At 41.2% G+C, this 144,179-nt stretch overlaps 1 pseudogene; it reads right to left on the minus strand.

The window, feature by feature from the left end:
* Positions 1-12,812: 12,812 nt before the first annotated feature.
* On the minus strand, positions 12,813-103,005 carry LOC128568558 (MIT domain-containing protein 1-like; annotated as a pseudogene).
* Between the last annotated feature and the right edge of the window lie 41,174 nt (positions 103,006-144,179).

Here is a 144,179-nt window from a genome sequence, read left to right on the forward strand (position 1 = left end):
GGAGCTTCATATGCTCATGTTACCTCTGTGGGTTGGGAAGAGATTGGACTTTGCAACTCCTGGTCTAATTCTTTTTTTATGTAGCAGTTAATCAAGTGCTCCAAGACTGTTAAGTGATGGGTTAAAAAAAAGGGGGGGGGGCGGGAGAGGAAAATAAAAGAAAAAGAATGAAACCTAAACTTGCCCAGCCTGGTGAATTCTTCTTCAAAACATCACCTTAGGATAAGGTATATGTTCTGCTTTTGCTCAGAAGGATTTTCAGACTCTTCTTCAAATCATTTTCAGAACCCAGATCACATTCTTTGAATCTCCTCAATGGTGGCAAATCCTCATTCTTTGAGAATGGTTTTCATTTTTGGAAGAAACCAGAAGCCGTGGAGAGTGAATACTGAGGAGCAGGATGGCTGCAGCATCTGTTTCTTCTTTTTTAATCTGAGTCCAAAGCAAAGGGTGACTGTGCACTCATGTGTCTGAGATCCTTGCAGGCTCCCTTTTCACATTTTGTTTTATCTATTATTTTTTAATATTAAGTTAATTGATTTAATAACCAATACATTCATGTGTTTCAAATTTTCAAAGGTATGAAAGAATATATGGTAAAAAGTCCCTTTCCCTTCTTCGTCCCCCAGCCACCTGGGTTTTCTTCCAGGGTTTGTATGTATCCTTCCTAAGAGAGCCTATGTATATGCTTTGAAGGACTTAAAGAAGGCCTGGAGAGTGTCTGTGTAAATGAGCAGTTCTCAACCTGTGGGTCGCAACCCACAGGGACTGTATTAAAGGGCTGTGGCATTAGGAAGGTTGAGAACCACTGGTGTAAATAATTGGGGTAGGTTTGAATGCTGTCCATGAAATGCCACATTGTGTGTAAGCTCTGGTATGTTTATGCCAAACACAAGTCTCATTACTTTATCCTTGTACCCTGAGAAGTTTCTGTAATGGGAGGTGGTCTCCTGGCTCAGCCACATAAACTGTGTGAGGTCAGGGAAGTTTCTTTTTCTCTTTGAACTTTGGTTTCTTCATCTGTAAAATGGGCATAACGTAAAAATCTCCACCTTTCCCCACACAGCTTATTGTGAGGATTAAGTATGATTATGTATGAAAATGTCCCAAGGAGAATGTATGATGTGAATTTCATGTGGCAGCTTAGCTTGGCTATGGTGCCTAGTAGTTTGGTCAAACATTAGTCTAGGTGTTGCTAGGAAGTTATCTTGTAGATGTGATTAACATTTACTATCAGGTGACTCTAAGTAAAGCAGGCTATCCTCCATAACATTGTGGACTCCATGCAATCAATTGAAGGCTTAGAACAAAAACTAAAGTTTTACCAAGAAGAAGGAATTCTGCCTATGACTACAACATAGAAATCCTGCCCAAGTTTCCAGGCTGCTGGCCTGCCCTGTGAATTTCACACTCTACTGGCTTGCCCTGCAGATTTTGAACTTGTCAGCTTCCATAATTGTGTGAACCAATTTCTTAAAATCTCTCTCTCTCTCTTGCTATATATATATTCTATTGATTCTGTTTCTCTGGAGAACCTTGACTGATATAGAGAGAGACAACTGCATTTTGGAAAGGAGTGTTTAAATAAATCTGAGATTTAGTCCTAACTTTTCCACTAGGACTAAATAGCCCTGGGCAAGACCCTTACCACGGAGCTTCTAGTCTCCCCATCTGTTTCTAGAGCTTCTCAATGTTACTGGCAAGACAGATATTGTGAAAATGATTTGTTAAGCAACATGTACTTATAGGTTGTTAATGTCTGGGCCAGTCTTCCTTCAAATGCACGCATAGAAGTCACCCCTTGAAGGTCCCCATTGTTCTGTCTTTCAAGCTCACACTCAGGGAACAAAATCCAATCCAATATCATGTAGTTGTCAAGGGGGTGAAGGTCCCACCCAGGGCCTCAATGGGGAAGCAGAGTAGGGAAGGTAGGGCAAAGTCCAGGGAAGGACTTGCACAGGTGGGGGCAGAGGCCCAGGGAGGGGGCTGAGAGAGAAAGGGGGATGTGTGTGTTAGGACGGGTCCCCAGGACTTTAGGGCTGATTTGCTGGGAAGTGGGATCAGCTCTACAGATTGCAGGCTGATCGCCACAGATAAGGTGGGTCCTAAAAAGGGCCTCATCAGAGCACATCAATCCAGTGCTGAGTGTTTTCCCACCCTGGAGACAGAGCCAATCAAACTGGAGGGAGTCAGGGAGAAGAACTATGAACACCCCACTTGCTTTGCCATTACAGTGCATCAAAGCATCACTCAGTGCCATTTCCACTTGTTTTTTCCTCTGCCAGGGATTCAAGGGCCAGAACTTGAGAGAGATGAGACTTTCCATGGTGCCTGAGAGGCCTCTGTGTTGCTTTCTTCTCAGCCCTGCTCAGGGTTCTTTGTGTCATCATGAAGATCCTTTCTATCATACCACTTATCACAAGCTGAAATTATTTGATAAATAATAATTTACCAAAGACTTCTCTCTCCACTAGAGTGAACCATAAGATCATGAACATTATCTTATTTGTTTGCCACTGTAGTGCCAGCTCTCAGCAGAGTGGTGCAAAGTGATGCCCCAGAAATCTTCATTAAGGAATGGGATGGATGAATACCATTTTCTTGGGGATCCTCTGTGTGTCAGCAAGGAGCCCAGAGCTGTACCAGCATTTCTCATCTACTCATAATGATAGTAAATGAGAAATGCTGGTACAGCTCTGGGCTCTGTGAAGGGGGGATTAGCAATTATTATTATTATTTTTTGAGACAGAGTCTTACTCCATTGTCCTGTGTAGACTTCTGTAGTGTCATAACTCGGAGCAACCTCAAACTCCTTGACTCAAGTGATCCTCCCGACCCCAGCCTCCCAAGTCTCTGAGACTACAGGCACCCACCACAATGACTGGCTGGTTTTTCTTTCTTTTTTTTTTTTATTGTTGGGGATTCATTGAGGGTACAATAAGCCAGGTTACACTGATTACAATTGTTCGGTAAAGTCCCTCTTGCAATCATGTCTTGCCCCCATAAAGTGTGACACACAACAAGGCCCCACCCACCTCCCTCCTTCCCTCTTTCTGTTCCCCCCCCCATAACCATAATTGTCATTAATTGTCCTCATATCAAAATTGAGTACATAGGATTCATGCTTCTCCATTCTTGTGATGCTTTACTAAGAACAATGTCTTCCACGTCCATCCAGGTTAATACGAAGGATGTAAAGTCTCCATTTTTTTTAATGGCTGAATAGTATTCCATGGTATACATATACCACAGCTTGTTAATCCATTCCTGGGTCGGTGGGCATTTAGGCTGTTTCCACATTTTGGCGATTGTAAATTGAGCAGCAATAAACAGTCTAGTACAAGTGTCCTTATGATAAAAGGATTTCTTTCCTTCTGGGTAGATGCCCAGTAATGGGATTGCAGGATCAAATGGGAGGTCTAGCTTGAGTGCGTTGAGGTTTCTCCATACTTCCTTCCAGAAAGGTTGTACTAGTTTGCAGTCCCACCAGCAGTGTAAAAGTGTTCCCTTCTCTCCACATCCACGCCAGCATCTGCAGTTTTGAGATTTTGTGATGTGGGCCATTCTCACTGGGGTTAGATGATCTCTCAGGGTTGTTTTGATTTGCATTTCTCTAATATATAGAGATGATGAACATTTTTTCATGTGTTTGTTAGCCATTTGTCTGTCGTCTTTAGAGAAAATTCTATTCATGTCTCTTGCCCATTGATATAAGGGATTGTTGGCTTTTTTCATGTGGATTAATTTGAGTTCTCTATAGATCCTAGTTATCAAGCTTTTGTCTGATTGAAAATATGCAAATATCCTTTCCCATTGTGTAGGTTGTCTCTTTGCTTTGGTTATTGTCTCCATTTCTATTTTTAGTAGAAATAGGGTCTTGCTCTTGCTTAGGGTAGTCTCGAACTCCTGAGCTCATGTGATCCTCCTGCCTCTGTCTCACAGAGTTATCATCTATATTTTATTGATAAGAAAATTAAAGCTCAGAAAGGTCAAGTAGTTTGTTTATGGTCTCACCATTACAGCTGGGATTCTAACTTAGATGTGACTGACTCCAAAGTATGTGCTCTTAATTCTTATGCCAGGGATAAAATACATCTGCATTGCCAGCATCAAAGATTGGCAGTTGCTACTGGGAGCCCTTAGCTGAGAAAACTTTGAGGCAATGTCCCAACTTAGTGGAAAAGAGTGCTGAGATCAATTAGTAATGTCTGCAAGAGGTGAAGTAAAATGTCTAGTAGCAGATGCACCATCTACTTTCCATTCTTACACATCATTATATTGCCTCCCTAAAGATGTGCAATAGAGGTAGAGAAAAAAAAAAAAAAGAGAGAGAAACTAAGAGGCATACATGCTTGGTTTCTTTTTTGGCCCTCATTAATCACTCCCTATTGTTGCATTTGTCTTTTTATGGCAAGGGGAACAAATCTATCTACAGCCTTGTTTGGAGCATAGAATACAATCAGAAGTGGAAATTAGCTTTGTAGAGTCTTGCCAGCAAAAGTTCTGATATTGCTTCTTAATCTGACTTCATGATACTTGCGGGGGGGCTTCAAGTCACCTGATATTTTTGAGGGACTCCAACACTTCTGTGCAGGAACAGGGAGTTGGGGGAAGTGACAGGCTGCTGAGCTGGATTGGGGAATTGGAGCCTGGTTGCATGTAAGCCTTTGCAATCCATTGGTTATGGCATCATCACCGTATATTTACCCAGCCCAGCTAACACCTGGGAGGTAAAGCATAGTAGCTTGATTAAGAGTTGGGCTTGTAGAATTTAAATTTCAGCCTTGCTGCTTACTGTGTAATCTGGGTAAGTTATTTAACCTCTTTGAACTTTGGTTGCTTATTTAAAACAAAATCTACCTTTCGGGCCTGGCACGAGGATTAAATGAGACAGTTCAGTAGAAGGAAACAATTTGGCCCTGGCGTATAGCAAGCATTCAGTACAGTAGTTACAGTGAGGAACCTAGATGCATATGTGGAAATGGGAAAAGTAGAACAAGGATCTGTGTTGCCCCAAGCCTGATAGTTGGTGAATTTGTTATTTATCTCCTAGTTTGCATCTGGATGTTTTGAGTACCCAGCCTCAGTGTTTCCAGAACTGATGTATTCAGAAAACAAAGGGCAGGAGTGTTCAGAACTGTTCATCCCTTGAAATACAAGCCGGGTCTATGGTCTTGTTGCTACTGGTAGGCCTCTCTCTAATCAAACAAGGGATCAAAATCACCTGGCAGCCAGTAAGGGTGGGGAACCTGCAACCTTCTAAGTTCAAGATTCTTCTTTATTAAGCATCAAAGGAGGCAAGGACATCTTCCTCTTTCTCTGCTGTACCCCTTTTAATAAAGGATTTATTCTGCAAAATTTGGATTCAGTCAAAAGGCTGCACTTAAAGATCTAAATGGCCACATTTTTCCAGAAGGCCACAGATTCCCTCACCCCTGGGTAGGTGCCCACAGTGATGAGCAGCCTTTATTATTAAGAACTAATCATGTCCCAGGAACTTTGTGCTCCTGATAGCCCTGTCATGTAGCCATGATTACCACTCCTGCTTTGCAGGTAATGAGATTGCAGTTCAGTATCTTTAATTTACTGTCTGGCTTCAGCATCCCCACATGATTTTAACCACTCAGTCATACTTTCTAAATCTGGTTTCATGAAGAATCTGTGTGGCAGGGGGGCTAAGTGTCAGATGTAGAAATGAGGGCTTGTGAAAGCCTGTTGAGGGGTCACAGCCATGGTTCTCATGCCCAGCTGCCCAGCTGAAGCACCCAAGGAGAGTAAACCTGAGATACCTGGTCCCCGCCCATCGGAACTTTTGATACACTTGATACAGGATGGAGCCAGAGATTTCTAGGTGATTCTGCTAGGTTGCTAGGCTTGAGAACCACCGGGGCAGAAGGCGAGGGTTGAGAGGGACTTAGCACATTCCTTGTGGTAAGGAGTGTTTCCATTCCCTCCTTCCTAAGAAGTGGCTGATGGTCACACAAGGTGGTATACCGTGATCTCGGTATCTACATTGACAGTGTGTGGGTGGGGAAGCTTGACAACAGCACAGGGTGTTGGGTGGATAAACAGCTTGTAATGTGCTGTTTAAATGGGAAGCATCGGGATGAAGGGTTTCAGGGCTTGAAGTGACCCCATTTCAGTTTCAGTCTGGGGGTGCCCTGGGCCACATCCTAAGCAGCTCTGAATCATCAGTACCCACTAGGTAGGAAGGGGTTCGTCCTCTGAGGCCAAAGTGTAAGGCGTCTTCACACAGTTTGGAGGAACTAGGAAACTCTCACTGCTCCATTCTTGGGTTGAGGATCAGTGTGAGCAGATGCATTATTAGAACCATTAAATGGCTCTCAATATGGAGAATGAGATTTATGAAGGAAATATGAAACAGTAAACACACTTCCAGTTATGGATTGGGCTAAACAGACCATTGAGCTGAATGCTAATGGCTGCCTCCTGTTTCCTTTGAACATTTCACTGTGGCAACTGGCAGGTGCCCTTTCCCACCTTCTCTTTGATTTTCCCATAATTCTCTTCTGCTGTGTTTTTTTTTGGATGCTAATGGGCACATGCCACAAATAGTAGTTAGAGAGAGAGAATTAGAATTTAACGACAACAAAAAAAGAGCAAATTAGGCTGGAGTAGGTTTCCAGCTTTTCACATTATTTGCTTGTAGGATGTAGCAATATCAGGTACCGAGAACAGGCTGGACAGACTGAGGTCAACATCTTTAGTTGATGTGAATATCTTAAATACACTTCATAACAAAGCATCAAGCATGACTTCTGAAGCTTAGTCCTCCTGAAGCAGGAGGTCAAGAGTTTGATATACTTGGATATAAATATGAATACGTGCCATTGCCTAAAAGCTGTGTGACCTTGAATGAAGAACTTTTTCCTGTCTGCACCTAAGTTTCCCCATCTGTAAATTAGGGTTGATAATAATAATCACTGCCTCATAGGGCTACTAGGGTGGAGGGGTGCTTAACAAAAAGTGGGTATAAAGCCCTTAGTACAGTGCCTGGCACCCAGTAGGTCCCCAGTGATCAATGGCCATTCTGATAATGATGGTGTGAATAACAACTTGCTGGGAGGCTTTATGCCAAGACCTTCCCTTAGTTTCAAATCTTTTATGTGTAAAAGGCATGCTAACCACAGTACCTCAGTCATTTGTTTAAAGCTTTAAAATAAAATGATGGGGAATACTTGGCACAGGACTTGACACCTACCAAGAGCTCATGGAGGACTTGCTGAATGAAAGGAAAGAAAATAAACAAATGCAATGCCAGCTCAATCCTCAGACCCTAAGCGTTTAATATCAGACACTGAGGGAGAAAAATGCAAGAGGCCCTGGACTCTGTCAGTTACCTTTGTTAGCAGCCAATGACTTTCATTGCTTCTCCTCATCACACCTATTCCTCCTAGCTCTTATCAAGACCAAGTTTGGAAAAGGGAAAATATGGTGCTGACACACAGCATGATGCTGAAACCCCAGGGTACAGAGCGTGGCCCCAGTCAGGAAGGGTCATATGTGGCAGAGCTGCCTGCACACCACTGCTCAGCCAAGTCAGCCGGCTTGGGGGTCCTCTTCTGTCCCTGCCCCTGGCTCTGAACTGGTCAGTGTCCTCACCTTGAGCCCCATGCCCTCTTTTTCCTATCCAGTGTCACCCTCCTGGCTCTGTTCCCGAGGGCAGTGACTCAGCTCTGAAATTGTCTCTCCTTCCTCTGCCAAGCTCTGGCTTTCCTGCCTCCCTCTCCATGCTCTCCCTGGGAGAAAACAGTCTGGTAAACCAGCCACTGAAATAACTGCTTAGTCAGCCACTCTCACAGGGGAATAGAAATGTCTTTTAAATAGCATTATGATTTTAATTTCTAATTATAAAAGTGATATATGTTTATTTTAGAAGACTTGTGGGGACAATCTGGGGAAAGAAAATAAACATACAGAAGAAAATAAAAATTGTGAGGCCCAGGTCACAGTCCAGGCCAAATCAATCAGAATTTCTAGAAGTAGAATCAGTCAGCAGGGCTGTTTTCTTAAGTTGTCCAAGTGATTCCAGTGTGCAGGCAAGGCTGAACCATCAATGTAGAGATACCTGTCAATAATACTCTGAAATATTTCTTTATTTCTTTCTTTTTCTTTTTTTTTTTTGAGACAGTGTCTCAAGTTGTCGCCCTTGGTAGAGTGCCATGATGTCACAGCTAACAGCAACCTCCAACTCTTGGGCTTAAGCCATTCTCTTGCCTCAGTCCCCCAAGTAGCTGGGACTACAGGCACTGGCCACAATGCCTGGCTATTGTTTGGTTGTAGTTGTCATTGTTGTTTGGCAGACTAGGGTTGGATTAGAACCTGCCAGCTCCAGTATATGATATATGGCTGGCACTCTGCCCAATGAGCTACGGGCACCGAGCCTGAAATATTTTCTTTTACTTTTTATTTTGTTATTCAGATTCTACTATACCTGTTGTTTAAAACCTGATTTGGGGGGGTTTTCTGTGGGGGGTTATAATATATTATGAGCCTCTTCCCATATCATTAAATATTCCTTGAAAGCATGATTTTTAAATATGGGTATATAATTTTCCATCTAACAAATGCATGTAATTAATTTTAGTCAATATTCCGCTATCAAATATTTTCCTCAAAGTTTGCTAATTAAAACAATAATGAGATGTATTTCTGTCTCCATCTCTGATCACTTACTTAGTTAACACTTGGATGCATTTTATCACATGCTGGATACACTATCCTAAGGCATTGCGTGTATTTCCTTTAATCCTCACAACCTGCATAACAGAAAGGTACTAATTTTTTCCACATCTTAAAAATAAAGAAACTGAGACTTAGAAAGCTTAAATTACCTGGCTGGTAAATGGCAAAGCCAGTCTATGCTCTGGAATTAAAATTGCTGGTTTGAAAAAAATGAACATTTTCAAGCATTTTGAAATGTATTTCCAAATAAGCGCGTGAAAGGTTGTAAGATTGACTTCTCATTAACAACCACAACCACAACCCCAGCAATGACAACAGATTGACTTCTCACCAGCAGCACATGTGAAAGTGCAGGGTCTCCGAACTGAGAAGAATTCCATAACCCGATGAAATCCATTAATTCAAAAACTCTCCCTAGTCATAGATCTACTATATATGTAAAAAATATTTTAAAATAGAATTTTAAAAAATGATATCCAATAGTTGTGTAGCATGGCTTTATGGTTTGGAAGTGAAGTGCCAAGAGTCAGATGGTATTGTTGTTGTAGAGGTGGGGAAAGAGAACTGCCCTGAAGTCTTCAGTTTGTGCCCCACTGTGGCCCGCTCTGTGGGATAACCCTAAGACTGTTCCTGTGCATTTGTTCCTCCCCAATTCTCTTTTCCCCTCTTCTTTTTGGGAGAATGCTTTTGGTGAGACAGAGAAAAAAGAAAGATACTTTCAAGTGCAGCCATTCATGGAAGAGGCACTGAGAGGGCATGCTCAGAGCAAACTTTGTTGGCTTCTTATGTTATACAGAAGGGTCCATGGCCCCCTCCCCTGAACAGATCTGACTCAACTCCCTCTGGCTGCTCATGGGAGTGTATGGAACTGATTTTCTGGGAGTCCTGGAGGAAGGCAGTGGACAAGGGAATCCCAGGAAAGAGAAAGAGAAGATAGGCAAAAGAGAAGGGACTTCCGGAGTCCCCCTGCAGAGCCCCGTGAGCTGACGTGTCTCAATGGGAAACTTACAAAACTCTGCACCACCTCCTGGTTTCTGAGAATGTTAGCAAGTCCAGTAGTAAGCTTGTTTATTTTTCTTTTGGAAGAGAATTGAAACTACCCAAGACTTTTCCTGTCATCCTCTCCATCACCACACACACACACTGATATTACCCACATTTCTGAGGGATCCCCTATTTATAGCATGAAAGCAAAATAATTTCCCATGACTGCGAACTCCTTGAAGACAGGGCCCATCTCTTTTCTCTCTCTGTCTTTTAATTCTATTCATTCTCAGCAGCTCTGGCAGTTCACAATTTTCATTTCTATTTACAGGGCACCTCATTCTATTGATTGAGGCTTTGATGGTAATTATGTTAGTGAACTCTGTTTTGGTTGGTAGCTATGGAAACCCAATTCAAAATTTCTTAAGTGATGAAAGGAGAGTCTAGGATGGAGAAGAGGTATGGCTGGATACAAAGTTTGTTATTTGTTTCTCTGTCTCTCTCTCTCTCCATTTGGCTCTCCATTTCTCCTTCTTTAGACAGTCCTCACTCTCTTGCTCACGAATAGGCTTTCCCCACAGGTTCAGAGGAGATGCCTTCCCTTGGATTTTACATATGATTATTGGCAGAGAGAAATTATCTTTTTCCTAGCTCATTGCCAATCTGGATTGATTAAACCTGAAGACCACATATGCCTGTCTTTTGCATGATCCCAACTTTACGATATAGGGGAGAGAGAGGACTGTGTCTCCCAGCATCCCTACATCAGTCCCAGAGAGATTGGCTAGCTGACTTGACTTGCGTCACATCAAATCAACCTACTACTGTATCCAGCAGAATAAAGTATCACAAGTGGCCAGACCATTTATAGGACAACCATGTGGTCTGGAGTGGCCTCAGTGGCTTAAAGGGCAGAAAATAGTGTGCCAGGAAGACAAAACCTGCTATGAATCCTGTTGTTCAGATTCACGTTTGCCCAGTCCAGAGTTTCAGCTGGTCATTAATAGCATGTTCTTTCCAGCACTTTTCTATTTGAAAATAAGACAAACACTTTTTTTTTTTATTAAAGTCTGTTTTTTAGAACTCTTTCACTTCAGTCATTCTTCCCTGTACTTTTAAAATATGCAGGTATCATTATATTTACTGCCAAACTTTTTCAATGAGTAGGTCTACTTTCGATGCCTCAGTTTCTTAACCAGTTATTTACTGTAAAGCCCTTTAAATATTAGGGTTGGACATACCCATCTGCTGAAGCTGTGCCTTGCAGGTCACTAATGCTCCCTGGGTTGCCGAATACACCGTCTTTTGTTGACCGCCTTCTCCTGGCTGCTGAAGCATTCCATGGTGGGTGACACTAACTTTCCGGCGCCATCTCCATTTTGAGACCAAAAATTGTCCTCATAAAGGATCCAGAAAAGCTGTTTTCCTTCTTGGCACTTCTGCCCTTTGGGGCTGTTTGGTTTTGTTCTCTGTCTATAAATAGAGGAGGGACTCATTGTTCACTCCGACCCCCACCTTTCAGCAGGGCTATATTTTGCCTTTGGAAGACAAAACAGACTTGTGAGAAAGTTCTGGAATTAGGCAAATTTGGATTCACTTCCCAGCTTCAGTACTTACTAGCTATGGGGCCAGCAGAGAGGTTTTTTTTTGTTGTTGTTTGTTTTTTGCAACCTCTTTGAGCATCAATTCCTTCTCCTATCAATGGTGGGAAACCATAGTGCCTGCTTCAAATGACAGCTGTACAGCTTCATAGCAAGGCCCTGCACCCCCAAATGCTCAATAGATGTGCTTTGTCCCCATCACCTGAGCTTAGTTCTGTGCTGACTCACCACCTCTATGTATCTTATACAAGTTGCCAGTCCATTAAATATTTTTAAACATATTAATGTGTTCCATATTCTAAAGAAGGTGGACATTAGAAACACTCCTAAATTCATGGGTCGATGGGCACTTGGGTTTCTTCTATGACTTGGCTATTACGATTTAATAAAAAAAAGAAATAAAAAACACTCCTAAAAATACTCTTTAGTAACAGGCCTTCCCTACTTTTTCTTTGTGTAAGAATAGCCTTCCCTCTATTCCTCTGATATAACAGACATCTCTCCCTACTCCCTCCCATCACTTTCAACATCCACTGCTCTTTCCCATAGAAAGAACCACTGTTTAGAGGGAACTGTCTTTTCATGCCAGATGGCTCTGGTGGGCTAAGGGATGTCACACGACTGAGGCTTGACTGATCATGGGATCTCATGCCCCTTACCATGCTTGGTTCAGTAGTGATGGCATGATCCAAGTTTGGTTAACTGATGTCCTTCCCTTGAGCTTTATGTGCCAGTGCTGGGAAAGAGAAATGCTCCTTTCCTCGGGAGCTGCTAATCTGGAGTTGCTAAAGCCTGGAGCTGCCCGGGCTAGGTACCCTGCTGTGTGGATAAAGCTCTTCTTTGCTAGGAAGGAATGAGTCTAACAGGTAGAGAGAAGCAAAAAAGCACTTTGAGGAAGATTTATGAAGACTATCTAAGATATGGAATGAGATGGGATGAGGAAGGAAGGAGACAGGAAGAGAGAGAGAAAAATCATTATTTCATTTCCTGAGGGCATTCAAGTCCTATAGATATGAGCCTATAAATTCTGATTTTCCTTTAGGCCAGACTGAGTCTATTCCTTGAATTCAAGGGTCCCAGTAATTTCATTGGTTTATTTCAAGTTAACAGTTCCTTATGAGTGAGAGCTGTGTATACATCACAACAAAATCCCAATAGCTATTGTAAGTTGCTACTAGGGGACTGAGTCATATATTGAATTCCTACTAAGAGCAGAAAGATCTGGGATGACAAAGCTGGCTATCACTGGAACCTAGCATAGTGTTTGACACACGGAAGGTCCTAATATGTATTTGGAGCTTGATCCTCCAGCAGAGGATCTGGTTGGGTCAGTCGCCATTCAGCACAGGATAATCCATCTGGCTGGACCACAGACTCCCACATGGGCCTATATCTTGGCTCTCTATGGGTTGGCTACCTCACTCAGTCAGGCCAGAGGTGAATGGAGAGCCATGATGCAGGCAATAACCTCTTTTGCATAAGGAATTTCTAAAATTCGACTGTGGGCCGGCACTCTAGGTCTCACGGGGGAGTGCAAAACAGCAGAGGGGCACTCCACGAGGCTTGTTCAGGCTGAGTCCTCCATTTACAGCCCTCGTGGGGGGCTCGGAGAATTGTGGGGAACTCCAGAGAAAGCCAAGCTGTCCTGCTGAGAGTCTTCACTTGAGCTTCTCTTCCAGAGGGAAGGCATGATTCTGGATAGAGGGGCATCCTGAGAAACCATGGGAGCCTGAAGCGACTGGCCACAGCTTGCTGGTGAGAAACACTCCCCTGCTGTGGTGGGGCCTGCCCCAGTGTGATGGCAGCCTCTGCTGGGGACAAGAGCCTGAAGAAGCAACAGTAGTCTGGGCTGGCCTGGCTCTGGCCATGTCCCCAGGCCTTGTTCTCACTGTAAGCTGACACTGGTTGGGAGAGGCCACTTCCCTCCTCCTTGAGGGCTCCAGCAAGTCTATTCTCAGCCTGTGGAGGCTGCGGGGCTGGTGTGAGGAAAACAAGCCAAGCCCTGAGCAGGGCAAAGCCCCAGCTTTGGGTCTTCCAGGGGACTTGCCTTTGGAAAGTTGTTGGCAACTTTTAACTTTGAAGTTGATTTTAACTTGGTCTTGTCTCAGAGATAACAGGGTTAAGTGGAGTGTGATGAGCAATGGGGAGGGGTACTGGGGAGGGTCCTGGAGGCTGGGGGTAGCCCTGGCTCTTTCCCCGAGACATTGCTGGTTTCTCTTGGCCTCAGCTCCTCCAGGGGAGTTGAGGATGGTTGTTCCACCCTGTGCTCTTGGAGCAACTTGAGTAATCCCCACTTCTCATCAAACCAGGATCTAAATCCATTTGCTCTATGGAGAGTATGGAAAAGGTGGGCTTTGAAGTTAGCTTTATTTATAGCCAGTAGGGGATGGATGAGAAGAACATTATTCCACATAATAGTAGCAATAACCATTACAATAATAACAAACAACCATTTTCACACAAAGTAGCAAGAGAAGGATTCAGCTGAGGAGGAGCCTAGACACCAATCAGACATCCACCCTGTTGAGAATTGCTTCCTTTAGAGAGCTGTCTGCCTCTACAGAGAAATAAATGTGACCTGTGAAGGAGCCCTGAGTTTTTGCAAAGATGATTGCTCATCTAACTGAATGTGAATTATAGTAGAAAGGAAGATGGGGATCCTTCCCTGTGCCCAGAATCATTGCTTTTATGACTGGAAGGACACAGAGGGTCATTTGGATTGGTGTAATCTTTGCAGAAATCATTGTTGTGTGTGCCATGCTAAGGAGACATACACCAAGGTCGGACATTAGGGAGAGAAGTTCTATGGACCGATCTGGGGTAACATGGCTCAGGAGTGTCACAATGGACCATCTTCTCAGGACCACATGGGAGGGTAGGACTTGACAAAGGAAGTAAAGGGGGTGCCTTTGCTAAAACTCATGGAAGGGATGCTGGGCAAGCAGAAAGAGCAGATGTTTGTGCTCTCAGGGCCTCAGCTGTGAGATGTTGCCACTGGCACATGGGGTAGCACAGGTCCAATGACCCCCAGCTCTGGGGCCAGTTTCCTAGTAGGTCTGTGGCTGGGCCAATGCTACAGCATGGGCCTGGCAGATGGAGGAGAAAGAAGGGATGCTGAGAATACAGTTCCTTGCCTTCTAGTGCAGGCCCTTCCGCCTACACAAGCCATTTCTCTGGCACACCCACGCCTCCTGGCCTTTGTTTGAGCTATGCCCTCTGTCTGGAACTCCGTTGCCTTTCTTATTACTTGTTAATTCATTTTGTTCTTTCACTCTTAAGAGTATGGCCTGAGAGCCAATCTCTTCTAACTAGGTCCCTCTTCCCCATGCATTAGGTGTTGTTTGTACAAATAGTTAGCACAAACACAAGGCAAAAGTTCAAGCTTGCAAAAAGATATGAAGAGAAAAGTTTGGTCTTCAGAGGTCATCACTTTTTCCTCCAGAACACACGCGCATGTGCGAGCACACAGGCACCCCAGCTCTAGGGTCTATCTCACCAGACTGCCAGCACTCTGAGGGGTGTTTGCTTCTGGGGTGCAAGGGACTAGGACCGCCTGGCTCCCTGCATGAGTTCAAAAGGTTCAGCAAGTAACTGCTGAGAGCCATGTTCTTGCACAAGGAGAAAGGGGCAGGGGGAAGGGGGCGGATTCTGTCTGAGATCACTGAGTGCCGTACTCTGTGATCTATGAGCTGCTTTTAATTTCCTGTGCTCAGCCTCTAGCAGTCTGATGAAATGAAGCAGATAGCAGGGCTTCACATCTAGCCCTGCTGGGCCGAGCTTGTCTGCTCGCTGTGGGGTTACAATCCCTGGACCCCAGAGAGAGAAGAGCCCAGAGCACCCCCAATCCACGCTTCCCCAGCCTCTGTCTGGGCAAGGAAAGAGGCAGAAACGAAGCTGCGTTGGCAACCCCCATGGCTCCTAGGGTGGTGGTTCTGAGTTTGCCACTTGGGGTCTGGGGTCAGACAGAGATGGTCTGGGTCCCAGCTGTGTGACTTGAAGGCAAGTTGCCTTAACTCTCTGAACCTCAGTTTCCTCAAATGTATGTGGGATCTAGAGTGAGACTAACTAGAGTGCTGGATTTTGTTACAGCTCATGTCACTGTTCATCAAGGGCTTCCACCTTCCTTCCTTTCCCCCTTCCCTTTCTCTGCCATTTCTCTTCTGCCCTCTCCTTCATCTCGCCTTCCTCCTCTTCCCATTTTCTCCTCACAACAACCAGACAAGTTTCCCATGCTTTGAGATTGGTAGCTGAGGCTCAGAGAAAGGACATCACGTGCCTGGAGTCACACCAGGATGAGTGACAGAGGAGGGAGAGAGATGCCCCCACATTCCTCCTTGGGGTACCCTGCCACCTCGGTGAGGCAGTACTGGCTCTGTCCCTGATTAGCTGTAAGTCCTGGAGCAAGTCACTTTACCCCACAGTGCCGCTGCTTCCTGGTCTGTAAATAGGACAGTAGCAATAGCTACCTCACAGGGTGGGAATTAAAGCATCTAAAGTGCTTATCAGAGAGCCTGGTACTCATCAAGTGCTTGATGAAGGTCACCTTTGTGCCTACAACCTGACAATTCTCCACATCGTCATCACAAAGATTGTGTGCATTCTAACTGATGTCATGTTTTGGACTGGAGCTTATTTTGTGCTTTGCAATGTAAAATATTTAATTGCAATGCAAAATAAAAATCAATCAAATTTTCACCTGGTGAAGTTGTTAATACCCCATGCTGGTGTGCGTGTGGTAAGATGGGCACTCTCATGGGAGCTGTTGTATTCACGCAATGCCAGCCAGGGGCACCCTACAGCTGGTAGGTTCGAACAATAAGGTGAACCTGGCTCATGGACCACCAAGGAGATGGAATATGGTGTCAACTTTGGGAAGGCAACTTTGAAGTCATACTCTAGATGATGTAGAATGTTCAACTTGAGGCAAAGCAGGAGGAGCAAAGCCCCAGTATCTAAAGATGGCAAGAATGAACCTGTAACCCGTAGAGATATAGACAAAGCAATGAGTATTCCTCAGGGAGTGTCACTAAAATAGGGAGCAAGAACTGAAAATGCCTCCCACTTTTGTAGACAGATGAAGAGGGAGAGGTTCAGACAATCACTGTTTAAATATTAAGTGGAAGAGTGACCCCTGAAAACTAGAGCCCTTAAAAACAACCTGCAAACCTCCATGGATGATGCGCACCTCAAGTCATCCTCTCAAACTTATCTACACTCTTGATTCATCCCACCCTATTAAGCTCATTGCTCCCTGCCCACCTTTGAATGCATTTCCATTGGCTCCATAAAGATGATGAGCACACCCTCCTCATGGGGATGTGTGCAGTGAAACAGAGACCTCACCGCAGAAGGTCAGCACAGAATAAGTGCTCCAGAGAGGCAGCTCTTCTTATTGGGTGGGGAATTCTTGGGCCACATGCCTTTGATATTGACAAGGACAGGAGAGTGCTGTCCTCGTTAGTCACCTGTTCTCAGTGGCTCCATAGCCCTGGATAAGACACTTAGTGCCTCTGAGCCTAACTTTTTTCGTTTGTGAAATGGGAATCATAATACTACCTTCCCTATTAGGTTGCTCCGAGTATTAATTGAGGTAGTGCATAAATGCCCTTGCCCTTGCCTTGATGTCTGTCGCATGATAAGTGCTTAACAAACGCGGCTGTGAGTTCCTGTTATGGCTGTTACATTTTGCTGCCTCTCTGGCAAGTGGCTGATTTCCACCAACTGCGCTTCTGGTGCTACCCATAGGTTTAATTGCTGCAGTTTGCCCATCTGTGAGGTGCAGACTAGACTTTAATACCCTCTACCCAACAAGAAAAATGATGCTGGGCATGTTGGGAGCATTTCCTCTCGCACTTACTTTGGCTCAGTGCTATTTTGGAGCTGTGTGCTGCATGCCTTTTGCAGATGAAGCGATTGCCACAGCAAGATCGGGACTCTGAGCAGCGTGACTGGCTCCAGGTTCTCCACCTCATTGTTGACTTTGGCAGTGAGGACACTGGAGGAGGGCTGCCATGGTTGCATACTTCAGAGCAGCAAAGAAAAGAGAAAACAACGTGGCTCTTGCCAAATTCCTTGAGCAACAAGGGAAAGAAACAGAAACAAGTAACATGAGTAACCACACGAAAATGTGACTGAAGTGTGTTGGAAGGATCTGAAAGCCTTTGGGGCATGCTTCAGGAAGAATAAGCTGTTCCTGTGTGGCTGCCTACAGGTTTTCATGCTGGTGGGTGTCTTGTTAGCAAAGAGAGGTAGAATTTCTCCTAGGGCACCTGGACGTTGTGTGTGTGGGAGGATAGATTGTGGGGAGACTGGAAAGAGAAAGTGGTGACATCTATGATAGACTCTGAATATTTTCCTATGTAGTAGGGGATGTAACCCTCTCTCTCCTCCCCAATTCAACTATGCAACTTTTAATTATGTGTGCATTAATCTCCAGTGTTTTGGGAATTTAGGAGTTTTGGGGGGGACCACAGCAGAGTGCTGAAAGTAAGCTCAAAGTTAATATTAAACATGAGCAGTGATGGCCACAGGGCATTTGCACATACTGATCACTACTATATGAAAATACAGTGACCTGCTTGCTTATACAGATATCATCTTCCACCCAAAAATAAAAGGTTGTGGCATGGAGAACCCTCAGATTACTCAATTGGCATGGATTAATAAGAAACAGTGGTTGGCATCAACCTCCTCCTGTCCTTACCCTTCAGAAAAGAAAATTAAACGATATACAGCTAAAGACAAATTGAGGGGAGATTACATGGAATCTTTCCAAATGGGAAGAAGAAGAAAGGAAATTTTCTTTCTTTTTTTTTTTTTTGTAGAGACACAGTCTCACTTTAATGGCCCTCGGTAGAGTGCCGTGGCGTCACACAGCTCACAGCAACCTCCAACTCCTGGGCTTAAGCGATTCTCTTGCCTCAGCCTCCCGAGTAGCTGGGACTACAGGCGCCTGCCACAACGCCCGGCTTAAAAGGAAATTTTCCTTAAGGAAGAAGCTGTTGATACCTCAAGTCTGATGTTCCTTTTATCTACTGCTGCTTTAAAAACCACCCTGGCTTAAAACAACAACATTTATTTTGCTCATGAATTGGCAGTTTGGCCAAGATTTGGCAGAACAGTCTCTCTATGTCTCTCCACTCAGCTGGATGGCTGGAGCTGGAAGCTTCTCATGGTTTGCTCACACACATGCTGGCAATCAATGCTGGCTGTCAGCAGAGGCCCTTGCTGAGGTTGTGGCCAGAACACCTACACTGCTCCATGTGGCCTGGGCCACCTCACCATATGGAGGCGAGGTTCCAAGGGTGAGTGAGCACCTTGGTTGAGAATCAGGCAGAATCTGTATCACCTTTTCTGACAGAGCCTAGGAAGTCACACAGTGTTACTCTGACCATATTCCAGTCATTAGAAGTGAGTCATCAAAGGCTGCCATAACAAAGTACCTTAGTGTGGGTGGCTTAAACAACAGAAATTTATTTTCTGTTCTGGAGGCTGGAAGTCTGAGATCAAGGCATTAGAAGGGTTGGTTTCTCCTGAGGCTTCTCTCCTTAAGTAGCTTTTGGATGACTATCTTTTCCCTGTGTCTTTTCTGTTTTGACACAAAGTTTCCCTTGTTGCCGAGGTGTCATAGCTCACCAGTAACCTCAAACTTGAGCTCAAGCAATCCTTCTGCACCAGCCTTCCAAGTAGATGGGACTTATAGGTGCTACTATAATGCCTGGCTAGTTTTCTATTTTTAGTAGAGAAGGGGTCTCACTCTTGCTTAGGCTAGTCTCAAACTCCTGAGCTCAAGTGATCTACCTGCTTCTGCCTCCCAAATTATTAAAATTATAGGCACGAGCCACCATGCCCAGCTTTCTCCCTATGTCTCACATTGTCACCCATCCACTTATGTCTCTATCCTAATCGCCTCCTCTTATAAAGACAAGACACCAGTTACAATGGATTGGGGTCTTACCCCAATGGCCTTAATTTAACTTCATCAGTTCTATAAAGGCCCAGTCTCCAAATGCAGTCACATTCTGAGGTATTAGAGGTTAGGACTTCAACAATTTAGCCCAGGCTAGCCCATATTCAAAGGGAGAGGAATTAGCCTGCACTGTTTGCTGAGAGAAATGTCAAAGAATTTGCATACATATTTTTTAACTCCCCACAACTGGGTATATGGCAAGGGTCTGAGCAAGACCTGTATTTGACAGGGCTCCATGCTCCATTCCCACACAGCACCCTCAAACGGTTGTGAGATCTTTGAGAAGGTTGAATTGTGGCTTTTAGAAGAGACCCAACAGGGTTCAGGTAGGAATAGTATGACCCAAAGGGCCAGAGCCTTCAGCATCCATGTGTCAGCAGTGAACTCACTCAAGAAGACCCTCTGTCACCCAAACATCAAATAAGATCTGGATCCTCATGTGATATTATGGGGTAGAAGGGCTCTCAAAATCATTACTGAGATTGAATTTCCCACCAACGTGGTGAGTGAGGGCTTATGAGTTAGATTTCATTGGACTGGAAGGAATGTGATGGCTTCTCACTGAGCTGGGAAGCAAAATTCATACCCATTCCTTGGCGGCAGGCACCTATGGTTTACAGAAGGATGTGGGTTGTCAGCTCTTCACTTCAGCTAACTCTTTGTATTTCTTCCCCTCTACTTTCCCCAGAACAGTATAGTAGAGAGAACTCTTGAGTCACCACCTCCGTTCTAACAAACCATCTGTGATTCCAAATACCTAGCTCTTTCCATGGAAGTGGTTTTTAAAAATCAAATTAAAATAGCATTTTTAGAGGTGGGCTAGGCTGGGCAGTAAAAGGATATTTAGGGGGAGCTGGCCCTGGGCAGACCCCCTGAGCAGGGTGGATGTGCCCACTCCCCTTCTATCCTGCTTGCAAGTGTCCTTTCTGACAGCACATCAATGTTTGTCACTTCCCATTTTGTATTTCCTGAAATACCACCAATAAAAGATTCAAAGAAGTTGAGATATTTCTCTGGAAGGCTTAAGGGATAATCCATTGGTTCATTAATTTTGTAACAGGATATCTTGGTTGAATCAAGGAGCCATTACTTACTCCTCTGTTAGTAGGCGGGGGCCTGTGTTTCTGCTTCAGAGAGATAGATGAGCTATTTGCACCACTTCTTTAGGAGCACAGTGGCCCTCTGGGAAGAAAAAGGCAAGCGTGTCAACTTAAATCTCTTGGAGATTCAGTTCATAGTTGTGAGGCCAATAGTAGCCTCACTAAGGTCAGATTGTAGGAAGAATGATGAGGCCCCAGAAAGATAATTCTCCATGAAGGGAAAAGGAGAGTGGATCAACAGGCTGTCTTTGTACCAAATGTGGTACTGTTCTGGGTCCATGAGAGTAGCCAACTCAGCACTGTTGCAGCATTTATAGCAGATGGACCAGCACAACCTTCCACCCATCCTTGTTTCAGCATTATGTCATCTTCAAGTCTCTGGCTTCAGAAAGGATAAACAGGACAGGAAAATATCATCTGAACTGGGTAACTCACTGCTTATTCTTTCCCTATCACACCAGTCTCCATAAAGCAAAATAGTAATAAATGTGACTACATGAAAATTAAAATGTCTTTATGGAAACAAATTCCACAAAGTCAAGAGACAAATGATAAAGTGGCACACGGTATTTGCAATGCATGGGAGAGACAAAGAGATAATTTCCTTCTTTTACAAAGAGCTCATACAAATCAATAAGAATAAATATGAACAGGCCAACCGAAAAATGGGCAAAGGATATGAAAGGCTGTTCTCGGGAAAACAAATGCAAATATCCAACAAATGTATGAAAAGATGTTCAACTTTCCTCAAATGAAATATATGCAAATCCAAACAACAACATGCCCATTTTTCACCTATCAGATTGGCAAAAATGTAGAAAGTTTGATAAGACAGTTGTTCCTCAGTATCTGTGGGAGATTGGTTCCAGGACTCTTGTGAATACCAAAATCCAAGAATACTGCAGCCCTGGATATATAATAGAAAAGTATTTCTATGTATATCTTCCTGCACACCTTAGACCATATCTAGACTACTTATAATACCTAATACAGTGTAAATGTATGTAAACAGTTGTTATACTGTATTTCAAAATTTGTATTATGTTCTATCATTGTAAGCTTTTTTTTTTTAATATTTTCAGTTTAAGGTTGTTTGGATAGGGAGAACTGGCTGTACTCAGTACTGAGTGAATGAGGAAAAGAGGATGCTTATTCAAAGTCAATATGCAGATAACTGGATATCATGTTTAGTTGCACATTTTGGCAATATCAATCATGCTTGTAAATGCTTATATCCTTTAATCCATGGGCAAGAGTTTAATCCAAAGATACATTCACAGAAGTACGTCAGATTATACATATAAGAATGTGCATTGCAACATTATTTGTGAAGGGGAAAAATAGGAACGGGCATAACTGGGGGCTGATTATTCTAGTTATGGCACGTCCTTATTATGGACTATGTTCAGAAAGTATCAAGCCATGTAATATGATAAATAGTATTAATAATGGTTGGATACATTCTAGACAGCCCTTATATTATGAAGCCATAAAAAGATTTTGCTAAACCATTTCTAAGCCATTAAGTGAGTGCAGAATAGTATGCATTAAATGGTCCCATTTGTGTGAATAAAGCAGAATGTACATGCTAGTCTGTGTATTATATAAAACATTTCTAGAAAGATTATCCAAAAAATTGGGGAATGAGAAGTCACGAGTGAGAAAAGGCAGTGTTACTTTTTCTTTTTTTTTTGAGACAGAGTCTCATTATGTCACCCTTGGTAGAGTGCTGTGGTGTCATAGCTCATAGCAACATCAAACCTCTGGGCTTAAGACACTCTCTTGCCTCAGCCTCCCAAGTAGCTGGGACTACAGGCGCCCACCATAATGCCTGGCTATTTTGTTGTTGTTGTTGTTGTCATTGTTATTTAGCAGGCCTGGGCCTAATTTGAATCTGCCAGCCCCAGGTATATATGGCTGGCACCCTAACCACTGAGCTACAGGCAACCAAGCCATATTTCTTTCATATATATCTAGGTATTCATTTTTTTCATGTGCACATCTTGTTTTTATTTATTCATTTATCTGTTTATTTTTTTAAAAAAACAGGTTTAAAAAAATCCCCTTATAGTATGAGAGGGTATTTATATGTCTGTGTTCCATGACTCTGAACTTACTGAGTAGGGGGTGCCCAGAAAAAGGTACCCTGTGTGGCACTGTTGACCTGTGGTAATTGCCACCCTGAATTATGAGCTTCGCATGAGACACTGGAGGGAGACCTGGGGTGTTGAGGTCCTCTTTGAAGAAGGTAGAGCAAAAACAGTGAAATATCTGGGTTAGTATGGAAACTTCTTGTATTTATAGCCTAGAGAGATCTAAGAAAACTTAGATCACAAGAATATTTTATATGTTTTGTATATTTTCTCTCCTACCCTCCAGTCTCTGTCCAATTCTGGGGAAAGTGTTTGCTAGGACTGTAGCCTGAAGCAGAAGTTAAATGTGCATGAAAACAGGGCTTTTAGAGTGTCGGTTGCGGAGCACAGACCCTGAGGATGAAAGGCTGGTCCTCTGACTTTCTATGCATCCTGTGATTTATTTTCCAAGGAGCAGTGCTGGCCTTCTCTGGGATTCTGCGTAAGAGGAAGGCCGCATCTCAGGATGAAGATCTGTGCCACCAGGCGGCTCTTCTGGGTGATAAATGTCAGTAAGAAAAGCACAGCTTCCAGTCTTAGGGCCAAAGTGTGCGGCCATGGGAAGAGTACAATGATTTAAGAACTCAAGATTTTGCCTCTCACTCACTTTGGAAATAACAGTTTGTAACTACAGTTTTCAAACTTTAGTAGACATGAGAATCACCGGGAAGGCACATTGAGAGATTGCTGGGTCCCATCTCCAAGGCATCTGATTCAGTACGTCTGGGATGGGGCCTGAGAATTTTCAAGTTCCCAAACCATGCTGGTTCTTCTGGGCTCAAGGCCTCACTTTAGAGAACCACTAGTTTACAAAGACACCTTATCAACTTTTTCTCTCCTATCAACAACCCTTACATCGTTTTACTATTCACATGTTCTTTCTTTAAAACTCACCTAAAAAAGATGCCTTTATTCATAATCACTAGCCCTTGGATCTCTTTTTCCCTTTCCTTTTTTCTGCCATGTCTCCTGGCCCCAACCCCATCTGACCTGGGCAGAAGCCTCCCTGAAAGGTGTGGAAGGGGGGAAACACTAAGCAGGCAAAGCCAGAATCCCTTTTTACCAACAGGGAGAGGACTGGGAGCACTCCTGTGCTAATTTTTGACCTCTCATACAGCAAGTGGATATTAATCTTCTATCAGGGGCTGGGCATATCAGCAGCGTGCAGCAGGGGGTGGCTTTGGTTTCTGAATCTCCCCTGTGGCTGCCAAAGGGTAGAGGCAACAGAGTCCTGTGGCCCCATTCCCAGAAGGAAAATTCTGGCAAGAGTAGAGGAAAAGCGATCTACAGTGTTTGTTTTTAGAATCAGGCTCAGTGGGGCCTAGATCCCTGCAGAGCCCGGTCAGTGCTGCTGCTCTCCTGCCCTCTCTCTCTCCCACTACCAGGGCCTCTTCTCTGTCCTTGGCTGCTTGCCCCCTTCATCCAGGGGCTGCGCTCAGGCCTCAGGACACATGCACAGTTCATTTTTCTAGTGGAAAAGAAAAGAAGGAAGGAAGAGAAGAAAGGAATGGAGGAGAAAGAAATCGAGGTAGGAAGAAAAAAAGAGAAAGAATCTTGTTTAGAGTAGACTTGGGTGGTTAAACAAACCCTGTTCAAAAAACTATCCTTTCCCCTTTTCTGGGTGACATTAATCTCCTAGGTAGAAGTAGCTCTTGTCCAAATTCAAAAACATTTTTCCAGAGAGAGAAGAAATTCAGCCCAACTGTTAAATAAGTGGTCTTACAGAGGAATGCTTCTTACACCTATGTGGGTTCTGATAAAATGTAGATTCTTGGGCTGGGTGTGGTGTCTCACGCCTGTAATTCTAGCACTTGGGAGGCCAGTGCTCTGCACTTGCTCTGTCTCAGGCTGGTCTCAAACCCCTTGAGACCTTGTCTCTAAAAAATAGCTGGGCATTGTGATGGGCACCTGTAGTTCCAGCTACTTGGGAGGCTGAGGCAAGAGAATCACTTGAGCCCAGGAGTTTGATGTTGCTGTGAGCTATGACATCATGGCAGTCTACCAAGAGCAAGAAAGTGAGACTCTGTCTCACACACAAAAAAAAAAAAAAAAAAAAGTAGATTCTTCTTCTGGAGGTCTGGGACAGAGCCTGAAATTTTGCACTTCTAATAAGCACTCCTGGGGTGCTAATGCTGCTGGTCTGTGGACATGGATTTGAGTCTTTGAATAACAAGGTTGAAGGGTACTTAGAACTAGAAGCAACCTTAGCACAGATTTGAATTTAATCATTTTATAAATAAGGAAATTGGACTCTGGAGATGTTACTCTCCAAGGCATCCCAGCTGGTTAATTACAGAACCACTTCTGGAACTGCCATCATACCATCCTGTGGGAGGGCTGGGAGAGACAGGCAGGAATATAAACCAGGTGCTGGTCACACTGGAATGCAAACATTTTAAAGAAGCGTCAGTATCCAAGTCCATTCTGCCAAAACATTCTCCAAATTTGGACCTTGGACTCCTCTTCACTATGGAGCTACTGATGAGTCACCTGACAACCTCACATCTGGTCCATTAGGTGGCCCCTGGGAGGACTGCAATGCAGGACAGGATGGGATAGCCAGGATCCCTTGCCAGGACAAGTTCTCAGGAGACAATCTAAGAACAGATGACTGGCGTGGACTGAGTATCCCTCATCCCCTCTCTGCTTCTAACCCCCAGAGCAAAATCCACGCCTACTCGAGTCCCACAGTTAGCCTTGCAGAATCCACATATACAAAATGTCAGTCCTCTGTGTACTTGGGTTTTGCGCCTAAGAATACTGTATTTTCAATGTGCATTTGGTTAAAAAAAAAAAAAAATCTGTGCATAGGTGGACCCATGCAGTTCAAGCCTGTGCTGTTCAAGAGTTCAAATACACTGTATTTGCATTGTACTTACTGATCAAGCATCCCTATTTCAAAAATCCAAAATCCAAAATGAACATAATCTTTGAGTGTCATGTTGGTACTCAGAAGTTCCAGATGAATTTTGAATTTTCAAATTAAAGGTACTTTATCCATGTATTGTAAAGCGATGGATGTCCAATTCCTGAGAGTCCTTGCCATGCCCCACAGTCTCATTTTTTACACTGGTGTTTCTCCCTGTTGTTTTGAAAGTAATACTTTCAATCTGTTTCAAGACAGGGAGGAACCCTGAAACTGGAGGTCAGACTTCCCAGGAAGGAAGTCATTTACTCTATAGTGTTCATAAGGACAAACCCCTGTGGTGAGCTATAGTTTACTATAGGGAAGTACCTTGCTCGGATGTTTAAAGACCCCAATTTTAAGCCTTGTCCTGCCTTTTCTACCCTTTAACCGAGCTTTTAGGAAAGTGTTATCATTTACTTGGCTCACTCACTTATTCATTCAATTGATAAACATTTATTGAGCACCAACTCTTGTTGGTCTATCCATCTCTGTTTTCAGGAGGGTTCATGGTCTAATTGGGAGATGTAAATCAACTAATAATGACAGCATAGTTATGGGAGGAGCAGGCAACATGGAGGGGCAGTGACATTGATTTGGTCAGTAGAGAAGCTTTCCTGGAAGAGGAGATAGTTGAATTGAGTCTTGAAGGGAGAATGGGAAGGGGCAGAGGGCACAGAAAGACCATTGTTTCCCCAGTGGCTGAGAGAACTGCATGCACATGGAGCAGTGCCTTGAACCTGCATCAGTCACTCAGAGGATTCCAAGTTGTTAAGTGTGGCTGGATAACAGGGTCTTTGTGGTGTGATGTGATTAGAGTCAGGTCACAAAGGCACAGAACTGAGGTCAAGTTTTCAGTTAGACAAGGCTGTGAAGAGAAAGTTGAAATAATTAGTTACAATAATAATTGTAATCATCATCATAATAGCCACATTCATTGAGCTCACTCTATCATTTGATCCTCACGGCAGCTCTTGGGGGTGGCACTGATGCTATGCCTGGGTACAGATGTGGAATTTGAGGCTCAGAGAGGATGAGTAACACAAAGCTATGCAGTGGAGGTTCTCACACAGCAGTATTCCCAGCTTCATCAGATCCAAATCTCCTTTTTGTGACAGATATTTTAAAATTCTCTTTACTATTTGTTGAAATTAAATTCAAACATGATATAATCCATTCAGAACATACTTTAAAAATATGTATAGGATCATCTCTAATACAAGTAAAAAATAAAATAAAAATAATTGAAGACCTCTAAGTATTCTCCAAACAACCTTTTAGAAGGAACGTATTAGTGGGCATTCCCACCAGCAGGGTAGAAGTATGCCCTTTCCTCCACATCCTGCCATTCGATCCTATAATTCCTTTACTAGGTTTATACCCAGAAGACCAAAAGTCACAATATAACAAAGACATCTGTACCAGAATGTTTATTGCAGCCCAATTCATAATTGCTAAGTCATGGAAGAAGCCCAAGTGCCCATCGACCCACAAATGGACTAGCAAATTGTGGTACATGTATACCATGGAACACTATGCAGCCTTAAAGAAAGATGGAGACTTTACCTCTTTCATATTTACATGGATGGAGCTGGAACATATTCTTCTTAGCAAAGTATCTCAGGAATGGAAGAAAAAGTATCCAATGTACTCAGCCCTACTATGAAGCTAAATTATAGCTTTCACATGAAGACTATAACCCAACTATAGCACAAGACTATGGGGAAAGGGCCAAGGAAGGGGAAGGGAGGGGGGAGGTTTTGGTGGAGGGAGGGTAATGGGTGAGGCCACATCTACGGTGCATCTTAGAATGGGTACAGGCGATTGCACTAATGTACACAGCTATGATTTAACAATAAAAAAAAATTGAAGACAAAATAATATGTATTCTAATATGTAAAGGTTCAGACCTGACTATATTCTAAAAGTAAAATAATCGATGGTTGTGTTTGTGTCACATTCAAAGCAATGGCTATAAAAGCAGGCCAATACCTATACATTGAAAGAATGAAGTCCATATTATGAGCAGTGACACTTAATAGTGAATCGATTTCCTTAAATAGTGAACAATCTTTGGTAAAAGTCTGACTGAGAAAATACAATATTCTCTCAAAAACTGGTGGCAGAACTGGGATTTGAACCCTGATCAGCTAATTCCAGAGTTTAAGCAAATAACCTGTCTAAGTGGAATGGTTGCTCCTCATGCATGTGAGTTCATATCTCGGGGAAAATCTGAAAGGGCCCTGAGTAAACCCCTGTGCTTTTGCTGAGTCCTGGGTCTCCCCACAGAACATCACGGTGACAAGTCAGTCTGCTTTGCTTGCTGACAATTGTTTCCCCAGTGGGTGGGATCTCTTCAATTCTGGGCTCTTGACTGAGGAGTTTTCCAAGGAGAGTCTTTTGGCCAGGGCTTTAACCTTGTCTATATGTTCCTCAGCTGGATCATATAATACTGCTCGTCAGACTGAGTGTAACTCAGAGGACAACAGACTGCTCACAGATTCTTCAATTATTGTTTTGAAACTTTGTTTTTTGTGGTGACCTATTGTTACTAACAAACCATCCCCAAACTTAGAGTACAAAAATGATAGTTGATTTCTGAAGATCTTATGGCTTAAATGGGAGGTGCTTCTTCCCATGGAGTTGGCTGGGCCACTTGGATACCAGTTGGTCAACAAGGGCCTTGTTTCTTTTATGCGAGCCCTGTGTGTAGCTACCTGGGCTTCCTCACAGCATGACTGCTGGCTTCCTAAAAGAACTAGTGGCCAAGGCGGAGGTGCAGTAGTTAGACAGTATCATTTCTGCAGCATTCTGGAGATAAAACAAATCTTGGGGCCATCCCAGATCCAAGGAGAAACAGTCTCCATCTTTTGATGATAAGTTGAAAAAAAATTATGGCCATCTTTACTTCACTAAAAACTACTATGTGCTAGGCTCAGGCTTGGTTCTTGGGGTTGCTAATGGTGAGCAAAATCAAATATAATCTTCGTTCTCATGAGCTTGTAGTCTAGTGGTGGGAGAAAGAACTCAATTAACCACACAAGTAAATGTATACATGGAAGGACTATGAAGAGATAGATGTGCTTGATCCCATAAGAACATTAAAAAAAGGTGTGGAGGACAAAAACATAATCAAGAAAAGCAGAAATTTACCTGGAAAAATTGTGATCTGAAGAATCACTGGAGTTTTTCATGTTGTACATATGCCTAGAGTGTGGTATATTCACAACTAGTATTTTTTGCATGAATGAATGGTTATGTAACAAATTCTGCAGCAAGAAAGCCCGAGAGCCTGGAGAGCAGAGAGGATGAAGGGTTGTAGTAAGGCCAGAGGGGAATAGCTCATGTAGATCTTTGAAGCTGTGTTGAGTATTTGGGTCTTCCGCCATGGAACAATAGATTTTAAGCAAGATCAAGTTGGTTTAATAAGATTTGGGCTTTGAGAAGGTCACTCTAAGTATAATGTGAAGAATCACACAGCTTGAAAAGGAGAGTGGTTGTGATGCAGGACAAGGCAGCACCATGACCTGCTGCCGTAGCCCTGGAGGTGTTGTCGCTCCTGCAGATGGAGGAACCAGCTTGCTGGAAGGTCCGGACACCTGCAGGGCAGATGCTTGGTCTTATGCTTTGCTGTCTCCTCCACCTGCACTTCTGACTGGTGGATTTCCTGTCAGTTTCCAAGGCCTGAGAGTTCACTGGACAGCTGGCTGTAACTGACAAGACCCATGCCCTAGCAGAACAACCCAACCCCCCTGCCACTATATAACCCTCTGAGCAGAGAGCCCAAGGACAGACCTTGAAGAGGGAGCAGGAGAGCTTGTTCCCCTCCTGGGTTCTCTCTGCCAGGGGATTTGGTTTTTGTAGTTGTAGTAATTTTTGGTTTCTGTAACTAAATCCTGACTTACCACTGATCCTGTGGTCTGTGGATTTATTCTTCAAATCTGCGAGACCAAGAACCTGAAATTCCGGTATCAGCTGTGTAGGAGGGGCAGAGAATGAAAGGAAGAGGAAGACTGATTAGGATGCTGCATAGTGGACCACATAAGTGGTGATGGATATTGAGTTTGGGAAAACTCTGCAGAGCCCTGTCTAGACTGTGGGAAAGAAATAACCCTAAGCTGGTAGACAGTTCCTCTTCTGTCAGCCCCTCCTACCCTGGAAGCCTGTGGAAATCTCTAGTATAGCTAATCTGGACCAACCTACAGGGAGGGGTCTGAGCCCTGGAAGGCAACTCATGGCTCTCTCAAGGAAAGACAAAGGAAGTGAGGCCAGTACAACTTGCTTTCAGCCCTCAGAGCTGCAGCTCCTGCCAGGTGCTGGCACTTTTTCCCACCTAGGCTCTGAGGAATATTGATTTCTGCAGCTGAGAATACAATTTTGGCACTTGCTGTTCAGCCTCTCATTTTGCACTGCTCTTCCCCTGGGGAAAAGTGAGACCCTGACTCTGGAGATCAATGGCTGTGAACAAGATAGAGGAGGAAAGAGAAGAGTTTTTGTTTTGTTTTAAGACAGAGTCTCACTTTGTTGACCAGGCTGGAGTGCCATGGAGTTCGCCTAGCTCACAGCAACCTCAAACTCCTGGGCTCAGGCAATTCTCCTGCCTCAGCCTCCTGAGTAGCTGGGACTACAGGCATCTGCCATAACACCCAGATAATTTTTAAATTTTTCTTTAGTAGAGATGGGGCCTCACTCTTGCTCAAGCTGTTCTTGAACTCCTGAGCTCAAGAGATCTTCCCACCTTGGCCTCTCAGAGTGCTAGGATAACGGGCATAAGTCACTGCCTCCTGGCTGAGATCAGGGATCTCACTTCAGCCTATGCTGTCCAAGGAAGTTCATGAGTCACTGTTAACTCCCTGGGACAAAAGAGTCACAAAAACAAAGGCAGGCATCCAGGATTCTCCATCAGCGTAACTATGAGAGTTTTGCTTTTAACTTTTTTATTGGAGAAAATTTCAAAACTTATTTAAAAGTGAAGCAGCATAATGTATCCCACTATTAGCTGCAACAATTGTCAGCTCATGGCCAATCTTGTTTCATTTATATCCCCAACTTCTCTTCCCCTGTATTATTGTGATGCAAATTCTAGACAATGTACAACTTCATATGTAAAAATTTTAGTATGATTCTCTAAAAGATTGGGGCTCTTTTTTTAAAAAATGCACGGTAATACCATTATCACCCTCAGTATTTACAAATGTATTTGCAGTTATGATTAATGACATATTATGATTATTTGATATCATCAAAAATTAGTAGGTATCTGTGTACTTTTCCCATATGTCTTATAGAAAGTAGTTGTTTGTTTTTGTTTGTTCATTTGACTAGAGTCCAAGTAATGTTTATACATTGTAATTAATTACTATACATCTCCTTGTAATTGACAGGCTCTTTCCTCCATCTCTTTTCTTTAAAATATTTTCCTTGCAGGTATTTTGTAGATAAAACTGTGTGGGTTGTCCTGCTGAGTTTCCCACACCTCAATGTTGCTGATGACATCTCTGTGGTGACATTTAACAGATTCCCTGTTAAATGTGTTTCCTGTCAATTGGTAGATGGTTATTGAATTTTGATTAAATTTATAATCAACTTTTTTTTTGACAAGGCTACCTCATTGGTGGTGTTCTGCTCTATTAGAAAGTGCACAGTGTCTGATCGTCTCTCTCTGCAAGGTGATCAGTCATTGATCATTGCTGAGGTGCATGAATTCATCAGGAATTGCAAAATGGTGATACCCTAATTTTATATTCCATATTTTTTTAAACTAGATATAGTACTTCTATACAAAGAAACTTTCCTCATCAAATATTTGGTTATACTGAGGCATAGTTCTTAGAGAGAAACATGATTAATATTTGATTCTTTCCCTTTTTAAAAAAAACAATTTTCTAAATAATGTGTTGATTTTGCAGCAACCTCTAAAGGTTACTAATGGATGTTTTTAAATATCACAGATTTAAACATACTAGATGTGATTTACAGGCTATTAACGCGCAGATTGTCCCATCAGTGGCCAGTGGGAGTCTCTTCAAGTTGGCTCCTGAGTCCATTTGAGATAATCCTGGTAGTCTTTGATAGCTTTCTGCCATAACAAATTCTTCAGATGTATTTTGTACATTCCCCACCCCAGACATGAAATGAGTCATTTTTCCAAGGGGCCCTGGTTTTTCTTATTGAGAAATGATATTTGGAGATAACAATCTAGGCCCAAGGAGTGCTCAGTGCTTCTGGATTGTTGTTTCTGGGCTTTTCCTGTGGATAAAACTAGAAAATATGTATCATACTGATATGTATCATACAGATAGTTTTTATTCAAATTCAACATTACGAGGTTTTTTAACTATCATCATCTATCTTATATCTGTATTTACTGTCTCCTAGGTTGAAATTCTTGGTTTTCAATGATGCCCACAAAATGATTATTTGATTCATCCCTCCCCTTACACGCATAACAGTTTCAGAATAATACCACCATCACCACCACCACTCATACAATTACTTAAGACCTTGCTTTCTCCAGTTCCTTTTTCCCTTAGTATTTATCTTGGTAGGGACATAACAGCCAAATACCATATTTTGCCAATGTGCTCCTGTGTATAATGCACACCGATGTTTCTGGTCCAAACTTTCAGAAAAAAAATTTCATTGAAATTTCTGAATTCAACATTTAATTTTTTTATATTTAGGCACTTACATTTTGGATTATAAGGGCATTTTAGCAATTATTTTTTAAGCTATTATGGTATAAGAAATTTTATGTAAAATAAAGGAGGTCCAAAATGTCTCCCAGTGGCTCTGTCGCCATGTGCTTTAGCATATTTAGTAATTATTAGCTTAAAGCTTGCAGTGAACAAAAGCTATTGTGACAGTTTTTCAAGGGATTTTCTGATAAGTTTTGTAAAAATAGCAGCTAGATTGCTAGTTCCTGCCTAAAGTGTATGAAGAGAAATATGTTACTCTTCATTGGCCAAAAAATGTTTTTGTTATAAGTTCATTATAATTCAATAAAACCCTTACTATATTCAGGGTAGTGCCAGTACCATGCTCTTTTGATCACTATCGATTTGTAGTATAGTCTGAGGTCTGGTAGCGTGATTCCTCCTGCTTTGTTTTTATTTTTGAGTAATGTCTTGGCTATTCGAGGTTTTTTTCTGATTCTATACAAAATGAAGTATTGTTTTTTCAAGATCTTTAAAGTATGACAGTGGAGCTTTAATGGGGATTGCATTGAAATTATATATTGCTTTGGGTAGTATAGATATTTTAACAATGTTGATTCTTCCCAACCATGAGCATGGTATATTTTTCCATTTGTTAACATTCTCAGCTGTCTCTTTTCTTAGAGTTTCATAGTTCTCTTTCTATAGATCTTTCGCGTCCTTTGTTAGATAAACTCCCAAGTATTTCATCTTCTTTGGCACTACTGTGAATGGGAAAGAGTCCTTAATTGTTTTTTCAACTTGAATATTGTTGGTATATATAAAGGCTACTGATTTATGAATGTTGATTTTGTAACCTGAGACGCTGCTGTATTCCTTGATCACTTCTAAGAGTTTTGTAGTAGAGTCCCTAGTATTTTCCAGATATACAATCCTATCATCTGCGAAGAGCGAAAGTTTGATCTCTTCTGACCCTATGTGGATACACTTGATCGCCTTTTCTTCCCTAATTGCGGTGGCTAAAACTTCCATTACAATGTTAAAGAGCAATGGAGACAATGGGCAGCCTTGTCTGGTTCCTGATCTGAGTGGAAATGATTCCAATTTAACTCCATTCAATATGATATTGGCTGTTGGTTTGCTGTAGATGGCCTCTATCAGTTTAAGAAATGTCCCTTCTATACCAATTTTCTTAAGTGTGCTGATCATGAAGGGATGTTGGATGTTATCAAAAGCTTTTTCTGCATAGATTGAGAGAATCATATGGTCTTTGTTTTTTAATTTGTTTATGTGCTGAATTACATTTATAGATTTACGTATATTGAACCAGCCTTGAGACCCTGGGATAAAACCAACTTGGTCATGATGTATGATTTGTTTGATATGTTGCTGGATTCTGTTTGTTAGAATCTTGTTGAATATTTTTGCATCTATATTCATTAGTGATATTGGTCTATAATTTTCTTTTCTTGTTGGGTCTTTTCCTGGTTTGGGGATCAGGGTGATGTTTGCTTCATAGATCGTGTTGGGTAGTCTTCCTTCTTTTTCTACCTTTTGGAACAGGTTGAGTAATATAGGTACTAATTCCTCTTTAAAGGTTTGGTAGAATTCTGACATAAAACCATCTGGCCCCAGGCTTTTCATTTTAGGGAGATTTTGTATGGTTGATGTTATTTCCGAACTTGATATGTGCCTGTTCAACATTTCCACTTGATTTTGGAGAAGTAGACATCTGGAACAGAATAGAGAACCAAGAGATGAATCCAGCTACTTACTGTTATTTAATCTTTGACAAGCCAAGTAAAAACATTCAATGGGGAAAAGATTCCCTATTTAACAAATGGTGCTGGGTGAACTGGCTGATAACCTGTAGAAGACTGAAATTGGACCCATACCTCTCACCATTAACCAAGATAGACTCTCACTGGATTAAAGATTTAAACCTAAGACATGAAAATATAAAAATACTAGAAGAGAGTGCAGGGAAAACCCTTGAAAATATTGGGTTGGGCGAGTTTTTCATGAGAAGGACCCCCCGGGCAATTGAAGCTGCTTCAAAAATACACTATTGGGACTTGATCAAACTAAAAAGCTTCTGCACAGCCAAGAACACAGTAAGTAAAGCAAGCAAACAGCCCTCAGAATGGGAAAAGATATTTGAGGTTATGTCTCTGACAAAGGTTTAATAACCAGAATCCACAGAGAACTCAAATGCATTAGCAAGGAAAGAACAAGGGATCCCATCGCAGGCTGGGCAAAGGACTTGAAGAGAAACTTCTCTGAAGAAGACAGGCACACGGCCTTCAGACATATGAAGAAATGCTCATCATCTTTAATCATCAGAGAAATGCAAATCAAAACTACTTTGAGATATCATCTAACTCTAGTGAGACTAGCCTACATCACAAAATCCCAAGACCAGAGATGTTGGTGTGGATGTGGAGAAAAGGGAACACTTTTGCACTGCTGGTGGGAATGCAAATTATTACATTCCTTTTGGAAAGAGATATGGAGAACACTTAGAGATCTAAAAATAAATCTGCCATTCAATCCTGTAATCCCTCTACTGGGCATATACCCAGAAGACCAAACATCACATCATAACAAAGATACTTGTATTTGAATATTTATTGCAGCTCTATTCATAATTGCTAAGTCATGGAAAAAGCCCAAGTGCCCATCGATCCATGAATGGGTTAATAAATTGTGGTATATGTACACCATGGAATATTATGCAGCCTTAAAAAAAGATGAAGACTTTACCTCTTTCATGTTTACATGGATGGAGCTGGAACATATTCTTCTTAGTAAAGTGTCTCAAGAATGGAAGAAAAAGTACCCAATGTACTCATCCTTATTATGAAACTAATGTAGGACCTTCACATGAAATCTATAACCCAGTTACAACGTAAGAATAGGGAGAAGGGGGAAAGGGAGGGGAGGGATAGGGGAGGTAGGTGGAGGGAGGGAGATTAATGGAATTACACCTGTGGTGCATCTTACAAGGGAATAGGTGAATCCTAGTAAAAGTGGAATGTAAAGGTCTTAGCAAAATAACTAAGAAAATGCCACGAAAGCTATGTTAACTAGTGTGATGAAAATGTGTCAAACGGTCTATGAACCAAGTGTATGGTGCCCCATGATCATACTAATGTACACAGCTATGATTTAATAAAAAAATAAATAAATAATAAAAAAAATAAAAAAACAAAAATATAATTGTATTCTTTATAGGATAGGCTATTTTCATTGTTATGTATTAGAATGTTTAAGATATAATAAAAGAAAAAAACAACCAAACAAAAAAAACTATATTCAGATAGTATTTTGCATAAACATTATTGCCTTCTTGAGTTACACTTTTATCACATATGCATAAATAAAACAATTAAAAACATTTATATAGATATTTTAATACTACCCACGTATAATGTGCATCCTTATTTTCCCTGAAAATTTTGGGCAAAATACGGTAACTATGCTTTATAGCTACATCTAGTAGTTCCTCTGTGTGGTTATGTTAATGACTGGTTACACATTTTAGCTCTGTTTCATTTGAGTTTTTAGAAAGTACTTTTTATTATTTAGTTATTTGTTTGTTTGTTTTGAGTCAGTGTCTCACTGTCTTGCCCTCGGTAGAGTGCTGTGACATCACAGCTCACAGCAACCTCAAACTCGTGGGCTCAAGCGACTCTCTTGCCTCAGCCTCCCAAGCAGTTGGGACTACAAGCGCCTGCCACTACGCCCGGCTATTTATTGTTGCAGTTATCATTGTTATTTAACTTGGCCCAGGCTGGGTTCTAACCTGCCATTCTCCGTGTGTGGCTGGTGCCATAACCACTGTGCTACGGGCGCCAAGCCTAGAAAGTACTTTTTAAAACAAGTTATAGTAGAAGTCTCTTCCATCTCCACTCAATTCTGTCTCTCCTATTACATGTAATCATTCAAAAATTTTATAATTTATCTTTCTATAGATTTTATCTTGCATAGACGTAGATACACAATGTTTCCTGTGGTTGTGTAAGTTCTACTCACCATCTCCCCTTTCCTAGACAATTTGTATTATGTTATACACACTATTAATGATTTTCCTTTCATTTTTTAAAACCAGTAATACAGCCTGGCTCACAAAAACCTAGATTCAAATTTCACCTATGCCACTTAGGCTATGTAGCTATGTGACCTTGGCCATACATCTTAAACTCTCTGAGTTTAGTTTTCTCACCTGCTGGGAAGGTCATGTGTGCAAACACAGATACAGTGGCTGACACAGAATTGCCACTCAATGTACAGTAGTTCTAATTGTTTTTATAGATGCCATGATATTTAATCATTTTTACCCACTTCCCATTTGATGAGACTCTTGTCATTCCTCATTGATGCCCCACAGTGAAGTTTAAAAGACGTGGGGTGGGGAATTTGAGAATCTTTGAATAAGGACTCAAAGAATGTCAATACTGGCAAGAGCCCTTTGGGACCAGAACAACTGTCCTGCTTATTCTATAGGGACAGAAAAGGAGACCCTGAGAGGCTAAGTGATTTGCCCAAGGTCACAAACCAGGGTGGGAAAAGTCTGCTGGTGATGCTCTGTCCAGTTATATTTCAAGGTAACTTTTCTCTAAGCAAAGTGCATGTTCTGCTGTGGGTAAGTTTCTCTGCATATTCCTGCATTTTCTCTATAAAGGGAGAAACTGGGTAAGGGATGGGTCAGGGAAGCTATACCTTGAAGAAGAGTTTCTTCCCTCCCTTGGTGTGTGAACACAATAACAGGGAGGAGGCTGATCCCCATCAGTGAGCAAGAGCTCATTAATACATTCAGTTCGGGGTTGTGCTGATAAGGAAGTTCCAGGAACAGGAACTGCCCTCAGGGGGCTTTACACCTATTAAAAACAACTTCAAGCTCATTTAAAAAAACAAACATGGCTGTAAAAATGTGTCAGTGCTTAAAATAATAATGCATTTTAATGTCATTTTCTTATTTTCATTACAGCAACCCTAGGAGATGGCTATTATTATTACTTCTCTTTACACATAAGAAAACTAAGGTTTTAAATAGATTGTGTCACTCTCCCAAAATCACACAGCGAATGAACAGAAGAGCTGGGTTTGAATTCCAGTGTGTCTGACTCCAACTCCCTCACCTTTACTCAGATGCTGACAGGGTCTGATGCATTTCCACATAAACCCATTTGGAGACAAAGAGAAGGAAAACAATGGTACGGTGTCCTAGAACTGTTGGAAGTCATTTGATTTTTATTACTTCATTCATCCATTCTGTCATTCTTTGCTCACTAAATGCCTGAAGAATCTGGGCTTTATGTACAGATTGCCTGGGTTTGAATTTGGCTCTACCACTTACTAGCTGAGCAAGTGACCTGCTCTGTGCCTCAGTTTCCTCTTTAATATACTGGGGATAATAGCACCTACCTTATGGGCTGTTGTAAGATTTACAAGAGGTAATATGCTCATGCACTTAGAACCGAGAGCTTTATAATTCTCATGTGCTGCTGCTGCTGCCGCTAATCTTTGTGTTTAGAGATCTGTGCTTTAGCTCTGCTATCAATTTGCCACATGATCCTGGACAAGTTACCTGTCACCCCTGAACCTCAGTTTTTCTCGCTTGAAAAAGGTGAGCAAAGCCCTAACTCTGAAGTTTCTCCACCTTCATGTTTTCATGTTTTGAGGGGTTTTACCCTCCTCTCTCCTCATTGCAAATATGGAAACTGATTTTTTTTTTAAAGCAGAGTCTTTATGAGTTTGAAGCTCATTTGAAAAATATCCTCTATCAATCTGAACAGATAGGAAATGTGAGGCCAATGTAATTTCAATGTTGTTTCTCAAAGTGTGATTGTTAGACTACCCACATTAGAACCATCTGGGCCGTTAGTTAAAAAATACAAGATTCTTGGGCCTCAGCCTAGACCCACACCAGAACTTCTGGAGGTAGAGCCTGGTTAGCTAACTACCTGTTTAATAAGTAAGAATCTCAGATGATTCCTATGGGAATTCATATTTGAAAAACACTAGACAAAAATTTAGAGAAAAAGAACACCAGCTTCACACCAAGTAAATTAGAGTAAGGTTCTTGAACTTCAAAGTGCACATCGGTCAGTTGAGGGTCTTACTAAAATGCAGATTCATATCCAAGAGGTCATAGGTGGGGCCCAAGAGTCTGCATTTCTTAGCAAACTTCTAGGAGATGCTGCGGCTCCTGGCCGATGGACCACACTTTTGAGTGGAAAGATGTTGGAGCTCACTTCAGAAGCTGTACTTGATTTCTCTGATCCCCATTTCTTTATCTATGAGGAGAGATAAAAGTGGTACCTACATCCTAGGATTATTTGTCAGATTAAACCAAATAACGTATATGAAACTTCTTTTCCTAGCACTTAGGTAGTTACAACAGATACTCTGAATAAATATGACTGCAATACAAGTTCTATTGACCCAGACTCTTGGGGGTTGGGGTAAGATGCTGGGAATGTACATTTTAAACTAAGATCTGCAAGTGACTTTAATGCACAAGGAAGTTGATAACCCTGCACTTTGTCTCTGTCAAGGACAGGAAAAATCCCTGACCTGATTTGAGTGCTTCAAATCCCACAGGCATCTGGTTTGAAAATGTTTGACTCAGGGGGTGCCCATAGCTCAGTGGTTAGGGTGCTGGCCACGTGCACTGGGGATGGTGGGTTTGAGCTGGCAGGGGCTGCTAAACAACAACAACAAAAATAGCCAGCTACTAGGGTGGCTGAGGCAAGAGAATCACTTGAGCCCAAGAATTGAGATTTCTGTGAGCTATAATGCTATGGCACTCTACCAAGGGTGACAAAGTGAGACTCTGTCTCAATAAAAAAAAAAAAAAAAAAAAGGAAGAAAAGGTTTGACTCAAGAAGCAATGTAGCAATGCCTTCAGTAAAATGGTTATTCCCTAAACAGCACAGATAATGAGAGCTTCGTGAGGCAGATTTCATTGTTTTCCAAGCAAAGGAACATGGGAAGGCTCCTATTTCCCCCGAGGGTGTCAGAAATGAACCCAAATCGTCAAGTACGTGAGCACGAAAATCTAACCCTACTCTCATTAGGAGATAAATGGGAAGAGCAGCCTAAAATGGAATGCCGAGTTACAGGCTCAAAGCTCTTGATGTGGACCGAGGTTCATTTATAAGACAAACCATTTCCCTTTCCATGTGGGGCCTGTGGCTACAACCTGACCTAGATCTAGAATCTGAAGTTTTCATTTATTGAGTTTGGGAAATGCAATTCAACAAATCTTTATTGAGCATCTATCATGCCAAATGCATTAGGTTTGGGGGACATAAAAATAGCATGACAGTGTCTATTCTAGGGGTAGGGACAGCAGGTTGTGAGTACATGAACTAACAAATGAGTAAAAGCATTTTAGATGCTGATGAGAGCTAGGAAGGAAATAAGAAAAGAAATACATTAGAAAGAGAAAGAGTAAAACTGTATTTTATTTTATTTATTTATTTTTTTTAATTTTATTTATTTTTTATTCATTTATTTATTTTTTTTTATTAAATCATAACTATATACATTGATATGATCATGGGGCATCATACACTCGCTTTATAAACCATTTGACACATTTTTATCACAGTGGTTAACATAGCCTTTCTGGCGTTATCTCAGCTACTGTGCCAAAACATTTACATTCTACATTTACCAAGTTTCACAAATACCCCTGTAAGATGCACCACAGGTGTGATCCCACCGATCCCCCTCCCTCTACCCACCCCCCTTTCCCACTTCCCCCTATTGTTAAGTTGTAGCTGGGTTATAGCTTTCATGTGAGAGTCCCAAATTAGTTTCATAGTAGGGCTGTGTACATTGGGTACTTTTTCTTCCATTCTTGGGATACTTTACTAAGAAGAATATGTTCCAGCTCCATCCATGTAAGCATGAAAGAGGTAAAGTCTCCATCTTTCTTTAAGGCTGCATAGTATTCCATTGTATACATATACCACAGTTTATTAATCCATTCGTGGATCGATGGGCACTTGGGCTTTTTCCATGACTTAGCTATTATGAATTGGGCTGCAATAAACATTCTGGTACAAATATCTTTGTTATGTTGTGATTTTTGGTCTTCTGGGTATATGCCCAGCACAGGAATTACAGGATTGAATGGCAGATCTATTTTTAGATCTCTGAGTGTTCTCCATATATCTTTCCAAAAGGAATGTATTAATTTGCATTCCCACCAGCAGTGCAGAAGTGTTCCCTTTTCTCCGCATCCACGCCAACATCTCTGGTCTTGAGATTTTGTGATATAGGCTAGTCTCATTGGAGTTAGATGATATCTCAAAGTAGTTTTGATTTGCATTTCTCTGATGATTAAAGATGATGAGCATTTTTTCATATGTCTGAAGGCCTTGCACCTTCAGAGAAGTTTCTCTTCAAATCCCTTGCCCAGCCTGCGATGGGATCCCTTGTTTTTTTCTTGCTGATGCGTTTGAGTTCTCTGTGGATTCTGGTTATTAAACCTTTATCAGAGATATACCCTGCAAATATCTTCTCCCATTCTGAGGGCTGTCTGCTTGCTCTGCTTACTGTGTTCTTAGCTGTGCAGAAGCTTTTTAGTTTGATCAAGTCCCAGTAGTGTATTTTTGAAGCTGCTTCAATTGCCCGGGGGGTTCTCCTCATGAAATACTCACCCAGACCAATTTCTTCAAGGGTTTTCCCTGCATTCTCCTCTAGTATTTTTATAGTTTCATGTTTTAAGTTTAAATCTTTAATCCAATGAGAGTCTATCTTAGTTAATGGTGAAAGGTGTGGGTCCAATTTCAGTCTTCTGCAGGTTGCCAGCCAGTTCAGCCAGCACCATTTGTTAAATAGGGAATCTTTTCCCCACTGAATGTTTTTAATTGGCTTGTCAAAAATCAAATAGCAGTAAGTAGCTGGATTCATCTCTTGGTTCTCTATTCTGTTCCAGATATCTACTTCTCTGTTTTTGTGCCAATACCATGCTGTTTTGATCACTATCGATTTGTAGTAAAGTCTGAGGTCTGGTAGTGTGATTCCTCCTGTTTTGTTTTTGTTTCTGAGTAATGTCTTGGCTATTCGAGGTTTTTTCTGATTCCATATAAAACGAAGTAATGTTTTTTCAAGATCTTTAAAATATGACAGTGGAGCTTTAATAGGGAGTGCATTGAAATTATATATTGCTTTGGGTAGTATGGACATTTTGATAATGTTGATTCTTCCAAGCCATGAGCATGGTATGTTTTTCCATTTGTTAACATTTTCAGCTATTTCTTTTCTTAGAGTTTCATAGTTCTCTTTATAGAGATCTTTCACGTCTTTTGTTAGGTAAATTCCCAAATATTTCATCTTCTTTGGCACTACTGTGAATGGGATAGAGTCCTTAACTGCTTTTTCAATTTGACTGTTGTTGGTGTATATAAAGGCTACCGATTTATGAATGTTGATTTTGTAACCTGAGACGCTGCTGTATTCCTTGATCACTTCTAGGAGTTTTGTAGTAGAGTCCCTAGTGTTTTCCAGATACACAATCATATCATCTGAGAAGAGCGAGAGTTTGATCTCTTCTGACCCTATATGGATACCCTTGATCGCCTTTTCTTCCCTAATTGCGGTGGCTAAAACTTCCATTACAATGTTGAAAAGCAATGGAGACAATGGGCAGCCTTGTCTGGTTCCTGATCTGAGTGGACATGATTCCAATTTAACTCCATTCAATATGATATTGGCTGTGGATTTGCTGTAGATAGCCTCTATCAGTTTAAGAAAAGTCCCTTCTAGACCAATTTTCTTGAGTGTTCTGATCATGAAGGGATGCTGGATATTATCAAAAGCTTTTTCTGCATCAATTGAGAGAATCATATGATCTCTGTTTTTTAATTTGTTTATGTGTTGAATTACATTTATAGATTTACGTATATTGAACCAGCCTTGAGACCCTGGGATAAAACCAACTTGGTCATGATGTATAATTTGTTTGATGTGTTGCTGGATTCTGTTTGTTAGGATCTTGTTGAATATTTTTGCATCTATATTCATTAGTGATATTGGTGTATAATTTTCTTTTCTTGTTGGGTCTTTTCCTGGTTTGGGGATCAGGGTGATGTTTGCTTCATAGAACGTGTTGGGTAGTCTTCCTTCTTTTTCTACCTTTTGGAACAGGTTGAGTAATATAGGTACTAATTCCTCTTTAAAGGTTTGGTAGAATTCTGACGTGAAACCATCTGGTCCCGGGCTTTTCTTTTTAGGGAGGTTTTGTATAGTTGATGCTATTTCTGAACTTGATATGGGTCTATTCAACATTTCCACTTGATTCTGGTTAAGTCTTGGAAGGTGGCGTGCTTCCAAGTATCGGTCTATTTCCTTCAGATTTTCATATTTCTGAGAATAAAGTTTCTTGTAATATTCATTAAGGATTTTTTGGATTTCTGATGAGTCTGTGGTTATTTTGTCTTTGTTGTTTCTGATTGATGATATTAGAGATTTTACTCTTTTTTTCCTGATTAGGTTGGCCAGAGGTTTATCTATTTTATTGACCTTTTCAAAAAACCAGCTTTTTGATTTATTGATCTGTTGTATTATTCTTTTGTTTTCAATTTCATTTAATTCTGCTCTAATTTTGGTTATTTCTTTTCTTCTACTGGGTTTGGGGTTGGAATGTTCTTCCTTTTCCAGTTGCGTGAGATGTCCCATTAAGTTGTTAACTTCCTCTCTTTCCGTTCTCTTGAGGAAGGCTTGCAGTGCTATAAATTTCCCTCTTAGAACTGCCTTTGCAGTGTCCCAGAGGTTCTGATAGTTTGTGTCTTCATTGTCGTTTTGTGCCAAAAAATTGGCAATTTCTTTCTTAATCTCATCTCTGACCCAGCTATCATTCAGCATAAGGTTATTTAACTTCCATATTTTTGTATGGGTATGCAGATTCCTGTTGTTACTCAATTCAAGTTTTATTCCATGATGGTCCGAGAAGATGCATGGAATAATTTCTATTCCTTTAAATTTACTGAGGTTAGACTTGTGACCTAAAATGTGGTCAATTTTGGAGTAAGTTCCGTGGGCTGATGAGAAGTATGTGTATTCAGTTTTTTTGGGATGAAACGTTCTGTAGATGTCTGCTAAATCTAAATATTGGATGGTTAGGTTTAAATCTAAGATTTCTTTGCTGAGCTTCTTTCTGGAGGATCGATCCAACACTGCCAAGGGAGTGTTGAAATCTCCGACAATTATGGAGCTGGAGGAAATCAAGTTGCTCATGTCTGTTAGAGTTTCTCTTATAAATTGAGGTGCATTCTAGTTGGGTGCATAGATATTAATAATTGAGATCTCATCATACTGAGTATTACCCTTAACAAATATGAAGTGACCATTCTTGTCCTTCCTTACTTTTGATGGTTTAAAGCCTACTGTATCTGCAAATAAAATTGCAACACCTGCTTTTTTCTGATTACCATTTGCCTGAAATATGGATGACCAACCTTTCACCCTGAGTCTGTATTTGTCTTTTAAGTTGAGATGTGACTCTTGTATGCAACAAATATCTGGCTTGAGTTTTTGTATCCAGTCAGCTAACCTGTGCCTCTTTAGAGGACAGTTTAAGCCATTCACATTGATGGAGAGTATTGATAAGTCTGGTGGAATTTTGGGTATCGAGTTTTTCAAAGGTCCAGTGGACATTTTTAATCCTTTCACCAGTGTGGAAGTTGGAGTTTGATCCGAAGTTTCTGAGTGAGTTTACTTTTGTGGTATAGGATTGGGTTGGTCATTGTGGAGGATAGGTCTGAGAACATCCTGAAGAGCTGGTTTACTTATGGCAAATTTTTTCAACATATGAATGTCATTGAAGTATTTAATTTCTCCATCATAGATGAAACTCAGTTTAGCTGGATACAAGATCCTGGGTTGAAAGTTTTTTTGCTTTAGGAGATTAAAAGTTGATGCCCAGCCTCTTCTGGCTTGAAAAGTTTCAGCAGAGAGATCTGCAGTTATTCTAATATTCTTACCTTTGTACGTTATAGTTTTCTTTCGCCGGGCTGCTTTGAGAATCTTCTCTTTCATGTTAACTTTAGTGAAGCTAATTATGATATGTCTGGGGGATGACTTATTGGGGTTGTATCGTGCTGGGGTTCTGAAGCTGTCTGCTATCTGAATTTCAGATTCTCTAGGCATGTCTGGAAAATTTTCTTTCATAATTTCATGCAGAAGGGCCTCTGTGCCCTTGGAGGTGACTTCATCATTCTCAGAAATTCCTATAATCCTTATGTTGCTTTTTTTCGAATTATCTGAGAGTTCTCTGAGTGAGTGATCCGTTTTTGCTCTCCATTTCTCTTCCTCTTTGAGAGATTGGGAGCGTTCGAAGACTTTATCTTCAATGTCAGAAATCCTTTCTTCTGCTTGCTCCATTCTGTTACTGAGGGATTCTACTGTATTTTCATATCTTTGAGGGCTGTAAGTTCTTGCTTCAGTGTGTCTAAGTCTTTGGTGGTTTTGTCTTTAAATTCATTAAATTCTTGAGACAATTTTTGAATTTCTCCTCGAATTCCTAATTCCATTTTATTAATCTTGTCTGCAATCCAAATTCTGAATTCGATTTCTGACATCTCAGCCAGTTGTTTATGAATGGGATCTTCTATCACATCTGCCGTATCTTTTCTTGGGGGGGTTGATCTATTCTGGTTATTCATGTTACCAGAGTTTTTCCGCTGATTCCGCCCCATGGTTATTTTACTCCCTTTGGTTTTTCCCCTGGGGTTTTATCGAGGGCCCGTATAGTGTTGTGGCCTGAGAAACTGGGGCCCTGTCTGGTGTGGTGGAGCAAAGTGGTTCTGTCTTGCTTTCAGCTGGTTTCTGTTCGATCCTATTGCAACTTCTACTCTGGCTTGAAGTCTCAGCTGTGTGGAAAAATCAGCAATTAAGTCACCCCGCCTGCCCACTCCTGGCCCCAGTTGGAAAAGGAGAATCAAACCTTCCTACAACCGCACACCCAGGGCACCGCCTGAAAAGTCCTCAGTCTATTAGCCCAGTTCAAAAGGTCCAAATCAGCTGTCTCAATCGGCACTTGTCTCGGGTGGGAGAGTTCAAGAGGTCTCTGGGAACTGGATCACAGGGGCCTGGTGACTCCTCTGACACGGCTCACCCCAGTGCAGCGTGGAGTCAGGAGGAGCCTCACAGCAAACAGAGCAGTCTAGGAAGGTTGACGTCTCCTTCCCCACTTTGCCCCTCCGTCGGACCCAGTCACTGGTATCTCTGCAGATGGCTAACCCAGTTGCCTGCAGTGAACAGACACTCCAGGGGTTTGCACCTGCCTGAATCACAAGGAAGTCTGCCAGGCCCCCGCAGACTGCCGCTATCTAGCAGGAGGAGATGGGGCCTGACATCTTTGAGTGTTTGATGCAGGTGATGGGAAGGAGGTGTTCACTCAGGCTTAGCCCCGTCCCTGATGGATGCTGCTAACAGAATAGAACAGAACAGAACAGACAACTTTGCGGGGTTTCTGTCTCTGTTCCTGTCGAAATCGCCTGCAGAAGACGGGCTGTTTTGAGTTCAAATGTCTTTTCCGCTGGAGATTTGTGCTTGAACACCTCTCTGGGTCGGCCTCGCCCTGAAGCTTCCCGGGTTTGTGAGTCGTGTGAGGAAATCCCCCGCTCACGCTCACCGGTGGCCTCCTCTGGTTGCCCAGGGAGACAGGGGGTGTGGCCTCAGAATATCCAGAAGTGAGCGTTCTGCCGTTAAAGAAAAAATGGCTGTTGATCTACCTCCAGGGAACTGCTGCTCTGGTATGGGCACTCAGGCGACCCTTTTCTCCTCTGTCCCGCGCCCCAGAGTCAGCACTGAGTGGCCGCAGTTTGTGCTGGGTCCACACCCCTCAAGAGATCCCCCAAGAATCAGAACTCTTGGGGGATGGACCCCCAGACCCCGATTGGGAGTGGTGGGGGGAGGGAAGCTAGAGTTTCATTCAGTTTTACGCAACACTACGGCCTGGGGAGGGCTCCAGCACTGCACCGCAGGGAAGTGCCACCAAGGCTTGATTTCCCCTCAGCAGAGTGCCCTCTCCTCGCTCACGTGTCCCAGAGTCAGCGCTGACCTGACGCAGCTCAGGCACTGTGCACTCCCCTCGAGAAATCACCCAAGGATCCAAACTCTGGGGGGATAGGCCCTCAGACCCCGAGTGAGAGTAGGGGCTCTCAGCTCTCAGCGGGGAAGCTAGAGTCTTATTCAGTCTTGTGCCCCGTAATGTTGCCCGGGGAGGGTTGGTGCACTGCACCGCAGGGAAGTGCCGCCAAGGCGTGACTCCCCTTTAGCCCGGTGCCCTCTCCTCACTCGCGCACCTCAGAGTCAATGCTGACCAGTCGCAACTCGGGGACTGTCCACTCCCCTAGAGAAATCACCCAAGGATCCGAATTCCTGGGGGACAGGCCTCCAGACCTCAGTGGGTGGGAGGGTAGCGCCAGGGATTCAGGGTTGCCGGCAAAGGATTCCCAAAGTTTTATTCAGCCCTATGTCCGGCAGGAGAATGCCACGGCACCCCAGTAGGGGAGGTAGGTCCAGTTTTTAGAAGGTCTCTCCCTGGAGTGTAGTGGGAGGGCCTTTAATTTCTGCCCGCTTGTTCAATTGTGGGGCTCTTGAGCCGGTCTCATGGGGGAGGGGGACTCCCGTCCGCCTGGTGGTGGATTTTGTACCTTTTGTTTGCATCCTTGTGATCACAGCTTGCCTCAGCGGTGTTGATGTATGTTCTTCAACCTTCTCTCTTGGTGAGGCTTAAGTCCACCAGGACACCTACTAAATTCCTGTCCCTTAACTCTCCTTCTGGACGGGAGCCTCTGTTGAAAGCTGGCTTCAGTCCGCCATCTTGTCTCCCTCCGTAAAACTGTATTTTAAAGAGATTCAGGGAAGACCGCTCTGAAGTGGTGGCAATTTAACTAAGACTCAAGCATGAGCATGCATTGCCCCTTCAAAGAGGAAAGGAACAGCATGCCAGAAAGAAGGAACTGCATGTGTGAAGGCTCTGAAGAGGTAAAGAGGTTGGCTCGTTAGAAGAACTGGAAGAAAACCAACATGGCTGGGGACTGTGTGTGTGAGACGGGCAGTAGCCCCAAATGAAGTTAAAGAGATGATGATAATAATGGGCAACCCTTCTTGAGGACTTAAAGGTTTATTTAGCACTATTCTAAGAGCTTTGCACTTAACAGTTCCTTTAATGTTCATTGTGATTCTTATCACATCCGTCTTAAAGATAATGAAACTGAGGCACAGAATGGTGAAGCAAGTCAAACCTACTGGGAATTTAAATGTCTGTTCCCTGTAAAATATTAAGATCAGAAAATTTAATCTGGTATCCTTGCCCCAACCTCTGGCCTTTTCCATTCTCCTCTCCTCGTTATTTTGATGTTGTTAGCTTCTCATACTCTACCCTCATCCCCCAGTTCCCAAAGAATATTGGAAAGATACTGAAAGGCTGAAAATCATGGAGGTGGGGATTATTCTGTTTGGTGGACTACCATGCACAGATGGCTCAGTTTTGCAAAAAAAATTTCTCTTTATTCACAATGATATTTAATAAAAATTCATTTAGGGCAGCATGGCATAGGAGTTAAGAATAAGGGATAAGATCGAACAGGTTTAAATATCAGCTCTGCTGTTTATCATACATCCTGGAGCCGAAGAAACCATCAGGTGCATGATACATCCTTAAAGTCATAATGAGTTAGGGGAGAAATCCTACATTAAGACTTTCTTTATTCCAGAAATGTTAAAATATGAGAGGGACTAAACATGGTGTTTTAAGACAAAGAAAAAAAATGTGATGGTGGGGTGATCCCTCCAAACCTCAGGTGTCTCATCTTTAAAATGGGCACAATCACACCTACCTCACTGGGTTATTGTAAGCAGTTCAAGATTTGTGAGCACAGAAGAGCAAGTGTGTTTTTAAGGCCCCAGCAAGGAAGGGGTACAAATGTGAAAAGTTCAGCTTTGATTAATGAATTCCAAATGTTATAATGACACGTCTAGAAAGAAGCTATTTCTAAAAAATGCATGCAGATTTTACAAATTTAATTTATAAGCATTTATGGTTCTTTTTATGTTGAATATAATTGAGAGGGCACACTGTTATCTCTCGCATGTCCTCTAGAAATCTTATCTGAGCCCTGTTGGGAAGAACAAATGAAATAATGAGCAGCAGGTAATCAACACAGTGCCCACTCTATATCTAGAGTTGTGCATATGTAATTTTCATTATTTATTACTCCAGAGTGGGCCTTGAGTTCTCTGCTGGGAGACAGGAAGAGCTATGAGTAGGATATCAATATAATTTGTTATCCAAACCAGGGCAATTTTGGAGAATACAAGAAAGTGCTACAATACACAGCAATGATGGGCAAAACTGGGAATGTCCGGAGCAAGCCAAGGACGTGTGATTTCTGTGACCACAAAGTCCAGGAATTTACCAGCTAATGTTGAGTTATTAACAAACCCCTCTCTTTCCCCCATTATCCCTTCCTTTTATGGGATTCAGATCCTCTTTGAAGCATGGACAATAACGTACCTATTTCAGATTTTCTTTTTAACTAAAGTCAAAGTTTCAAATAACAAAAGATCTTAGTTTGCCCATGTGATTTTATTAAAATAGATTTAAAAAGAAAATCTTTAGCAGCCATGGGGATACTATTCTCTGTGATGTAACAGTGAAATTCTTCTCCCATCTGGGAAGGGAAGAAAGACCTACATTCTAAATTATAATGTCACAAGGAAAAGAAAGCAAATTAATTTCAGACTTCACTAAACTGGGATTTGAATTAACGTGGGCAGAGACTGGGACTGATATTCCCTTTTGCATTAGCTATTGGTAAAATAAATTTGTAAAAATGCATTTTCAATGTGCATGAAGAGAGAGCTGGCTTTGGAGTTTAGAGGATAATATATTATTATCATGTAGAGTTTACTACATGATAATAATATATTTTGAATTTATCTTATTCTCTTGACAGCCCTGTGAGGTTGGTACAGAGCAGACTGAGGCCCAGAGAGGCTCACTTTTGTAGTTATTAAGAAAATTGTGGAGATAAGAAACAGACTACTGTTCTCTACTATCTCTTAAAAACTAAATTATTTTATTTACAGATAATTGACACAAGAGGTTATCCTGCTTGCCCAGGTAATTGAAGAAAGCAAGCAATATATAGCCCAAATTTTACTTTCACTGTGAAGCCCACAGCACCTTGTTTATAGCTTATGTTCTAATGATAAATTTTCACTTCTGTCTTTTCTCTCGACTTTGAGCCACTTGTGGTTATTTGCATGCTTGCACATGCATGTGTCCTTGTCTAGTACACTGCCCGGTACTTGTGTCAGTGTTCATTCGTTTGCTCATTGACTGATTTAGCTGATATTTATTACAGGCCCTCTAAATAGTGGGTACCTGGCTGTGTGCCAGAGATAAGCAATGAAGAAGATGCATGTGGTTCTTGGCCTTGTGGAGCTCATTAGCTCACACACCTAAAACGTCACTGCTCAAGGAATAGTCACAGGAAGAGCAAATCAAGCCACCAAGCTGAAGGAGCATTAATATCCCTCTACAGTGCCTTATAGTCTTAGGGAGGACAGGGCCTCTGGGTTGAAGAAAAGAGGGAAAGGTGGGGTCTTGACAAGGCAGGTGAAATAGTGTAATTCTAACCCTCCCAGGCTATGGGCAGGTCCTCTGAGGCACTTCTGAAAAATGCAGTTTCCAGCTAAGCTTTCTGCCAGAAGATGTGATTTAGTCGATCCAAACAGTTGATTTTGTATTCAACAAATATTTGCTGAGATGGTGCTATGTGACAGGCACCACTGGGGACTGTGGGGTTCTGATGTCAATGAATTAGATGTGTCCTTACCCTGAAGGAGTTTACATTCCAGTGGAGAAGATAAAGAAACAAACAGATGAATGGAGAAGACGATCCCGAATTTGGAGAAGTGCTGTGAAGTAGATGGTGGGGTGAAGCAGGCAGGGGTCAGAGCTGGCTTATAGATGGGGTGTCCAGAGAAGCCTAAGTGAAGAAATAGCATTCGAGATGCTTCTTGAACCACAGGAATGTGACGAACTGGGGAAGAGGGTTCCAGGCAAAGGATCTGAGGGACTGCCATACCACAGAGCAGAAAGGATATTGCAACAGGAATACAGCCAGAACCAGATGAGGTCGGAGACGTAGGCAGGGGCCAGATCAAACCTGCTGCTGACCCATGGTAAGCCGTGATCCTTGGATTACACTTTGAGGAACACTGACAACCCCTCGTGGCTTGGCCACAGCCAAAAAACACGCTCCCAGAATACTTACCTTTTCACCCCAGTGCCCACTCCAAGGCTCTGCTGGGGGTAGCCATCAGGTGCCATCTTTTTCTGTCACTGCCCTGCCAAAGGGCTAAGAGGAGGTATTTGGTCAGGAGCTGTGACAGAGGGGCGACATGGTCACCTCATAAAATGATTGTGGCAAAGGAATGGACATAATGCTCCTTTCCAGACCCCAGTGTCCTGAGAAGAGAAAGAGCAGCTGTTTCCTTTGCTCTCATTAAGGGCTTAAGCCTTCTTCATATTGAAGAGCTTCCATAAACAAAGCCAGAGATTACTGGATGTTCCCACAAAAATTGTTTGTATAACTGAAAGGCGTCTGTATAAAGGGGAGCTCTTAGTGTTGGCGAGTGGCATGAAAAATGTTCTATCCTGAGGCCTGGGGCAGGAGCCCAGAGGGCCAGGGCAGGTTCCCAAGCTGCATGAGATTGCCCTTCCTGGATTAATTTTGTTCTTGAAGACGAGTCCTGAACTTGAGGCAGTGATGATAATAATGCTGTTTCCCAGCCTCCACCTCAGACCTCTGATCCAGCACTGAGTTTATCCTCCATGGTGTCTCTTCTCTTGGCAGCCCTGGGTCTCTATCTTGGAATTAAGAATGCACACTCCTTGTATCTCCCCCAGATGGCAGCACACTATTCTGCTTGGGTTGTTCTTGCCTGGTGGAGCCTGTCTTACATCCCCTAAATGTGAGATTATGAACTTCTGGAATTTTCTAGAGAATTCAGGTGACATTAGGTGGTTCTTCTTACCAAGTCTTTGTAAACATTGTGTTATATAAGTATTAGGCCCAGGCAAGTCCTCCACCCTCTTCTCTGAAAATTATCCTCTCCTTTGGCTGCCATGTCTACAAAATATGATCCTTACCTTCTGGGGTACTGTGGTTTGAAGGGTTCCCCCCAAATTCATGTGTTGGAAACTTCATCCCCAAAGCAACATTGTTGAGAAGTGGGGCTTTTAAGAGGTGATTAATGGATTGCCTTTATTAAGAAAGTGCGTTCCTGATAAAAAGGATGAGTTCAGCCTCCCCAATCTCTTTTGCATGTGCCCTCTTGCCCTCCCACCTTCCACTGTGGGATGACACAGCAAGAAGGCTTCACCAGATGAGTGTGTGCCCTTGCCAGATATGTGCCTCAACTTTGGATTTTCCAGCTTCTGGAACTGTAAGAAATAAATCTCTCTCTCTCTTTCCCCTCCTCCTCTTCCTCACCTCCTCCATCTCTCTTTTACACAATAACCCACTCTCAGGCATTCTGTTAGTCCATGAAAGGGACTAAGCTCTGGCCAAGGATGACTGGATGAGATATGGACACCTGAGTCAATGAGAACCAAAAACTTGAAGTGGAAATTCACAAGTCCTAGCCTTTCTCTGCTGGCTGCTAGAATCAGAGACTTGAACTTTAGTTCTATGCCATCCAGCTTGGTAGCCACTAAAAATTAAAAATGTGGCCATCCAAATTGTGATGTGCTGTACGAGAAAACTACACACTAGATTTCAAAGACTTAGAATGGAGAAGGACTTCAGAGTATTGCATTTGAATTTTGATATTAAATTGCATGTTAAACCATATTTTGAATATATACTCATAGATTCAAATATATTTCTGAAATTAATTTTGTCTTTTTATTTTGCCTCTTTAAGACATAACTAGAACATAGAACATTTAACATTACATTTATGGCTCCCATTGTATTTTCGTTGGAATGCACTGATCTCAATCTTGTCACAAATGCCTGGAGAAAGAGACAAAGCCGATGCACAGAGGAAGAAGAATAGAGCATATGGCCAGAGAGAGACAGGTACAAATGAACATGTGTTTCAGAGGGAGAGAAGGAGAGAGACTAAGGAAAAGGGGTAGTGAAGGGTGAGGGGGCTGGAAAGTTAGAATCAGAAGGAGAAGGAATGTGACAGAGAGAGTCTGCCTGGGTTCCTGATGACATTTCATTTCTTGGTTCTAGTCCATGGAGAGGACTGTCAGCACTTCCTATCACTGGGTTTCAAGAAACACCTCCATGTTGTTATATAATACCTTCTCCTTTGAGAAGTGTGTTTGAGCTTACTTACAACAAAAAGAGAAACTTCTACGACATAATGATTGCTGAGATATATGGGTAAGGTTAAAGAACACAGAGATGACATAGCATAAGAATGACAGACACCCAGTTCACAAGCTACCATTTTGTTACCCCATGCTGTGTTAGACGTTGCTAATCAACCGCCACCCAAGCCATGACCTTAGAATATTTTTTCAATGCTGGATCTCTTGTCAGGTACCACCACTAATCTAGAAATGACACATGGAAACATCCTGTAATATTTGTCATTCTTAGGGAAAATCATTGGGATAGAAATCATAGGAGACATGGTTTTTTTGTTCTTGTTGAAACATGAACTTGTTTTGTTTTTAGCTACATCATTTTCTTTCTCTGAGCCTCAATTGCCTTTTCTAAGAAATGGTGATAGTAACAGTACCTACCCATGGGGGGAGGGTTGTCAGAAGTAGGTATGGTAATAGAAACCAAAGCTCCTGTGAAACACAGATCCAAGTTTCTGTTTTGACCCAGGTCCTTAGCATTCAGAGCCAAGACAAGTCATGCCTCCTCTGAGCTAAGCCTTCAAGACAAAGGGAAAGGGCCCTACCATAAGAACCTAGGCTTTGGAATTCTATTAACTGTACTAAATAAAATGGGGCTATTTCTAGATGCTAATAGGAGCTATCAATTTCATGTTCTCTCATTTTATTTTCTGCACAGATAATGTTGGCATTAAGCAGCTGACAAGAAAGACTTTGGAAAATGACTCATTTGGAATTTGTTGGAGGAGTATGAAATTGTTGAAACTTCAGCCTTTGGAAGAAAAAAAGGAGTGTGTGTGTGTGTTTGTGTGTGATGCCCCTAAGAACAGTGCTGTCCCTGTAGCATATACAAAGCAGTTCTTAAGGAGGGAGGGCACAATATGTGGAGATCTGGGTCTAATATAAATGATGATTTTTCTTGGGCTGTTGCAGTGATTGTTGAACGGACACGACTTTGAATTCAGGCAAATGAAATCTACTCATAATTATGGCAGGAATGTGGGGCAGTTTTTATTTTTATTTTTTGTTTTTTTTTGGCCAGGGATGGGTTTGAACCCGCCACCTCTGGCATATGGGACCGGCGCCCTACTCCTTGAGCCACAGGCGCTGCCCCCGGCAGTTTTTATTTTTTGAGACAAAGTCTCACATTGTCACCCTCAGTAGAGTGCCACAGCATCATAGCTCAGAGCAACCTCAAACACATGAGCTCAAGTGATCCTCTTGCCTCAGCCTCCCAAATAGCTGGGACTACAGGCACCCATCACAAAGCCCAGCTATTTTTAGAGACTGGGTTCTTGCTCTTGCTCAGACTGGTCTTGAACTCGTGAGCTCAAGTGAACCACCCGCCTGGGCTTCCAGAGCGCTAGAATTACAGGTGGGAGCTGCCAGTAGCCTGGCAGTTTTTATTTCAAACAATCATTTATATTTGCCTAATAAGTTCAATCAGACCTATGAAATTACATGGCATAATTTGAGTTTCTGAAAATATGTACACCATACCCACAATACACTGCTTTGCTTCTTCAACCCCACAGGAGACTGCCGTATTCGCCATTTCTGAGTTATGTGTATGATCAAGGAGATGTACCTGTCAAACACCATCCGTTTTTCCATGTCCTACCTTCAATAGCTCCTCATTCTGAGAGAAATTAGGAATCAACACATTATCCCCATTTTACAGGTAAGGAAACTGAGGCAAAGAGAATTAGGCAATTAGCCCAAGATCCCATAGCTGGTAAGCAAAAGAGATTAGTCTCTCAATGACTCTGTGAAGATCTGGGCCATTAGGCAGGGGGAAGTGAATTCCAGAGCTATTATGAAGGCAGGATCAGTTATACTTAGATCAGAAATAGCAGTGCCGACTATCAGAACGAAAAAAGTAGTCAGTGACCAAGTAGCCCTCTTGCCTTATTTTAGAAATGAGGAAACCAAGGTCCAGAAAGGTTAAGTGATTTGCCCAGGGTCATGTAGAGAGTCTGTGGCCAAGAGATAGCTCAAGATTTCTTTCTTTTTTTTAAATTTTAATTTATCTTTTTATTATTAAATCATAGTACATTAATGCAATCATGGGGCACCATACACTGGTTTTATACACCATTTGACATATTTTCATCACACTGGTTAACATAGCCTTCCTGGCATTTTCTTAGTTATTGTGCTAAGACATTTATATTCTACATTTACTAAGTTTCACGTGTACCCTTGTAAGATGCACTGTAGGTATGATCCCACCAATTACCCTCCCTCCACCCCTCCCCTCCCTTTCCCCCTTCCCCATATTCTTAGGTTATAATTGGGTTATGGCTTTCATATGAAAACTATAAGTTAGTTTCATAGTAGGGCTGAGTACATTGGATACTTTTTCTTCCATTCTTGAGATACTTTACTAAGAAGAATATGTTCCAGCTCCATCCATGTAAACATGAAAGTGGTAAAGTCTCCATCTTTCTTTAAGGCTGAATAATATTCCATGGTGTACATTTACCACAATTTATTAATCCATTCGTGGATCGATGGGCACTTGCGCTTCTTCCATGACTTAGCAATTATGAATTGGACTACAACAAACATTCTGGTACAAATATATTTGTTATAATGTGATTTTTGGTCTTCTGGGTATATATCTAGTAGAGGAATTGTAGGATCGAATGGCAGGTCTATTTTTAGATTTCTAAGTGTTCTCCATCATCTTTCCAAAAGGAATGTATTAGTTTGCATTCCCACCAGCAGTGTAGAAGTGTTCCCCTTTCTCCACATCCACGCCAACATCTCTAGTCTAGGGATTTTGTGATATGGGCTAATCTTACTGCAGTTAGATGATATCTCAAAGTAGTTTTGATTTGCATTTCTCTGATGATTAAGGATGATGAACTTTTTTTTCATATGTCTGTAGGCCATGCAACTGTCTTCTGCAGACGAGTTTCTCTTCAAGTGCCTTGCCCACCCTGAGATGGGATCACTTGTTCTTTTCTTGCTAATATGCTTGAGCTCTCTCTGGATTCTGGTTATTAAACCTTTGTCAGAGACATAACCTGCAAATAACTCTTCTCATTCTGAGGGCTATCTGCTTGCTTTACGAACAGGGTTCTGGGCTGTGCAGAAGCTTTTTAGTTGGATCAGCTCTCAGTAGTGTATTTTTGATGCTGCTTCAATTGCCCAGGGGGTCCTTCTCATAAAATATTTGCCCAGGCCAATTTCTTCAAGAGTTTTCCCTATACTTTCTTCTAGTATCTTTGTGTTTCATGTCTTAAGTTTAAATCATTAATCCAGTGAGAGTCTATCTTAGTTAATGGTGAAAGGTGTGGGTCCAGTTTCAGTCTTCTACAGGTCGCCAGCCAGTTCACCCAGCACCGTTTGTTAAATAGGGAATCTTTTCCCCACTGAATGTTTTTAATTGGCTTGTCAAAGATCAAATAATGGTAAGTAGCTGGGTTCATCTCTTGGTTCTCTATTCTGTTCCAGACATCTACCTGTCTGTTTTTGTGCCAGTACCATGCTGTTTTGATCACTATAGACTTATAGTATAGTCTGAGGTCTGGTAGACAGATTCCTCCTGCTTTGTTTTTATTTTTGAGTAGTATCTTGGCTATTCGAGGTTTTTTCTGGTTCCATATAAAATGAAGTATTATTTTTTCAAGATATTTTTCAAATATGACAGTGGAGTTTTAATAGGGATTGCATTAAAATTGTATATTGCTTTGGGTAGTATGGACGTTTTAACAATGTTGATTCTTCCGAGCCATGAACATGGTATGTTTTTCCATTTGTTAACATTTTCAGCTATTTCTTTTCTTAGAATTTCATAGTTCTCTTCATAGAGATCTTTCACATCCTTTGTTAGATAAATTCCCAAATATTTCATCTTCTTTGGCACTACTGTGAATGGAATAGAGTCCCTGACTGTTTTTTCAGCTTGACTATTGTTGGTATATGTAAAAGCTACTGATTTATGAATGTTGATTTTGTAACCTGAGATACTGCTGTATTCCTTGATTGCTTCTAAGAGTTTTGTAGTAGAATCCTTGGTGTTTTCCAGATATACAATCATATCATTTACAAACAGTGAAAGTTTGATCTCTTCTAACCCTATATAGATACCCTTGATCACCTTTTCTTCCCTAATTGTGATGGCTAAAACTTCCATTACAATGTTAAAAAGCAGTGGAGACAATGGGCAACCTTGCCTGCTTCCTGATCTGAGTGTAAATGACTTCAGTTTAACTCCATTCAATACGATATTGGCTGTGGGTTTGCTGTAGATGGCCTCTGTCAGTTTAAGAAATGTCCCTTCTATACCAATTTTCTTAAGTGTTCTGATCATGAAGGGATGCCCGATATTATCAAAAGCCTTTTCTTCATCAATTGAAAGAATCATATGGTCTTTGTTTTTTAATTTGTTTATGTGCTGAATTATACTTATAGATTTATGTATATTGAACCACCCTTGAGACCCCAGGATAAAAACGACTTGGTCATGATATATAATTTGTTTGATGTGTTCCTGTTTGTTAGGATATTGTTGAATATTTTTGCATCAATATTCATTAGTGGCATTGGTCTATAATTTTTTTTTCTTGTTGGGTCTTTTTGTGGTTTGGGGCTCAAGGTGATGTTTGCTTCATAGAATGTGTTGGGTAGTATTATTTTTCTATATTTCAGCAAAGGTTGAGTAATAAAGATACTAGTTCCTCTTTAAAGGTTTGGTAGAATTCTGACGTGAAGCCATCTGGTACCAGACTTTTCTTTTTAGGGAGGTTTTGTATAGTTGATGCTATTTCAGAACTTGATATAGGGCTGTTCAACATTTCCACTTGATTCTGGTGATGTTCTTCCAAGAATTGGTCAATTTCCTTCAGATTTTCATATTTCTGAGAATAAAGTTTCTTGCAATATTCATTAAGGATTTTTTGCATTTCTGAGGAGTCTGTTGTTATTTCATCTTTGTCATTTCTGATTAACGAAATTAGAGATTTCACTCTTTTTTTTTTTTCTGGTTAGTTTAGCCAAAGGTTCATCTATTCTATTGATCTTTTCAGAAAATCAACTTTCTGATTTATTGATCTGTTGTATAATTCTTTTGTTTTTAATTTCATTTAATTCTGCTCTAATTTTGGTTATTTCATTTCTTCTACTGGGTTTGGGGTTGGAATGCTCTTCCTTTTCCATTTCCTTAAGATGTCCCATTAAGTTGTTAACTTCCTCTGTTTCTGTTCACTTAAGAAAGGCTTGAAGTACTATAAATTTCCCTCTTAGGAATGACTTTTTAGTATCCCAGAGGTTCCGATAATTTGTGTCTGCATTTTTGTTTTGTTCCAAAAATTTGGTAATTGTCTTCTTAATCTTGTCTATGACCCAGCTATCATTCAGCATAAGGTTATTTAACTTCCATGTTTTTGTATGAGTATGCAGATTCCTGTTGTTACTGAGTTGAACTTTTATTCCATGGTGGTCCAAGAAGATGCAAGAAATAATTTCTATTCCTTAAATTTACTGAAGTTAGAATTGTGACCTACGATGTGATAGATTTTGGAGTATGTTCCATGGACAGATGAGAAGAATGTATATTCAGTTTAGTTGGGAAGAAATGTTCTATAGATGTGTGTTAAATCCAAATGTTGAACGGTTAAGTTTAAATCTAAAATTTCTTTGCTCAGTTTCTTATTGGAGGATCTATCCAACACTGCCAAAGGAGTATTAAAATCTCTAACTATTATGGAGCTGGAGGAAATCAAGTTGCTTATGTCTGTTAGAGTTTCTCTTATAAATTGAGGTACATTCTGGTTGGGTGCATAAATATTAATAATTGAAATCTCATCATATTGAATATTACCCTTAACAAATATGAAGTGATCATTCTTATCCTTTTTTATTTGTATTGCTTTAAAGCCCATTGTATCTGCAAAAAGAATTGCAACACCTACTTTTTTCTGATTTCCATTTGCCTGAAATATAGATGACCATCCCTTCACCCTGAGTCTATATTTATCTTTTAAGGTAAGATGAGATTCTTGTATGAAGCAGATATCTGGCCTGAGTTTTTGTATCCAGTCAGCCAACCTGTGCCTCTTTTGAGGACAATTTAAGCCATTCATATTAATGGAGAATATTGATAATCCTGGTAGAATTTTGTGTATCAAGTTTTTCAAAAGTCCAGTGGACATATTTAATCCTTTTGCCACTGTGGAAGTTGGAGTTTGATCAAAAGTTTCTGAATGAGTTTACTTTTGTTGTGGAGAATTGCACTGGTCATTATGGAGCATAGGTCTGAGAATATCCTGGAGAGCTGGTTTCATTATGGCAAATTTCTTCAACACGTGAATATCATGAAAGTATTTAATTTCTTCATGATAAATTAAACTCAGTTTAGCTGGATACAGGATACTGGATTGAATGTTATTTTGTTTTAGGAGATTAAAAGTTGATGACCACCCTCTTCTTGCTTGAAAGGTTTCAGCAGAGAGATCTGCAGTCGTTCTAATATTCTTCCCTTTGTAGGTTATTGTTTTCTTACGTCTGGCTGCTTTTGGAATTTTCTCCTTCATATTAACTTTAGTGAAGTTAATTATGATGTGCCTGGGGGATGTTGTATTCAGGTTGATTGGTGCTGGGGTTCTGAAACTGTCTGCTATCTGAATTTCAGAAACTCTTGGCATGTCTGGAAAATTCTCTTTTATAATTTCATGGAGAAGAGCCTCTGTGCCTTGTGAAGCCACTTCATTGCTTTCAGCAATTTCAATGAGGCAGATATTACCCTTCTTCGAATTATCCTAGAGCTCTCTGAGAGAATGGTCCATTTTTGTTCTCCATTTCTCTTCCTCTGTGAGAGTTTGGGAGCGTTCAAAAGCTTTGACATAAATGTCAGAAATCCTTTCTTCTGCCTGCTCCACCCTGTTTCTGAGGGATTCTATTGTATTTTTCAGACCTTTGAGGCTACAAATTCTTATCTCAATGTGTCAAAATCTTTGGTGATTTTGCCTTTAAATTTGTTGAATTCTTGAGACAATTTTTGAATTGCTCCTGGAATTTCTCATTCCAGCTTTACCTCCATTCTTTTAATCTTGTTTGCAATCCAAATTCTGAATTTGATATCTGACATCTCGGCCATCTGTTTATGAATGGAATCTTCAGTTGTGTCTGCCAAATCCTTCCTTGGTGGAATTGATCTACTCTTGTTATTAATGTTACTGGAGTTTTTCTGCTGATTCCACCCCATGATTATTCTACACCATTTGACTAGATGAGCAGAGAAAGAGAAGTTGGGTTGGGGGCTCCAGGAGTAGTGATTAACCAGCCCTTTGCCCAAATGCTGGGACTGGCATCTGTACCTTTTCCCCTGGAGCTTTGCCAAGGACCCATACATTCCTATGGCCTGAGAAACTGGGGACCTGCTTGGGGTGGTGGGGCTAAGTGGTTCTGTCTTATTTTTAGCTGGTCCCTGTCCTACCCTAGTAAATCAGTTACTCTGGGTTGAAATTTCTCAGCTGCAGAGAAATAACAGCAACTAAGTCACCCCACCCCCCACAGGCAACAATTGGAAAGGGAAAATCAAACTTTCCCACAACCACACACCCAGGGTACCACATGGATAGTCCTCAGGTGATTGGCCCAGTTCAAGTGGTTCAAATCAATTGTCTCAGTCAGTACCTGTTTCATGTGGGAGAGTTCGAAAGGTCTCTGGCAACTAGATCACAGGGGTCTGCTGGCAACTCAAATATGACTCACTCTGGTGCTCCATGACATCAGGAGGACCCACCCAGCAAATAGATTAGTCTGGGAAGGTTGATGCCTTCTTCCCCACCTTGCACCTCTGTCACACCCAGTCACTGATAACCCCTCAGGGCTGTGACCCAGTTGCCTCCAAATGAGCAGATACTCCAGGGATTTGCACCTGCCTGAATCATGGGAGATATATGTTTCCTCAGCCAGGTTACTGCTCTTTGCCACTGTCCGGCAGGGGGAGGTGAGGCCTGACCACTTTGGGTGCTTAATGGAGGCTGGGGCTGTTCACTCAGTTCTAGCCCTGCCCCTGAATGATGTTGCTGACAGAACAGAACAACTTCACAGAATTTGTTTCTGTCCCGGCTATATTCCCCTGCAGAAGAGATAATATTTGAGTTCACAAACCTGTGACTCAGGCACAGTCTGTGCCACTTTCTGGTCTTGGCTGCAGTTTGTATTTGAGTAGCATGGCTAGCTGTCACTTCCAGCCTCTGCCTGCCCTCCTTTGTCTCAGCTAATGATTCCCTGAGGGCCGGGTGCATCTTAGACTCACTAAAGTGGTCCTCTGAGTCAACCCCACCCTGGGAATCTGCCAACTCTGTGCCTGCATATTCTAGTCCCCATGCTCTGCCAAGGCTGGTACCACCTCAGGCAGGGCCTGCATTTCTGTCCCAGATCTGTTCCACCAGTGGCTGCCACCAGAGAAGATTCCTGGCCTCCTCTGGTTGCCCAGAGAGATGGTGTGTGTGTGTGTGTGTGTGTGTGTGTGTGTGTGTGTGTGTGTGTGTGTGTCTCCCGAATATCCAGGGGTGAGCCCTACTGTTGCCGCTGTGGCTGCTGCTCTGTGCCTCAGGGCACTGCCACTCCTGTATGGTTCCCTCTCAGCCAACTGTCCTCTCCTTACTCTTGTGCTGCAGACTCAGCACTGACCAGCAGCAGTCCATGCCCTGTCCACACCTCTCGAGAAAATACCCAAGAATGTGGACTCCTGGGAGACAGGCTTCCAGACCTTGGAGTGAGAGTGGAGGGGAGTGCTGGGAGTTCAGAATTGCAGGTAGAGAATATATACAGTTGTATACAATTTTATGCCTGGCAGGAGAGTGCCATGGCACCTTAGTAGGGGAAGTAGATGCAGTTTTTAGAGGGTCTCTCCAGTGGGATTGGAGGATTTTTGAACTCTACTTGCTTGTTTGTATAGAGTACTGCAAGCCATTCTCATGGGGGAGGGGACTCCCGTCCCCTTCGTCACGGATTTTGTACCTTTTGTTTGTATCCTTGGGGTTTGCAGCTCTCCTCAGCAGGGTTGATGTGCATTCTTCAACCTTCTCTTTTGGCTCAGCTCTAATACACCTCAAGTTTTCTGATTCTACAGATCCAATGATTTCCTCACTGCCTGTGGACAAGGAAAGTCTTGTCCAAAGGTTGCCCTTGGCATTCACTTTAGATCTCCCAAGATGCTTCCTCTCTGCTTTGGCTGATCTTCCCTGTAAAGGAGGAACTCGGATCCCCATCAGGAAGTTCAAATACCTTTTCCTTGTAGCATCACCATCAGCCCACTCTTGCTTTTCTCGCAGCACTACTTGACAATTTGTCCCTCCTTTGCACAAGAGCCTCCATCTTCTCTAGGATATGGTGGTACAGAGGGCCATAGGTGATTGGTCTAGGATTGTACTTGTGACCCACCTGAGCCAATGACATTCAATCTGGGAACTTAGCAAAGAAGTGTTGCTAAACTCACAGGATATAAGCCTGTCTATAACCTGAGACTCTGATAACAAGCAGCATCAATGGGAGAGGGAGGGGAATCCCAATGATACCCCAAGAGCTCAATAATATCACTGATTTTTTTGTTTAAGCCAATTTGAATTTATTGACCAAATGATTATTTATTAGAAAAACAATTCTGCTAATTGTTCCCTGTTTTTAACATATTTCCCGTTTTAAAACAGGGGAATAGACTGATGTTTTCTCAAGTTTGTTCCCAGACTACCCACTAATTGGATTAATACAGAGAGTGCCAAAAAAAAATGTGTACACATTTTATGAAAGAAAAGACTATATTAAAATTGTAATACTCCAGTCATGTCTGTTCTGGAACTACAAGAGGTGCTCAAACGTGACTCGTATCCATTTTTTATTATCAGTACATATTGAGTATTACAATTTTAATAGAGATTTTTCCTTTCTTAAAATGTGTATACTTTTTTTTTTTTTTTGGTGCTCTCTGTATTAAGTGCCTACAGTACAGTCTTTGTCTTCAAGGGTCTAATGGTCTAGTAGGAAAGCCAGGACTTATCCATAATTTTCTGTCATACAAAGTAAAATACAGAGTGGCCTAAGGGAGGTGCAAATGTTTGCTGGGAAGGGACAAAGGAAAAGGAGCCCACACTCCATTGAAAAACAGAGTATGATGTTTCTTACAGGATTTGAGGTAAATTATGAAGTTTGAGAGTAATAGGAACAGGGAGGATCTTAGACAAAGAGACCAACATAAACTACAATGCAGAAGTGGAAAAGTTCTGGACACAAAAATGGGAATAAATGTATAATCCAGTTTATCAGGAGCATGTATTTCAAGACAAAATGAAGCAGGGATTTAAATTCATTGTGTCTAGTAGGACACAATGTGGACATATTAATATTATATTGATTAAAATCTTCCTACCTAGAATGAACATAATGTGTTCAACATATTAAATGTTTTTTGCATGAATGAATGAATATTTCCCCCACCCCATAGAAGTTCCATGAAGGCAGGGAGCATATTTATCTTGGTCTCTGTTTTATCCCCAGATCCATACACAATGTTTGCACAGAATGGATGCTCACTAAATATTTGTTAAATAAATGAATGAATATTATAGAAGAATTTCAATTTCGGACATGAACTTTATAACTAACTCAAAAGATAATGGAAACTGATCAAAAATGTTGAGGAAAACCCGATACTTAAAGAGAACCCACTGGACGTATGTGCCATCCACTCTACAGGTGTGCAAATGATCAGGACTTGTTTTAGGAAGAAAGACTGGGCAGTGGTGGGGAGGAAAGAACAATTGGAGTGGAGAGTCAGCTGACCGCACTAACCCATTGTAAAAGTTACTTCACAATGTTTATGAGGATGAAAGCAGAGAACAGCTGTGCTAGTAAGATGGCAGGATTTGGTACCAGTCACAGAAGAGAAGTGGGTGGTGAGGCAAATTATATTGTCCAAAGATGACTCAACAGGATGTTATTTCCCATGATATTACAAAGTCTGATTCCTCTCATCTTGGTTCTGATACTAGATGACTTCTAATAGTAAGTAACAAGAAGTGACTTAGTTTCTCCTTTGCTGTATGAAATAATTTCACCCTTGACGTATTTAGTCATCATGTAAACAGCCTCACTGTCCAGAGGCCACCATGCTATCAGGAAGCCTAAACTTTCCTCCATGGAGAGACCACAAAGAGGATCCCTATAGCCATATTTGGAGAGAGAAAGAGAGAGAGAGAGAGATACTTGAAAAGACCCCAGTAAGTACAGACCCTCACTGTTTCAGCACCAGCCTCATTAAGAGATCCCATGAGGAATTCTCCAGCTGAGCTTTTCCTGGATTTCTGACTGTCACAAACCATGAGAAATAACAGGTACATTTGGTGTACACATGGACTCTGCAGACTTGATATCCAGCTGTCTGTTGGAAACACGAAGCTGGCACTTGCGCATGAAGGCCAGACTAGTGAAGCAGATATGAGAGACCTATAAAGAGATGTGCTTCTTTTTTCTTGAGATAGATGTTGCTCAGCTAGAGTATAGTGGCCTCAACCTAGCTCACAACAATTTCAAACTCCTGGGCTCATGTGATCCTCCTGCCGCAGCCTCCTGAGTAGTTGGGACTACAAGCATCTGCTACAATATGCAGTTAATTTTCTGTTTTTAGTAGAAACTGGGTCTTGCTTTGTGCAGGCTGGTCTTGAACTCCTGAGCTCAGGCAGTCTTCCTAGAGTACTAGGATTGCAGGCAAAAGCCACTGTGCCCAGCTGAGATGTGCTTCTTAAAGCTTCTGAATGTGGCCAGAAAAGAGGAGGACCCAGGGCTACATGTGGTTGGGTGAGAGAGAGGAGAGGATGTAATAGGAAGGGGAGTGATTGAGCAGGGACCAGAGCAGGGACCAAATCTGTTTGCTGTGTTAATAAATGCATCAATCATGCTGGCTACAATAATGCACTAGCCAGTCACCTCAGAGGTTTCCAGCAACAAACACTTCTTTTTCACTCCTGTAACACACATGTCCCCCTGAAGCTTATGGCTCTGTTTCTGTTCTGAGCAGCATCTGCTTCATGGGTCTTCCCATTATAGGACCGAGTGGACAGAACAGCCTCTATCTGGCACATGCCATTCTCAGGAAGGAGGGAAGAACAGGAAATGCACAGAGCCTCATACAGTTTCTGTCCAACATGGGGCTCCTGTTGTGCCTATTCTCATTCCACTGGTCAAAGCTTGACATGGGGCAAAGCCCAAGTAACCCTCATAAAGCAGCAAGTTACATAGCAACCGGTGACTGTGTTAAACTCTTACAGAAATATGGAAGGTACAGGATTATAAGTGATAACTCACTCCTCTCATCAAAGCAACCCTAGTCCCAGCACAGGGTTTTCCAACCTTTTTTATCTCATGGCACACTTGAGCCTATAGTTACATAAAGTAAGTAAACAGCACACTTACTTTATGTTGCTCAAAGAAAGGGGGGGGTAAAAAATACACTTATTGTGCTTTGAACTTCTTTTGAAGATAATTTAATTAATGGTTTTTAAAAATTTTCCAGCACCCCTAAGATCCTCTGACAGCACACGGCTTGAAAATTACTGCCCTGGAACAATCACTGGTGCTTAGGAGATGGCCAGACATCATCACTGAATGAACAAATGAATAAATATGGCAAAGGAGGAAGGAGAAGATCAAAAGGCAGGCAGTATCAGGGAACTTGGGGATAACTCGACTTCACAATTCCTAAAAAGAATCCAACAATAGTGGACTTTATGAATCTAATGAGGTCATCAAAGTAGACTGCACGGTATTTTCAATCTTTTTTCTTTAGGAAACTTTGCAGATACCAGTCTCAGCTGTTGATCCTATAAGAAAATTCATTTGCCCAAAGTTCTAAGATACTCCTACTCTGCATCCACCCTTTACCCTACCACATCTTGCTTGCTAGTTCCACTTAGATCTCCTAATGTAGGGGCTGTTTGGAGTGAGGTTAGGATGCAAATGCCCCTTTCTCACTTCTAACAAATCAAAGAACTGCAAAGATGAGATGAACTATGAAAACCATTAGCCTGTGTGGTAGGCAACCAGCCACTCTCGATATCTTTTGCTTGGAGTGAGGTCAGGCCATATGCTGTAAGGGCTCAGAGATGGTGTCACTTGAAAATGGCTATGGAGGGGTCTCGGGCGTGGGGGAGAAAAGGAGCTAGTGGGGTTGGCTCTGCAAACCACAAAACGAACAAGAATGCAGGTGTGGTGTAATTTAGAAATAGCCATGCAAGCCATGCTTGTTAGCTTTCTTTTTAATTCAAACTAATGAAAAATTGAAGGGAAATGAGATGTTCTGTGAGATTTAGCCAAACACTGAATCAGTCTCGTGGAATCTGACTGCAAAATTAGTTACAAATGACTTTTGGCAAAAGACATTCCTAAAATTAAAATGCAGTTCCCCTGTTCCTATGAGGTGATGGTGACAATTGGGAGGACTCTGGTGGACTATTGCAAAGATCCCATTTATAATTACCTAAGAGATGATATTTTTTTAAAAGTTCAACTACAGTGTATGAGCTGTGCTTAGTTGGGATTCTTTTGGGGCCAAGGCATCAAGGATCAAATGGCAAAGGCAGTGAACTTTTAAATTATATTCTTAAATATCTGTGTGTATATGTAGACATATGTATGTATGAGTATATGCAGACATGCACCCATACATACGTAGAAATGGCATAAGGACACAACAATTTGTGAACTGGAAACTATAAGAAAAGAAGCTATTGAGTGCTTGCATGGAGCTGAGTATCTGGCATGAATTTGTCTTTCTTAAATATCTGGAAATATTTTGGGTAATGAACTCTGACTTCCTGAATGTCTTGACTGACCCTCTGGTCCCTCTGCATGGGCAGAAGGGAGACATTTGAACTTAATATTCTCTTTCTTCTAGCTGATTGGTAGTTTAGTAGAATTTCATGTTAATACACCAAGAGCCTGGGGATTAAAATCAGTTAGTTTGGTTTCATCATGGAGCTTTCATACATCATACTGGCTTGCCAGCAATCTTGAAAACTGGGTAACAGGATGAAACAGGACTGATTCCTGGTTGCTAGCAAGCCTTTCCACGTTACCACAGGCACACTGAGCTTCTCTCTGCTTCTGAGCACACTAAGTTGTTCTCAAGCCCAAGTTCTTTGTGAGGCTGTTACCTCTGCTTGTCATGTTCTTTTCTGTTCTCTTTTCCCGGCTAACTTTGCAGGACTAAACTTCAATGTCTCTTCCACAGGGAAGACTTTTATAACTTTCCACACTTCTTCCCCTTCCACCTGAACCATGTTTCTCCTCCTTTCCATTCTCTCTTAACACCCTGCTCTTTTCATTGTTCCTAAATCTCCATTTGTGTGTGTGGTTGCCACACTGTAAGGACAAGGACAGTGTGTGGCTTGCCACAGCTTCTCCAGCACCTAGCAGAGTACCTTGCTTATGGACATTTATAAATAGTGACCGAATGAATAAAAAAGTTCTACCGATCATGGGTTAGTAATGCTAGGATTGTTTCCCTTTAGAGATAGAAAGATCTTAGAGATCCTAGAGGAAAGAACTTGGAGGGATTTAGAAATCCTACAAGTCACCAGATAGATATTAATTGATATCATGTGAGTTATTTTTATTCTGTCCTATGACTATGCTGGAGTTTGTTTATTCTGTTGTCAGTTGGCATTTGATTTGTTTCCAGTTTCTGGCCATAATAAACAATGCAGCTATGAACATTCTTACATATGTTTCTTTGTGGACATTTGCAACAATTTCCCTAGCAAATATACCTAGGAATGGAACTGCTAGGTAATAAGATATTTTCATCTTTACAAGGTACTACCCAGGAAGCTGTTCTAATCATCACTCCCAGCCCCCAAGTATGAGCATTCCTGTTGCTTTACTTCCTTGCCAAGAGTTGATTTGATCACATTTCTTAACATTTACTGGGTATAAAATAGTGGTTTCAAATTCCACAAGTCTAATCCATTTAGACCAGAGGTTGTAAACCACCTGTATGTGGCTGGATGAAGCCTGCATTCTGAGTTCCATCCACAGATGTGTTTTGTTTGACATGAAGGGTGTTTACTGAGCCAAAAATAGAATTATTATTTAAGAATTGGAAGATTTTGTTCAAGAATCTGGATCTCTGTATTTTCTTGGCTTTCCCCAAGTCAGTACAAAGGGCTTACCTTCTCACATGACAGCACCTGGGAGTAGTTGAGAAGCAGCTGCTACTCTGTTGGGTAGAGAATTAGCCACAGTCCTAGAGTTAACCTATCTTTTGCTTATCTTAGTTTCCTGGCATCTGTGTGCTTTTAACTTGTCTGCCACACTTTGAGCTTTCATGAAATAGAGAAAGGTGTCCGAAGTGGAGTGGTAGTAGCTAGGTAGCCCTCTGCCTATGATTTACCTGGGAATAGCCCTGCATGGTGGAGCACTAGACACAGCTCCTAGATAAAGCCACAGAGCTTGGGTCTTCCTCCCTAAAAGCTATCCCTTCCTCAGGTGTGCTCTCCTTTCCTCAGAAGTTCCTTAGCCCCTTTGATCTCCTTTCATACCCCTTATCTCTTTCCCCCATTCTTATGATTTTTTTTGTTATGTACTTGCCCCCTTTTCTCTAATTTGCTGAGAGCTCTGTGAGATTTGGGACCAGGTATTTACATGTCAGGCTTTTTGTTGTTCATTTATTGGTTTACTTTTGGTCCTTCACAGGATTTTACATATTTATTAATTTATTTAAAGACAAAGTCTCATTCTGTCACTCTAGGCTGGAGTGATATGGAGCAATCATGGCTCACTATAATCTCCACCTCCTAGGCTCAAGTGATCCTCCTGCCTCAGCCTCCTTAGAAGCTAGGAGTATAAGTGTGTACCACTATACTTTGGTAATTTTTCATCTTTTTTGTAAAGATGGGATATCTCCATGTTACCTAGACTGGTCTCCAGCTTCTGGGCTCCAGCAATCCTCCCATCTTGACATCCCCAAGTGCTGGAATGATTGGTGTGAGCCACCATACCTGGCCCATAGTACTTTTAAATGGAGACTTGCCTTTAGAGAAGTTTTATTCATTCATTAATTTCATTTATTCATTCAACAAACATTTACTAAGTGCTTTCTCATATGCCAGGCCTCATGGAAGACATACCATCATTGTCTTCTAGTATGGAAAGAACCCTAGGGTAAAGAAACATATTTTTTCATTCATTCATTATTTTATATAACAAATATATACTGAGTGCTTAGTTTGGGCCAGATACTGTGCTAGGTGCTGGTAATCAAAAGCAAACAAGATCTCTTGCTTTATGATAATTACTAATGAGATAAATATTCAGTTGTTTATACTTAAGAAACTGACTTAACACTGGAGTTGGACTTGGGGAGGGGAGGTAAGACTTGAGCTGAAATTTGAAGTAGGAGATAGTCAGATAAAGAAGGGACGTGGAAAGAAATATTTATTCCATGACCACGTGGAAGATTCAGCATGAGTAAATGCCTTATGATAGGATAGAGGAGGTCTAGCCCACTGCCTAAGAAGGAGTCAGTGTGGCAAGAGCTCAGAGGGCTAGGCACTGAGTAGTGAGAGATGAGGCTGGAGATGTAAGTAAGGACAGACCCCAGGAAGAAATGAGTGCAATAAAGTGCTTGAGTGCTAAACAGTGGTCAGTGCAACTGATTCATTTAGTTGGTTGACTGGATTAATGCACAGGTAAGTGAGTACCTGAATAACTATTCTAGACACATAGCTCCTTATAGAGCAGACAGATAGGATGTCTAATAGACAGGTTGTTGTTTAATCAGGAAGGGGCAGAATGGATGTTGAACATTTCGGAGTCTTGCACACTCTATACTATTTAGCACTAGCTACAGTAATAAGAACCCTGTGAGCCTGCAGATATATAAAGAAGGATGACTCTTTCCCCCTCCAGTCTGACTGGAAAATGAATGGCCCTCCCCAGAATCCCACAGTCCTGAAAAGAGGAGGATTGCTGCCTGTGGGGTATCAGCTGAAATAAGTCCATGATGAGCCAGCCCCGAGTCATTGACAGCACTTTGGCACTTAATTGTAAGGAGCCAGATGCATTTCCCAAGCTTTTGCCTGGCTGGTATACCTCAAGGCTTCTGAACCAAACAGTCTAATAAGTACATTTTTCTCTCACCCTCTGCTGTTTTGTGGCTGACTGAAAGTCTCCTGCATCCGAGTTGATTTCCAACACGCTGATTCTGGTGCTTTCTTAGGCACACAATTCAAATCTAAAGCATCCTTGGGCAACCCTTTCCTTCACTCCAATGCCACCCTTAAGAGTAGAAACACTTTTTCCTCATAGAACACTTTTCTTCATAGACTTCAAAGTTTATTCCTGAAAATTACAGCTAAGAATTGTGAGTCCCTCCTCTGTGGGTGAGTGGGGGTTTGTTAAGTTGTTGTTATAAGGTATTAAAGAAAAGAGCCTCCTATTGTCCCAATGCTTGGTGCCTCCTCTGTCCCTTTGCACAGTCTGAACTTTCCCCTTGCTTTCCTCTGTTATGTCTTGCAGGAAGCCTTCCACAGTGGTGCTGGACTACCATGCTCCTTCTCCTTCCTGATCTTCCCATAATTCTTACCAATGGCTATATGCATGTTGGTATTTGATTATATTGTTTGTTTGTGCATTTTTTTTTCCAGATGCATAAGTCTTGGTTCTGCAACAAGATTCTAACTTGGTAGTAGGCTGATAAGTATTTGTTTAATATATTGATGATATTTCAAACTCAAGGGCAAGAACTAAATTATATCCTTCCTTGTTTGTGCCTACTCTAGTGAGTTCATTGATACAATCATAAGAAATAATTAGTAAATATTTTGAAGCAAAATCTCTATACTGAAGCTAGATTAGAAAGCAGTATACCACAGTGATGAAGAGCATATACTATGGAATCAGGTAGCTCTGAGTTACCAGCTAAGGATGTGAACAAGTTCTGTAATTTCTCTATGGCTCAATGTCCCTTTTTGTAAAATGGGGATTGTAGCAGTTTACACCTCAGCAGCTGTTGTTGAGACTGAATAAGATCATGCCTGGGCACAAGGCTAACCCACACCTAAGATTAGTTGAAATTGAGGTTGTGGACAATGAAAGCACTCAAGAAGGTTGAGAATAAGGTTTTGAGATCATGAAATGAAGCAAAGAAATACACAATTGTGTGGGAGCTCAGAATCAACCTTATAACACAGGAACCATTCCCAGGTGAGTGATAGGCAAGAGATGGTGTCAGGGTGACCAGAAACTCAAACAAAGCAGATGGCACAGGCTGATATTTATCAAATTCACACCCCTTCTACCAAGCCAACATAGTGGTTCACTTTTCTTTTTTTTTTTTTAATTTTTTTATTAAATCGTAACTGTATACAATGATATGATTATGGGGCATCATACACTCACTTCATAAACCATTTCACACATTTTTATCACAGTGGTTAACATAGCCTTTCCGGCGTTATCTCAGTTACTGTGCCAAAACATTTACATTCTACATTTACCAAGTTTCGCAAATACCCCTGTAAGATGCACCACAGGTGTGATCCCACCGATTCCCCTCCCTCTACCCACCCCCTCCCACTTCCCCCTATTGTTAAGTTGTAGCTGGGTTATAGCTTTCATGTGAGAGTCCCAAATTAGTTTCATAGTAGGGCTGTGTACATTGGGTATTTTTTCTTCCATTCTTGGGATAATTTACTAAGAAGAATATGTTCCAGCTCCATCCATGTAAACATGAAAGAGGTAAAGTCTCCATCTTCCTTTCAGACTGCATAGTATTCCATGGTATACATATACCACAGTTTATTAATCCATTCGTGGATCGATGGGCACTTGGGCTTTTTCCATGACTTAGCTATTATGAATTGGGCTGCAATAAACATTCTGGTACAAATATCTTTGTTATGTTGTGATTTTTGATCTTCTGGGTATATGCCCAGCACAGGAATTACAGGATTGAATGGCAGATCTATTTTTAGATCTCTGAGTGTTCTCCATATATCTTTCCAAAAGGAATGTATTAATTTGCATTCCCACCAGCAGTGCAGAAGTGTTCCCTTTTCTCCGCATCCACGCCAACATCTCTGGTCTTGAGATTTTGTGATATAGGCTAGTCTCATTGGAGTTAGATGATATCTCAAAGTAGTTTTGATTTGCATTTCTCTGATGATTAAAGATAATGAGCATTTTTTCATATGTCTGAAGGCCGTGCGCCTGTCTTCTTCAGAGAAGTTTCTCTTCAAATCCCTTGCCCAGCCTGCGATGGGATCCCTTGTTTTTTTCTTGCTGATGCGTTTGAGTTCTCTGTGGATTCTGGTTATTAAACCTTTGTCAGAGTTATACCCTGCAAATATCTTCTCCCATTCTGAGGGCTGTCTGCTTGCTCTGCTTACTGTGTTCTTAGCTGTGCAGAAGCTTTTTAGTTTGATCAAGTCCCAGTAGTGTATTTTTGAAGCTGCTTCAATTGCCCGGGGGGTTCTCCTCATGAAATACTCACCCAGACCAATTTCTTCAAGGGTTTTCCCTGCATTCTCCTCTAGTATTTTTATAGTTTCATGTCTTAAGTTTAAATCTTTAATCCAATGAGAGTCTATCTTAGTTAATGGTGAAAGGTGTGGGTCCAATTTCAGTCTTCTGCAGGTTGCCAGCCAGTTCACCCAGCACCATTTGTTAAATAGGGAATCTTTTCCCCACTGAATGTTTTTAATTGGCTTGTCAAAAATCAAATAGCGGTAAGTAGCTGGATTCATCTCTTGGTTCTCTATTCTATTCCAGATATCTATTTCTCTGTTTTTGTGCCAATACCATGCTGTTTTGATCACTATCAATTTGTAGGTCTGAAGTCTGGTAGTGTGATTCCTCCGGTTTTGTTTTTATTTCTGAGTAATGTCTTGGCTATTCGAGGTTTTTTATGATTCCATATAAAACGAAGTAATGTTTTTTCAAGATCTTTAAAATATGACAGTGGAGCTTTAATAGGGAGTGCGTTGAAATTATGTATTGCTTTGGGTAGTATGGACATTTTGATAATGTTGATTCTTCCTAGCCATGAGCATGGTATGTTTTTCCATTTGTTAACATTTTCAGCTATTTCTTTTTTAGAGTTTCATAGTTCTCTTTATAGAGATCTTTCACGTCTTTTGTTAGGTAAATTCCCAAATATTTCATCTTCTTTGGCACTACTGTGAATGGGATAGAGTCCTTAACTGCTTTTTCAATTTGACTGTTGTTGGTGTATATAAAGGCTACCGATTTATGAATGTTGATTTTGTAACCTGAGACGCTGCTGTATTCCTTGATCACTTCTAGGAGTTTTGTAGTAGAGTCCCTAGTGTTTTCCAGATACACAATCATATCATCTGAGAAGAGCGAGAGTTTGATCTCTTCTGACCCTATATGGATACCCTTGATCGCCTTTTCTTCCCTAATTGCGGTGGCTAAAACTTCCATTACAATGTTGAAAAGCAATGGAGACAATGGGCAGCCTTGTCTGGTTCCTGATCTGAGTGGAAATGATTCCAATTTAACTCCATTCAATATGATATTGGCTGTGGGTTTGCTGTAGATAGCCTCTATCAGTTTAAGAAAAGTCCCTTCTAGACCAATTTTCTTGAGTGTTCTGATCATGAAGGGATGCTGGATATTATCAAAAGCTTTTTCTGCATCAATTGAAAGAATCATATGGTCTTTGTTTTTTAATTTGTTTATGTGCTGAATTACATTTATAGATTTACGTATATTGAACCAGCCTTGAGACCCTGGGATAAAACCAACTTGGTCATGATGTATAATTTGTTTGATGTGTTGTTGGATTCTGTTTGTTAGAATCTTGTTGAATATTTTTGCATCTATATTCATTAGTGATATTGGTCTATAATTTTCTTTTCTTGTTGGGTCTTTTCCTGGTTTGGGGATCAGGGTGATATTTGCTTCATAGAACGTGTTGGGTAGTCTTCCTTCTTTTTCTACATTTTGGAACAGGTTGAGTAATATAGGTACTAATTCCTCTTTAAAGGTTTGGTAGAATTCTGACGTGAAACCATCTGCTCCCGGGCTTTTCTTTTTAGGGAGGTTTTGTATAGTTGATGCTATTTCTGAACTTGATATGGGTCTGTTCAACATTTCCACTTGATTCTGGTTAAGTCTTGGAAGGTGGCGTGCTTCCAAGTATCGGTCTATTTCCTTCAGATTTTCATATTTCTGAGAATAAAGTTTCTTGTAGTATTCATTAAGGATTTTTTGGATTTCTGATGAGTCTGTGGTTATTTCGTCTTTGTTGTTTCTGATTGATGATATTAGAGATTTTACTCTTTTTTTCCTGATTAGGTTGGCCAGAGGTTTATCTATTTTATTGACCTTTTCAAAAAACCAGCTTTTTGATTTATTGATCTGTTGTATTATGCTTTTGTTTTCAATTTCATTTAATTCTGCTCTAATTTTGGTTATTTCTTTTCTTCTACTGGGTTTGGGGTTGGAATGTTCTTCCTTTTCCAGTTGCGTGAGATGTCCCATTAAGTTGTTAACTTCCTCTCTTTCCGTTCTCTTGAGGAAGGCTTGCAGTGCTATAAATTTCCCTCTTAGAACTGCCTTTGCAGTGTCCCAGAGGTTCTGATAGCTTGTGTCTTCATTGTCATTTTGTTCCAAAAAATTGGCAATTTCTTTCTTAATCTCATCTCTGACCCAGCTATCATTCAGCATAAGGTTATTTAACTTCCATGTTTTTGTATGGGTATGCAGATTCCTGTTGTTACTCAATTCAAGTTTTATTCCATGATGGTCCGAGAAGAGGCATGGAATAATTTCTATTCCTTTAAATTTACTGAGGTTAGACTTGTGACCTAAAATGTGATCAATTTTGGAGTAAGTTCCGTGGGCTGATGAGAAGTATGTGTATTCAGTTTTGTTGGGATGAAATGTTCTGTAGATGTCTGCTAAATCTAAATATTGGATGGTTAGGTTTAAATCTAAGATTTCTTTGCTCAGCTTCTTTCTGGAGGATCGATCCAACACTGCCAAGGGAGTGTTGAAATCTCCAATGATTATGGAGCTGGAGGAAATCAAGTTACTCATGTCTGTTAGAGTTTCTCTTATAAATTGAGGTGCATTCTGGTTGGGTGCATAGATATTAATAATTGAGATCTCGTCATATTGAGTATTACCCTTAACAAATATGAAGTGACCATTCTTGTCCTTCCTTACTTTTGATGGTTTAAAGCCTACTGTATCTGCAAATAAAATTGCAACACCTGCTTTTTTCTGATTACCATTTGCCTGAAATATGGATGACCATCCTTTCACCCTGAGTCTGTATTTGTCTTTTAAGTTGAGATGTGACTCTTGTATGCAACAAATATCTGGCTTGAGTTTTTGTATCCAGTCAGCTAACCTATGCCTCTTTAGAGGACAGTTTAAGCCATTCACATTGATGGAGAGTATTGATAAGTCTGGTGGAATTTTGGGTATCGAGTTTTTCAAAGGTCCAGTGGACATTTTTAATCCTTTCGCCAGTGTGGAAGTTGGAGTTTGATCCAAAGTTTCTGAGTGAGTTTACTTTTGTGGTATAGGATTGGGTTGGTCATTGTGGAAGATAGGTCTGAGAATATCCTGAAGAGCTGGTTTACTTATGGCAAATTTTTTCAACATATGAATGTCATTGAAGTATTTAATTTCTCCATCATGGATGAAACTCAGTTTAGCTGGATACAAGATCCTGAGTTGAAAGTTTTTTTGCTTTAGGAGATTAAAAGTTCATGACCAGCCTCTTCTGGCTTGAAAAGTTTCAGCAGAGAGATCTGCAGTTATTCTAATATTCTTACCTTTGTACGTTATAGTTTTCTTTCGCCGGGCTGCTTTGAGAATCTTCTCTTTCATGTTAACTTTAGTGAAGCTAATTATGATATGTCTGGGGGATGACTTATTGGGGTTGAATCGTGCTGGGGTTCTGAAGCTGTCTGCTATCCGAATTTCAGATTCTCTAGGCATGTCTGGAAAATTTTCTTTCATAAGTTCATGTAGAAGGGCCTCTGTGTCCTTGGAAGCCACTTCATCATTCTCCGAAATTCCTATAACCCTTATGTTGTTTTTTTTCGAATTATCTGAGAGCTCTCTGAGTGAGTGATCCGTTTTTGCTCTCCATTTCTCTTCCTCTTTGAGAGATTGGGAGCGTTCGAAGACTTTATCTTCAATGTCAGAAATCCTTTCTTCTGCTTGCTCCATTCTGTTACTGAGGGATTCTACTGTATTTTTCATATCTTTTAGGGCTGTAAGTTCTCGTTTCAGTGTGTCTAAGTCTTTGGTGGTTTTGTCTTTAAATTCGTTAAATTCTTGAGACAATTTTTGAATTTCTCCTCGAATTCCTAATTCCATTTTATTAATCTTGTCTGCAAACCAAATTCTGAATTCGACTTCTGACATCTCAGCCAGTTGTTTATGAATGGGATCTTCAATCACATCTGCCGTTTCTTTTCTTGGGGGGGTTGATCTATTCTGGTTATTCAAGTTACCAGAGTTTTTCCGCTGATTCCGCCCCATGGTTTACTCCCTTTGGTTTTTCCCCTGGGGTTTTATCGAGGGCCCGTATAGTGTTGTGGCCTGAGAAACTGGGGCCCTGTCTGGTGTGGTGGAGCAAAGTGGTTCTGTCTTGTTTTCAGCTGGTTTCTGTTCGATCCTATTGCAACTTCTACTCTGGCTTGAAGTCTCAGCCTTGTGGAAAAATCAGCAATTAAGTCACTCCGCCTGCCCACCTCTGGCCCCAGTTGGAAAAGGAGAATCAAACCTTCCTACAATCGCACACCCAGGGCACCGCCTGAAAAGTCCTCAGTCTATTAGCCCAGTTCAAAAGGTCCGAATCAACTGTCTCAATCGGCACTTGTCTCGGGTGGAAGGGTTCAAGAGGTATCTGGGAACTGGATCACAGGGGCCTGGTGACTCCTCTGACACAGCTCACCCCAGTGCAGCGTGGAGTCAGGAGGAGCCACCCAGCAAACAGAGCAGTCTGGGAAGGTTGACGTCTCCTTCCCCACTTTGCCCCTCTGTCGGACCCAGTCACTGGTATCTCTGCAGATGGCTAACCCAGTTGCCTGCAGTGAACAGACATTCCAGGGGTTTGCACCTGCCTGAATCGCAAGGAAGTCTGCCAGGCCCCCGCAGACTGCCGCTATCTAGCAGGAGGAGATGGGGCCTGACATCTTTGAGTGTTTGATGCAGGTGATGGGAAGGAGGTGTTCACTCAGGCTTAGCCCCGTCCCTGATGCATGCTGCTAACAGAACAGAACAGAACAGACAACTTTGTGAGGTTCTGTCTCTGTTCCTGTCGTCGCCTACAGGAGACGGGCTGTTTTGAGTTCAAACGTCTTTGCTGCTGGAGAATTGCGTCTGAACACCTCTCTGGGTCGGCCCCGCCCTGGAGGCTTCTGGGTTTGTGAGCCGTGTCACCGGTGGCCTCCTCTGGTTGCCCAGGGAGACAGGGGGTGTGGCCTCAGAATATCCAGAAGTGAGCGTTCTGCCGTTAAAGAAAAAACGGCTGTTGATCTACCTCCAGGGAACTGCTTCTCTGGTGTGGGCACTCAGGCGACCCTTTTCTCCTCTGTCCCGCGCCCCAGAGTCAGCACTGAGCGGCCGCAGTTTGTGCTGGGTCCACACCCCTTAAGAGATCCCCCAAGAATCAGAACTCTTGGGGGATGGACCCCCAAACCCCGATTGGGAGTAGGGCGGGGGGAAGCTAGAGTTTCATTCAGTTTCACGCAATACTATGGTCCGGGGAGGGCTCCTGCACTGCACCGCAGGGAAGTGCCGCCAAGGCTTGATTTCCCCTCAGCAGAGTGCCCTCTCCTCGCTCACGTGTCCCAGAGTCAGCGCTGACCTGACGCAGCTCAGGCACTGTGCACTCCCCTCGAGAAATCACCCAAGGAGCCGAACTCCTGGGGGATAGGCCCTCAGACCCTGAGTGAGAGTAATGGTTCTCAGCTCTCAGCGGGGAGGCCAGAGTGTTATTCAGTCTTGGGCCCCATATGCCCGGGGAGGGTTGGTGCACTGCACCGCAGGGAAGTGCTGCGAGGCGTGACTCCCCCTCAGCCCGGTGCCCTCTCCTCACTCGGTGCGCCTCAGAGTCAATGCTGACCAGTCGCAACTCGGGGACTGTCCACTCCCCTTGAGAAATCACCCAAGGATCCGAAGTCCTGGGGGACAGGCCTCCAGACCTCAGTGGGTGGGATGGGAGTGCCGGGGATTCAGGGTTGCCGGCAAAGGATTCCCAAAGTTTTATTCAGCCCTATGTCCGGCAGGAGAACGCCACGGCACCCCAGTAGGGGAGGTAGGTCCAGTTTTTAGAAGGTCTCTCCCATGGAGTGTAATGGGAGGGCCTTTAATTTCTGCCCGCTTGTTCAATTGTGGGGCTCTAGAGCAGGTCTCATGGGGGAGGGGGACTCCCGTCCGCTTGGTGGTGGATTTTGTACCTTTTGTTTGCGTCCTTGTGATCACAACTTGCCTCAGCGGTGTTGATGTGCGTTCTTCAGCCTTCTCTCTTGGTTAGGCTCAAGTCCACCAGGATACTTACTAAATTCCTGTCCCTGAACTCTCCTTCTGGACGGGAGCCTCTGTTGAAAGCTGGCTTCAGTCCGCCATCTTGTCTCCCCTCTGTGGTTCACTTTTCATCTTTTCTCCATCTTCTTAGAGAAAATGTTGATTGATGCTTTATGTGATGAAATTCTAGACTGGTGGTTATTAGCCCCTCTTCAACCCTTGAAGTTGAACCTCTTCAAAAATCTCCTTTTTCTGTGGATGAGAGCCTTCACCTTAGTCTCTGATCCACCACTGTGTATTTTAACTAGAATTTAATATTATTGTTCTGCTGTTTATTTTATAATTATCTTTTATTCAAGTAAACCAATAATGGTTTTTCCACTCATGGTTAGTCATGTAATATTTTCTTTTAAATGTATTTTTAGTAAAGAAGAAGGAGGAGGAGGAGGAGGAAGGGGAAGGGGAAGAAGAAGGAAGAAGAAGGAGGAAGAAGAAGAAGAAGAAGAAGAAGAAGAAGAAGAAGAAGAAGAAGAAGAAGAAGAAGAAGAAGAAGAAGAAGAAGAAGAAGAAGAAGGAGGAGGAGGAGGATGAGGTGGCTCATGCCTGTAAGCGAAGAAGAAGTGCCCTTTGAGGCCACTTCATCATTCTCCGAAATCCCAATTATTCGTATATTGCTTTTCTTCGAATTATCTGAGAGATCTCTGAGTGAATGATCCATTTTTGCTCTCCATTTCTCTTCCTCTTTGAGAGATTGGGAGCGTTCAAAGACTTTATCTTCAATGTCAGAAATCCTTTCTTCTGCTTGCTCCATTCTGTTGCTGAGGGATTCTACTGTATTTTTCATATCTTTGAGGGCTGTAAATTCTTGCTTCAGTGTGTCTAAGTCTTTGGTGGTTTTGTCTTTAAATTCATTAAATTCTTGAGACAACTTTTGAATTTCTCCTCAAATTCCTAATTCCATTTTATTAATCTTGTCTGCAATCCAAATCTGAATTCGATTTCTGACATGTCTGCCAGTTGTTTATGAATGGGATCTTCAATCACATCTGCTATATCTTTTCTTAGGGGGCTTGATCTATTCTGGTTATTCATGTTACCAGAGTTTTTCCACTGATTCCACCCCATGGTTATTTTACTCCCTTTGATTTTCCCCCTGGGGCTTTATCGAGGGCCCATACAGTGTTTTGGCCTGAGAAACTGGGGCCCTGTCTTGTGTGGTGGGGCTAAGTGGTTCTGTCTTGTTTTCAGCTGGTTTCTGTTCGATCCATTGTAACGTTTACTCTGGCTTGAAGTCTCAGCTGTGTGGAAAAACCAGCAATTAAGTCACCCCGCCCGCCCACCTCTGGCACCAGTTGGAAAAGGAAAATCAAGCCTTCCTACAACCGCATACCCAGGACACTGCCTGAAAAGTCCTCATTCTATTAGTTCAGTTCAAAAGGTCCAAATCGATTGTCTCAATTGGCACCTGTCTTGGGGGGGAGAGTTCAAGAGGTCTCTGGGAACTGGATCACAGGAGTCTGGTGCCTCCTCTGACATGGCTTACTGCAGTGCTGCATGGAGTCAGGAGGAGCCACCTAGCAAATAGATCAGTCTGGGAAGGTTGATGTCTCCTTCCCTACTTTGCCCCTCCATCGGACCCAGTCACTGGTATCTCTGCAGATGGCTAACCCAGTTGCCTGTAGTGAGCAGATACCCCAGGGGTTTGCACCTGCCTGAATTGCAAGGAAGTCTGCCAGGCCCCTGCAGTCTTCCGCTATCTAGCAGGAGGAGATGGGGCCTGACATCTTTGAGTGCTTGATGCAGGTGGTGGGAGGGAGGTGTTCACTCAGGCTTAGCCCCGTCCCTGATTGATGTTGCTAACAGAACAGAACAGAACAGACAACTTTGCGGAGTTCTGTCTCTGTTTCTGCTAAAATCGCCTACAGAAGACTGGCTGTTCTGAGTTCAAACATCTTTGCTGCTGGAGGTTTGTGTCCGATTACCTCTCTGAGTCGGCCCTGCCCTGGAAGCTTCCCAGGTTTGTGAGCAGTGTCAGGCAAATCCTTTGCTCACTGGTGGCCTCCTCTGGTTGCCCAGGGAGACAGTGGGTGTGGCTTCACAATATCCAGAAGTGAGCCGTTTTGCTGTTAAAGAAAAAACGGCTGTTGATTTGCCTCCAGGAACTGCCGCTCTGGTGTGGGCACCCAGCCGACCCTTTTCTCCTCTGTCTCACACCCCAGAGTCAGCACTGAGCGGCCGCAGTTTATGCTCTAGACCCCTTGAGAGATCTCCCAAGAATCTGGACTCCTGGGGGGCAGGCCCCCAGACCCCCGAATGAGAGTGGGGGGAAGCTAGAGTTTCATTCAGTTTTATGCCTGGCCGTATTGTTGCCCAGGGAGGGCTGCTGCACTGCACCGCAGGGAAGTGCCGCCAAGGTGTGACTCTCCCTCAGCCGAGTGCCCTTTCCTCACTTGCATGTCTCAGAGTCAGCGCTGACCAGTCGCGGCTCGGGCACTGTGCACTCCCCTCAAGAAATCACCCAAGGATCCGAACTCCTGAGGGACAGGCCCCCAGACCCCGAGTGAGAGTGGGGGGAAGCTAGAGTTTCATTCAGTTTTATGCCTGGCCGTGTTGATGCACGGGGAGGGCTGCTGCACCGCAGGGAAGTGCCGCCGAGGCGTGACTATGCCTTAGCCGGGTGCCCTCTCCACAGTTGCATGCCTCAGAGTCAGCTCTGACCAGTTGCAGTTCGGGGACTATCCACTCCTCTTGAGAAATCACCCAAGAGTCTGAAATCCTGGGGGACAGGCCTCCAGACCTCAGTGAGCAGGAGGGGAATGTTGGGGATTCAGGGTTGCTGGCAAAGGATTTTTAAAGTTTTATACAGTTTTATGCCTGGCAGGAGAACGCCATGGCACCCTAGTAGGGGAGGTAGGTCCAGTTTTTAGAAGGTCTCTCCTGTGGAGTGTAGTGGGAGGGCCTTTAATTTCTGCCCATTTGTTTAATTGTGGGGCTCTTGAGCCAGTCTCATGGGGGAGGGGGACTCCCATCCGCTTCGTGGTGGATTTTGTACCTTTTGTTTGCATCGTTGTGATCACAGCTTGCTTCAGTGGTGTTGATGTGCGTTCTTCTATCTTCTCTCTCGGTGTGGCTCAAATCCACCAGGATACTTACTAAATTCCTGTCCCTTAACTCTCCTTCAGTCTGCCATCTTGTCTCTCCCCTAGAAATCTGTAACAATTCTTAAGGGAATCCAGCTGTGGCTAGACTTTTGGAATGACACATCATGGGCCCACCTGAAATATTTAATGAGCAAAGTTATTCTTGTTTAAGACCAGATTGAATTAAAAAATCTCTTCTGAACTCCCAGTCCTTTATCAAAGTGAGTCAACTATATTGAATCAGAATTTGAAGAGAAGGTTCCTCTTTCTAGAAACTCATAAACATTTTGGGTTACCAATCTCAAGAAAGATGGACATACACACATACATATGACACTTTTCAAAGAGCTTCAGTAAATCCATGGGTTCCTAGGCAGACAAAGTACCCTGCTAAGACAGTTCAGCTTAGATGGTTGGAAAAATGTTAGAGTGAACCAGAAGAGTCTGTTCTCACTGCAAGAAGGCAAAGATGTTCATCCTGGCAGCCTTTGCCATTGGTGAGGCTTGGCTGGTTTTTCAAGGACTTAGTGGCTATTTCATCTTCACAACCACCTTCCAGGTTAGACTAAGCAAATGATACTGTGTATGATTAACTGTATATTAACAGTGTAGATTCTTAAGTCACCAGCCAGAATTCAAATGCCAACTTGGTTATGTAAAAGTGGGCATGTCATTTAATTTTTCTAAGCCTCTATTGCTTCTTTGGTAAAGCAGTAATGATAATAATGACAATGATGATAATGGTTGCGAAAATTCAATGACTCATGTGGTTTAGCACAGTATCCAACACAAAGAAAACGCTGAGTAAATCGTGATACATTTGGTTACGATATCATCCAGTAATGAGCAGTGTTGAGCTTTTATTTCAGATCATTCATCAACTCCAAGTCTATTTCTCCTTATAATTTATCATAAATTATAATACATGTATTCATTCATTTTCAATTACCTGTCCACTGAGTATAACTGTATGGCTATATATAGCTATATATTACTATTATTTTTTCATTTTTTCCCCTTTCACATATATTAGCTATCTTTCAGAGAAATTAGTGAACTAGGGTATTCCTGTCATAAATCTTACTTCATTGCAAGGTGAAAGCCTTTTTCTTAAGGCATACTTGTAAAATTTCATCATTTAAATCAAGGACTTCCCTGTATGCCTATCCAGGATAAAGCTTGCTAATGATTTATGTAAAATTTCTGGTGATTCGTCCAACCCCATCTCTGCCACACCACCCCTTGTTCTCTCTAAGGGCCTCTTTCCCTGCCCTGCCCCTCACAGGGCCTGCCATGTGGCTTCTTCCCACCCTTGGTCTCATCTTTCAGATCTTAGTTCAAATGTTACTTCCTCCATCATCCCTAATTCCTTCCCTGACATCAGTCTCCTTCCCCTCCCCACCAATCAATCTAGTGGCTCCTTTGCTATAAATTCTTACAGAGTTGTATACCTTTCCTTTATTTTCCTTATCTCTGTGTATAATTAATTTGGGGGATAATTTGCTTCATATCTGTTTTCCCCATCAGACTGTAACAGACGGAGAGCAGGAACTGCCTGTTATACCTCACTCTTGGGCCTAACTTTTGGTTGAGTAAACAAATAAGCAATTTCATTTGGCCACGGATTCCATGCCTGGTTGCTAGGGCTTTCATCCATACAGCAAATTTTGGGGTAGATAGCATTTTATTTATTTTATACTCCAAGGAAGAGGAGGTTCAGAGGGGATAAATAACTTTTATCTGATTATACGATAAGCCAATAACAGAGACCCTGTGATTTCTCTCAAGGCCCAGGGACCCTCAGGCAATGAAAGGCAGGAGTCTCTGCAAACCCCTGAAGAGCTGGAAACAGGATTCATACAGTTCTAACCCCAGAGAGCAGCAGTCAACCCGTGAGTCAATTAGAAGAGCAATCATCAGAAATCAAGTTCCCCTAACTAAGAAGGTGCCTGAAATTGAGATGTCACTTATAATCTCTTTCTTTCTGGACTATCTAGATCAAAATTCCAATGACTGAGGAATGATTTTAATTTTTCTCAGGGAAATTAAAACCCTTGAACTTAAAAGAAAAACCAAAAAACGTCATTAGGGAGAAAGCTAAAATGGATTTCAAAATTAACTTCTTAATGATTTTTGAAATACGCAGATCTTGCTGGAGCAAACATGCACAAATGGATAATTTCCAATGTCCTCTTAAAATCTAAGATGCCTCAGAGTCTATAAAAATAAAATTCTAAACACAAATTCATCCTGGCAAAGGCTTGGTAGCCATTCTAAATTGGACAAAAATATCGAATTTGGCTCAGACAGAGAGGACCAACGCCATTCTCCAAGTGGTGAACTTCTTATGTGGAGACTAAATGGAATCATGAGATTGTAATTAGTTATAATTATAGGAATAGAATCTTCTGTTTTTGTCTCTTTGCTGAGGAAATTGCCTGGGGATGGTTTTGGAATAACTTGTTCCTGAAACTGGGAAGGGCTCTGAAAAGGAAGGTTAGCAGTCAATTCTCAAATACCCAACTTAGGCCTTAAGACCAAAAAAAAGGTTGTTTTTTGAGTTATTCATTTCAAATGGTTTTTATTTTTTATTTTATTTATTTATTGTCTTTTTTTTATTAATCATGACTGTGTACATTAATATGATCATGGGGCACCATACACTTGGTTCATAGACCGTTTGACACATTTTCATCACACTAGTTAGCATTCCTGGCATTTTCTTAGTTATTTTGCTAAGACATTTACATTCCACATTTAATAAGTTTCAAATATACCCTTGTAAGATGCACTGCAGGTGTAATCCTATCAATCCCCCTCTCTCCACCCACTTCCCCCCTCCCTCCCCACCCTTTCCCCCTATTCTTAGGTTGTAACTGGGTTATAGCTTTCATGTGAAGATCCTAAATTAGTTTCATAGTAGGGGTGAGTACATTGGGTACTTTTTCTTCCATTCTTGAGACACTTCACTAAGAAGAATATGTTCCAACTCCATTCATGTAAACATGAAAAAGGTAAAGTCTCCATCTTCCTTTAAGGCTGCATAGTATCCCATAGTATACATATACCACAATTTATTAATTAATTCATGGATCGATGGGCATTGGGGCTTTTTCCATGACTTAGCAATTATAAATAGGCTGCAATAAACATTCTGGTACAAATATCTTTGTTATGATTAGATTTTTGGTCTTCTGGGTATATGCCCAGTAGAGGAATTAAAGGATTGAATGGCAGGTCTATTTTTAGATCTCTAAGTGTTCTCCATATATCTTTCCAAAAGGTATGTATTAATTTGAACTCCCACCAGCAGTGCAAAAGTGTTCCCTTTTCTCCACATCCGCGCCAACATCTCTGGTCTTGGGATTTTGTGGTATAGGCTAGTCTCACTGGAGTTAGATGATATATCAAAGTAATTTTGATTCGCATTTCTCTGATGATTAAAGATGATGAGCATTTTCTCATGTGTCTGAAGGCCACATGCCTGTCTTCTTCAGAGAAATTTCTCTTCAAGTCCCTTGCCCAGCCTACGATGGGATCCCTTGTTTTTTTCTTGCTAATGCGTTTGAGTTCTCTGTGGATTCTAGTTATTAAACCTTTGTCGGAGACATAACCTGCAAATATCTTCTCCCATTCTGAGGGCTGTTTGCTTGCTTTACTGTGTTCTTGGGTGTGCAGAAGCTTTTTAGTTTGATCAAGTCCCAATAGTGTATTTTTGAAGCTGCTTCAATTGCCTGGGGGGGGTCCTCCTCATAAAATGCTCACCCAGACCTATTTCTTCAAGGGTTTTCCCTGCACTCTCTTCTAGTATTTTTATAGTTTCATGTCTTAAGTTTAAATCTTTAATCCAGTGAGAGTCTATCTTAGTTAATGGTGAAAGGTGTGAGTCTAGTTTCAGTCTTCTACAGGGTGCCAGCCAGTTCACCCAGCGCCATTTGTTAAATAGGGAATCTTTTCCCCACTGAATGTTTTTAATTGGCTTGTCAAAGATTAAATAACGATAAGTAGCTGGATTCATCTCTTGGTTGTCTATTCTGTTCCAGACATCTACTTCTCTGTTTTTGTGCCAATACCATGCTATTTTGATCACTATTGATTTGTTGTATAGTCTGAGGTCTGGTAACGTGATTCCTCCAGCTCTGTTTTTATTTCTGAGTATTGTCTTGGCTATTTGAGTTTTTTTCTGATTCCATATGAAACAAAGTATTGTTTTTTCCAGTTCTTTAAAGTATGACAGTGGAGCTTTAATAGGGGTTGCATTGAAATTATATATTGCTTTGGGTAGTATGGACATTTTAACAATGATGATTCTTCCCAGCCATGAGCATGGTATGTTTTTCCATTTGTTAAAATTTTCAGCTATTTCTTTTCTTAGAGTTTCATAGTTCTCTTTATAGAACTCTCTTTCATGTCCTTTGTTCGATAAATTCACAAATATTTCATATTCTTTGGCACTACTGTGAATGGGATAGAGTCCTTAACTGTTTTTTAAGCTTGACTATTGTTGGTATATGTAAAGGCTACCGATTTATGAATGTTGATTTTATAACCTGAGATGCTACTGTATTCCTTGATACTTCTAAGAGTTTTGTAGTAGAGTCCCTAGTGTTTTCCAGATATACAATCATATCATCTGTGAAGAACAGAAGTTTGATCTCTTCTGACCCTATATGGATACCCTTGATTGCCTTTTCTTCCTTAATTGCGGTGGCTAAAACTTCCATTACAATGTTAAAAAGCAATGGAGACAATGAACAGCCTTGTCTGGTTCCTGATCTGAGTGGAAATGATTCCAATTTAACTCCATTCAATATGATATTGGCTGTGGGTTTGCTGTAGATGGTCTCTATCAGTTTAAGAAATGTACCTTCTATACCAATTTTCTTAAGTGTTCTGTTCATGAACGGAAGCTGGCTATTATCAAAAGCTTTTTCTTCATCGATTGAGAGAATCATATGGTCTTTGTTTTTTAATTTTTTTATGTACTGAATTACATTTATAGATTTACATATATTGAGCCAGCCTTGAGATCCTGAGATAAAACTGACATGATATATAATTTGTTTGATGTGTTGCTGGATTCTGTTTGTTAGGATCTTGTTGAATATTTTTGCATCTATATTCATTAATGATATTGGTCTATAATTTTCTTTTCTTGAGTCTTTTCCTGGTTTGGGGATCAGGGTGATGTTTGCTTCATAGAACGTGTTGGGTAGTCTTCCTTCTTTTTCTACCTTTTGGAACAGGTTGAGTAATATAGGTACTAATTCCTTTTTAAGGTTTGGTAGAATTCTGACGTGAAACCACCTGGTCCCGGGCTTTTCTTTTTAGGGAGGTTTTGTATGGTTGATACTATTTCTGAGCTGGATATGGGCCTGTTCAACATTTCCACTTGATTCTGGCTAAGTCTTGGAAGGTGACGTGCTTCCAAGTATCGTCAATTTCCTTCAGATTTTCATATTTCTGAGAATAAAGTTTCTTGTAATAGTCATTAAGGATTTTTTTGATTTCTGAGGAGTCTGTTATTATTTCATCTTTGTCATTTCTGATTGATGAGATTAGAGATTTTACTCTTTTTTTCCTGATTAGGTTGGCCAAAGTTTTATGTATTTTACTGATCTTTTCAAAAAACCAGATTTTTGATTTATTGATCTGTTGCATTATTATTTTTTAAATTAAATTTAATATTTTTTTATTAAATCATAGCTGTGTACATCCATATGATCATGGGGCACCATACATTTTGTATTATCCTTTTGTTTCCAATTTCATTTAATACTGCTCTAATTTTGGTTATTTCTTTTCTTCTACTGGGTTTTGGGTTGGAATGTTCTTCCTATTTCAAGTTGCTTGAGATGTGCCATTAAGTTGTTAACTTCCTCTCTTTCCGTTCTCTTGAGGAAGGCTTGCAGTGCTATAAATTTCCCTCTTAGAACTGCCTTTGTGGTGTCCCAGAGGTTCTGATAGTTTGTGTCTTTATTGTTTTTTTGTTCCAAGAAATTGGCAATTTGTTTCTTAATCTCATCTCTGACCCAGCTATCATTCAGCATAAGGTTATTTAAGTTCCATGTTTTTGTATGAGTATGCAGATTCCTCTTGTTACTCAGCTCAAGTTTTATTCCATGGTGGGCCGAGAAGATGCAAGGAATAATTTCTATGTCTTTAAATTTACTGAGGTTAGACTTGTGTCCTATGATGTGATCGATTTTGGAGTAAGTTTCGTGGGCTGATGAAAAGTGTGTGTATTCAGTTTCGTTGGGATGAAATGTTCTGTAGATGTCTGCTAAATCCAAATGTTGGATGGTTAGGTTTAAATCCAAAATTTCTTTGCTCAGCTTCTTGTTGGAGGATCGATCCAACACTGCCAAAGGAGTGTTGAAATCTTCGACTATTATGGAGCTGGGGGAAATCAAGTTGCTCGTGTTAGTTAGAGTTTCTCTTAAAAATTGAGGTGCATTCTGGTTGGGTGCATAGATATTAATAATTGAAATCTCATTATATTGAGTATTACCTTTAACAAATATGAAGTGACCATTCTTGTCCTTCCTTACTTTTGTTGGTTTAAAGCCTATTGTACCTGCAAATAAACTTGTGACACCTGTTTTTTTCTGATTACCATTTGCCTGAAATATGGATGACCATCCTTTCACCCTGAGTCTGTATTTGTCTTTTAAGTTAAGATGTGACTCTTGTATGCAACAAATGTCTGGCCTGAGTTTTTGTATCCAGTCAGCTAACCTATGCCTCTTTAGAGGACAGTTTAAGCCATTCCCATCAATGGAGAATATGGATAAGTTTGGTGAAATTTTGGGTGTCGAGTTTTTCAAAAGTCCAGTGGACATTTTTAATCCTTTTGCCAGTGTGAAAGTTGGAGTTTGATCCGAAGTTTCTGAGTGAGTTTACTTTTGTAGTATAGGATTGGGTTGGTCGTTATGGAGGATGGGTCTGAGAATATCCTGAAGAACTGGTTTAGTTGTGGCAAATTTCTTCTGACATATGAATGTCATTAAAGTATTTAATTTCTTCATCATAAATGAAACTCAGTTCAGCTGGCTACAAGATCCGGGGATTTAAAGTTATTTTGCTTTAGGAGATTAAAAGTCGGTGAATACCCTCTTCTGGCTTGAAAAGTTTCAGTAAGAGATCTGCAGCCTTTATAATATTCTTCCCTTTGTATGTAATGCCTTTCTTTTGCCTGGCAGCTTTGAGAATCTTCTCCTTCATATTAACTTTAGTGAAGTTAATTATGATATGCCTTGGGGATTCTTATTGGGGTTGAGTCGTTCTGGGGTTCTGAAGTTGTCCGCTATCTGAATTTCAGAATCTCTAGGCATGTCTGGAAAATTCTCTTTCATAATTTCATGCAGAAGGGCCTCTGTGCCCAGCAAGGCAACCTCATCATTTTCAGTAATTCCAATTATTCGGATATTGACCTTCTTCGAATTATCCCAGAGCTCTTTGAGAGAATGATCCACTTTTGCTCTCCATTTCTCTTCCTCTTTGAGAGTTTGAGAGGATTCAAATGCTTTGTCTTCAATTTCAGACATCCTTTCTTCTGCTTGCTCCACTCTGTTACTGAGGGATCTACTGTATTTTTCTGATCTTTGAGGGATGCAAATTCTTGCTTCAGTGTGTCTAAGTCTTTGGTGGTTTCGTCTTTAAATTCGTTAAATTCTTGAGACAACTTTTGAATTTCTCTTCGAATTCCTAATTCCATTTTGTTAATCTTGTTTGCCATCCAAATTCTGAATTCGATTTCTGATGTCTCAGCCAGTTTTTTGTGAATGGGATCTTCAATTACATCTGCCATATCTTTCCTTGGGGTGGTTGATCTATTCTGGTTATTCATGTTACCAGAGTTTTTTTGCTGATTCCAGCTCATGATTATTTTACTCTCTTTGATTTTTCCCCTGGAGCTTTGTTGAAGACCCGTACAGTGCTGTGGCTGAGAAACTGGGGCCCTATTTGGTGTGGTGGCGCTAAGTGGTTCTGTCCTGTTTTCAGCTGGTTTCTGTTCAACCCTAGTGAAACAGTTACTCTGGGTTGAAGTCTCAGCTGTGGAGAAATACCAGGAGTTAAGTCACCCTGCCCACCAGGCAACAATTGGAAAAGGAAAATCAAACCTTCCTATAAGCACACACCCAGGGCACCACCTGAATAGTCCTCAGGCTATTGGCTCAGTTAAAAAGGTCTAAATCAATTGTCTCAGTCAGCCCCTGTCTTGGATGGGAGAGTTTAAGAGGTCTCTGGGAACTGGATCACAGGGGTCTAGTGACTACTCTAATATGTCTTGCTCCAGTGCTGCGTCGAGTCAGGAGGAGCCATCCAGCAAATAGATCAGTCTGGGAAGTTTAATGCCTCCTTCCCCACCTAGCAGCTCAGTCGCACCCAGTTGCTGCTAGCCCCGCAGGGCTGTGACCTAGTCAGTTGTCTGCAGTGAGCAGATACTCCAGAGGTTTGCACCTGCCTAAATCACAGGGAAGTCTGTATCTGCTCGTCCATCCCGCTGCTCTCTGCTTCTATCCAGCAGGGGGTGGTGAGGCCTGTCAACCTCGGGCACTTGATGAAGGCTGGGGGTGTTCATTTAGTTCCAGCCCCACCCTTAGTTTATTTTACTGGCTGAATGGAAGAACCCTGTGGGAGTTTGTTTCTGACCCTGCTAAATTCCTCTGCAGAGGAGAGGCTGATTTGAGTTCCCAGAACCTGTGCCTCAGGCCCTGTCTTTACTCCTGCAGGTTTGTATTCACAGCACGATTCGTTGTCAGGTGTAGCCTCTTGGCCTCCTTTGTCTATTGGCTGATGATCCCCTGAAGGCCGGGTGTATCTTAGGCTCAGTAAAGTGGTCCTCTGGATCAGGCCCACCCTGGGAGTTTCCCTGCTCTGCGTGTGTGTTTTCTAGTCCCCACGTTCCACCCAGGCCAGTACCACCTCAGGCAAACCCTTTACTCATGGGGCCTGTGTTTCAGTCCCAGATCTGTTCCGTGGTGTTTGCCGTCTGAGAAGATGCCCGGCCTCGTCTGGTTGCCCAGGGAGACAGGAGGAGTGGCTACTGGATATCTGGTGGTGGGTCTTGTTATTGCTAAAGATGGCTGCTGCTCTGCACCTGGGGCACCGCCACTCTGGCGTGATTCCCTCTTAGCTGACTGTCATCTCCTCACTCCTGTGCTGCAGAATCAGCACTGTCCAGCTGCAGTTCAGGTCATGTCTGCACCTCTTAAGAAATCATCCAAGAATCTGGACTCCTGAAGGGCAGGCCTGCAGACCTCAGAGTGAGAGTGGAGAGGAGTGCTGGGAGCTCAGAGTTGCAGGTTGTAACACCGAGCTCATTGAGAGCAAATGAGCAAATATACAGATACAAAGGCTACCAGACACATGAGCCCATGAATACAGAAACAGGCAGAGACACACAGACATACAGACAGCACCCACGACAACAGCAACATAAAAACAACTGCAATAAAAATAGTGATAATCGTAAAATAATTGATAAAAATAAAAAAACAGAAAAAAGTGGTGTTTGTATAAAAGTTAAAAGAAAAGAAAGGAGAAATTAAAATTAAAAAAAAGAAATAAAAAATGTATCTATATAAAAAGTAATAATAAAAAATTAACAAAAGCTCCTCCAAGAAAATGGTGAGAAAAAAACAGAACAAAACAAGAAAAAAATAAGGCACTAACTACAAAAATATTATTCTTGTATGTAGAGATATACATATATACATCTATGTGTATGATATAGGGATCAACTTTCACAGGAATATATTCATACTGCAATATACTTTCTGGACACCAGGTGGTGCTGTGAGTGGTTTCCAGGCTCATATCTGATTCACAGTTTATACTGTTACCATGGTAACCAGCTTTCATGGCCAATCGCCATTTTGGAGTTTCTGTAAAAGTTTGACACCTAAGTATTTTGTAACCTCGGCTGTTCTACTCCAGACAGCACTCGTGACCGACCTTCCCACTCAGTGCAGGAGTCCACGCTTCTTAAATCTTTCCACTCTGCTCCCAGTTTCTCCTGCAAACTGGCGACGGCATTCGGCTGTGGGGGTGGGTGTTGTTGGGTTCTCACGGTTGCTGGCGGGTCCAGGTTGCTGGCGGTCCGCAGCTGTAGCCGGTGCAGCTTGAGCACTCGGGGAACTTATTCTGAGTTTTATGGTTCAGAGTTTCCCTTTTGGATCGGGACCCACCTGTTCACCCCACAGCCTGACCCGCCAACCCCCTCCAACATTCTCCCCCAGGAATGCTCTGGCTCCTGGTCTGGGGGAAGGGGCCGCCCTTTGGGGTAGTTCAAAATGTCTGTTTCCTGGGCGGGATCCCTTCCCTTCAATTGTCCAACAGGTTACCCAGCTCCGCGGTTTTGAGTGGCTCTCCTTTCGGATGCCTCCCTCAGTTCAGGAATAAATATTCGTCAATTGGGTTTTGTCAGCATTTGCAAGCTGCTGTCCTCCATAAGGGAGGGGCCTGCTGGTCAGCACGGCCAAGCAGGGAAGAATCTCTACAACAGAGTCTGTGATTTTAAATTACCCCTCATATATAGCAATCCGCCAGTTTGCTGAGCGTCTCAAGCTGTCCATCCACACCAATAATCCACACAGCAGGAAGGTCCAGACGACCTTTCCTCTCACCTGATGGCTTGGGAGAGGTGGGCTACACATCTGTCCTGTCCGACATCATGCTCCACCTCCTTCAAATGGTTTTTATTTCCTCTCCTTTCAACTGAAGTTGTTTGACCCTGCTGAGACTTTAGAGAAGGAAAGAAGCCAGTTACCAGGTACAACCCAGCTTCATCCCTGGTGGAGGGACATGATGGCCAAGGTGGGAATGCTAATTGACAGATTAGATCAGAGAGATATCTATTCCTTTGGGAAAGCTGGGAATAAGAACCTACTGCTTATGTTTCAGGCCCTTGGTATGCTTACTTTTTTTTTTTGCTCTTTTCCAGTTATTGCTCTTTTCCAGTTATTGCTTTTGAATGTGAAACAAATACCCACCAGGCTATCTGAAGCACATCCACCATGGGATACTGATTTTGCACTTCCATCTCGTGTGTTGTGGCTGAGTTCCATTATGCCCTTCACTCAATTAAGAGAATTCTTCAGTGAAAATACCTACCACTTTTCTCCTTTTGTAAGCCTAATTTTTAAGATGTAGAGTTAGGTGAACTCGGCCAGGCCTGTGTATGGGAAGTTCTAGTAACCCCTTCCCCTACCAGCTGTTCTCAACCTGTGGGTCATAATCCACAGGAACTGTATTAAAGGCTCATGGCATTAGGAAGGTTGAGAACCGTTGCTTGTACATGCTTTGCCTGATCTAGGCCCTATAGAGGATTAGAAACATAGAAGTATGGTTCAGGGGGTGTCTACACTATAGCTTCCTTCCAGCATGAAGGTCTCTCTTGTGAGAGTTTTATTCCTAAAGCCATAATTACAATAACAAGCAGCAATTATGTAGCGATTACTCTGTGCCAGTCATTCATTCAGCAGGATTTTACTGCACGCACACTTAAGTTGCTGTCACTGTTTGAGCCACCAGGAAGAAACCAAGGAAATCATTGCCAATCCTGTCCCTACCTTGTGGTTCTGTGTTATGATGGGAAGTTTGACCTAAGTGTTTGAAGTTCTGCATGGTGAAAAAGGAATTAAACTTGCCCAGTTGTTCTGGGAATCAGAGATGGGGAAAAGGGAGTGGAAATCACAGGGAGGTAGATGGGGTGAGACCAATGGTTCCCCAGTGTGGCGCCTGTAACTTGATACACACGTGCACATCTGCAGGTCCCGCCCCCTGCCCTCCCCATCAGAAACTGTGCCTATGGGACCAGGCGAGACAGCTCTCACAAACTCACCACTGATTCATACGTGCACTAAAGTTTGAGAACCACTGGCTTTGACATAAGGAAAAATTCTCCACCTGGTGTTTTCCAACAGCAAAATAAGCCCTGACAGCTGATGGCATAGCATTCTCCATCACTAGGTGTCTGCAAACAAGACCGCTTGATGAAGGAACGAAGGGTTTGGAATCCAGCATTTCCCAAGCTTATTTAATGATAAAATACTTTTATAATTATGAGGTGCTGACAGGACACTCATAAGGGTTTGTAATATAGTGGACACTTATTCATTAAATAAAGAAGATCACAAGAAATGCTCCAAAATGGAATCCTTGCTGCCAGAAATTGTCCAAAGTTGTTTTTTATATCTTATAATTTACACACAAAACAAATTAGAGTAATAAGATTATTTTTCTTTATTCAAGTGTATTAATGTGACTATCAATAATAAATACCCTCTCCCTCCTCCTAAAAAGTATCTATTATTATATCAAGAATTGGAAGGAAAACCAAAGGCTCTGGTGTCCCTTCCAAACCTGAAAAAAACTGAAGAAAGCAAAAGTTGTATTTGGAATCTTTTCACCCTTTCCCACAACTTTTCCAAATCTCTATCACCCTCTTTCTTCCCTTTTTCTGTAGGGAATGCTTCATTCTTGCTTCCGAATCTGCAAGGACTTAGGGTCTGTGCCTTTATCTCTTTCTGCTATACCCACCACCAGTCTTTTCCTGCATTTGTGCCCTGTTCAGGCTTCTCTAGCCTATGTGCCCTTCTCAGCCCATGCCCTCCCTCTGAGCGTGGTGCCTTCATCTGCTTCATTTGTGCTGGTGCCATAGCAGTTGCTAAGAAGTTATGGGCCCATCTCTTGGGCAACCTGTTTGCTTTTTAATGGAAGCCTTCCAGAGCCAGTGCCTGTAAGACAGAGAGTTTTAGATAGTCAGGCTGAGGGAGGGACACCATATAGAGAGAATTTCTCAGTCCAGTCCAAACTTGACCCATCTAATATATTCCGGAGAGGTTTTTCTCTGGAGTTCTACCTGCCTCGGGAACTAACCACCAACTTGGCCTGAATTTGACAGGCAGGAGAGAGAACAGCTCTTGCTACACTCAGGTGTCTCAATCAAATTCCTCCTTTGGGTTAAAATTCTATTTGCTTTCCCCCCCAGTGGGTCCAGTGGGCAGAGAGGACAGCTGGAGAAGACAGGGAGATGGGAGTGCTTTGTTCTGCTTTCCCCCAAACTAGTACATGTAAATGGAGACCTGTTTATGGTCACTTATTGTCCCCCATGATATTTTGGCCTCATTTATGGTGGGGATTAACATGATCTAGAGGCAGCCTGCTGGGTTCCTTTGCTAATCTAAAAATAAACAAAGCCCAAAGGAGCCATTTCTTTTTCCCATTAATTTGAAGGAAGGCAGATGGTGTCCAATAACCTGATTTGCATTGCCAATAAAGCTCGTCATCTTTTTGCTAAGCACTTGCTGTTAAATTTTTAACGAATGGCGTCAGGTGGTGCAGAATGGGCTCCCAGAAAGGTTACTCTGGGCCCATGGGGTGGGAGAGCAGGCAGAGGGAGCAGTCAGTCCCCACACAACCACCCTGGGAAGGAGGAGATTTGGAGGGATGAGAGGGGGTGGGCTCTGAACACTATTCAGACTGAGGGAAAAAATGTGCAGAAAGAGGTGAGCTAGCAGGAAGGTGATGTATTCTAAGAAGCTTGAGGAGCCCCAAGTTGTAAATTCGAGACCTTGTAACTCTGTCTCACTTATTGTTTCCTATCTGCCACCTGAAGAGGTGATAAAAACTCTTGAAGGGTGGATGGTATAAACACAGTAGAGGGAAGAAAGGAGGACCGCCAGGGAGAGGAGATGACCTCCCACGCAGCATGGCAGGGATGCAAGGAAGAGACCTGGGCTTGGGAACTCAGGCTCCAGTCCTGACTCTGAAATTCCATCCCTGAGAACTATCTTATGAAATCACCAGGTGGAGGGAGATGGACACACATTGCTACAGTGACTCGTCTTCTTCATCTGGGACGAGAACCCAAGACTCCAAACCTTCCAGTGCCGCTTTCACAAATGTCAGCTTTCTTCTTGCTTCTGTGCTCAGTGAATGGTTTCTTGATCTTTCTAACTTGAAGTGGTTAATTCTGTTAATTTTTTAAAATGTCAAAATCATTCAGCTGGATGGGAAGATCGATAAAGTCCTTTTCAACTCTAAAATTCTGTGTTATATTCTATGATCTTTGTGAAGAGCCAAGATTGTTTTGTTTTGTTAAAACAGAACACCAAGGTCCGGGAACCAGCTTAGCTCAGCCACAGTGTTTGCTTCAAGAATGAAAAGTCAAGACTAATGGGAATGGACCTTTTTGGCTAAAAAAATTGAGTCACTAAGCCAGTGGGAGATAAGCTTGAAGTTGCAGGTGGCCATCAGTCTTTGCAACTGAATTGGCAATAAAGCTCGTCATCTTTTTGGGCTTGAGAATGGAGCCATCATAGAGGAAAACAAAATTGAAAAGTGGAGAGAGATGAGTCTCTGGTGACCCCATGCCCAGCAGGAGACCTTTCAGTTCAATGAGCTGGTGAAATAGAGCCACCTTGGTACTCAGGGTGAAGAGCAGAGAGAGGAAGAAGACACAAGGCAATGCGCAAATAGAGTGAGCAGCGGTGGGCAACCTGTTGGCTTTGGATAATCCTGGCAGGTGCAGGAGGGAAGGCTTTAGCAGAGCTACTCTGTTACAGCTAAAGTACAAATGCCTGGTTTATGCCTGATCTTTTATACCCATAGTGATGTAATAGTATGACATAGTGGAGGTTTGGGAAAGCAGAGTCCTCAAGCAATTGGCATCAGAGGCATCTAAGAAGTTTTTTAAGAATTCAGAGTCCTTGGGCAGTGCCTGTGGTTCAGTGAGTAGGGTGCTGGCCCCATCTACTGAGGGTGGCGAGTTTGAACCCAGCCCCAGCCAAACTGCAACAAAAAAATGGCTGGGCCTTGTGGCAGGCATCTGTAGTCCCAGCTACTCACAATGCTAAGGCAAGAGAATCGCCTAAGCCCAAGAGCTGGAGGTAACTGTGAGTTGTGATGTCACAGCACTCTACCCAGGGTGACAAAGTGAAACTCTGTCTCTAAAAAAAGAAAAGAATTCAGAGTCCAGGGCTTTACCCACATCTACTACTCACTGAGAGTAGAGGCCTCGAACACACTCCTTCCTTCCTTCATTCCTTCCTTCCTTCCTTCCTGCCTTCCTTTCTTTTGAGGCAGAGTCTCACTTTGTCACCCTGAGTAAAGTGCCATGGCATCAGAGCTCACAGCAACCTCAAACTCTTAGGCTCAAGTGATTCTCTTGTCTCAGACTCCCAAGTAGCTGGGAATACAAGGCACCTGCCACAATGCTCAGCTGTTTTTTAGAGATGAGGTCTCACACTTGCTCAGATTGGTATCGAACCAGCATTTCTTTTCTAAGCTCAGGCAATCCACCTGCCTCAGCCTCCCAGAGTACTAGGATTACAGGCGTGGGCCCCTGCCTGGCCTTTGAATATACATTCTTGAAAGATTCCTAGGGCTTACATTAAAATCTGAGATACACTGTCATAGTCCTAAGAGCTCCAACTTTGAAATGAGAAGATCTGGGTTTGAATCTAGTCTCGCTCACTATTTTGTATAACCTTGGGCTGGTAACTTAACCTCTTCCAGCCTCAGTTTTCTTGTCAGTAATAGGACACTAACAATGCTTCACAGGGTTGTAAGAATAAGTGAGATAATGTATGCATATAAAGTGCTTATTGGTGTTTTCTTATATGAGAAGTTTTCAGTGACTATTATGGTTATTAAAACCTAAAACTGCAAGAGAAAGGGCAAAATCTAAGAAAATTCAAAAAGAACAGATACACACTGGATTAGGCACTCCTTAGGATTTATGATAGAGCTTGTAGAGTGGTTAAGACTGAAGTCTCAAGGAGGGTTATGTGAATGCCTCAATCTGATTCTGGTTTTGCCACTGATGAGCTGTGTGACCTCCTGAACTGCCTTGCTGTTCAGTTTACTCATCTGTAAAATGGGATTAATTTTAGTATTCACAGCTTTTGGTGGTAATGATTAAATGAGATAATGAATGCAAAGGACATAGACAATAATTCTCAGTTTTTTTATGACCATTTCCCCCTTTTCCAGTAACATTAGTGCTTGTTCTTTGTGGTTCACCACCATGTAGTGGTATTCCTCTGAGAGCCTCTCACCTAGCCCCTGCCCTTGTGATTAAACAAATAAATTCAATTCAGAGAGTCTGGACCCTCTCTCAGTCTTCATCTGAATCCCCTTAGAGAGGGCGCAGGCTGCGGAATGGTAGATAGGGGAACTTTTAGTGCTTTGGGGGCCTGGCTTTTGAGCTGGCCGCCCAGTGCTTACAGAAATGTCTGGAACTTTAAGTTGATATTTACAAAGTGTCAAGGCCCAGAGCATTTCTTTTCTATTGAAACCCCAGGAAACCTCAGGGTCTAAAGTTTTAAACAAAGGAAAAAGCTTCCACCTTTGGGTTGTAAGTCACACTGATGGATGTAGCACTCTGGTCCTGCTTACTAGAGCTCGGTAGGTATTGAACATTCAAAGATCTGTTCAATACAACCTTTCAAATAAAAAAATTAGCAAGTCATATTAATGAGGAAATAACTGCAAGAACAAAATGACTGTGTTTGGCAGTGCTGCAAAAGTGCTTGGAATAGTTTAAGGAAACATTTGAACCTGAAATATTAAAATTTGGGTCTCATCTTCCTCATCTACTAAATTAGAAGGTGATCTTTAATGTTGCTTTTAATCTTAATTATTTAAGATTCTTAGATTCCAGATTCTGTGATGTTATACAAAGTTGCTTCTCTTAGGAAGTCTCTCTGTCCCAGCAGTGGGAGGCGGGGTAGGTGCCATCTGCAGTTGAAACTGGGCCATGTTGCTGAGCAGCTGGCAAATCCAAGTGATTCTCTTCTCACTGGTGTGGGTGCAGGGCTGCATATTAATTTACAATTACTCATAAAGGAGACAGCAAAGCCTTCTCTTTTGTCAACACTTGGACATACAAATTAGGTAATATTGAATGGGCCATGAATATTTCATTTCCACCCTCCCTCCTCATGCCAGTCACCTTATATGAGACTAGATTAATATCCGAAGTGATTCACACTCAGTTAGGTGTCCAGGTCTGGCCCCCTTAGACATGCTCTATTTTGGCCTCAATTTGTCAGCTGAATTTCTGTTACTGACTACATAGGACAGAAGCAGAACCACAGGATCTACCTCAACTTTATACTGGGCGTGAACTCCAGTGTTTCAAAGTGATCTTTGGTTCTGACAATATGGCAGAGCAAACTTGTAGAAAGGCTAAATAAAAAAATAGGGTTTTTAAAAATACTCTGGCATGAAAGAAAGAAAAATCCCCAGGTGCAAGCCAGGAAGAGAGAAATCAAAGACAGGACAGTAATGGAGAGTTGGTTTTGCAGCAAAATTTCTGACCCAGATAGAGGTTCCCCAAGAGTTGAAGGTTGGGGAATTAACACCCACTGAGATTCAGGAATGTGGCCTTACATCCCTGCTAGGTAGGGAAAGTAGAACTGAGCTTCAGGATAAGCCAAGAGCCTTGAAAAGTTGTACTGTCCATAGAATGGTGACTACAAACACTCCACATCTAAATCCAGGAAAGAATCAAGAAAACTGGCCATCTGTCTAGGATGGTAGTTTAAAAGAAGAAAAACAGCTATGTTTAAGAAATCAAAACCGTGGCCAGGTGCTGTGGCTCATGTCTGTAATCCTAGCACTTTAGGAAGCTGAGGTGGGAGGATAGCTTGAGCTCAGGAACTGGATACCAGCCTGGGTAAAGTGGAAAGACCCTATCTCTACAAGAAATAGGAAAATTAGCCAGGTATGGTGGTAAATGTCTGTAGTTCTAGCTACTGAGGAGGCTGAGGCAGGAGGATTGCTTGAGAACAGAAGCTGGAGGTTATAGTGAGCTATGATTGCACCATAGTACTCTAGCCTGGGTGATAGAGCAAGACCATGCCTCTAAAAACAAAAAGGAAATCAAAACCCCAGGTCTGTGCCACATATAGTGTGGTATCCAAATGGATACTACTGAGAAGTTAGCATAAACTGCTCAAGTCTACAGAACCACTAGGATATAATAGAAACAATTGTAAAATTGCATTGTTAGGACGTTTTTCCAACCTAGAGCGCAAAGGGCTCACACCATAAAATTAACCACCATGAGGGAAGAGTTTAGCAAGTGGTTTACTTTAGCAAGTAATTATCACCCTAAGAATCCAAAGTAATAGAAGTATCTTTAAGAAACTATAAAATAAAAGCATCTGAAATTATTGAAGATATAAGAGATGGACTGGTACATAAAAAGAAACAGCAAATTTAAAAGAAATACATAAAGAGAACACATGCGTATGTTGGTTTTGCTCCAAACTGAGGAATTTCCCAGGAAACAAGGCTTTCAATACCAAAACAGGGAAAATCCCACTGAGAAAACCAAGATGGTTGGGCATGCTACTTCAACTGGGTCATCAAAGAGATTTTAACAAAGGGACTATTTACAAAGAAGGTAGAACCCTGGACCTAGCAGCAATGAGAAACCTTTACTTCTGTAAGTAAGGCCGAGGGTGAAAGGAGAAGGTGTGGTTTTAAAAACCCATAGAAATGACGTCTGTGGAGAAGGCTTTTATAGAAGGAAAGGAAGCATAAAAGTAAACACATCATTTTTTACTCTTCTCTTACTTTCTCTCTAAACTCCTGTTAGGACTCCCCATTGACCAAACTCAGCTAAAGGTAAGAGGACAAGGGAGCCCATTGACCTAGTCCCTATAGGTCAGCCGCCTGGGACATAGATAAAGAAGGGTGCAGAATGGATCTTAGGGGGCAAATGAAAAATAGTCAGGACAAACACACCATGAAATGGATCATCTGAATACCTATATGTGAAATCTTGTGAGTCAAATCAGGTTGTATAATACAAAAATTAGCGGAAGACATAACAACTAGAAGTTAGGAGAGCTGAGCCCTAGTAACAGATCGGGTATTTACAATCAGAATGACTTTGAGAAAATCACTACCTCAAACTTCCTATGTATTAACTAACAATGGAATTGTTTAAGAGTAGAAGTCTCCAATGGGAAGCCTGTGGATCAAGTCTTTTTTTTTTTTTTTTTTTTAATTTTTTTATTAAATCATAAGTGTATACAATGATATGATTATGGGGCATCATACACTCACTTCATAAACCATTTGACACATTTTTATCCCAGTGGTTAACATAGCCTTTCCGGCGTTATCTCAGTTACTGTGCCAAAACATTTATATTCTACATTTACCAAGTTTCGCAAATACCCCTGTAATATGCACCACAGGTGTGATCCCACCGATTCCCCTCCCTCTACCCACCCCCCCCTTTCCCACTTCCCCCTATTGTTAAGTTGTAGCTGGGTTATAGCTTTCATGTGAGAGTCCCAAATTAGTTTCATAGTAGGGCTGTGTACATTGGGTATTTTTTCTTCCATTCTTGGGATACTTTACTAAGAAGAATATGTTCTAGCTCCATCCATGTAAACATGAAAGAGGTAAAGTCTCCATCTTTCTTTAAGGCTGCATAGTATTCCATGGTATACATATACCACAATTTATTAATCCATTCGTGGATCGATGGGCACTTCGGCTTTTTCCATGACTTAGCAATTATGAATTGGGCTGCAATAAACATTCTGGTACAAATATCTTTGTTATGTTGTGATTTTTGGTCTTCTGGGTATATGCCCAGCAGAGGAATTACAGGATTGAATGGCAGATCTATTTTTAGATCTCTGAGTGTTCTCCATATATCCCTCCAAAAGGAATGTATTAATTTGCATTCCCACCAGCAGTGCAGAAGTGTTCCCTTTTCTCCACATCCACGCCAACATCTCTGGTCTTGAGATTTTGTGATATAGGCTAGTCTCATTGGAGTTAGATGATATCTCAAAGTAGTTTTGATTTGCATTTCTCTGATGATTAAAGATGATGAGCATTTTTTCATATGTCTGAAGGCCGTGCGCCTGTCTTCTTCAGAGAAGTTTCTCTTCAAATCCCTTGCCCAGCCTGCGATGGGATCCCTTGTTTTTTTCTTGCTGATGCGTTTGAGTTCTCTGTGGATTCTGGTTATTAAACCTTTGTCAGAGTTATACCCTGCAAATATCTTCTCCCATTCTGAGGGCTGTCTGCTTGCTCTGCTTACTGTGTTCTTAGCTGTGCAGAAGCTTTTTAGTTTGATCAAGTCCCAGTAGTGTATTTTTGAAGCTGCTTCAATTGCCCGGGGGGTTCTCCTCATGAAATACTCACCCAGACCAATTTCTTCAAGGGTTTTCCCTGCATTCTCCTCTAGTATTTTTATAGTTTCATGTCTTAAGTTTAAATCTTTAATCCAATGAGATGGATCAAGTCTTTTTGTAGTTGTGTACTGCTTACCCTTACAATGTTTTAAAATAAATCTGAATCATTCAGAAACATTGAAAAAGTCATGAGAATTTATATAAAAAGCTAGATTTCTAGCTTTTTTTTGGTGTTTTCATTTGGCAACAATTGCTCATGGGTACCCTGTCCAGGTAGGCCCCACTTCCAGTTCTCTGAGATTCTGGGAATGGGGTCCACTTCACTTATCTGCATAATATTAACTACCTACTGCCTATAGAAATTGGAATTTGCAACTTTTTTTTTTTTAGGAGAAATGTAAAAGTTTATTGTGAAATTCATACGTTTTAAAAATGATCTATCAGAATATTTATTGCAGGCCTATTCACAATTGCTAAGTCATGGAAAAAGCCCAAGTGCCCATCGATCCACGAATGGATCAATAAATTGTGGTATATGTACACCATGGAATATTATGCAGCCTTAAAGAAAGATGGAGACTTTACCTCTTTCATGTTTACATGGATGGAGCTGGCACATATTCTTCTTAGTAAAGTGTCTCAAGAATGGAAGAAAAAGTACCCAATGTACTCACCCTTATTATGAAACTAATGTAGGACCTTCACATGAAAGCTATATCCCAGTTATAACCTAAGAATAGGGAGAAGGGGGAAAGGGAGGGGAGGGAGGGGGTTGTAAATCAAATTCAAAATATCCCAGGGAAAAATGACCCTGTGTTCTCTTAAAATAATCATGTCCTCTTCTAATCTTAATTACCTATCCATTGTTGAACCTAATTTCTCAGCTATGTATTGAGGGAGAGTATTCTACTTATCCAACAGCACTTCATGATTCCTGAGTGACTCTTCTGTTTCTTCCAGGCTCCTAATTTGCTGTTCTATCCCACTGCCTTTATCCAGAGAGATGAAAAGGCAAATAGTTTTTACTTTAGATGGTCTCTTAATAAGCGTCTCACAAAATCGAACAAAGTTACATGGCTGATGAATTTGTCTAATATAAAGCTCTTCTATCCAAACTTCTGTGACTGTCTCATTTAGGTATTCTTTTTTTTTTTGAGACAGAGTCTTACTATGTCCCCCTCTGTAGAGTGCTGTGGCACCACAGCTCACAGCAACCTCCAGCTCTTGGGCTTAAGTGATTCTCTTGCCTCAGCCTCCCAAGTAGCTGGGACTATAGGCGCCTGCCACAACACCCAGCTATTTTCTGGTTGCAGTTGTCATTGTTGTTTGGCAGGCCTGGGCTGTATTCAAACCCTCCAGCTCTGGTGTATATGGCCGGTGCCTTAGCCGCTGAGCTACAGGTGCCAAGCCTCATTAAGGTACTCTTAAAAAAGTGACCTCATTAAGGTACTCTTGGAAAAGTGAAACCTGTTACATTCTCTTCTGTTTTAATTTGCTTGTGATATTTTCCATCTTCTTTTTCTTGAGCCAAGTATTTCTTTATGTTTTCTGCTTTCTCCACGTAGATGGAAATTTTATATCTGAGATTAGATTTCTTAGTACAATCTTTGGTGCCTTTCATAACCTGCAGGAGCAGATCACTCTCTTCTTAGTAACATACCAGAGCCTGCAGATACTTGTACTCCAAATCTAATTTCACCATCCGCTGTAGCATAGTGACTACCTTAGTGCTCTTCGATCTGGCCCCAACTCAGACTTCACTATAATTCCAGGAACTCCTTACTGCATCCAAGCAGAAGTTGGAGTTTGCAACCTTGAATGAGGTCTTTCAGCTTTTAGGTTTAATAACCTGTGAAATTTAAGGCATCACTCTATTTTTTTGCATATGAACACAGGCTTTGTGAATTTTGGAGTAGAGGTAAATCGGGAAGTTGGCAGGTGGCTATTTTTGCATCTCTTCCTTTACATCTGAAAGGCGGCACATATGCAGTTTTATGAAGCATATGGTTTTCCATGTGCATAGCTACACTTTGTTGATTTTTCCTTTTCTTATGTTCTCCCAAAGCCCAGGAGAACAAATATAAGCTGCCACTCAGAAAACAGTTTTGAGGAAAAGCCCAGCCAGAGAGGAAAATGTGAAGGGATCCAAAAACATGCCAAGTGACCATATTTGGGGTATAAGTTTCCACAGTTCCTGAAGACCATGACACTTCTCCCCTTCACCTGGGATATAATGAGCACAAAGTAAAACAGCTCACCAGGGGCACTGGCTTTGCTCTGTCAGGGAATGGGATAAAAAAGATAAATTCAGCCTCTCTGGGACAGACCATGATTGGAAACATGTGAAAATGTTTACCCGGTGATGGGCCTTGGGTTTTACATCTGCCAACAGCTGTGGCAGGAGACAGCCAAAAACAGAATCTTTTCCAGGCTTGGGGAAAGATAAATATGAAAAGGAGTTCTCCATAGACCAGTCCTGCTTAAGAGATGCTAATGGTGAGCTTGTCAGGTCAGGAAACTTTGAGGTAGGCATTAATAGGAATTGCATTAACTTTCCCTAAGGACCAGGAAACTGGGGCTCCCTGGATTACATTTTGTCCTGAGAATGTCTGCTCACCAGCTTCATGGAGGACTTCCCCTTCAGCCTATCCCTCAGGGTTGAACAGTTTCGGCTACTGCTGGGAAATGATTCAGCCAAGAGATTAAAGTACTGAAAGAGACATTTCTAACTCCTTTTCCAGAATAAACAAGGATTATGGGCTGAATATGAATTATTAAAATGTATTCATTTTTCTCTGGACAAATTTGGCCCTACTTAATCACCTTTGCCTTAAGGAAAGCTAAATGTGTTAGGAGTGTTCCAAGCTGAGCTGGCTCCTAAGGAAACCATTAAGGAGCAAAATTTGTCTTGATGACTCCTGTTCCACAACATCTCCTATTCCCTTTCTGGGGCCTCTTCTGCTGTCCACCATTTGTCATTCCTGTGCCCTCCTACACACCTGGCCCTTCCCATTGGCTTTATGTACCTGCCTCACCTCCTAGCCCACTGGTCCCCTAGGCCCTGTGAAGGCTTACTTCTGTCTGTGACTGTGAAAATGAGGTTTCTGATTGGTAAGAAGGTTACATGATTTGGTGGCCAAACTGGGACACTTTTGAGAGTCAGAGGACTATTTATTAGTAAGTGCCTTAGTCTGTGTGGTCTGCTATAACAAAGTATTATGGACTGGGTGGCTTAGCTCAAAATGCTAGGAGATTCGATGTCAGGGTGAGGGCCCACTGCCTGATTTATGAATGCTGCCATCTTGCTGGGCCTCACATGGTAGAAAAGGCAAATGAGCTTCCATGGGCCTCTTTTATAAACACATTAATCCTGTTCATGAGGCAGAAGCTCCCAAAAGGAAGGTACTACCTCCTAATACCATTATCACCTTGGGAACTAGAGTGTCAACATCTGAATTTGGGGAGGACATATCAATAATTATACCTACATGACAACATTTTTATCTATCCCAGAGAATACATTTGTATTTCCACAGGGGTGTTCTGGAGATAGTTTGTGTTGATCCCAAAAGGGAATCTTAAGTTTGGAGATATTTGCTATTATGATATAGCAGAAGTCAAGTCAATGGTCTGGGGGCAGGTAGCTTTTTTGGATCTGATTAAACCAAGTAAGAGTCTAGGGAGTCCCATTTAGAAATAAATAAATCTGACTCCTACCCTTGGAAACTTTTAATTTAATCTGGAAAGTGAGAACCAGCAGGGATGATAAAGTAGTTGAGATAAATTTAGAGAAAAAACATGATGTGTATCAATTTTTAACTTGAACAAATTCTAAACCTCCATCTTCCATACCTTCCCATGAATAAAAACAAAACGCTGCACTGAAACCCCTGGAGTATCTGCTCACAGGAAGCAACTGAGTCACAGCCCTGCAGGGCTATCTATCAGTAACTGAGTGTGACAGAGGTGCAAGGTGGAGAAGGAGGCGTCAACCTTCCCACAGTACTCTATTTACTGGGTGGGTCCTCCTGACTTCATGGAGCACCGGAGCAAGTCATATTTAAATTGTCACCAGACTCCTGTGATCCAATTCCCAGAGACCTTTGGAACTCTCACACCTGAGACAAATCCTGACTGAGACAATTGATTTGGACTTTTGGAACTGAGCCAATCTCCTGAGGACAATTCAGGTGGTGCCCTGGGTGTGTGGTTGTAGAAAGGTTTGATTTTCCTTTTCCAATTGTTGCCTGTGAGGTGGTGGGGTGATTTAATTGCTGGTATTTCTTCAAAGCTGAGACTTCAACCCTGAGTAACTTTTTCACTAGGATTGAACAGAGACCAGCTGAAAACAAGACAGAACCACTTAGCCCTACCACACCAAATAGGTCCCCAGTTTCTCAGGCCATAGCACTGTACGGGTCCTCAACAAAGCTCCAGGAGAAAAGTCAAATGGTGTAAAATAATCAAGAGGCAGATTCAGCGGAAGAACTCTGGTACATGAATAAGCAGAATAGATCAAACACCCCAAGGAAAGATATGGCAGATGTAACTGAAAATCCCATTCATAAACAGCTGGCCGAGATGTCAGAAATCAAATTCAGAATTTGGATCGCGAACAAGATTAATAGAATGGAGGACAATTTGGAAGTAGAAATTCGAAGACCAATTCAAATGTCAGAATTAGAAATTCAAGAAGAAATTCAAAAGTGGTCTCAAGAATTTAATGAATTTAAAGACAAAACCACCAAAGATTTTGATGCACTGAAGAAGAATTTGCAGCCCTCAAAGATGTAAAAAATACTGTAGAATTCCTCAGTAACAGAGTGGAGCAAGCAGAAAAAAGGATTTCTGACATTGAAGACAAAGCTTTTGAATGCTCCCAAACTCTCAAACAGGAAGAGAAATGGAGAGCAAAAACAGATAATTCCCTCAGAGAGCTCTGGGATAATTTGAAGAAGGCTAATATCAGCCTCATTGGAATCACTGAAAGTGATGAAGTGGCCTCGCAAGGCAAAAAGGCCCTTCTCCATGAAATTATGAAAGAGAATTTTCCAGACATGCCAAGAGATTCTGAAATTCAGATAGTGGACAGTTTCAGAACCCCAGCATGACTCAATCCGAATAAGACATCCCCCAGGCACATCATAATTAACTTCACTAGTGTTAATATGAAAGAGAAAATTCTGAAAGCAGCCAGATGTAAGAAATTCATTACCTACAAAGGGAAGAATATTAGAATGACTGCAGATCTCTCTGCTGAAACTTTTCAATCCAGAAGAGGATGGTCATTGACTTTTAATATCCTAAAACAAAATAACTTTCAACTCTGGATCCTGTATCCAGCTAAACTGAGTTTCATTTATGATGTAGAAATTAAATACTTTAATGACATTCATATGTAGAAGAAAATTGCCATAACCAAACCAGCTCTTCAGGATAGTCTCAGACGTATCCTCCTTAATGACCAGCCCAATCCTCTAACACAAAATTAAACTCACTCAGAAACTTTTGATCAAACTCCAACTTCCACAGTGGTGAAAGGATTAAAAATGCCCACTGGAATTTTGAAAAACTCGATACCCAAAACTTCACCAGACTTATCAATATTCTCCATTAATGTGAATGGCTTAACCTGTCCTCTAAAGAGGCATAGGTTAGCTGGCTGTATACAAAAACTCAGGCCAGACATTTGTTGCATACAAGAGTCACATCTTAACTTAAAAGACAAATACAGACTCAGGGTGAAGGGATGGTCATCCATATTTCAGGCAAATAGTAATCAGAAAAAAGCAGGTGTTGCAATTTTATTTGCAGACACAATAGGCTTTAAACCAACAAAAGTAAGGAAGGACAAGAATGGTCACGTCATATTTGTTAAGGGTAATACTCAATATGATGAGATCTCAATTATTAATATCTATGCACCCAACCAAAATGCACCTCAATTTATAAGAGAAACTCTAACAGACATGAGCAACTTGATTTCCTCCAGCTCCATAATAGTCGGTGATTTCAACACTCCTTTGCCAGTGTTGGATCGATCCTCCAACAAGAAGCTGAGCAAAGAAATCTTAGATTTAAACCTAACCATCCAACATTTGGATTTAGCAGACATCTACAGAACATTTCTTCCCAACAAATCTGAATACACATACTTCTCATTAGCCCATGGAACTTACTCCAAAATTGATCACATTTTAGGTCACAAGTCTAACTTCAGTAAATTTAAAGAGATAGAAATTATTCCATGCATCTTCTAAGACCAACATCGAATAAAACTTGAGCTGAGTAACAAGAGGAATCTGCATACTCACAAAAACATGGAAGTTAAATAACCTTATGCTGAAAGATAGCTAGGTCAGAGATGAGATTAAGAAAGAAATCACGAATTTTTTGGAACAAAACAACAATGAAGACACGAACTAACAGACCCTCTGGGACACCGCAAAGGCAGTTCTAAGAGGGAAATTTATAGCACTGCAAGCCTTCCTCAAGAGAATGGAAAGAGAGGAAGTTAACAACTTAATGGGACATCTCAAGCAACTGGAAAAGGAAGAACATTCCAACCCCAAACCCAGTAGAAGAAGAGAAATGACCAAAATTAGAGCAGAATTAAATGAAATTGAAAACAAAAGAATAATACAACAGATCAATAAATAAAAAAGCTGTTTTTTTGAAAAGGTCAATAAAATAGATAAACCTTGGCCAACCTAATCAGAAAAAAAGAGTAAAATCTCTAATCTCATCAATCAGAAACAACAAAGAAGAAATAACAACAGACGACTGGCTTGGCAGGAGGGGAGGCCTGTGTGCGGGTCGTGCCTCCTGGAGCCGCCCCTGGGACGTCAGTCCTGGAGGAGGCGAAGGTTGCTTCAGTTGGTGAGAAGACTATGAACAGGTCAGAGAACTTGCTCTTTACTGTCTCCTCATTAGCATCTCAAGTTCATGCTGCTGCGGTTAACGGAGATAAGGGTGCTCTGCCGAGGCTCATCGGAGGAAACTCTGCCCTTAAAGACAAAGAAGATCAATTTGGGAGGACACCCCTTATGTATTGTGTGTTGGCTGACAGACTGGATTGTGCCGATGCTCTCCTGAAGGCAGGAGCAGATGTTAATAAAACTGACCATAGCCAGAGACAGCTCTCCACCTTGCAGCTCAAAAGATGGCAGCCAAGTAACAGCTTCCTTGCATCTGGGCACTGTGAGTCTGGGGAGATAGGACTCCAGGCATCTCTGGCTGCTGGGATCTGCCTATCATCACCCCTGAGAGGATACAGGGAGTCAGCGAGAGACTTCTGGACCCCAAGAGGAGGACTAAAACAGTGGAAAATCGGCAAGTGCTCGTGTGTGTTCAATCCGTCTAAACCCCCCCGCAACTGTAAGTTCAGTAGCAGCGAGACTGCAAACCAGAAAGGCCTTACCTGTGAACTGTTTTGGTGTCTTTGGACTTGGCAATCAGCTGAACTGCCTTGGGGAGAGCCTGAGCGGGAGTGCGGAGAAATTTGGCCTTTGTCTAGGGCCCCAGTCTGAGCCGCTGAGCCAGATGGAGCTAATAGTGTTTGGCTCTGGGTCACAGGCAGCAGCCATTGTGAGCAATCTGCCCTGGCAAGCTCCGCCCTCAGAGTCACAGAGCTGGAATTGGGTGGGAGCTGGTAACCCAGCGACCAAGTAGCCTAAGGGCGGGGTCTGAGCCGCCTTGCAGCCCTAACCCTCGGGGGCAGAGGGAGACCAGTTTTGACACACAAGGTAAGTGGATAGCCACTTCAGCAGTGATTCCAGCGACAGGCACTGCCCTAGGAAAGCTTATGCTCAGCAAGTGAACAAGTTCAAAGAGCCTTTTAAGTGGGCTGAAGAGAGATTTAGGGTGTCAACCTGCTGGGGTTTGAGAAACTAGCAGCCTCCAGTCGTATCAGAACTGTGATTAACATCTCATACCCCAGAAGACCACGTGTTGCCCAGACAATATTCAATAACATATACATACTACTTTGTTTTTGGTTGTGATTTTTTTTGGGGGGGGGGTTGGTTTTTTTTTTGTTTATTTTGATGTTGTAGATTGCTGTTTTGTTTTTTAAGTTCAAGCTTTTCCATACAGATCCTTTTTCTTTCTCAATTTTTCTAGTTTAATTATAATTTCCCATTGCTGCCGATTTCAATAATTAGAACTTCATTTTCGTTTTGGTTTCTACTGCTATTAATTGGTTTTCCACCCAATGTTATCCGGTAAAGTTTTCTGTTTGCTTGTTTTGGTTTGATTTATAGCATTTTTGTCTTTTCTCTCTACTTGGTGGAGGTGGGGTACTGTGTCTGATCAGGTTAGCAAAGAGCTGCTGACCTCAAGGGAACCACCCAAATGGGCACCCCCAGAAGGTGCTTTTTGTTTTATAAGGTTGTATCAAAGTACCCTACTGTACAAATATATTGCTCTGTCTCCCTCTTTCTGTGCCTCTATTCATTTTGTCAATATTCCTTTCACCCACCCCCTCTCCCTTCTCTATTTTTCTTTTTTTTTCTTATCACTTGGTGCTCCTTTCTTTCATCCCTTTTTTGCTCTTCAACCTTCTCACCCTTCTGGTCCTGTAACCCTTAGTCCACAGGCACGAGAACTTAAAGAGCAAGAGGAAGTGAAAGGAAATTAGGGCAAGGAAACAGATAAAAGAAATCACTCATGAGGAAGAATCAGCAGAAAACTCCAGGCAGCATGAAGAACCAGTCCAGACAACCCCACCAAGGGACCATGAGGTAGCTACTGCAGAGGATTCCACCTATACAGAAATGTTAGGAATGACAGAAAGGGAATTTAGAATACACATGTTGCAAACAATGAAAGAAATGATGGAAACAACGAAGGAAACTGCTAATAAAGTGGAAAATAACCAAAAGGAAATTCAAAAACAGAATCAAATAAGAGATGAACGATATGAAGAATATAAAAAGGATATAGCAGAGCTGAAGGAACTGAAACAGTCAATTAGGGAACTTAAAGATGCAATGGAAAGTATCAGCAACAAGTTAGACCATGCAGAAGAAAGTTTTTGAGATAACTCAATAGTAAAAGAGGCAGAAAAGAAGACATAGAAAGCAGAATGTTCCCTGTCAGAATTATGGGACTTTATGAAGCGTTCCAACATACGGGTTATAGGAATTCCAGAAGGAGAAGAAGAATGCCCCAGAGGAATGGAAGCCATACTAGAGAATATTACAAAAGAAAATTTCCCAAATATCACCAAAGATTCTGACACACTGCTTTCAGAGGGCTATCGGACCCCAGGTCACCTCAACTCTAACCAAGCTTCTCCAAGACACATTGTGATGAACCTGTCCAAAGTCAAGACAAAAGAAAAGAATCTGCAAGCTGCCAGGAGTAAGCACCAGTTGACCTACAGGGGCAAATCCATCAGAGTGACCGCAGACTTCTCTAATGAAACTTTCCAAGGAAGAAGACAATGGTCATCTAAGTTTAATCTACTTAAACAGAAAAATTTCCAGCCCAGGATTCTGTACCCTGCTAAGCTAAGCTTCAAAATTGATGGAGAAATCAAATCATTTACGGATATACAAACATTGAGGAAATTTGCCACAACAAGACAAGTCCTACAGGAAATACTTCAACCTGTTCTGCACACTGACCACCACAATGGATCAGCAGCAAAGTAAGAACTCAGCAATTAAAGGACAGAACCAAACCTCCACACTGATGCAAAAGATAAAAATAAGCAATGGACTCTCACAAAATAAGACGAATTAAATACTACCACACTTATCAATTATCTCAATAAATGTTAATGGCTTGAATTCCCCACTGAAGAGACATAGATTGGTTGACTGGATTAAAAAACACAACCCATCCATTTGCTGTCTGCAAGAAACACACCTGGCTTCAAAAGACAAATTAAACCTACGAGACAAGGGTTGGAAGACAATTTTTCAGGCAAATGGAATTCAGAAGAAAAGAGGAGTTGCAATCTTATTTTCAGATACATGTGGATTTAAAGCAACTAAAGTCAAAAAAGACAAAGATGGTCACTTTATATTGGTCAAGGGAAAACTACAACAAGAAGACATTTCAATTGTAAATATCTATGCACCCAATTTAAATGCTCCCAGATTCTTGAAGCAGACCTTACTCAGTCTGAGCAATATGATATCTGATAATACCATAATAACAGGGGACTTCAACACTCCTCGTACAGAGCTGGACAGATCCTCTAAACAGAAATTAAACAAGGATATAAGAGATGTAAATGAGACCCTAGAACAACTGTGCTTGATAGACGCATATAGAACACTCCATCCCAAAGATAAAGAATATACAATCTTCTCATCACCCCATGGAACATTCTCCAAAATTGATCATATCCTGGGACACAAAACAAATATCAACAGAATCAAAAGAATTGAAATTTTACCTTGTAATTTTTCAGACCATAAGGCACTAAAGGTGGAACTCAACTCTAACAAAAATGCTCGACTCTACCGAAAGGCATGGAAATTAAACAATCTTCTGTTGAATAACAGATGGGTGCAGGAAGAAATAAAACAGGAAATCATTAACTTCCTTGAGCATAACAACAATGAAGACACAAGCTACCAAAACCTGTGGGATATTGCAAAAGCAGTTTTGAGAGGAAAATTCATCGCTTTAGATGCCTACATTGGAAAAACAGAAAGAGAGCACATCAACAATCTCAGAAGAGATCTTATGGAATTGGAAAAAGAAGAACAATCTAAGCCTAAACTCAGTAGAAAAGAAATATCCAAAATCAAATCAGAGATCAATGAAATTGAAAACAAAAGAATCATTCAGAAAATTAATGAAACAAGGAGTTGGTTTTTTGAAAAAATAAATAAAATAGATAAACCATTAGCCAGATTAACGAGGAATAGAAAAGTAATATCTCTAGTAACCTCAATCAGAAATGATAAAGGGCAAATAACAACTGATCCCACAGAGATACAAGAGATCATCTCTGAATACTACCAGAAACTCTATGCCCAGAAATTTGACAATGTGAAGGAATTGGATCAATGATGTGGAGAGAAGGGAACACTTTTACACTGCTGGTGGGACTGCAAACTAGTACAACCTTTCTGGAAGGAAGTATGGAGAAACCTCAAAGCACTCAAGCCAGACCTCCCATTTGATCCTGCAATCCATTACTGGGCATCTACCCAGAAGGAAAAAAAATCCTTTTATCATAAGGACACTTGTGCTAGACTGTTTATTGCAGCTCAATTTACAATCGCCAAAATGTGCAAACAGCCTAAATGCCCACCAACCCAGGAATGGATTAACAAGCTGTGGTATATATATACCATGGAATACTATTCAGCCATTTAAGAAAATGGAGACTTTACACCCTTCGTATTAACCTGGATGGACGTGGAAGACATTATTCTTAGTAAAGCATCACAAGAATGGAGAAGCATGAATCCTATGTACTCAATTTTGATATGAGGACAATTAATGACAATTATGGTTATGGGGGGAACAGAAAAAGGGAAGGAGGGAGGGGTGGGGCCTTGGTGTGTGTCACACTTTATGGGGGCAAGACATGATTGCAAGAGGGACTTTACCTAACAATTGCAATCAGTGTAACCTGGCTTATTGTACCCTTAATGAATCCCCAACAATAAAAAAAAGAGGTTAAAAAAAAAAAAGAAATAACAACAGACTCCTCAGAAATCCAAAATATCCTTGATGAATATTACAAGAAACTTTATTCTCAGAAATATGAAAATCTGAAGAAAATTGACCAATACTTGGAAGCACGTCACCTTCCAACACTTAGCCAGAATCAGGTGGAAATGTTGAACAGGCCCATATAAAGTTCGGATATAGCATCAACTTTACAAAACCTCCCTAAAAAGAAAAGCTCGGGACCAGATGGTTTCACGTCAGAATCCTACCATACTTTTTTAAAGAGGAATTAGTATCTATATTACTAAACCTGTTCCAAAAGTTACAAAAAGAAGGAAGACTACCCAACACGTTCACTGAAGCAAATATCACCCTGATCCCCAAACCAGGAAAAGACACAACAAGAAAAGAAAATTATAGACCAATATCACCAATGAATATAGATGCAAAAATATTCAACAAGATCCAAACAAACAGAATCCAGCAGCACATCAAACAAATTATACATCATGACCAAGTCAGTTTTATCCTAGGGTCTCAAGGCTGGTTCAATATACGTAAATCTATAAGTATAATTCAGCACATAAACAGATTAAAAAATAAACACCATATAATTTTCTCAATCAATGCAGAAAAAGCTTTTGATAATATCCAGCATCCCTTCATGATCAGAACACTTAAGAAAATCGGTATAGAAGGGACATTTCTTAAACTGATAGAGACCATCTACAGCAAACCCACAGCCAATATCATATTAAATGGAGTTAGATTGGAATCATTTCCACTCAGATCAGGAACCAGACAAGGCTGCACATTGTCTCCACTGCTCTTTAACATTGTAATTGAAGTTTTAGCCACTGCAATTAGGGAAGAAAAGGTGATCAAGGGTATCCATATAGGGTCAGAAGAGATCAAACTTTTGCTCTTTGCAGATGATATGATAGTATATCTGGAAAACACTAGGGAATCTACTACAAAACTCTTAGAAGTGATCAAGGAATACAGCAGCGTCTCAGGTTACTAAATCAACACACATAAACGGTAGCCTTTATATATACCAACAATAGTCAAGTTGAAAAAACAGTTAAGGACACTATCCCATTCACAGTAGTGCCAAAGAAGATGAAATATTTGGGAATTTATCTAACAAATGACGTGAAAGATCTCTATAAAGAGAACTATGAAACTCTAAGAAAAGAAATAGCTGAAAATATTAACAAGTGGAAAAACATACCATGCTTGGCTGGGAAGAATAAACATCATTAAAATGTCCATACTAGCCTAAGCAATATATAATTTCAATCCAATCCCCATTAAAGCTCCACTGTCATACTTTAAAGATCTTGAAAACACAATACTTCGTTTTATGTGGAATCAGAAAAAAACTCGAATAGCCAAGACATTACTCAGAAATAAAAACAAAGCAGGAGGAATTACGCTACTAGATCAGACTATACTTCAAATCGATAGTGATCAAGGCAGCATGGTATTGGCACATAAACAGAGAAGTATATGTCTGGAACAGAATAGAGAACCAAGAGATGAATCTAGCTGCTTACCGTTATTTAATATTTGACAAGCCAATTAAAAACATTCAGTGGGGAAAAGATTCCCTATTTAATAAATTGTGCTGGATTAACCGGCTGGCAACCTGTAGAAGACTGAAACTGGACCCACACCTTTCAATATTAACTAAGATAGACTCTCACTGGATCAAAGATTTAAACTTAAGACATGAAACTATAAAAATACTAGAGAAGAGTGCAGGGAAAACCCTTGAAGAAATCGGTCTGGGCGAGTATTTTATGGGGAGGACCCCCGGGGCAATTGAAGCAGCTTCAAAAATACATTACTGGGACTTGATCAAACTAAAAAGCTTCTGCACAGCGAAGAACACAGTAAGTAAAGCAAGCAAACAGCCCTCAGAATGGGAGAAGATATTTGCAGCTTATGTCTTCAACAAAGGTTAAATAATCAGAATCCACTGAGAACTCAAACGCATTAGCAAGAATAGAACAAGGGATCCCATCGCAGGCCGGGCAAGGGATTTGAAGAGAAAATTCTCTGAAGAAGACAGGCGCACGGCCTTCAGACACATGAAAAAATGCTCATCATCTTTAATTATCAGATAAATGCAAATCAAAACTACTTTGAGATACCATCTAACTCCAGTGAGACTAGCCTATATCACAAAATCCCAAGACCAGAGATGTTGGCGCAAATGTGGAGAAAAGGGAACACTTTTGCACTGCTGGTGGGAATGCAAATTAATACATTGCTTTTGGAAAGAGATATGGAGAACACTTAGAGATCTAAAAATAGATCTGCCATTCAATCCTGTAATCCCTCTATTGGGCATATACCCAGAAGACCAAAAATCACATCATAACAAAGATATTTGTACCAGAATGTTCATTGCAGCCCAATTCATAATTGCTAAGTCATGGAAGAAGCAAAGTGCCCATCTATCCATGAATGGATTAAAAAATTGTGGTATATGTACACCATGGAATATTATGCAGCCTTAAAGAAAGATGGAAACTTTACCTCTTTCATGTGTCCATGGATGGAGCTGGAACATATTCTTCTTACTAAAGTATTTCAAGAATGGAAGAAAAAGTACCCAATGTACTCAGCCCTAGTATGAAACTAATTTAGTGTTTTCACATGAAAGCTATAACCCAGTTACAACCTAAGAATAGGGGAAAGAGGGATAGGGAGGGGCGGGAGGGTTAAGGTGGGTAGAGGGAAAGGGATTGGTGGGATTACACCAGCGGTGCATCTTACAAGGGTATATGTGAAACTTGGTAAATGTTCTGTGAGCTAGTGAATGATGCCCCATGATTATATTGATGTACACAGCTATGATTCAATAAAAAAAAAAAAAAGAGCTGAGCAAAGAAATTTTAGATTTAAACCTAATCATCCAACTTTTGGATTTAGTAGATATGTACAGAACATTTCATCCTAACAAAACTGAATACACATAATTCTCATCAGCCCACGGAACATACTCCAAAATTGATCACATCTTAGGTCACAAGTCTAACCTCAGTAAATTTAAAGAAATAGAAATTATGTCTTGCATCTTCTCGGACCACCATGGAATAAAAGTTGAACTCAGTAACAACAAGAACCTGCATACCCATACAAAGACATGGATGTTAAATAACCATATGCTGAATGATAGCTAGGTCAGAGATGAGATCAAGAAGAAAATTGCCAAATTTTTGGAACAAAACGACAATGAAGACATGAATTATCAGAACCTCTGGGATACTGCAAAGGCAGTCCTAGGAGGGAAATTTCCGCAAGAGAATGGAAAGAGCGGAAGTTAACAACTTAACGGGACATCTCAAGCAACTGGAAAAGGAAGAACATTCCAACCCCAAACCCAGTAGAAGAAAAGAAATAACCAAAATTAGAGCAGAATTAAATGAAATTGAAAACAAAAGAATTATACAACAGATCAATAAATCAAAAAGTTGGTTTCTTGAAAAGGTCAATAAAATAGATAAACCTTTTGCTAACCTAACCAGGAAAAAAAGTGTAAAATCTCTAATCTCATCAGTCAGAAATGACAAAGACAAAATAACAACAGAGTCCTCAGAAATTCAAAAACTCCTTAATGAATATTACAAGAAACTTTATTTCAGAAATATGAAAATCTGAAGGAAATTGACTAATACTTGGAAGTACGTCACCTTCCAAGACTTAGCCAGAATCAAGTGGAAATGTTGAACAGGCCCATATCAAGTTCTGAAATAGCGTCAACCATACAAAACCTCCCTAAAAGAAAAGCCCGGGACCAGATGGCTTCACGTCAGAATTCTACCAAACTTTTATAATGGAATTAATCCCTACATTACTCAACCTATTCCAAAATGTAGAAAAAGAAGGAAGACTACTCAACACATTCTATGAAACAAACATCACCCTGATCCCGAAACCAGGAAAAGACCCAACAAGAAAAGAAAATTATAGACCAATATCACTAATGAATATAGATGCAAAAATATTCGACAAGCTCCTAACAAACAGAATCCAGCAACACATCAAATAATACATCATGACCATTGGTTTTATCCCAGGGTCTCAAGGCTGGTTCAATATACATAAATCTATAAGTATAATTCAGCACATAAATTAAAAAACAAAGACCATATGATTCTCTCAATGGATGCAGAAAAAGCTTTTGATAATATCCAGCATCCCTTCATGATCAAAACACTTAAGAAAATTGGTATAGAAGGGACATTTCTTAAACTTATAGAGGGCATCTAGAGCAAACCCACAGCCAATAGCATATTGAATGGAGTTAAATTGGAATCATTTCTACTCAGATCAGGAACCAGACAAGGCTGCACATTGTCTCCACTGCTCTTTGACATTGTAATTGAAGTTTTAGCCATCACAATTAGGGAAGAAAAGGAGATCAAGGGTATTCATATAGGGTCAGAAGAGATCAAACTTTTACTCTTCACAGATGATACGATTGTATATCTGGAAAACACCAGGGATTCTACTACTAAACTCTTAGAAGTGATCAAGGAATACAGCAGCATCTCAGGATACAAAATCAACATTCATAAATCGGTAGCCTTTATATATACCAACAATAGTCAAGATGAAAAAACAGTTAAGAACTCTATTCCATTCACAGTAGTGCCAAAGAAGATGAAATATTTAGGAGTTTATCTAACAAAGGACGTGAAAAATCTCTATAAAGGGAACTATGAAACTCTAACAAAAGAAATAGCTGAAAACGTTAACAGATGGAAAAACATACCATGCTCATGGCTGGAAGAATCAACATTGTTATAATGTCCATACTACCCAAAGCAATATACAATTTTAATGCAATCCCTATTAAAGCTCTACTGTCATACTTTAAAGATCTTGAAAAAATAATACTTCATTTTATATGGAATCATAAAAAACCTCGAATAGCGAAGACATTACTCAGAAATAAAACCAAATTAGGAGGAATTATGCTACCAGACCTCAGACTATACTATAAATCGACAGTGATCAAAACAGCATGGTACTGGCACAAAAACAGAGAAGTAGATGTCTGGAACAGAACAGAGAACCAAGAGATGAACCCAGCTACTTACCATTATTTGATCTTTGATAAGCCAATTAAAAACACCCAGTGGGGAAGGGAGGCGGAGCAAGATGGCAGCCGATTAACAGCTTCCTTGCATCTGGGCACTGTGAGTCTGGGGAGATAGGACTCCAGGCATCTCTGGCTGCTGGGATCAGCCTATAATCACCCCTGAGAGGATACAGGGAGTCAGGAGAGACTTCTGGACCCCAAGAGGAGGACTAAAACAGTGGAAAACTGGCAAGTGGTCACATGTGTTCAATCCGTCTAAACCCGCCCACAACTGTAAGTTCAGTAGCAGCATGACTGCAAACCAGAAAGGCCTTACCTGTGAACTGTTTTGGTGTCTTTGGACTTGGCACTCAGCTGAACTGCCCTGGGGAGAGCCTGAGAGGGAGTGTGGAGAAATTTGGCCGTTGTCTAGGGCCACAGTCTGAGCCGCTGAGCCAGACTGAGCTAATAGCATTTGGCAGTGGGTCACACGGAACCATTGTCAGTAATCTGCCCTGGCAAGCTCCGCCCTCAGGGTAGCAGAGCTAGAAACGGGTGGGAGCTGGTAACCCAGCAACCAAGTAGCCTAAGGGTGGGGTCTGAGCCACCTTGCAGCCCTAACCCTCGGGGGCAGAGTGAGACCGGTTTTGGCACACTGGGTAAGTGGATAGCCACTTCAGCAGTGATTCCAGCGAGAAAGCTGGGAAAGCTTCTGCTCAGCAAGTTTACAAGTTCAAAGTGCCTTTTAAGTGGGCTGAAGAGAGATTTAGGGTGTCTACCTGCTGGGGTTTGAGAAATCAGCAGCCTCCAGTCGTATCAGAACTGTGATTAACATCTCATACCCCAGAAGACCACATATTGCCCAGACAATATTCAATAACATATACAAACTGCTTTGTTTTTGGTTGTGTATTTTTTTCTTTTTTTTTGTTTGGTTGTTTTTTTTTTGTTTATTTTGACATTGTTGATGTTCTTTTGTTTTTCAGTTTCAATCTTTCCCATACAGATCCCTTTTTCTTTCTCAATATTTCTAGTTTAATTATAATTTCCCATTGCTGCCTTTTTTAATAACTAGAACTTCATTTTTGCTAGTGTTTCTACCACTATCATTTGGTTTTTCACCCATTTTTATCCCCATAAAGTTTTCTTGTTTTGGTTTGATTTATAGCATTTTTGTCTTTCCTCTCTACTTGGTGGAGGTGGGGTACTGTGTCTGATCAGGTTAGCAAAGAGCTGCTGACCTCAAGGGAACCACCCAACTGGGCACCCCCAGAAGGCGGGTTTTTTTAAGATTGTGTCAAAGTACCATACTGTACACCTATATTGCCCTGTCTCCCTCTTTCTGTGCCTCTCTTCTTTTTGTCAATATTCCTTATCCCTACCCCCTCTCCTTTCTCTATCTTTCTTTTTTTTTCTTATCACTTGGTCCTCCTTTCTTTCATCCATTTTTTGCTCTTCAACCTTCTCACCCTTCTGGTTCTGTAACCCTTAGCCCACAGGCACAAGAACTTAAAGAGCAAGAGGAAGTGAAAGGAAATTAGGGCAAGGAAACAGATAAAAGAAATCACTCATGAGGAAGAATCAGCAGAAAACTCCAGGCAACATGAAGAACCAGTCTAGAACAACCCCACCAAGGGACCATGAGGTAGCTACTGCAGATGATTACACCTGTAAAGAAATGTTAGGAATGACAGAAAGGGAATTTAGAATACACATGTTGAAAACAATGAAAGAAATGATGGAAACAATGAAGGAAATTGCTAATGAAGTGGAAAATAACCAAAAGGAAATCCAAAAACAGAATCAAATAAGAGATGAATGATATGAAGAATATAAAAAGGATACAGCAGACCTGAAGGCTGAAACAGTCAATTAGGGAACTTAAAGATGCAATGGAAAGTATCAGCAACAGGTTAGACCATGCAGAAGAAAGAATTTCAGAGGTAGAAGACAAAGTTCTTGAGATAACTCAGACAGTAAAAGAGGCAGAAAAGAAGAGAGAGAAAGCAGAACGTTCCCTGTCAGAATTATGGGACTTTATGAAGCGTTCCAACATACGAGTTATAGGAATTCCAGAAGGGGAAGAAGAATGCCCAGAGGAATGGAAGCCATACTAGAGAATATTATAAAAGAAAATTTCCCAAATATCACAAAAGATTCTGACACACTGCTTTCAGAGGGCTATCGGACCCCAGGTCGCCTCAACTCTAACCGAGCTTCTCCAAGACACATTGTGATGAACCTGTCCAAAGTCAAGACAAAAGAAAAGATTCTGCAAGCTGCCAGGAGTAAGCGCCAGTTGACCTACAGGGGCAAATCCATCAGAGTGACCGCAGACTTCTCTAATGAAACTTTCCAAGGAAGAAGACAATGGTCATCTACCTTTAATCTACTTAAACAGAACAATTTCCAGCCCAGAATTCTGTACCCTGCTAAGCTAAGGTTCAAAATTGACGGAGAAATCAAATCATTTATGGATATACAAACATTGAGGAAATTCGCCACAACAAGACCAGCCCTACAGGAAATACTTCAACCTGTTCTGCACACTGACCACCACAATGGATCAGCAGCAAAGTAAGAACTCAGAAATCAAAGGACAGAACCTAACATCCACACTGATGCAAAAGATAAAACTAAGCAATGGACTCTCACCAAATAAGACGAATAGAATACTACCACACTTATCAATTATCTCCATAAATGTTAATGGCTTGAATTCCCCACTGAAGAGACATAGATTGGTTGACTGGATTAAAAAACACAAGCCATCCATTTGCTGTCTGCAAGAAACACACCTGGCTTGAAAAGACAAATTAAAGCTCCGAGTGAAGGGTTGAAAGACAATTTTTCAGGCAAATGGAATTCAGAAGAAAAGAGGAGTTGCAATCTTATTTTCAGATACATGTGGATTTAAAGCAACTGAAGTCAAAAAAGACAAAGATGGTCACTTTATATTGGTCAACGGAAAACTACAACAAGAAGACATTTCTTTTATTTTTTTATTAAATCATAACTGTATACATTGATATGATCATGGGGCATCATACACTCGCTTCATAAACCGTTTGACACATTTTTATCACAGTGGTTAACATAGCCTTTCTGGCGTTATCTCAGTTACTGTGCCAAAACATTTACATTCTACATTTACCAAGTTTCGCAAATACCCTTGTAAGATGCACCACAGGTGTGATCCCACCGATCCCCCTCCCTCTATCCACCCTCCCTTTCCCACTTCCCCCTATTGTTAAGTTGCAGCTGGGTTATAGCTTTCATGTGAGAGTCCCAAATTAGTTTCATAGTAGGGCTGTGTACATTGGGTACTTTTTCTTCCATTCTTGGGATACTTTACTAAGAAGAATATGTTCCATCTCCATCCATGTAAACATGAAAGAGGTAAAGTCTCCATCTTTCTTTAAGGCTGCATAGTATTCCATGGTATACATATACCACAGTTTATTAATCCATTCGTGGATCGATGGGCACTTGGGCTTTTCCCATGACTTAGCTATTATGAATTGGGCTGCAATAAACATTCTGGTACAAATATCTTTGTTATGTTGTGATTTTTGGTCTTCTGGGTATATGCCCAGCAGAGGAATTACAGGATTGAATGGCAGATCTATTTTTATTTTTTTTCATTTTTTTTTTATTAAATCATAACTGTATACAATGATATGATTATGGGGCATCATACACTCACTTCATAAACCATTTGACACATTTTTATCACAGTGGTTAACATAGCCTTTCCGGCGTTATCTCAGTTACTGTGCCAAAACATTTACATTCTACATTTACCAAGTTTCGCAAATACCCCTGTAATATGCACCACAGGTGTGATCCCACCGATTCCCCTCCCTCTACCCACCCCCCCCTTTCCCACTTCCCCCTATTGTTAAGTTGTAGCTGGGTTATAGCTTTCATGTGAGAGTCCCAAATTAGTTTCATAGTAGGGCTGTGTACATTGGGTATTTTTTCTTCCATTCTTGGGATACTTTACTAAGAAGAATATGTTCCAGCACCATCCATGTAAACATGAAAGAGGTAAAGTCTCCATCTTTCTTTAAGGCTGCATAGTATTCCATGGTATACATATACCACAATTTATTAATCCATTCGTGGATCGATGGGCACTTGGGCTTTTTCCATGACTTAGCTATTATGAATTGGGCTGCAATAAACATTCTGGTACAAATACCTTTGTTATGTTGTGATTTTTGGTAATCTGGGTATATGCCCAGCACAGGAATTACAGGATTGAATGGCAGATCTATTTTTAGATCTCTGAGTGTTCTCCATATATCTTTCCAAAAGGAATGTATTAATTTGCATTCCCACCAGCAGTGCAGAAGTGTTCCCTTTTCTCCGCATCCACGCCAACATCTCTGGTCTTGAGATTTTGTGATATAGGCTAGTCTCATTGGAGTTAGATGATATCTCAAAGTAGTTTTGATTTGCATTTCTCTGATGATTAAAGATGATGAGCATTTTTTCATATGTCTGAAGGCCGTGCGCCTGTCTTCTTCAGAGAAGTTTCTCTTCAAATCCCTTGCCCAGCCTGCGATGGGATCCCTTGTTTTTTTCTTGCTGATGCGTTTGAGTTCTCTGTGGATTCTGGTTATTAAACCTTTGTCAGAGATATACCCTGCAAATATCTTCTCCCATTCTGAGGGCTGTCTGCTTGCTCTGCTTACTGTGTTCTTAGCTGTGCAGAAGCTTTTTAGTTTGATCAAGTCCCAGTAGTGTATTTTTGAAGCTGCTTCAATTGCCCGGGGGGGTTCTCCTCATGAAATACTCACCCAGACCAATTTCTTCAAGGGTTTTCCCTGCATTCTCCTCTAGTATTTTTATAGTTTCATGTTTTAAGTTTAAATCTTTAATCCAATGAGAGTCTATCTTAGTTAATGGTGAAAGGTGTGGGTCCAGTTTCAGTCTTCTGCAGGTTGCCAGCCAGTTCAGCCAGCACCATTTGTTAAATAGGGAATCTTTTCCCCACTGAATGTTTTTAATTGGCTTGTCAAAAATCAAATAGCGGTAAGTAGCTGGATTCATGTCTTGGTTCTCTATTCTGTTCCAGATATCTACTTCTCTGTTTTTGTGCCAATACCATGCTGTTTTGATCACTATCGATTTGTAGTAAAGTCTGAGGTCTGGTACTGTGATTCCTCCTGTTTTGTTTTTATTTCTGAGTAATGTCTTGGCTATTCGAGGTTTTTTCTGATTCCATATAAAACGAAGTAATGTTTTTTCAAGATCTTTAAAATATGACAGTGGAGCTTTAATAGGGAGTGCGTTGAAATTATATATTGCTTTGGAGGTATGGACATTTTGATAATGTTGATTCTTCCCAGCCATGAGCATGGTATGTTTTTCCATTTGTTAACATTTTCAGCTATTTCTTTTCTTAGAGTTTCATAGTTCTCTTTATAGAGATCTTTCACGTCTTTTGTTAGGTAAATTCCCAAATATTTCATCTTCTTTGGCACTACTGTGAATGGGATAGAGTCCTTAACTGCTTTTTCAGTTTGACTGTTGTTGGTGTATATAAAGGCTACCGATTTATGACTGTTAATTTTGTAACCTAAGACGCTGCTGTATTCCTTGATCACTTCTAGGAGTTTTGTAGTAGAGTCCCTAGTGTTTTCCAGATACACAATCATATCGTCAGCGAAGAGCAAGAGTTTGATTTCTTCTGCCCCTATATGGATACCCTTGATCTCCTTTTCTTCCCTAATTGCGGTGGCTAAAACTTCCATTACAATGTTGAAAAGCAATGGAGACAATGGGCAGCCTTGTCTGGTTCCTGATCTGAGTGGAAATGATTCCAATTTAACTCCATTGAATATGATATTGGCTGTGGGTTTGCTGTAGATAGCCTCTGTCAGTTTAAGAAAAGTCCCTTTAGACCAATTTTCTTGAGTGTTCTGATCATGAAGTGATGCTGGATATTATCAAAAGCTTTTTCTGCATCCATTGAGAGAATCATATGGTCTTTGTTTTTTAATTTGTGTATGTGCTGAATTACATTTATAGATTTACGTATATTGAACCAGCCTTGAGACCCTGGGATAAAACCAACTTGGTCATGATGTATAATTTGTTTGATGTGTTGCTGGATTCTGTTTGTTAGGATCTTGTTGAATATTTTTGCATCTATATTCATTAGTGATATTGGTCTATAATTTTCTTTTCTTGTTGGGTCTTTTCCTGGTTTGGGGATCAGGGTGATGTTTGCTTCATAGAACATGTTGGGTAGTCTTCCTTCTTTTTCTACATTTTGGAACAGGTTGAGTAATATAGGTACTAATTCCTCTTTAAAGGTTTGGTAGAATTCTGACGTGAAACCATCTGGTCCTGGGCTTTTCCTTTTAGGGAGGTTTTGTATAGTTGATGCTATTTCTGAACTTGATATGGGTCTGTTCAACATTTCCATTTGATTCTGGTTAAGTCTTGGAAGGTGGCGTGCTTCCAAGTATCGGTCTATTTCCTTCAGATTTTCATATTTCTGGGAATAAAGTTTCTTGTAATATTCATTAAGGATTTTTTGGATTTCTGATGAGTCTGTGGTTATTTTGTCTTTGTTGTTTCTGATTGATGATATTAGAGATTTTACTCTTTTTTTCCTGATTAGGTTGGCCAGAGGTTTATCTATTTTATTGACCTTTTCAAAAAACCAGCTTTTTGATTTATTGATCTGTTGTATTATTCTTTTGTTTTCAATTTCATTTAATTCTGCTCTAATTTTGGTTATTTCTTTTCTTCTACTGGGTTTGGGGTTGGAATGTTCTTCCTTTTCCAGTTGCTTGAGATGTCCCATTAAGTTGTTAACTTCCTCTCTTTCTGTTCTTTTGAGGAAGGCTTGCAGTGCTATAAATTTCCCTCTTAGAACTGCCTTTGCAGTGTCCCAGAGGTTCTGATAGTTTGTGTCTTCATTGTCGTTTTGTTCCAAAAAATTGGCGATGTCTTTCTTAATCTCATCTCTGACCCAGCTATCATTCAGCATAAGGTTATTTAACTTCCATGTTTTTGTATGGGTATGCAGATTCCTGTTGTTACTCAATTCAATTTTTATTCCATGGTGGTCCGAGAAGATGCATGGAATAATTTCTATTCCTTTAAATTTACTGAGGTTAGACTTGTGACCTGAAATGTGGTCAATTTTGGAGTAAGTTCCGTGGGCCGATGAGAATTATGTGTATTCAGTTTTTTTGGGATGAAATGTTCTGTAGATGTCTGCTAAATCTAAATATTGGATGGTTAGGTTTAAATTTAAGATTTCTTTGCTCAGCTTCTTTCTGGAGGATCGATCCAACACTGCCAAGGGAGTGTTGAAATCTCCGACGACTATGGAGCTGGAGGAAATCAAGTTACTCATGTCTGTTAGAGTTTCTCATGTCTGTTAGAGTTTCTCTTATAAATTGAGGTGCATTCTGGTTGGGTGCATAGATATTAATAATTGAGATCTCATCATATTGAGTATTACCCTTAACAAATATGAAGTGACCATTCTTGTCCTTCCTTACTTTTGATGGTTTAAAGCCTACTGTATCTGCAAATAAAATTGCAACACCTGCTTTTTTCTGATTACCATTTGCCTGAAATATGGATGACCATCCTTTCACCCTGAGTCTGTATTTGTCTTTTAAGTTGAGATGTGACTCTTGTATGCAACAAATATCTGGCTTGAGTCTTTGTATCCAGTCAGCTAACCTATGTCTCTTTAGATGACAGTTTAAGCCATTCACATTGATGGAGAGTATTGATAAGTCTGGTGGAATTTTGGGTATCGAGTTTTTCAAAGGTCCAGTGGACATTTTTAATCCTTTCGCCAGTGTGGAAGTTGGAGTTTGATCTGAAGTTTCTGAATGAGTTTACTTTTGTGGTATAGGATTGGGTTGGTCATTGTGGAGGATAGGTCTGAGAACATCCTGAAGAGCTGGTTTACTTATGGCAAATTTTTTCAACATATGAATGTCATTGAAGTATTTAATTTCTCCTCATAGATGAAACTCAGTTTAGCTGGATACAAGATCCTGGGTTGAAAGTTTTTTTGCTTTAGGAGATTAAAAGTTGATGCCCAGCCTCTTCTGGCTTGAAAAGTTTCAGCAGAGAGATCTGCAGTTATTCTAATATTCGTACCTTTGTACGTTATAGTTTTCTTTTGCCGGGCTGCTTTGAGAATCTTCTCTTTCATGTTAACTTTAGTGAAGCTAATTATGATATGTCTGGGGGATGACTTATTGGGGTTGAATCGTGCTGGGGTTCTGAAGCTGTCTGCTATCTGAATTTCAGATTCTCTAGGCATGTCTGGAAATTTTCTTTCATAATTTCATGCAGAAGGGCCTCTGTGCCCTTGGAGGTGACTTCATCATTCTCAGAAATCCCTATAATCCTTATGTTGCTTTTTTTCGAATTATCTGAGAGTTCTCTGAGTGCGTGATCTGTTTTTGATCTCCATTTCTCTTCCTCTTTGAGAGATTGGGAGCGTTCGAAGACTTCATCTTCAATGTCAGAAATCCTTTCTTCTGCTTGCTCCGTTCTGTTACTGAGGGATTCTACTGTATTTTTCATATCTTTGAGGGCTGTAAGTTCTTGCTTCAGTGTGTCTAAGTCTTTGGTGGTTTTGTCTTTAAATTCATTAAATTCTTGAGACAATTTTTGAATTTGTCCTCGAATTCCTAATTTCATTTTATTAATCTTGTCTGCAATCCAATTTCTGAATTCGATTTCTGACATCTCAGCCAGTTGTTTATGAATGGGATCTTCAATCACATCTGCCGTATCTTTTCTTGGGGGGGTTGATCTATTCTGGTTATTCATGTTACCAGAGCTTTTCCACTGATTCCGCCCCATGGTTATTTTACTCCCTTTGGTTTTTCCCCTGGCGTTTTATCGAGGGCCCGTACAGTGTTGTGGCCTGAGAAACTGGGGCCCTGTCTGGTGTGGTGGAGCAAAGTGGTTCTGTCTTGCTTTCAGCTGGTTTCTGTTCGATCCTATTGCAACTTCTACTCTGGCTTGAAGTCTCAGCTGTGTGGAAAAATCAGCAATTAAGTCACCCCGCCTGCCCACCTCTTGCCCCAGTTGGAAAAGGAGAATCAAACCTTCCTACAATCGCACACCCAGGGCACCGCCTGAGAAGTCCTCAGTCTATTAGCCCAGTTCAAAAGGTCCAAATCAGCTGTCTCAATCGGCACTTGTCTCGGGTGGGAGAGTTCAAGAGGTCTCTGGGAACTGGATCACAGGGGCCTGGTGACTCCTCTGACACGGCTCACCCCAGTGCAGCGTGGAGTCAGGAGGAGCCACCCAGCAAACAGAGCAGTCTAGGAAGTTTGACGTCTCCTTCCCCACTTTGCCCCTCCGTCGGACCCAGACACTGGTATCTCTGCAGATGGCTAACCCAGTTGCCTGCAGTGAACAGACACTCCAGGGGTTTGCACCTGCCTGAATCACAAGGAAGTCTGCCAGGCCCCCGCAGACTGCCGCTATCTAGCAGGAGGAGATGGGGCCTGACATCTTTGAGTGTTTGATGCAGGTGATGGGAAGGAGGTGTTCACTCAGGCTTAGCCCCGTCCCTGATGGATGCTGCTAAGAGAACAGAACAGAACAGACAACTTTGCGGGGTTCTGTCTCTGTTCCTGTCGAAATCGCCTACAGAAGACGGGCTGTTTTGAGTTCAAACGTCTTTGCTGCTAGAGATTTGCGTCCGAACACCTCTCTGGGTCGGCCCTGCCCTGGAAGCTTCCCGGGTTTGTGAGCCGAGTCAGGAAATCCCCCGCTCACCGGTGGCCTCCTCTGGTTGCCCAGGGAGACAGGGTGTGTGGCCTCAGAATATCCAGAAGTGAGCGTTCTGCCGTTAAAGAAAAAACGGCTGTTGATCTACCTCCAGGGAACTGCTGCTCTGGTGTGGGCACTCAGGCGACCCTTTTCTCCTCTGTCCCGTGCCCCAGAGTCAGCACTGAGTGGCCGCAGTTTGGGCTGGGTCCACACCCCTCAAGAGATCCCCCAAGAATCAGAACTCTTGGGGGATGGGCCCCCAGACCCCGATTGGGAGTGGGGGGGGAAGCTAGAGTTTCATTCAGTTTTACGCAACACTACGGCCTGCGGAGGGCTCCTGCACTGCACCGCAGGGAAGTGCCGCCAAGGCTTGATTTCCCCTCAGCATAGTGCCCTCTCCTCGCTCACGTGTCCCAGAATCAGCGCTGACCTGACGCAGCTCAGGCACTGTGCACTCCCCTTGAGAAATCACCCAAGGATACGAACTCCTGGGGGATAGGCCCCTCTGACCCCGAGTGAGAGTAGGGGCTCTCATCTCTCAGCAGGGAAGATAGAGTCTTATACAGTCTTGTGCCCCGTAATGTTGCCCGGGGAGGGTTGCTGCACTGCACCGCAGGGAAGTGCCGCCGAGGCGTGAATCCCCTTCAGCCCGGTGCTCTCTCCTCACTCGTGCGCCTCAGAGTCAATGCTGACCAGTCGCAACTTGGGGACTGTCCACTCCCCTTGAGAAATCACCCAAGGATCCGAAATCCTGGGGGACAGGCCTCCAGACCTCAGTGGGCGGGAGGGGAGCGCCAGGGATTCGGGGTTGCCGGCAAAGGATTCCCAAAGTTTTATTCAGTTTCATGCCCCGCAGGAGAACGCCACACCACCCCAGTAGGGGAGGTAGGTCCAGTTTTTAGAAGGTCTCTCCCGTGGAGTGTAGTGGGAGGGCCTTTAATTTCTGCCCGCTTGTTCAATTGTGGGGCTTTTGAGCCGGTCTCATGGGGGAGGGGGACTCCCGTCTGCCTGGTGGTGGATTTTGTACCTTTTGTTTGTGTCCTTGTGATCACAGCTTGCCTCAGCGGTGTTGATGTGCGTTCTTCAACCTTCTCTCTTTGTGAGGCTCAAGTCCACCAGGATACTTACTAAATTCCTGTCCCTTAACTCTCCATCTGGGAGCCTCTGTTGAAAGCTGGCTTCAGTCTGCCATCTTGTCTTCCTCGGCTCTCAAGAAGACATTTCAAATCTAAATATTTATGCACCCAATTTAAATGCTCCCAGATTCTTGAAGCAGACCTTACTCAGTCTGAGCAATATGATATCTGATAATACCATAATAACAGGGGACTTTAACACTCCTCTTACAGAGCTGGACAGATCCTCTAAACAGAAATTAAACAAAGATATAAGAGATTTAAATGAGACCCTAGAACAACTATGCTTGATAGACGCATATAGAACACTCCACCCCAACGATAAAGAATATACATTCTTCTCATCACTCCATGGAACATTCTCCAAAATTGATCATATCCTGGGACACAAAACAAATATCAATAGAATCAAAAGAATTGAAATTTTACCTTGTATCTTCTCAGACCATAAGGCACTAAAGGTGGAACTCAACTCTAACAAAAATGCTCGACCCCACCCAAAGGCATGGAAATTAAACAATCTTCTGTTGAATAACAGATGGGTGAAGGAAGAAATAAAACAGGAAATCATTAACTTCCTTGAGCATAACAACAATGAAGACACAAGCTACCAAAACCTGTGGGATACTGCAAAAGCAGTTTTGAGAGGAAAATTCATCGTTTTAGATGCCTACATTCGAAAAACAGAAAGAGAGCACATCAACAATCTCAGAAGAGATCTTATGGAATTGGAAAAAGAAGAACAATCTAAGCCTAAACTCAGTTGAAGAAAAGAAATATCCAAAATCAAATCAGAGATCAATGAAATTGAAAACAAAAGAATCATTCTGAAAATTAATGAAACAAGGAGATGGTTTTTTGAAAAAATAAATAAAATAGATAAACAATTGGCGAGACTAACTAGAAATAGAAAAGTAAAATCTCTAGTAACCTCAATCAGAAATGATAAAGGGGAAATAACAACTGATCCCACAGAGATACAAGAGATCATCTCTGAATATTACCAGAAACTCTATGCCCAGAAATTTCACAATATTAAGGAAATGGATCAATATTTGGAATCACACCCTCTCCCTAGACTTAGCCAGGAAGAAATAGAGCTCCTGAACAGACCAATTTCAAGCACTGAGATCAAAGAAACAATAAAAAAGCTTCCAACTAAAAAATGCCCTGGTCCAGATGGCTTCACTCCAGAATTCTATCAAACCTTCAAGAAGAGCTTATTCCTGTACTGCACAAATTATTCCAAAAACTGAGGGAGAAGGAATCTTCCCAACACATTCTATGAAGCAAACATCACCCTGATACCAAAACCAAGAAAAGACCCAAACAGAAAGGAGAATTTCAGACCAATCTCACTCATGAATATAGATGGAAAAATTCTCAACAAAATCCTAGCGAATAGATTATAGCTTATCATCAAAAAAGTCATTTATCATGGTCAAGTAGGCTTCATCCCAGGGATGCAAGGCTGGTTTAACATACACAAGTCCATAAACGTTATCCACCATATTAACAGAGGCAAAAATAAAGATCACATGATCCTCTCAATAGATGCAGAAAAAGCATTTGATAAAATCCAGCATCCTTTTCTAATTAGAACACTGAAGAGTATAGGCATAGTTGGCATATTTCTAAAACTGATTGAAGCTATCTATGACAAACCCACAGCAAATATTTTACTGAATGGAGTAAAACTGAAAGCTTTTCCTCTTAGAACTGGAACCAGACAAGGTTGTCCTCTGTCACCTTTACTATTCAACGTAGTGCTGGAAGTTCTAGCCAATACAATTAGGCAAGACGAGGAAATAAAGGGAATCCAAATGGGAGCAGAGGAGGTCAAACTCTCCCTCTTTGCTGACGACATGATCTTATACTTAGAGAACCCCAAATACTCAATCAATAAAATCAATGTCCACAAGTCAGTAGCCTTTGTATACACCAATAACAGTCAAGATGAGAAGCTAATTAAGGACACAACTCCCTTCACCATAGTTTCAAGGAAAATGAAATACCTAGGAATATACCTAACGAAGGAGGTGAAGGACCTTTATAAAGAAAACTATGAAATCCTCAGAAAGGAAATAGCAGAGGATATTAATAAATGGAAGAACATACCATGCTCATGGATGGGAAGAATCAACATTGTTAAAATGTCTACACTTCCCAAAGCAATCTACCTATTCAATGCCATTCCTATCAAAGTACCTACATCGTACTTTCAAGATTTGGAAAAAATGATTCTGCGTTTTGTATGGAACCAGAAAATATCCCGTATAGCTAAGGCAGTTCTTAGTAACAAAATAAAGCTGGGGACATCAGCATACCAGATTTTAGTCTGTACTACAAAGCCATAGTGCTCAAGACAGCATGGTACTGGCACAAAAACAGAGACATAGACACTTGGAATCGAATTGAAAACCAAGAAATGAAACTAACATGTTACAACCACCTAATCTTTGATAAACCAAACAAGAACATACCTTGGGGGAAAGACTCCCTATTCAATAAATGGTGTTGGGAGAACTGGCTGTCTACATGTAGAAGACTGAAACTGGACCCACACCTTTCCCCACTCACAAAAATTGGTTCAAGATGGATAAAGGACTTAAATTTAAGGCATGAAACAATAAAAATCCTCCAAGAAAGCATAGGAAAAACACTGGAAGATATTGGCCTGGGGGAAGACTTCATGAAGAAGACTGCCATGGCAATTGCAACAACAACAAAAATAAACAAATGGGACTTCATTAAACTGAAAAGCTTCTGTACAGCTAAGGAGACAATAACCAAAGCAAAGAGACAACCTACACAATGGGAAAGGATATTTGCATATTTTCAATCAGACAAAAGCTTGATAACTAGGATCTATAGAGAACTCAAATTAATCCACATGAAAAAAGCCAACAATCCCATATATCAATGGGCAAGAGACACGAATAGAACTTTCTCTAAAGATGACAGACGAATGACTAACAAACACATGAAAAAATGTTCATCATGTCTATATATTAGAGAAATGCAAATCTAAACAACCCTGAGATATCATCTAACCCCAGTGAGAATGGCCCACATCACAAAATCTCAAAACTGCAGATGCTGGCATGGATGTGGAGAGAAGGGAACGCTTTTACACTGCTGGTGGGACTGCAAACTAGTACAACCTTTCTGGAAGGAAGTATGGAGAAACCTCAACGCACTCAAGCTAGACCTCCCATTTGATCCTGCAATCCCATTACTGGGCTTCTATGCAGAAGGAAAAAAATCCTTTTATCATATGGACACTTGTACTAGACTGTTTATTGCAGCTCAATTTACAATCACCAAAATGTGGAAACAGCCTAAATGCCCACCAACCCAGGAATGGATTAACATGCTGTGGTATATGTATACCATGGAATACTATTCAGCCATTAAAGAAAATGGAGACTTTACATCCTTCGTATTAACCTGGATGGAAGTGGAAGACGTTATTCTTAGTAAAGCATCAGAAGAATGGAGAAGCATGAATCCTATGTACTCAATCTTGATATGAGGACAATTAATGACAATGAAGTTTATGGGGCGGAAGCAGAAAGAGGGATGGAGGGAGGGGGGTGGGGCCTTAGTGTGTGTCACACTTTATGGGGGCAAGACGTGTTTGCAAGGGGGACTTTACCTAACAATTGTAATCAGTGTAACCTGGCTTATTGTACCCTCAATGAATCCCCAACAATTAAAAAAAAAAAACACAAATATAGTCTAGCAACGGTGAGAAGGGAGAGGGAAGAGGGGGAAGGGAGGGTAATGGGGGGGTCTCACCTACTGTGCACAGTGTGAGGGTGTTCAGCACGCCCCCCAGGTGAAGGACTCAACTATAACTTGAACTTTACAGTCTTATTGAAAACAATGTAACCTGAACATCTGTACCCTCATATTAATTTGTAATTAAAAAAAGGCTTTGTTCTCCAAAAAAAAAAAAAACCGGTGGGGAAAAGATTCCCTATTTAGGGCGGCACCTGTGGCTCAAGGGGTAGGGCGCCAGTCCCATATGCCGTAGGTGGCGGGTTCAAACCCAGCCCCGGCCAAAAACCAAAAAAAAAAGATTCCCTATTTAACAAATGGTGTTGGGCGAACTGGCTGGCAACCTGTAGAAGACTGAAACTGGATCCACACCTTTTACCATTAACTAAGATAGACTCTCACTGGATTATAGTTTTAAACTTAAGACATGAAACTATAAAAATACTGGAAGAGAGTGCAGGGAAAACCCTTGAAGAAATCAGTCTGGCCGAGTATTTTATGAGGAGGACCCCCCAGGCAATTGAAGCAGCTTCAAAAATACACTACTGGGACCTGATCAAACGAAAAAGCTTCTGCACAGCCAAGAACACAGTAAGTAAAGCAAGCAGACAGCCCTCAGAGTGGGAGAAGATATTTGCAGGTTATGTCTCCGACAAAGGTTTACTAACCAGAATCCTCAGGGAACTCAAGTATATAAGCAAGAAAAGAACAGGTGATTCCATCGCAGGCTGGCAAGGGACTTGAAGAGAAACTTCTCTGAAGCAGACAGACGCATGGCCTACAGACATATGAAAAAATGCGCATCATCTTTAATCATCAGAGAAATGCAAATCAAAACTACCTTGAGATACCATCTAATTCCAGTAAGATTAGCCCATTATCACAATTTCCTGAGACCAGAGATGTTGGCGTGGATGTGGAGAAAAGGGAACACTTCTACGCTGCTGGTCGGAATGCATATTAATACATTCCTTTTGGAAGGATGTTTGGAGAACTTAGAGTTCTAAAAATAGATTTGCCATTCAATCCTATAATTCCTCTACTAGGTATATACCCAAAAGACCAAAAATCACATTATAACAAAGATATTTGCACCTGAATGTTTATTGCAGCCCAATTCACAATTGCTAAGTCATGGAAAAAGCCCAAGTGCCCATCGATCCACGAATGGATTAACAAATTGTGGTATATGTACACCAGGGAATATTATGCAGCCTTAAAGAAAGATGGAGACTTTACCTCTTTCATGTTTACATGGATGGAGCTGGAACATATTCTTCATAGTAAAGCATCTCAAGAATGGAAGAAAAAGTATCCAATGTACTCAGCCCTACTTTGAAACTAATTTATGGCTTTCATATGAAAGCTATAACCCAGTAACAATCTAAGAATATTGGGAAGGAGGAGAGGGAGGGGAGGAAGATGGGCAGGGGGAGGGTGATTGGTGGTCACCTGCGGTGCATCTTACAAGGGTACATGTGAAGATTAGTACATGCAGAATATAATTGTCTTAATACAATAACTAAAAAAAATGCCAGGAAGGATATGTTAACCAGTGTGATGAAAAATGTGTCAAACTGTTTATAAAACCAGTGTATGGTGCCCCATGATCGCATTAATGTACACAGGTATTATTTAATATTAATAAAAAAAATAAAAACTGGAAAAAAAAACACTGAACTGCTAGGGACAGAACTGGACACTTACTTTGTGTGGGATGGCAAAATGAAGTAAATAAACCAGAAAATTGCAAGAATTGTTAGTAAAGTGCTATGAGAGAAACGAAGTAAGAAGAAAGACAGACAGACAAGGAGCCAAGCCCAGGTGTGGCCAAGAAAGGCTTCTAGGAGAAGCTGGGATTTGTTTTAGACCAGAAGCATGTGAACAGCCCAACTATGTGAGGGGGCAGTGAGCAGCCCCCAGGTAAGGGGGATGGCAGCTGCAAAGGCCTTGATTGCTGGGAAAGCAGCTGAGGTGCTTGGAGGATGGGGAGAAAAGGACATTGAGTAAGGCAAATTGGAGAGGTGGGCTGCACCTTGAAGACTTCCATAGAGTCTGGATTTTATTCCAAATGCCATGAAGTTTGCTTGAAGTTTGTTAAATTTATGTATGCTGACATGTAGAGTCCTAAGTGTGCCATTCTATCAGGTGTGATGAGTACAAACACCCTATAATAGATTTCCTATTTACAACATAGAATATTCCAATCTTGTAAACAAAACATGTATACCCCCTAATATTCTGAAATGAAAAACATGTATATCCCCTAATACTCTGAAATTAAAAGCAACAAATAAATAAATGGGAAGAAGAATATTTAAATCACCCTAGAAGTTTCTCATGTGCCCCCTTCCAATCAATTATCACCCCTAATAGCCACTCTTTTTTGGGGTGGTGGTGGTGGTAACCACTCTTCTGATTTCTCCTCCTATTAACACGTTTTGCCCATTTTTAACTCCATATAAGGGGAATCATACACTATGTATTTTTTAATGTCTAGCTGTTGTTCAGCATAATGTTTCTGCAATTCATCCAACTTGATTCCTTTACGTTGCTAAGTATACCGTTCTGTTATATAAATATACCATAATTGGCTTATCCCTTTACCTGTTGAGGAATTTTTTTCCCTCCCAGCTTTATAAATAAAGCTACTATAAATATTTTACTACACAAATCTTTTTGACTTGTTTAGGTAAATTTACCTTCTCTTAGGTAAATAAAGAGGAGTGGAATTTCTGGATCATAGGTTAAGTATATGATCATTTCCTTTTATGTTTTGAATTAGTCATGTTTTGAATTTTCTCATGGTATAATTTATGTACAATAAACTCACTATTTTAAATAAATTACCTGATGAGTTTTGACAAATACATCAGTGTGGGTAACCATCACCAGCTCATAATGTAGAGCTTTATACCAGCCAGCAAATTCTCTAATGCCTCTTTGAAGTTAATCCCTCCCCTCACCCATTGCTCTTGACAATCATTGATCTGCTTCCTGTCACTATAGTTTTGTCTTTTGCAGACTTTCATGTGCTAATGAAATCATGTTATATAGTCTTTCATGTCTTCTATCTTTTACTTGTCATAATGTTTTTGAGATTCATCCATGCTGATACATGTATCAGTAATTGCTCCCTTTATTTTGCTGAGTAGTATTCCATTGTACGGATATGTCACCATTTGTTTATCCATTCATGAGTTTATCCATTCATCATTCAATCAATGATGAACATTTAGGCTATTTGTAATTTTTGTTTGTTATAAAAAAGTTGCCATAAACATTTAAATACAAGTCTGAAGAGTGGAATTACTGGGTTATGTGAAAGGTATAAGCCAATTTATATAAAAGTGAAGTATATTGTAGCAGCCAGGGCACCAGCCATATACACCAGAGCTGGCAGGTTCAAATCCAGCCCCGTTTTGGGTCTGCCAAACAACAGTGACAACTACAACAAAAAAATAGCTGAGTGTTGTGGCCAGTGCCTGTAGTCCCAGCTACTTGGGAGGCTGAGGCAAGAGAATTTCTTAAGCCCAAGAGTTTGAGGTTGCTGTGAGCAATGAGGCCATGGCACTATACCAAGAACAACATAGTGAGACTCTGTCTCAAAAAAAAAAAAAAGCAGCTATTTATTTTGCATTTCCACTAGCAGTGCTGGAGAGTTCCAATGACCTCATACCCTTTTTTACATTTTAGCCATTTCAGTTACTGTGTAGATTGTCATTTGTTTTTGACTTTTGACAATTTTATGTGTGTGTAGTTGCTGATCTCTCTGAATTTATCCGACTTTGAATTTGTTGGATATGTAAGTTAATGTTTTTCATTAAATTTGGGTGGGTTTGGGACATTATTTATTCAAATGTTCTTTCTGTCCCTTACCCACCTCAGCTCTACTCACATTTTGTATCTGTTGGTATAGTTCATGGTTTTCCACAGATCTCTGAGGCTCTGTTGATTTTCTTTTATTCTTTCTTCTTTCTGTTCTTCAGATTGGGTAATTTCAACTGGCCTATCTTCACTTTCGCTAGTTATTTCCTCAGTCTGTTGAAATAAGCTATTGAGTCTGTCCAGTGAACTTTTACTTTAGTTAATTACTGTGTAACTCCAGAGTTTATCTGTTCTTTTGCATAATTTCTCTTTATTGATATTCTCTATTTGGTGAAGACATTCTTCTCATAATTTCTTTTACTTTTTTTTTTTAGATGTTGTATATTTTAGTTCTATAAAGATATTTAAACTCTTTGTCTAAAAGTCCAATGTCTGTGCTTTCACAGATAATCTTTTATTGATTGCCTCTTTTACCCCTGTGTTGGGCCACATTTTCTTATTTCCTTTCATATTATTTTTTGTTGAAAAATACATACTTTAAAAAATACAATATGGCAACTCTTCCTCTCCATGGTTTGTTGTTACTTCTTTTTCTTGGCTATTCGTTTTAGTGACTTTCTGACCTAATTCTGTCAAATCTGTATTCTTTGTTGAGGGTGACCACTGAAGTCACTTCTTAGTTTAATGACAGCTAATGATTGAACAAATATTGTCTTAAATTCCTTGAACCAGTAAGTCATCCTGTCTTTGCAGAGGGGCTTTGCAAATCTCATTGTTCATACTGAGATTCAGTTCTTTTTTCTTAAATAAATGCTCACCAGATTACTGCAAGGCTTTGGTTAATTTTCAGAATTCTAAGTTTATTCCAAAATTTTTTGTAAATTTTCTTGTGTAAATGCTGGAGCATGCCTTGAATACTCCGCCAGGCAGTTGAGAACTCTACCTCATCTCTCAGTTCTGCTTGTGTAGAGCCTGGAAGTCAGCCACAGGTATCTTGGGCTTTCTCAGGCCTTTCCTGTACTTGCACCCAGCCCCATGCACACACATGGCCACTAGATCCTCAGGAATATGTTAGAGCTTTCCAAAGCCCCCAGGGACATCTCCTTCTTCAGATTTTCCTTTAAGGCTTTTGGTTAGTCAATTGTTTGCTGTTATTCACTACCTCAGGCAGCCATGATGCCTATAACTATTATTGACAAATGCCCCCAAGGAGGCACTGGTGAACTCTGACTCAAAACTAATAAATACACCCTTGCTATTGAACCATCTGACCAGTCTTTGGAAGTTGGGTTTTGAAGGAGCATTATTCCCTATTCTGCCCCTTCCAGCTTTTGCCATGTTCCTGGTTTTCGCTAAGGGTAACTTACAATGTCATGTAACTCACTGTTCTTACTGAGATTCAATTCTTTTTCTTGCATAAATGTTCCCCAGATTGCTTCAAGGCTTTGGTTAATTCTCAGAATTCTAAAAAAACTTATTTCAATCATTTTTGTAAGTTTTCTCCTTGCTTAGAATTTTCAGGGTTCGACCGTTGAAAAATCTTGGCTATCGGAGGCGGAGCAAGATGGCAGCCGAGTAACAGCTTCCTTGCATCTGGGCACCGTGAGTCTGGGGAGATAGGACTCCAGGCATCTCTGGCTGGTGGGAACTGCCTATCATAACTCCTATGAGGATGCAGGGAGTCGGCGAGAGACTTCTGGACCCCAAGAGGAGGACTAAATCCGTGGAGAACCAGCAAGTGGTCGCGTGTGTTCAGTCCGTCTAAACCCGCCCACAACTGTAAGTTCAGTGGCAGCGAGACTGCAAACCAGAAAGGCCTTACCTGTGAACTGTTTTGATGTCCTTGGACTTGGCACTGAGTTGAACTGCCTTGGGGAAGGCCTGAGCGGGAGTGCGAGAACTTTGGCCGTTGTCTAGGGCCCCAGTCTGAGCCGCTGAGCCAGACGGAGCTAATAGTGTTTGGCGGTGGGTCACACGGATCCATTGTCAGCTATCTGCCCCGGCAAGCTCCGCCCTCAGGGTCGCAGAGCTAGAAACGGGTGGGAGCTGGTAACCCAGCAACCAAGTAGCCTAAGGGTGGGGTCTGAGCACCTTGCAGCCCTAACCCTCAGGGGCAGAGTGAGACCGGTTTTGGCACACTGAGTAAGTGGATAGCCACTTCAGCAGCGATTCTAGCAAGAAAGCTGGGAAAGCTTCTGCTCAACAAGTTTACAAGTTCGAAGTGCCTTTTAAGTAGGCTGAAGAGAGATTCAGGGTGTCTACCTGCTGGGGTTTGAGTAATCAGCAGCCTCCAGTCGTATCTGAACTGTGACTAACATCTCATACCCCAGAAGACCACGTATTGCCCAGACAATATTCAATAACATATACAAACTGCTTTGTTTTTGCTTGTGTATTTTTTTCTTTCTTTTTTTGCTTGGTTGTTTTTTTTGTTTGTTTATTTTGACGTTGCTGATATTCTTTTGTTTTTTTAATTTCAATCTTTTCCACACAGATCCCTTTTTCTTTCTCAATTTTCCTAGTTTAATTATAATTTCCCATTGCTGCTTTTTTTAATAACTTCAACTTCATTTTTGCTAGTGTTTCTACCGATATAATTTGGTTTTTCACCCAATTTTATCCCTGTAAAGTTTTCTGTTTGCTTCTTTTGGTTTGATTTATAGCATTTTTGTCTTTCCTCTCTACTTGGTGGAGGTGGGGTACTGTGTCTGATCAGGTTAGCAAAGAGCTGCTGACCTCAAGGGAACCACGCAACTGGGCACCCCCAGAAGGTGGGGTTTTTTAAGGTTGTGTCAAAGTACCCTACTGTACACCTATATTGCCCTGTCTCCCTCTTTCTGTGCCTCTCTTCTTTTTGTCAATATTCCTTATACCCACCCCCTCTCCTTTCTCTATCTTTCTTTTTTTCTTATAACTCGGTCCTCCTTTCTTTCATCCCCTTTTTTTTTGCTCTTCAACCTTCTCACCCTTCTGGTCCTGTAACCTTTAGTCCACAGGCGCAAGAACTTAAAGAGCAAGAGGAAGTGAAAGGAAAATTAGGGCAAGCAAACAGATAAAAGAAATCACTCATGAGGAAGAATCAGCAGAAAACTCCAGGCAACATGAAGAACCAGTCTAGAACAACCCCACCAAGGGACCATGAGGTAGCTACTGCAGATGATTCCACCAGTATAGAAGTGTTAGGAATGACAGAAAGGGAATTTAGAATACACATGTTGAAAACAATGAAAGAAATGATGGAAACAATGAAGGAAATTGCTAATATAGTGGAAAATAACCAAAAGGAAATCCAAAAACAGAATCAAATAAGAGATGAACGATATGAAGAATATAAAAAGGATATAGCAGAGCTGAAGGAACTGAAACAGTCAATTAGGGAACTTAAAGATGCAATGGAAAGTATCAGCAACAGGTTAGACCATGCAGAAGAAAGAATTTCAGAGGTAGAAGACAAAGTTCTTGAGATAACTCAGACAGTAAAAGAGGCAGAAAAGAAGAGAGAGAAAGCAGAACGTTCACTGTCAGAATTATGGGACTTTATGAAGCGTTCCAACATACGAGTTATAGGAATTCCAGAAGAGGAAGAAGAATGCCCCAGAGGAATGGAAGCCATACTAGAGAATATTATAAAAGAAAATTTCCCAAACATCACCAAAGATTCTGACACACTGCTTTCAGAGGGATATCGGACCCCGGGTCGCCTCAACTCTAACCGAGCTTCTCCAAGACACATTGTGATGAACCTGTCCAAAGTCAAGACAAAAGAAAAGATTCTGCAAGCTGCCAGGAGTAAGCGCCAGTTGACCTACAGGGGCAAATCCATCAGAGTGACCTCAGACTTCTCTAATGAAACTTTCCAAGCAAGAAGACAATGGTCATCTACCTTTAATCTACTTAAAAAGAACAATTTTCAGCCCAGAATTCTGTACCCTGCTAAGCTAAGCTTCAAAATTGACGGAGAAATCAAATCATTTACGGATATACAAACATTGAGGAAATTCGCCACAACAAGACCAGCTCTACAGGAAATACTTCAACCTGTTCTGCACAGTGACCACCACAATGGATCAGCAGCAAAGTAGGAACTCAGAAACCAAAGGACAGAACCTAACCTCCACACTGATGCAAAAGATAAAACTAAGCAATGGACTCTCACCAAATAAGACGAATAGAATACTACCACACTTATCCATTATCTCAATAAATGTTAATGGCTTGAATTCCCCACTGAAGAGACATAGATTGGCTGACTGGATTAAAAAACACAAGCCATCCATTTGCTGTCTGCAAGAAACACACCTGGCTTCAAAAGACAAATTAAAGCTCCGAGTCAAGGGTTGGAAGACAATTTTTCAGGCAAATGGAATTCAGAAGAAAAGAGGAGTTGCAATCTTATTTTCAGATACATGTGGATTTAAAGCAACTAAAGTCAAAAAAGACAAAGATGGTCACTTTATATTGGTCAAGGGAAAACTACAACAAGAAGACATTTCAATTCTAAATATTTATGCACCCAATTTAAATGCTCCCAGATTCTTGAAGCAGACCTTACTCAGTCTGAGCAATATGATATCTGATAATACCATCATAACAGGGGACTTTAACACACCTCTTACAGAGCTGGACAGATCCTCTAAACAGAAATTAAACAAAGATGTAAGAGATTTAAATGAGACCCTAGACCAACTATGCTTGATAGACGTATATAGAACACTCCACCCCAAAGATAAAGAATATACATTCTTCTCATCACCCCATGGAACATTCTCCAAAATTGATCATATCCTGGGACACAAAACAAATATCAACAGAATCAAAAGAATTGAAATTTTACCTTGTATCTTTTCAGACCATAAGGCACTAAAGATGGAACTCAACTCTAACAAAAATGCTCAACCCCACCCAAAGGCATGGAAATTAAACAATCTTCTGTTGAATAACAGATGGGTGAAGGAAGAAATAAAACAGGAAATCATTAACTTCCTTGAGCATAACAACAATGAAGACACAAGCTACCAAAACCTGTGGGATACTGCAAAAGCAGTTTTGAGAGGAAAATTCATCGCTTTAGATGCCTACATTCGAAAAACAGAAAGAGAGCACATCAACAATCTCAGAAGAGATCTTATGGAATTGGAAAAAGAAGAACAATCTAAGCCTAAACCCAGTAGAAGAAAAGAAATATCCAAAATCAAATCAGAGATCAATGAAATTGAAAACAAAAGAATCATTCAGAAAATTAATGAAACAAGGAGTTGGTTTTTTGAAAAAATAAATAAAATAGATAAACCATTGGCCAGACTAACTAGAAATAGAAAAGTAAAATCTCTAATAACCTCAATCAGAAATGATAAAGGGGAAATAACAACTGATCCCACAGAGATACAAGAGATCATCTCTGAATACTACCAGAAACTCTATGCCCAGAAATTTGACAATGTGAAGGAATTGGATCAATATTTGGAATCACACCCTCTCCCTAGACTTAGCCAGGAAGAAATAGACCTCCTGAACAGACCAATTTCAAGCACTGAGATCAAAGAAACAATAAAAAAGCTTCCAACTAAAAAATGCCCTGGTCCAGATGGCTTCACTCCAGAATTCTATCAAACCTTCAAGGAAGAGCTTATTCCTGTACTGCAGAAATTATTCCAAAAAATTGAGGAAGAAGGAATCTTCCCCAACACATTCTATGAAGCAAACATCACCCTGATACCAAAACCAGGAAAAGACCCAAGCAAAAAGGAGAACTTCAGACCAATCTCACTCATGAATATAGATGGAAAAATTCTCAACAAAATCCTAGCCAATAGATTACAGCTTATCATCAAAAAAGTCATTCATCATGATCAAGTAGGCTTCATCCCAGGGATGCAAGGCTGGTTTAACATACGCAAGTCCATAAACGTTATCCACCATATTAACAGAGGCAAAAATAAAGATCACATGATCCTCTCAATAGATGCACAAAAAGCATTTGATAAAATCCAGCATCCTTTTCTAATTAGAACACTGAAGAGTATAGGCATAGGTGGCACATTTCTAAAACTGATTGAAGCTATCTATGACAAACCCACAGCCAATATTTTACTGAATGGAGTAAAACTGAAAGCTTTTCCTCTTAGAACTGGAACCAGACAAGGTTGTCCTCTGTCACCTTTACTATTCAACATAGTGCTGGAAGTTCTAGCCAATACAATTAGGCAAGACGAGGAAATAAAGGGAATCCAAATGGGAGCAGAGGAGGTCAAACTCTCCCTCTTTGCTGACGACATGATCTTATACTTAGAGAACCCCAAAGAGTCAACCACAAGACTCCTAGAAGTCATCAGAAAATACAGTAATGTTTCAGGATATAAAATCAATGTCCACAAGTCAGTAGCCTTTGTATACACCAATAACAGTCAAGATGAGAAGCTAATTAAGGACACAACTCCCTTCACCATAGTTTCAAAGAAAATGAAATACCTAGGAATATACCTAACGAAGGAGGTGAAGGACCTCTATCAAGAAAACTATGAAATCCTCAGAAAGGAAATAGCAGAGCATATTAACAAATGGAAGAACATACCATGCTCATGGATGGGAAGAATCAACATTGTTAAAATGTCTATACTTCCCAAAGCAATCTACCTATTCAATGCCATTCCTATCAAAGTACCTACATCGTACTTTCAAGATTTGGAAAAAATGATTCTGCGTTTTGTATGGAACCGGAAAAAACCCCGTATAGCTAAGGCAGTTCTTAGTAACAAAAATAAAGCTGGGGGCATCAGCATACCAGATTTTAGTCTGTACTACAAAGCCATAGTGCTCAAGACAGCATGGTACTGGCACAAAAACAGAGACATAGACACTTGGAATCAAATTGAACACCAAGAAATGAAACTAACATCTTACAACCACCTAATCTTTGATAAACCAAACAAGAACTTACCTTGGGGGAAAGACTCCCTATTCAATAATTGGTGTTGGGAGAACTGGATGTCTACATGTAAAAGACTGAAACTGGACCCACACCTTTCCCCACTCACAAAAATTGATTCAAGATGGATAAAGGACTTAAATTTAAGGCATGAAACAATAAAAATCCTCAAAGAAAGCATAGGAAAAACACTGGAAGATAATGGCCTGGGGGAAGACTTCATGAAGAAGACTGCCATGACAATGGCAACAACAACAAAAGTAAACAAATGGGACTTCATTAAACTGAAAAGCTTCTGTACAGCTAAGGAGACAATAACCAAAGCAAAGAGACAACCTACACAATGGGAAAGGATATTTGCATATTTTCAATCAGACAAAAGCTTGATAACCAGGATCTATAGAGAACTCAAATTAATCCACATGAAAAAAGCCAACAATCCCTTATATCAATGGGCAAGAGACATGAATAGAACTTTCTCTAAAGACGACAGACGAATGGCTAACAAACACATGAAAAAATGTTCATCATCTCTATATATTAGAGAAATGCAAATCAAAACAACCCTGAGATATCATCTAACCCCAGTGAGAATGGCCCACATCACAAAATCTCAAAACTGCAGATGCTGGCGTGGATGTGGAGAGAAGGGAACACTTTTACACTGCTGGTGGGACTGCAAACTAGTACAACCTTTC

This window comes from Nycticebus coucang, chromosome 17 (genome assembly GCF_027406575.1).
Source record: "Nycticebus coucang isolate mNycCou1 chromosome 17, mNycCou1.pri, whole genome shotgun sequence".
Classification (NCBI taxonomy): domain Eukaryota; kingdom Metazoa; phylum Chordata; class Mammalia; order Primates; family Lorisidae; genus Nycticebus; species Nycticebus coucang.